This window comes from Misgurnus anguillicaudatus, chromosome 3 (assembly GCF_027580225.2).
Source record: "Misgurnus anguillicaudatus chromosome 3, ASM2758022v2, whole genome shotgun sequence".
In the NCBI taxonomy this organism is placed as follows: domain Eukaryota; kingdom Metazoa; phylum Chordata; class Actinopteri; order Cypriniformes; family Cobitidae; genus Misgurnus; species Misgurnus anguillicaudatus.
This window is the reverse complement of record NC_073339.2, coordinates 14,193,649-14,309,972: the sequence shown is the minus strand read 5'-3', so window position 1 is coordinate 14,309,972 and position 116,324 is coordinate 14,193,649. Positions and strand designations below refer to the sequence as shown.

At 36.8% G+C, this 116,324-nt stretch overlaps 3 protein-coding genes across 51 annotated transcripts; all 3 read right to left on the bottom strand.

Moving 5' to 3' along the window:
- Positions 1 to 16,107: 16,107 nt before the first annotated feature.
- On the bottom strand, positions 16,108 to 19,630 carry LOC129444240 (uncharacterized). Of its 2 annotated transcripts, none has more exons than XM_055204780.2 (2): positions 19,048 to 19,630; positions 16,108 to 18,837 (listed from the first exon to the last, which is right to left on the bottom strand). In XM_055204780.2, the coding sequence occupies exons 1-2, from the start codon at positions 19,202 to 19,204 to the stop codon at positions 17,558 to 17,560; spliced, it is 1,437 nt and encodes a 478-aa protein (XP_055060755.1). In that variant the 5' UTR covers positions 19,205 to 19,630; the 3' UTR covers positions 16,108 to 17,557. The 2 variants fall into 2 exon arrangements, with proteins under 2 accessions (XP_055060755.1, XP_055060754.1); XM_055204779.2 differs by having other exon boundaries at positions 16,108 to 18,840; positions 19,048 to 19,545.
- A 10,289-nt stretch (positions 19,631 to 29,919) lies between these two features.
- mogs (mannosyl-oligosaccharide glucosidase) lies at positions 29,920 to 35,976 on the bottom strand. The gene is made up of 5 exons (XM_055204778.2): positions 35,849 to 35,976; positions 35,160 to 35,561; positions 34,657 to 34,880; positions 32,570 to 32,763; positions 29,920 to 32,043 (listed from the first exon to the last, which is right to left on the bottom strand). Exons 2-5 carry the CDS (start codon positions 35,506 to 35,508, stop codon positions 30,279 to 30,281), a joined length of 2,532 nt encoding a protein of 843 aa, XP_055060753.2. The 5' UTR covers positions 35,509 to 35,561; positions 35,849 to 35,976; the 3' UTR covers positions 29,920 to 30,278.
- A 7,701-nt stretch (positions 35,977 to 43,677) lies between these two features.
- On the bottom strand, positions 43,678 to 87,082 carry LOC129445284 (uncharacterized). Of its 48 annotated transcripts, XR_012365866.1 has the most exons (86): positions 86,932 to 87,082; positions 84,985 to 85,034; positions 84,815 to 84,851; positions 83,002 to 83,063; positions 68,440 to 82,924; positions 68,183 to 68,337; positions 67,948 to 68,069; positions 67,799 to 67,860; positions 67,529 to 67,629; positions 67,358 to 67,424; positions 67,100 to 67,254; positions 66,867 to 66,988; positions 66,721 to 66,782; positions 66,441 to 66,541; positions 65,187 to 65,253; positions 64,928 to 65,082; positions 64,694 to 64,815; positions 64,543 to 64,604; positions 64,263 to 64,363; positions 64,092 to 64,158; positions 63,591 to 63,745; positions 63,359 to 63,480; positions 63,212 to 63,273; positions 62,933 to 63,033; positions 62,764 to 62,830; positions 62,508 to 62,662; positions 62,275 to 62,396; positions 62,126 to 62,187; positions 60,757 to 60,857; positions 60,587 to 60,653; positions 60,331 to 60,485; positions 60,098 to 60,219; positions 59,948 to 60,006; positions 59,736 to 59,839; positions 59,568 to 59,634; positions 59,309 to 59,463; positions 59,077 to 59,198; positions 58,926 to 58,987; positions 58,657 to 58,757; positions 58,487 to 58,553; positions 58,230 to 58,384; positions 57,996 to 58,117; positions 57,844 to 57,905; positions 57,564 to 57,664; positions 57,395 to 57,461; positions 57,139 to 57,293; positions 56,907 to 57,028; positions 56,756 to 56,817; positions 56,476 to 56,576; positions 56,307 to 56,373; positions 56,051 to 56,205; positions 55,819 to 55,940; positions 55,668 to 55,729; positions 55,400 to 55,500; positions 55,230 to 55,296; positions 54,973 to 55,127; positions 54,740 to 54,861; positions 54,593 to 54,651; positions 54,311 to 54,414; positions 54,143 to 54,209; positions 53,237 to 53,391; positions 53,005 to 53,126; positions 52,861 to 52,919; positions 52,578 to 52,681; positions 52,409 to 52,475; positions 52,153 to 52,304; positions 51,939 to 52,060; positions 51,792 to 51,853; positions 51,585 to 51,685; positions 51,433 to 51,466; positions 51,171 to 51,349; positions 50,803 to 50,924; positions 50,625 to 50,683; positions 50,351 to 50,479; positions 50,085 to 50,263; positions 49,720 to 49,841; positions 49,542 to 49,600; positions 49,272 to 49,394; positions 49,005 to 49,183; positions 48,632 to 48,753; positions 48,466 to 48,527; positions 48,028 to 48,283; positions 45,142 to 47,920; positions 44,594 to 44,694; positions 44,402 to 44,422; positions 43,678 to 43,777 (listed from the first exon to the last, which is right to left on the bottom strand). XR_012365866.1 is itself a non-coding variant. In XM_073861860.1 (84 exons), the coding sequence occupies exons 1-84, from the start codon at positions 86,958 to 86,960 to the stop codon at positions 47,828 to 47,830; spliced, it is 22,902 nt and encodes a 7,633-aa protein (XP_073717961.1). In that variant the 5' UTR covers positions 86,961 to 87,082; the 3' UTR covers positions 47,398 to 47,827. The 48 variants fall into 48 exon arrangements, 45 of the variants coding, with proteins under 45 accessions (XP_073717968.1, XP_073717970.1, XP_073718057.1 ...); XR_012365857.1 differs by lacking the exon at positions 44,402 to 44,422; XR_012365861.1 differs by lacking the exon at positions 44,402 to 44,422 and having other exon boundaries at positions 43,678 to 43,770.
- Positions 87,083 to 116,324: the final 29,242 nt, after the last annotated feature.

Sequence of the window (116,324 nt, the reverse complement as noted above, 5' to 3'; positions counted from 1 at the left end):
GAATTGTTTTACCAAGTGTTTATTGTAAATGCAAATATCGGATACTTTTAAAAGATGATGTAGGCGGGTCGTCAAAAAACATACAGGCAACAAATCGGAATTGGGCATCACAATTTGCAGTGTAAACCCAGCCTTATGGCGATGAAGTGGCTTATGCAAACACAACACACTGAACTTATCTAAGGAATAACATTAGGGTGACCATACGTGGCATTTTTCCAGGATGGGTCCTGGCCAGGATTTTGAGTGCGTCTTCTTCCGGAAGTCGTATTTTTTACCACAAGGTTTCTTACATTTCAGTTAAAACCATATAAATTATTGTAGTTTCATTCTTACCTTGAAATGTAATGGTTGCTTTTCTGAAATAGAACCTGACATAATAAACCTTGATGACATATGCGGTCGACAAATACGACTTCCTGAAAACGCACCCGAAATCCCGACCAGGGCACGTCCCGGAAAAATGGCACGGTTACCTTAAATTACATTTCACTGTTCCCTTACAGATTGGCTAATATATTCTCATGATTAAACATGTTTGTGATGTTCTCTCTCTCTCTCTTTCTCTCTTACCCCCTCTCCCTCTCTCTCTTTCTCTCTCTCTCTCTCTCTCTCTCTCTCTCTCTCTCTCTCTCTCTCTCTCTCTCTCTCTCTCTCTCATTACCGTCTTTTTAATTCAGACATTTCAAGAAGTGACACCCACACTATGGGCTAATAACTAGCCTGTCAGCTACCTTTGTGTTTTGATGGATGCCATTCATGACGTGCTGTGCTTTTCTGTAACTTTTAAGCCATAAATGCTTACTGAGGATATTATTAGCATCTGCTTGCTTAGCAACAATAGCATTTGCCTGATATTTTCAACTTTCCGATGTCATTTAAACAGTGTAGCAGGGACGTGCAGAATCATAAAGAAAGGAATGAGACATAAATGAAGCCTCTGAGTGTAAAATTATGATTGTGTATTTGTGTCTAACGGTCTGTTATATGTGTGGTGATTATGTGTAGTAACAGGGTCTAAAACACAGGAATACATCACAATACACATTACTCATATTCATGTGTATTACAAAGGTTCTATCAACAGGGGGCGCCAAAAGATAGAGCTGCTTAAGAGTGAAAACAATTGCATGTGCAGTGAAGACAGCCTTACTGAAAAGACCAACTTAAACCAGCCTAAGCTGGTTTACTGGTTTTATCTTTTCTCCCACCCTTGTTTTAGCTAGTTATGTTGGTGTAGCAGGCTGGTTTTGGAGGGATTGGCCACTTTTTTAGCTGGTCAAACTGGAAGACCAGCTGACCCACCAGCTACTTCCATCTTAAGCATGTCTGGCTCTCTCCCAAGGGTTTTCCCACTCCTAGGACTTTTCGCCCACAGGGTTTTTCTCCTAGGTTTTTTCCAACCCCTGGGGAGTCTGCTGACATTGTCTTAACTTAGCACCCTTTACATATGTTAAATTTTTACTACGCTCGCTAGTATGGTTAAACTGCTGTTTATGTTTTTTATGATATTTCTGTGTTTTTTCCGTCATCTATTAATGTAAAGCTGCTTTGAAACAATTAAACAATTGTTAAAAGCATTATATAAATAAAACTGAATTGAATTGAACTGAATTGAATTGAATTAACCCAGCTAAGATCAGCCAACCATCTTAGCTAAGCTGGCCAAGCTTCCAGTCTTGTCAAGCTGGTTTAAGCTGGTGGGTCAGTTTGCCTGACCAACTAAAATTGTCCAAAAACCCTCTAAAAGCAGCCTGCTACACCAGGTAGCACCAAACCCATGCTGGGAGACCAGCTAAAACCAGCCAATTAGTTTAGACCAGATTAAGATGTTTTTTTCAGCAGAGAAATGCTTAGGAAAAGCTGAAAAATTTAAGTGAACACAAAACTATTTGTACATTGTGTGCTTTTTTATTTCTAGTCCTTGCAATAGTCTGTTTATTGCCATTACATACATATTTGGTGTAAGTATGGTGGCACAAAATAAAATGTGGTGATTTTTTTTAAGCTGATAAAAAAAATGAAAACTATTTTGTATAGCGGGAGAGCACTTAGTTTGCAGCACTTCGACCTCGGCACGCAGTAACATCATCACTCCTGACTACTCCCCCTCTCGCTTAAACTTCTGTTACTGCGTCCGAGGTTGAAGTGCTGCAAACTAAGTGCTCTTCCGCCATATGATATAGTTCTCTTTTTTTATCCTCTTGAAAAATCGCCACATTTTATTTTGTGCCACCATACTCACTCGTGTAACTACTCATGCAACTCAAGTCTTTTAACAGGGAAAATGAATGGGGCTAAGGAATGAATGGGCGCGCTGTACAAAGATGAAGTGCACGCATTGAAAAAGATAGGTATGTATAGACCCCTTCAAGGTTTGTAAACATTGAATGACTATAGGGTGCGCGCGCAGCATGGGGTAAACCGTTCATACCATCCAGGCTTTCTAGTTTAATCTAACAGGGCTGAAAAATTATGACTTACCTAAAATGAAGTGAGCACTACAAACACAAGCCTCTTTGATCTTTGCATTGTCCCAGTCTGCACGTTTAATTGCTTGCAGCCAGATGTTGTATTTTTTTGTTTTTGAAATTCTGCATGAATCCCGAAAAACTTAACGGCAGACCTGGTGCGATTTTCACAGCCCACGAGGCAAGTAGGCATTTTTGACGATACGAATAATACGCAACTCAATCTGCTGTAATGACTTTTCTGACCCCGACATGCGCAGTGGGAACCGCCTGTGACATGAACTGTGAAGGGGTCTATTAATTCGTCTAAGTTGAGGTAAGAACATAGTAAAATATTGAAAAACGGTGATGTTTTCCTTTATAGGATGATGAAAAGGCTAGATTTTTAATTGCAATTTTACAGCAACATTCATGTTGGTATTTGACATACATCAGCCAACAGTGTAGTCAACATACATACTCTGATTGAAACACTTGAACTGAGCAAACATTAAAACTTAAAGGCATTACAAAATGTGTTTTTTTTTTACTTTAAAATATTAGTTTGAAATCATCCAAAATTTATATAGTGTTTTTTTACAATGTTGCATTTTTTCACCCCGATGCAAGAACCATTTTTGGTTCCTCAAAAAACCATCCAGTCAAATGTTCTTAAAAGAAACGTTTTTAATACCTTCCTATACCTAATCAAAAATCACATATAACTTTTTGTGCAAAAGAAAGGTTCTTCGGATGTTAAAGATTCTTTATGAAACCAAAATGGTTCTTCTATGCCATTGTGAACCACCTTTATTTTTAAGAGATGACATGTATCGAATTAAATCAGACAAACTTTTCTGAATCCAGCTAAACATAGCAAACACTGAAAGTTTGTTTACTTTGTAAAATGTACTAGAAACAAACAATGAAAAAGTCATTTAAGCGCTGGAGTGCATGGCAATAATATAACACGAGTGGCCATTGAGCAAACCGAGAGGACAAAATAAACAAACGGGCTTAAGTGAGGGGCGTGATTGTGATTGGCACACAATATGCATATTAACCTAGATTAGGCAGTAAATGTCACAAAACATACTGATTTCAAGGATCATTAGCTTGCTAAAGACTGTCTTAGTTTCACAAGAAGGCAATTTTCGAAAACAGTAGCACATGAATTGAAAAGCTGCAAAAAAATTCTAGTAATCTTTATCAGTTAATGACACCGTGCCGACAAATGTGTGAAAATCACGTTCAACAATGACAATAATACAGACCTCTGCATTCTTAGCTTGAGCCACAGATGTTGCCATAGTAACAGAGTATATCTTATCAAGTGTATGTGTGTGTGCGCATGTGTGTTTTCTGCAACTTATTTGGGCTTTCAGTGTAGGTATGACAACAGGCTGTTGAATTGTTACACTGATTTGCATGTTAATAGATTTAACTGATATAGTGGTTTGTTTAACCCCATTGCAAGGGTTAGCATCAGACTGCTGTCACATTGCTTGAATTACGATTGATATGAGCTACGTGGTAAACAAAAATAGAGTAGTGGCTCAATCAAAGCGGATTTAAACATCATGTGGATATTAAAGAATCAACATTCCACTTATAAAATGCTGTGGAAATGTACAATCTCAGGCAGTCACGAATGACAGGTGAAACTCTTCTGCAATCTGTGACTTTGAAATTCTTGCAAATGTGCTGTGAGCTTTGCTGCACTGTCAGTGACAACATACATGAATTCATCCCCATGTCTTTTCCCCTTTTAGCCTTATTTCAACAACCTTTGTGCACAAGACATGGCGAGTGGCTTGCGGCCCATGTTGCATATCCATAAAGACTAAGTTGTTTGAACCCGTTACACTTTAATGCCCTAGCTCGGGGAATCGCCTGGCGCACAACCCATTGTCAAATATAATGAGGATCTTTGATGTTAGGGCACTGTGGTACATAATGAGGGACATGTGTTGCTCTGAACGCATAAAAGTATGCCTCGCCTATAGGTCGCTGCAAGATCAATGTCGATGCCCTGTGGCCTTGACAGATTTTTGTCAGTTTAAACCAATATCTTTATAGGTCACATATAAGCAAATGTAGTCATGTACTTTTTTATTTGATGTGGAGGTATCAGAATGTATAAAATCGTTTCTTGTCTACTGTATGCCATGTTGTACTTGTGAAACACTGGAAATTCAACACTGCAGCACAAGATTAATTGAAAGCTCTTAGATACATGAATGAAACATCAATGCCACAGGAAGTATGTGTACAGCATGGTTTTTACTAGAAATATAATGACAGGGCCAAGCATAGGAGGTACAATTAAAGGCTAGCATTGATGGGGTTCAAACCCAAATCTTTTGGATTACAAGCCCAAAGCTTTACTCAGTGTGCCAAACCACCACCACCACCATGGAGTCCTATTTGTCCAAGAGACATACCAGGAGACACTCCATACAAACAGGAGCTCAGATGCAAAAGCGAAACGCCACCTCTCTCAAAAATTTGATAATGATTTTGACCATATGATAATGATTTCATCAAATACCTTTGCTTCAATTCGCCGCCTCAGGCCATTCAGGAATACCACTTTGTTGGCAGAATCCACCAAACGTGACCTCTAAGGGCACAAAAGTTAAATTAGATGAACGATGGCGTGCAAAATGACCGTGGATCACATTTAAACTTGTTTCAGTTTATGAATACTTGGACCTGAATACAACCCGAATGGTGCAGTTATGGATCACAACGCCATCTAATGTGTGGTTCAGTTTCTTCTTTTTTACATTCTGACTTTCATCACTTGCAATGTTTAAAGTTGCATCTTTAATTATTAACTGTTTATATATGAAGAGTTTGGTTCCAAAACACGATAAACGCTATTTAAAAAAATATAAGTTACTGTCAAAATCAGTATTGTATCTGGTCAGTATTAAAAAGTTAAGACTATTGGTACTCCTAGTTGTCAATCAGGAGTGTTGCGCAATTGCATTTTTTTAAAAAGTGAAGAAGGCGGTTCTTTTCTGAAATTCGAGAAAATCCTTCTCGTTATCCTGACACAATAATCCAAATGTCATAATATAATTTCCTGTCCATAATATTTAGTGTATTTTGAAGTGGACTGGTAATCCATAAGTTGGGGTCTTCGCTGTTACCACATGGGTAGCTAATGTGTAGCCGATAGACTTAATAAATAAATAAAGTTGGACGGTTCATGTTCATGAATTTAGGGACCATCGCTAAAGTAATACTGTACACATTTCTATCTTCAATAGTATTTAACTGTTTATTTAAATAAATATCAAAAATCTAAAAAGTGTCCATTATAGCAGACAACCACATAAACACGTTGGTTTTGTGACTGTTTGTTGACTTTCAGTCATTCCATTTAAATGTTGTTAAAAGTAGAAATTTGTACATTATTGAGTTACTTAAAGCAACACCAAAGAGTTTTTTTTACCTTAAAATAAAGTTTCCAAAAAAGTTTCAGTGGTTCATCCACTCAAAACAGGGTGAATGGCACTTTCACATTTGCTATCGGCCAAAACCGCACTAAAGAAGTTTCCAACAGTCGGGTGGTGGTCCTGAAGTTCAAGTGAAAACTACAAAAACTTCCTTTACGGCAGACCTACAATCCTATCAGAGCCAGCTATGCTGCAGTATTTACGACAGTGGTAATAGACAATTACGCTTCTAACCTGTAGGGGGAGCAAAGAGCAATAAGTCTTTAGTGTTGCTTTAAAGACAGTCCCTAAATTCACCACTGTAAAATTGTAAATATTGACAAATCTATTTCAGCTTGAGCGAATCTCTGATCCAAGTAAAATCGAATTTGTTTATCCATGCTAATTTAGCAAAATATGCTTTTGCTGTTTACAAACAAAACAACACATTCTATCGTAAGCTTTAATCACATCTCAAAAATACAACTTTTGTTATGTCGAGATCACGAGAAAACAACTTTTGTGATCATGAGAAAACAAGCATGCAAAAATAATAATAGTGCATGGCCTCTCTCGGCTTCCGTAGATATCCGCCTTTCTATTCTGTCATCTTTTCTCCCTTTTTTTTCCAAAACACGATAAACGCCACTTCTCCTTCTCTGCAGAATGCAATAAATCCACTCAACAAATCAAAGCGCACCATTCCACGCATTGTAAACAACAATGGCGGCACTTTGAATACACACAGAATCCTAGTTTTTCTTATCTACTTTGTACTTCGTGACCAACAAACAAACAAAAACAAAACAATAATTTTGATAGCACTGATAAACCTGTGGTGGTTTTCTGTGGCGGGGAAGAAGCCATCAAAATCAAATAATTTACGTGAGAGGCACTCGGGTGAAGAAAAATGCCCGCTGTTGCTTGTTCTTACACGACAGCATCAAGCTTCTGACATGCTAACACATTGACTCCAGGGGATCTTATGAAAAACTTTCCATGATTTTACTCAAAAATCGAAAATCGAACAGGACCAAAACATTTTACAGCTGATCGCTGTCAAAAAAGTTAATCAACGACATCCCCATGATGACAGCAGCAATGACAGTGTTCTTAATATGACAAAGTAAGTGTTTTTGATTAATGCCATTAATGTTTATTTTTTAGCAGTGTATACCACTAGTCAACTACAGTAAATTAATGTAAGATGGCAAAGATGAAAGCACATTTATATATTGATTCAATAGATTTATAGCATTTTGGAAAAAAAACATGGATTTATTGCATTTTGTGGAAAAAATAATAAGTTTTTATAATAAATCTTTGAAAATCAAATTATGGATTTGAATATTTAATGTTATTATAACCTACGATGCTATGTAAAAATTTAAAACTTATAAAGATAAAAATGTTCATCTTGTCACTTTATTGGTATAGAAAACAAATTTTTACCAAAATTAGTCAATGTGGATTTATTGCCTTTGCGTTTTGGAACAAAACTCTTCATGTGTCTTGTCCAAAGATTTTGCAAAAAAAAATAAAAAATAAATAAAATAAAATGACTAAAGTGACATTTTTGAAAATAAGACATTTCAATTACTGACTAATAACATTTTAGTTGTCATTAAAGTGAAATTACTGAACCTAAACATACGAGCCTGAGAAAAAAGGATCATTTACAAAACTTTGTGTCAGACGCACATAGAGGGTGCTTAAAAATGCTGTTGCTGCTACAACTAAATGGTTCAGAAACTATTAATTCATACTATTTGTCCAACATTGTTTCAACAGGGCAAAGTGTTTTCTTGATTGGTTCATAATTCAGTAACAGCTGTGAAAATCATCAGATACATTTTGTTTCAGCAAAATGCAGACAGATATCAAATGTGCCTCATTCCATCACTGACTGTTAATTAATGCGGACATCTAGTATACCACTGAAGATGGACGATGAACGTCATGCCTGTGGAGATCTTTGACGTAATCAATTGTAAGGCTGAGCCTGTATTTGGTTAATACTTAACCTGTACATCCTGCCACCAGCCTGTTAGACATAAAGAAGCCAACAGGGCAGAGCTGTCCAGTAGAGGAAGAAGGTTCCCACTTTAGATCATGTGTCCCTCCTTGAGTGATTACAAATGGGGATAGACTGACGCTTCGTGAATGCATTGAGCCATCAATCCAGCCCACCGTCAGAGTTCAATGAGAGAAGGACGAGAGAAACAGCATTGAGATCTGTCTCCCACTGACTTCTAATAGATCTGAATGGCCAGACAACTTCTAAAGGATGTAAACAGTGTCTAACCAACAGTGAACATCAAGGGATTTGAGGTACACCTGCTGTTTGATGCATGGTACCTGTTTGTTCAGACTATAATCACATTTCTCAGTGGAATATCTTTAAACTTTCTGGATTCTTTGATTTGTCAGCAAAATAAGACAAGAATAAAATCAAAGTTGTGAAAAAAAGTGTCTGTGTTGTCGGAAAACATCACATTTGCTTAGGTGAAGATTGTGTTGTGTCTGGGGAGTGACAGTATCTTGGCTTTGTAAATATATATCCTAATGTAATTTTATACAGAGAATGAGGAAGCTAAATCTCTATCGGTAACACTTCCTCTCAATAGTAAATGCTGATAATTACTGCTGAGAAGAGAATGCATCTGTCCTCCCAGTGGGTCACAAACACCTCACCCTTATCGCCCTCGAGGGGATAAAAGAACGAGGTTCTCTAAATTGAGCGAGCAGCCATTGTTTCCTGTTATGCTTTATAAGGAAATGTCCTATTTAATTTGCACATACTGTACACCAAACTTTCATCCACCTATGTCATCCTAGCAATCAGCATACTTTAGATGAAGTCAAATAATTATAGTCTTTATAATGGCTCAATAATTAAGAGAGTAATTGAAGAGCTTTTGTAAATGTTCAAGCACCGCAGGACACCAGAGGAGGTCAGTTTCATCCCGTGGTATGGTCTTGTCTACCTGCTGGCAAAGTAGAGTCCTTTAAGAGCTACTGTGTTTTCACAGCAAGGTCCCAGATAGAGAGACCACATCCACTTTTCATGCCCCCCACCTTATTCCCAGTGACAATTCATTTTCAGCGAAAAGCCACAGTGGGAGGGACTGTACCACGATTTTAAGAAGAGGGGGTGGGGAGATAACGAGGCACTTACAGGTTCTGCTCAAATAGATGGTAATTCTCTGCACATATAAAAAAGAATAACAAATAATGCACAGTTTGAAATCAAACCTAAAATTAACCAAATAAAACAAACAATTGCATGTTTTTTGGCGTCACAAAAAGTTACAATGACCTTGCATGCCCAGTTAGATTTGTAAAGGTCTAAATGATATGGGATATGTAATTAATTATAAAACTTGCACTTTTTTCAAAATATGCTAATTTTCCCGAGCTCCCCTATAGAGTTGAACACTCGATTTTTACCATTTTGGAATCCATTCAGCTGATCTCCGTGTCTGGCGATATCACTTTTAGCATAGCTTAGCATAATCCATTGAATCTGATTAGACCATTAGCATCGTGCTAAAAAAATAACCGAAGAGTTTCAATATTTTTCCTATTTAAAACTTGACTCGATGGAAAATTAAAAGTTGATTTTCTAGGCCGATATGGCTAGGAACTATACTCTCATTCTGACATAATAATCAAGGACTTTGCTACCACAACATGGCTGCAGGAGGAGGCGCAATAATATTACTCACTGCCCGAAAATAGTCCCCTTTTATTGTAAGTTACCAACTTTTAATTTTCTGTTGGTCTTGGTGCACAATGTAGCTACATAAGAGCAAACACTTTGGTTATTTTTAGCACAATGTTAATGGTCTAATCAGATTCAATGGATCGTGCTAAGCTATGCTAAAAGTGGTACCGCCAGACCCGGAGATCAGCTGAATGGATTCCAAAACGATAAAAATCAAATGTCTAGCTCTAGGGGAGCTGGAAAATGAGCATATGTCCCTTTAAACATTACAGCCTGGATACTGAACTGTTATGAAAAAATGATGTGATATCTAACACTCTTGAAAATATGCTTTGTGTATCAACAATGAATTAAAATGATTTGTAAATACAGGTAAAGCCCATAAATTGGTATCTAAGTTTTTGGTAAGTATGTAGATAGATGCCCATAAAGTAGACCCTTCTGTAATAACTAAATGTTATTTAACAAAACGAAGACTATTAACCTTGGATGCTGCCTTTCCTCAGTCCAAAATAGCATGTCCATGAACAATATTGTCATGTTCAAAATTATAGCTCATAATATTCACTACAACCTGTAGTGAACCTCTCTCTGACTGTAAAAAATAAATGTTGGCAACAGCACAAATGTAAAAATTCCTATTATAAACTTTAAACAAGTATGGTTTATGATAATATATATATGAATAAAAATTATACATCATCATCAATAATAATAATAATGAAATGGCTTTGATTAATCACATTCACTACTGAAGTTAGCAAATTTATTGTGAAGACACATTGTGGGGAATGCAGCAGACAGGTGTCCTTATGGCAATGTGATATGTCTGACAATGGTCTTGCTGCTTCACATTAGACTGTTCGATTGTTAGGCTGACAGACAGGTAGACAGTCAGATTACCACAAACCTTCAACACAAATGTTAAAGTGTCTGTCATAAATGTGATATCCAGGCTAAAGTCTTCATGATCTAATTATGAGATAAGTACCTGGTTTCAAAGACAAGGCTTGGCTAAAGCCAGTTAAATAAAGATGTTTAAGCATCTTTTATAAACAAAATATTCAAAGAAATTTACAAAACATATTTCTGTCATTATTAATAACTCACTCTCATGTTGTTTAAACAAAACCATATAATGATATTTAGGAGGTAAAACGAAAGACTTACCTAATAATGACACTTAAACACAATATTTGATACATTAATACTTGTATTAAAAATAATAAGTCTTTTATTCTTGTTTAAAACACATTTTAAACTTTAGATGTTGCCACAAATCTAAGATACCAAAATTAATTGCAAGCTTTTTTTGATAAACAATTTTACCTACACTGATAAAATGTTCTTCTTGATTTATTTAAAAAATATATATATATATTTTTTGCATAATTTTATCACATAGATCATACAAGACTAGTCTTTGTTCAAACTTCTTAATTTTCTGTTTGTAATTTCTACATACAACTTAATTTTAGTATTTATGTGTGTAATAATAAACATTTTTAATTTTCATATTACAAATTTTAAGTTACATCTACTTCGTTTTTTTTTTCCAAATGTGTTGTATATTGTAAAGGTACATGCAATCTATTTACACATGTTAGCATGTTAATAACAATGACATAATGTATGATGCATAAGATGAGCATATGAATCTCATTATCACACTAGCATTAACACGGTTAATGCTCATTGAGTGAAGTGTCTCACATTCCACTATCTGACAAAAAGCACCACTCCTTTGCACGATTGTAACCACAAGAAATATAAATATCGACTATATATAACACAAACTCTTATAGATCAATAACATAAACAAACAATAAACACTATCAAGTCTTTTTCTTTGCTTACAGTGCAGAAAATAACACATAAAAATACTCTCCAAATGCATTTGCATACAAAGCATGCTGGGAAATACAGTTGCACTGCCCATATCAACAAAAATCATGCATGTAGTCCCAACACAAAATGATTAAGTTAACATAATTTTTACACATTTAAATGGGTCATGTTGTATTTACTTTACTTGGACATGGCACAAAATCAAGTGAAATTATTTTGTACTGAGTGTGTGTGTGCTTTACAAAAACACATTGTCTTGTGGTTTGAACAAATGTTGATTAGTTTAAAATATATATTCATGTGAACATAGATACTTAAGTTTTTATTGGTGATATTCCAGATTAAATTACATTTACATCCATCCAGATTTATCTTTTTCAGTGTAATTATACCCTAAGTGGAGCACAGTCATTCCTGTATACTACAGTAGCATCCTTATGTACAAGCACATTGCCGTGTTTTTACAACAAACCTGTCAGTTCTCTGCCTTATTCCAATGTGGTATTGTCAGAATAGAAAGCAATACCTCTTTTCATACATGATATATGTGCACACAGCTCATGCACATATAATGGTCCCATGATTCATAAGCAGAGTATTGAGGAATAGTACAACAAATGTATGTATAGACTACTCCTGCTGAGCCCTGACAGTGAGTTAAGCACACCCAACCCACTCATTTGCTAATGCCCTTTTGGAAAAGGATTTCAACTATTACGTTCTGATAGTGTGGGGGTGGATGTCGGGGGTTTGGGGGGTGGCATTAAAATGAAAAACATGCAGAAATCAATTACTATTTGGAAATGTTCTATATACCCAATAATCTATCTACCGACAGACCAATGTAACAGGTTATAAACAAGAAAAAAATCCTGGCAAAAGATAGGCAGCACAGCTCTGGTTCCAATAGTAGATTTCAGTGTGATCGGATGTGGTAAACTTCATTTGATGTAACTGTTGCCTCATTGTGGCACTCATTCATTTGACACCGTATGTGATGCTGCAGTATGACTGTAACTGATCATCTGCATCTTTTAATCTTAATCACATTCTCTCTGATTCTCAGTATCTCTTCATGTCTAAATATGTGCTCGCTCTTTCTTTCTCTTTATCTTGCACAATTTTATCCTCTCTTTCTTCACCTCTTCCAGTCTTTCTCTGACACACGCTGACATGGATGGCCCAATGTGACATAGCCGTCGCTGGCCAAGCCTCATTACCGCCGCACAAATGTCAGCCACACCACAATCACTGTCCCACTGAGAACAGGGTAACCGTCTCTATTCAAGGCTTCTTCTGACTTAAGACTACTGTGGGCTATGTGCTGTGTGGATGCATGGGTATTTTTGCATTTTAGTTTAAGGTGAAGTGGGTAACCATGATACTCGTCTTAAAATGTGGTTTTTAAAACTAGATCTATCTATCTGCACTGCCATTCAAGTTTATGGCGTTGACTTAGTGGGCGATGCATCATGCTTTAAATAAATGTTTAAATGAACATTAAACTTTAATCTTACATTAATTGTGCACAGCACAAAAAGCTAATTAACATGAAACTAATGCAACATTGTCTTTCTGTTTGGCAGTACTAGTGGGTCTTCCCAAAAAGATTTGTTTTGTGAATCTTCACCCGCTTACAATGTTATACTGACAGAATCGCATTAACAGTTTTGATCTGTTCTGGGTGTAAAGGCTCTTTGCCTCCACCGCACCATCAAGGACAGCTCTGAACTGTTCTACCATGTGATTGAATTGCTTTCAGGCAATTCATCTCACTCAAAACGTTCACCTCTCCATTCCATTTTGGCGCACCGTGACGCTTAACCCGTGTTGCCATAGTGATGTTTCACCGTGAAAAACAGCAGTAGCCTGGACAAGACTCCTTGACCCCTTGGATTAACTTGCCATTTAGTGCGGAATAAAAACACCTCGGCAACTTCTTGAATCCATCCACTAGTGTCTATCCTGACCAGTAATATTAATGAAGAAATTCGCTTTCAGAACAATGGAATCAAACACTTAAATGTTTGCATAACGAGCTCTTTTACCTCGCCACTTCTCCATCTTAATCATTTGCACTCTCCAAAACACCCACACCCTTCTTCAGGATCAGAGACAGGACCGCCGGGCCGGGGAGCCATCCGACGAATTAATCCGCTAAGGCTGATTGCCATCAGTAGCTTATGATTATGCACCCTGATTACGAAGCCCACCCGAGGACCATGCTACGCCGGCTACACATCGTCAAGGTGGATATAAAATCACCCAATGATTGCGCCGGGACGGATCAATCTCGCGGCCGCATCGTCTTTAAGCTTAGCCTGAAGTGCAACTATGATTAATAAGGTGTACTTGAGACCCATATAGCTAGTAACACTTAACAAGACCTCTGGCTTTTAAAAGTCAGGCTTTAAAGCGTCATAAAACAAACACTTAATTTGACCGGCATGGAGAAATTTGACGACGGTGAACTGGCGCTTAGACACAGACAAAGCCTTCCGCAGGTAATGAGTATACCTATAAATAGTGTAGGTAGCTCAATGTCCTCAATGTAGTTTTTAATTTAAGAGATGATGATGTAACATCTTTAACATCCAAACAAATCAAAAGTTTTTTGTTGGAAAAATAAATAAATAAATGATGTAGGCAATGCTTATTCACTCTAAGAAGTGCCGGGATATTTTCAACTCAGTGTTGAGTCAAAAAGGACAAACCCAGCCATCGGTTAGATTTACACAGAAAATTGGGTCAAATATAAACACAGTTTTGGGTTGAGACACCCCAGCACAGAATCAATGGCAACCCAAGAGGTTAGGTACCGTTTTGACCATAGACTCTAAAAAAAAGATGGATGTAGTGTCCGTGACGTCACCCATAGGTTTCTTAAGATAGTAGGCTGTATTCCTGCTGTAGCCATCTTGGCTGCGCTTCACCGCGCATCACTCGCGGATATTCGAAAATGGATAAAGAGGCGGGACGTGGGTGAAGCTGAGATTGCTGGTTGCTGAATCCACGCCCGCCTAGCTCGATTCTAGTGACAGTAGTAGCAGTTCACCCGTCACTCAAGTGGCCACATCCTTAATTATGCAGAACTTTAAGGCTTAATATAATTTAAGCGGATGAGTTACATAAAAATTCACCCCCCTCACAGTTGTCATGAAGGGCAAAATTAGCTATACAGACCAAAACACTTTTTATACCAGGCTGTAAACATCTTTTTTCTGCTCTAAATTTGGGCATTTTAACATGCGGGTCTATGGGAATTAACTCCCTTTTGGAGCCAGCCTATAGCAGCCAGTCGATATATTGCAGTTTAAATCACTTCCGTATTGGCTTCATCAGAGAGATCGGAAGGTTACTCCACGGTTTTGACCCAACACTGGGTTGAAAATAATCTATAGCATTTTGTTTTTACCGTTGAATTAAAGATATTTGCATTTACTTATGGACTCTTAAAAATGTATTATGGTCTTTACTTAGATGATTTACGTTATCTTTTACTTTTGTTTATGTAGCCAAACACATTGAGGTTGATTCAACTGACATCAAAATTTGAGATGTTACCGAATGCATGTTAATTGATATGCATCTGGCAAATTTTTTTACCATATTAAGGAATTACCGATAATCCTAGTAAATTCTATATAGCTAGAGTTCAATGCATCGTCTACAAGATTAATATTGGCTAGTTGATTTATTAATCTTTAGGTTATTTTTTATTTTATGAGGTGTAATTTTGCATGCACTGCATTTTATTACAGTAAATAATCTCTAATTCAGACATTAATTAGGGGTTGTTGATATAAGATGTATATTGTCTTTTAGAGGCTATTGTTTTTGTGAAGTTTCACCATATATACAGTATTTATATACCGGTACATTTTAAAGTAGAAATTGTGGCATAAATGTCACTTTGATGTTAGCCTTAAAGTGCCATCTCATTTAGTCGTGCTTAGAAAACATGGCACACTAAACAATTCTAGGTTATTTTAAACCTAGCGTTGGGTAATAAAGTGATAAACCCAAATTGTTGTGTTGTAATTTAATCTATGTTGGGGATTTTAACCCATTGATGAATCAAATATAAACGTGTTCTGGCTTAATATTCCCCAATGGTTGGTTTTTTCCTTTTTGGCCTATTTTTAGAGTGTATTTTTTGGCATTGTATGAATATCTGCTTCTGTTCTTTCCCCATCTGAAAATTTATTCAGTTGAACAATCACAATGTTGCACTATGACCACTGCATTATAAATGCAGCATTTAACTCGTCTAAAGAATACAGTGAATTTACCAGATGCTATTTTCAAAGAGTTCTTTTCCTCTGTCTGATGAAATGCACAGTGTGCCGTAATATAAAACCCATCACATGCTGATCGCTGACAGTGCCTTAGCATCAGGGAGACAGCGGCAGGCTCTTACACATCGAAGTGGGAGCCAGTGATGTACTGCCAGCGGGACGCGTCATGCGTACAGGGCAGCCTGCATGTTGAGGAGTCCCTATTGCTGCTGCTAAGCTCTTGGCGACAGATTGCAAGAACTTGAAGCATGTGGAGATGTCTGCATGAGATAGGCTTGACAGATCAGAGGAATGTACACAAAATAGCAAGGGTTTAAATGACCAGCATTTTTCTTATACACCTTAAGAAATTGTTTTATTCATAAATATTTGTCATAAAAATAACAAACATCAATGTTCATCCAAAGTATTGCGTATAAACCGTCTTGATATGTACAAAATCAGTTCTCCAGTATAATTATCATAACTTAAGGCAAGTTCGCATTTCTTCTAAATGTCCCTTTTACTGTGATTGATTAATTCAGCTATTACAATACAAAAGCTTTTAGTCTGAAAGGCATGTCAAAACTCTTCTAATATCATGTGAAAGAACTATAGAAATCTGCAGAAATGTATGCTTTCTAATCACTCAACATCAATGTTAAACCCTGTGCTATTCTACTTTCTTCACATTATTATACTAAATATAAGGAGTCATGTGAGCTGAAAAATCTAAGTGATTTATGACTTATAATTAGGGTCACAAGGTCAAATATGAATACACAAATTTGATCTGGTAAAATACTGAGTATCTGTTATCAAATAACAGATCCCCGGGGCAGACAATGGTACTAAAACCTGATTAACACATTCAAATAGATGCTATCAGAATTATGGCCTTAAATCATCTTTTGGAGTGGTCTGTGTTTTCTATAACACACATTGTACATAAAGATATAAATTGTTCATCAGATAAAATGTAAAAACTAGCAGTTGTTAGAAAAATACAAATGATCATTGGCATATAAATTGATTTATTTCTTCTCACTTGCTGTCTAGATTTGACAATAGTTGAACTGAAGTCTTTAACTGTACAACACAATTACCATTCGAAAGCATAGCAACAAAATGAAACATTTATAAAGGGGGAAATACGTTGTAAAAACCTTGGCACAAACTAACCAATAATGTCACCATGTTGTAAAACGAGGTAAATCAGATTTCTGCTGTGCATCCATCAGAGATTATTAATTTTACTCAAACATTTACATGCACGTTAAAGATTTCTTAAACATGTGACAGCGTATAGAAAAGACCAAAAAGCACGAAATAAAACACTTTTAAGTCTGAAAGTGGAGATAAGTGCAATACATTCCAGCTGTGCGCTTTACTACCGCATTACAATGCAAGGTCGAGGTTGGAGCTGTTCCATAGTAAAAGTGCTGAACTTCAGTCCATGTGCTCTGCAACACACGCTCCCCGAAAAAAGAAATACAATGGCCGAGGAAACAATAAAAAACCCACAATATTATGCACTTGCTGCATATACAGCAAGCTGCATGCAAGGTTCATCATGGGAGGTTCCGTCTTTAAACTCGATTTCCCTATTCAAGAAGGGGCGATCTGTCACCTCAGTGGACCTTTACGCGCATACGGGTCGCCTGCAACAATTGCCACAACGTTCAATGTTGAGCTTTGGAGTCGTAATCTGTAGCTTAAATAACTGTTTGAGAAAGCTTGAATCTTCCAAGACGGAAAGATGTGACATCAAGCACAGCAAGAGCTCATAATGCCCTGCGCAATTCTCGATCAAATTGCTTCAGGTAAAGTGAACGGCCACGTATTAACCACTTGTGGCTTTAACTCCATCTTTTCTTTCTGTTTAAGGTGCACACGACCGTGTCGTTTTCTTTCGTCGCTCCTGGCAAAGCGTTTGCCGCAAACATCGCAAGAAAAAGGTTTCTCGCCCGTGTGAGTGCGAGTGTGCGTGGTCAGATGATCGCTTCTGCTGAAGCTGCGCAAACAGATGCGGCACTGGAAAGGTTTGTGTCCCGTGTGGATACGGATGTGTCTGTTCAGCTCATCCGAGCGAGAGAAGCGCCGGTCGCAGGTCTCCATTGGGCAAGTGAATGGTTTCTCTTTTGCGGGCCCGGTGGAAGTTGCAGGGCTCTTTCTTGCCCTGTTGGGTTTCTGAGCCCGTGTGTAAGTTTGGCTAAAGGACTCCGGTAATAAAGATGAATACAGAACGGAGTCTATTGTTGAGGTCGAGTAGGTTGTGTCGCAGCTAGACTGGAGTTCAATATTTGGAAACATGGTGGGTTTCAAAATATTGTTAGATTGGATATCCATAACTGGAGCGGAGTAGTTAAACATGGGGGCGTTAAAACCTTGTGTGCAAGTACCTTCAAAGCACTGCTCCTGTTTAAGAGTGCCTTCCACTTTAAACTCGATCTCTGGGTTTGGGCATATGGGAGAATAAGAGTCCAAAAGCTCTTTCACCTGTTGATCGGTTGAAAAACTATTGGGCATTGTGAACGCCTCTGTCTGGAAGCCAGCATCCAAATAGTTATCGGACTTATTGAAAGTTGCCCACTCGTAACAGCTGCTTTCAAATTCATTTTTTATCACCACGGGGAACGTTGCGTTTTCAGACGGCGGCTCCGCGTCACGCGTAGAGGCTTGAGAAGAGCAAAAGTTCAGCGATGCGGTAGAGTCTTGGGCCTGCGGCGTGCTCTGGGAGTCCGGGTAACTGTGGCTTGCCTGTCCCGGGGAATAAAGCTGCGGGGAGGCCTGTCCCTGGACCGCCTCGTCGCCAAAACTGCTACTGCCACTGGCCACAGAGGAATGACTGCCATTTATCGCACCGTCCGCGCACTGACGGGCATCCGACACCGGGGTTGTTGAGATTCCAACGATTTCGGTTATCATGTTGAGCAATGTTTCCGTGCTGCACGGCGCTCCTTGAGATGTTTCCACATAGAAACTGCCTGAGTAAGCCAAGGAGGTTGCGTAGCTGTCTTTAGGACCATGACAAGAGTTATACTGATCTGTACCACTTGTGGGCTCCGTTTTGGGGGTAATGAGCGCACCTGCTGTGGAGACAAACAGCCATGCGTCAGTACGAAAAGCGTAACGCGTAAATCCGTTATATAACTACACGTCTTATAGTCTGAGTACCCTAGAATGATTTAACATATACTACATAATTATAAGGGGCATGCAAACCATACAAATGGCCTTCAATGAATACAGCTAAGGATTAAAAAAAACTGTGATGCTAAAGTGTGTCAGAAACTCACCGTGCGCAAACTGGCCAGGTGCCGTCCTTCCAGCATCCACGAAGACATCCTGGTTGTCTTTCGAGCTGTGACTTTCCACACCGATAGCAGAAGTGTTACAGCTTTCATACTGAGAGTAGAAAGAATCTTGAGAGTTTAAATCCATGTTGTTAAGCATCTTTGCGTAAAACGGTGTTAAATGGCTATCAGTCCAAGCAGGTTGATAAAAGGTGGTATGCAAACAAGCAAGATCACAAACGGATCCGATAGTTAATGTAGTCCGATAGTCCGTCAAAGGCGCTCGTCCAAAAAGAAGTGTAAATAATTCGGAATCCCCCCTTTTTTGAGAGATGCGTTAAAGTATTTTAGCTCTCCAGCTATCAGTAGATGTGTAGATCTGTTGATTCTCACACCAGCGGCTTCCCTTCGCTCGGCTTTTATACACTCCGTCCAACCGATCAGCCCTCCTCCCCATTCATTGTCTCCAGTGAGAGGATTCCCCGCTGCGTGTCATCTTCGTGACCATATATGGACAGAGGATATGACGGGTTTCCCCAAAAAAGGAGAATTACGGTTCTGACGCTTCAACAAGTCTGTCGATAAGAGTAAAGGAACGAGGGAGAGCCAGCCCTCAGCTATAGCTAATTCAAAATAAATGCTTATGTTTTGTATACGTTTGCATACACTATCGGAATCTTGACAATAACAAATTAGGGTTTTAAAATGTGTATATGAAATTAGTTTCATTCTCATTTAGGCATTCGGGTCAAATAAGGCTTTTCGTGATAATTTTAATAATTAGTTACGGTCAAAAACAATTTTAGAAAGTAGTGATGATCTAGACAACCCAAAAAGTTAAAAATACTACAAGTTAAACGTTGTTAGATTAATTCAATCTTAATTCTTAACATTTTTTCATTTTTTTTATTGAAAGCAGCTAAGAAGTTTGGGTGTGAACTTACTTACATTTAAAGTATGCGCATTTTGAAATTCACTTTAAACTATGACAGAGAGGTAATTTGTGGCAAGATTTTAAATTTATTTCAATTAATATTTATTTTTAAGGTCTCTTCAAAAATGTTCAATGTTGAAAAGCAAACTTACCCAAAATATATTTTAGTTCAGACAGCAAAGTTATAAGGCATAAAAATAGTTGGCTAGATATAAGAAATCATAAGAAAAAAATAAGAAAAATATATAGAATACATGTTATCTATGAGGTTTAAAAGAAATTTCACTGTTACAACGTCCAGAATAAAGGATACAAATCTCAATTATGTTTTTTTAACGCAAACTGGAGTAACTTTTTGTTTATGGTTCCCTTGACCTGGTTGTAAAGTCATTGGCCTATTTTTTCCTGATTTTTTCGTTGTAAAGCCATCCTTTAAACAATAGTTTATCATTACAACACTATTTTAAATCTGATTCATCTTAAAAAAGTGTCCTTGCTGTAAACTCCAATAATAGGCTAAATTAAAAAATATATATTTTATATAAAACTCGAGTTTTACTGTGTGTTGACAAATTGTAATGATCGGTGTGCAAAATTTGCTGGTACATAACATGTATATAAAATAAAAATTATAAAACTATATCTTGATATTAAACACGGAGAATGCTACATGTAAATGAACATCATCGCCTACTCCGTCGCACTTTCATGAAGCTGGCAGTAAACGTGCACTGTTGTTCAGCACCACGGAGAGCGCCACTTGAAGCTAAGGCTAGTCATATAGGCTACTACAATTAGAGTCTTTGGTCTGCAAAGCCATATTGGAGAAATGCTTGCTACTCTAAATTGTAACATATTTCTTTCTCTCATTTAGGAATTTTCCGTTTCCAACAAGAAATCAGATATTCAAAATTATTAAATGACATTCAACATCTTTGCTAAACAAGTCTGCTAGGTTGTTTTAACACATGCAGACAGCTGGTTTTAATGAACTTAGTGAGGTAGACATGCTAAAACTCATCAAAATAAAACCGTGGTCAGATTCTGTAACAAGTTATGCATTTATCGTATAGCTGGATGTCAAAATAATTGTGATATTCATGTGGTCACTTGGCTGCTGGCTTCATTCTCTACAATATACAGTACAGTGCAAAAGTCTTAGGCCACCATGCCAGAATTAGATTTGTTGTTTTTTCAATGTTATATAGTGATCATATACAGTCTTGTTCAAAATAATAGCAGTGCAATGTGGCTAGCCAGAATAGTCAAGGTTTTTGGTATATTTTTTGTTGCTACGTGGCAAACAAGTCACCAGTAGGTTCAGCAGACTCCCAGAAAACAAACGAGACCCAGCATTCATGATATGCACGCTCCCAAGGCCGCGCAATTGGGCAAGTAGTTGAATTAGCCGAAAGGGGTGTGTTCAAAAAAATAGCAGTGTGGCATTCAATAACTGAGGTCATCAATTTTGTGAAAAAACAGGTGTGAATCAGGTGGCCCCTATTTAAGGATGAAGCCAACACTTGTTGAACATGCATTTGAATGCTGAGGAAAATGGGTCGTTCAAGACATTGTTCAGAAGAACAGCGTACTTTGATTAAAAAGTTGATTGGAGAGGGGAAAACCTATAAAGAGGTGCAAAAAATGATAGGCTGTTCAGCTAAAATGATCTCCAATGCCTTAAAATGGAGAGCAAAACCAGAGAGACGTGGAAGAAAACGGAAGACAACCATCAAAATGGATAGAAGAATAACCAGAATGGCAAAGGCTCAGCCAATGATCACCTCCAGGATGATCAAAGACAGTCTGGAGTTACCTGTAAGTACTGTGACAGTTAGAAGACGTCTGTGTGAAGCTAATCTATTTTCAAGAATCCCCCCCGAAGTCCCTCTGTTAAAAAAAAGGCATGTGCAGAAGAGGTTACAATTTGCCAAAGAACACATCAACTGGCCTAAAGAGAAATGGAGAAACATTTTGTGGACTGATGAGAGTAAAATTGTTCTTTTTGGGTCCAAGGGCCACAGGCAGTTTGTGAGACGACCCCTAAACTCTGAATTCAAGCCACAGTACACAGTGAAGACAGTGAAGCATGGAGCATGATATGGGCATGTTTCTCCTACTATGGTGTTGGGCCTATTTATCGCATACCAGGGATCATGGATCAGTTTGCATATGTTAAAATACTTGAAGAGGTCATGCTGCCCTATTCTGAAGAGGACATGCCCTTGAAATGGTTGTTTCAACAAGACAATGACCCAAAACACACTAGTAAACGGGCAAAGTCTTGGTTCCAAACCAACAAAATTAATGTTATGGAGTGGCCAGCCCAATCTCCAGACCTTAATCCAATTGAGAACTTGTGGGGTGATATCAAAAATGCTGTAAAACCAAGAAATGTGAATGAATTGTGGAATGTTGTTAAAGAATCATGGAGTGGAATAACAGCTGAGAGGTGCCACAAGTTGGTTGACTCCATGCCACACAGATGTCAAGCAGTTTTAAAAAACTGTGGTCATACAACTAAATATTAGTTTAGTGATTCACAGGATTGCTAAATCCCAGAAAAAAAAATGTTTGTACAAAATAGTTTTGAGTTTGTACAGTAAAAGGTAGACACTGCTATTTTTTTGAACACACCCCTTTCAACTAATACCCAAATTGCGCAGCCTTAAGAGCGTGCGTGTCGTGGGTGCTGGGTCTTGTTTGTTTTCTGAGAATCTACTGAACCTACTGGTAACTTGTTTGCCACGTAACAATAAAAAAAATACTAAAAACCTTGATTATTCTGGTTAGTCACATTGTACTGCTATTATTTTGAACAAGACTGTATAATTGTTTCTCCGTCTCTTTAATAGTATACATCCAGAAAATACAGGAAATGTGTATATAGTATTAAAACTGTGTTAAAATGTAAACTGATGTGTCAAGTTTTTAGGATAAACTCTTCTTCCTTGAGCAATAGCAGGAAACTGCAGGACCTCTTAAACTTAAATTAAATTAAATCCTAATTTTAAAGAACGCATTCTGCTCAAAAACGCTCAAGCTGTGTTTAGTGCCAAGAGAGGTCATTTAGTCCTGAAAATTAATTTTTTTTTGTACATATTTCTTGTATTTTCTATTTGTATCTTAATAAAATAGATTAAAAAATAAATATGGATGGACATTAAAATTTCTAAAACAACAAGTCTGGTGGTGGTGGCCTAAGACTTTTGCACAGTACTTGCAAATCTCTGTGTGAAAGATGCCAATGGTCAGTACTGTTATAACAACTTTATTAGAAGTTCAAGTGCTTTCAAAATCACTTGATAACTAAGGCCTATCCCATCTAACTGTGCTGTAATAGCTGTGACCACCACTCCTGTGCAATATTTCTTTGTTAAGGCCACTGGAGCACCAACGGACGACATAGAGAGATGAGGAAGAATTCGTTCTGCAGTGGGCTGGATAAAAGCGAGGCATTCATTTAGCACATGCCTACTCAAGTATCTTTTGTTTACCCAATCTATTTATGTGTTTATTTATTTATTTTCTGGTAAAACTTAAGGATGGTAGAAAATCTTGGCAGTTGGTGGTTCATTATTTTTTTTATTTCAATAGCTTATGTTAAGAACGCATATGCAGGATTACAAAAGCTTGGCCATATTCAAACTGGAAAATGCATTCGAAAGCATATGAAATATTCCTATTATTATCATGCTAAAAATGACTTAAGAACAAGTTTGACATTTTCTGAAGGTAACTGTTCCCATTACAATCTTTTCCCCTATTTAAGGTCCTAATATCCCCCTCTACAGTGGTCTCTCCCAGTTGACCTAAACCTATTAAAAAGCTCTCCTCTTTAAGAGTTCATAACACTGAGACGCTGTTGTGATAACTGCCGAGTAGCGCTCACCTCTCGCCTCTGCAAAATGCCACGGAGCTCAGTAATGGGTTTATGTAATTCCTGCACTTACCAAGATTATTACACCGAAGAAATGCAATGTAAAAGTGTAATGAGACCATAGATGCATCGGATTTTTCTCAAAAGTTTCTTTAAAAGGATTCAGTGTTGCAAATAGATCACGCCTGTTGTTAATATATAATGGATATTGTTTAGCAAGAATGATTAAAATGACTTGTGAAATGAAACTACTGTTTTCAATCATTTTAAAGATCTCAGCATTCCCATTATATCATCCATTCATAATTTGAATCATTCCCAGGGCAATAGTTTTGCCGAAGAAGCATCATTAATGAGAGACTGTTAAAATACAGAAAAAGTTAAAAATAAAATATTGCATCTCATGCATGCATGTTATATAACAACACAGAGCAACAAAAATATGCAAACAGTCAGATACAGTAGAAATGAAATATGCATTTAGAACATTATTTATATAACATTAAAAAATTCTTAAGATAACAGCTTATTTTATCATTTTCATTAAAGGGGCCATGGCACAATAATTTTTTAAGATGTCAAATAAATCGTTGGTGTCCCCAGAGCACATATGTGAAGTTTTAGCTCAAAACACCATATAAATAATTTATTATAGCATGTTTAAATTGCCACTTTGTAGGTGTGTGCCGTTTTGGGTGTGTCCTTTAAAATGCAAATGAGCTGATGAAATTTAAACACTGATCACAATGATGGTGGTTTGTTGCAATTAAAACTCAATTGTGCTTTTCTCTGCACTAAATGGCAGTGCTGTGGTTGGATAGTGCAGATTAAGGGGTGGTATTATTATAATAAGAGCTCCTTAAGACATCATTAGGAGAGCCAAATTTCAACTACCTATTTTTTTCTGCTTGTAGAGAATGGTTTACCAAAACTAAGTTAATGGGTTGATCTTTTTCACATTTTCTAGGTTGATAGAAGCACTGGGGACCCAATCATAGCACTTAAAGGCGGATAAACCCGGCAATAATGTCGGTTAGTAGACACGCTCCTTACTGCTGATTGGCTATAAGTTTGTTTTGGTAGTCGGCCCGTCTCCTTGTCCAAAGCGTTTTTCAAACATCGTGGACCCCGCCTTTAATCATGGAAAAAGTCAGATTTTCATGCCATGGCCCCTTCACTTAGCCTGTTGAAGACACAATAGGATACTGCTTTTAAAACAATAGAAACACATCACAGAAATTAATATATTTAATAGTTATAATGAGAATGGGAACTGTATTGGTTTTAAAGAAAATACACACTGTCAGAAATAAATTTCCCTAGCAGTCAAAGTGTGGTAATCTTTCTTACCTAAAGAGGTCAAAAGTGCATATTATTTCATTAAAGGTACATACTGGAACCATATTGTATGTATACCTAAACAGTCCATTGGAGCTTTTTAAAGGATACCGCCCCAGTGACAACTTTGGACCTTTTTATGACTATTGTTTCTGACAGTGCAGAACTGTCTCTGATGTTCTCTAGACTCTAAAAATGGCTGGGTTATTTTTAACCCATATTGGGTAAATATTGGACAGAACACTGGGTCTAAAATGTCCCAATATTGAGTTATTGTTATGCAACCATGTGTTATAATAACCCAGCAGTTGGGTTAAAACAACCCAGCATTGGAACAATTTTAACCCAGCAGTGTGTTTTGTTCAATATTTACACAACATGGCTTAAAAATAGCCCAGCCATTTTTAGAGTGTACTGGTAATGCGTCGGGTTATAGTGGCGGATGTTATTATGTGGCAATAATACACCATTAAATCCTACTGGAATCCTATTGACCCGAAACACACTAAACAAAGGAATTTTAAAATGATTTAACAGCTGGTGGTTTATAATGTATTTGTAAATGGAAGCCACTAGAATTTCTATTAAATCCATCAGAATTTCTGTGTTGGCTTCTATTGGCTTTTCTAGCAATCTTTAAATGTTTCTCTAAAATAGTGTTTTATATTCTTTTTATGCATAAAGATGGGAGGTGGGAAGGTTTTTGGAGCACAGTCAAGAACGTCTACCAAGTTTTCAACAGGCAAAGAAACTGCACGTCTTATTACTGCAGTATGTCCCATATGTATTACAAACCCCCCAATGTCAGCAGATGAAGGCTCATCTTTATCAAACCATAGCAACAATGAAGCCTGTAAGAAACCAAAAAAGGGATTGGGAGAGCTAACATTAGAGAACGCTCGACCGGAAACACGACTCGATACAAGCGCGTATCACACTTCTCTAAGCTGCCAAATATTTCTCTTCTTTTTCTCACTTAATTTATAATCTCTAGTTATATGTTTTCCTCATACACGACTAGAACCCCTTACATAGAAGCAGAAAGATGACTCTTTTAAGCCACTGTTATATCACTTTTCTCAATCTATGTGATGTGGGAGCGGGGTTAGGGAAGCCCAACTACAGAACCAAAACCCCACTCCTACAGCAGCAGGTTTCCCTTGTGTTCCAGAAATACACCCGCTCGCCCACCCTTGTCCCCGGACATCCATCCTCTCCTCTCAGGCTGGGAGGGGCTGGAGCTTAAGCTTTCTTCCTGATCGTGACTACGGAGGGTTCCAGCAGTTCCCCGCCCGCTCTTGACTGACTCCCCCACATTCCCAGCAACCTCTTCTCTACTCTTAGGCACATCTACTGAGCATACCAGCAGGCCAATCTGGCTCTTCTCCAGCTACCTGTTGTTATCTAATCACTATCAATGGTAATAAATTAGCGCTATAGTGATATGGCACAGTTCATGCTACGCAGCATGGTGCGCATAGGTTTTGCACTTTCGCTTGTCTTTGGGATAAACCTTGTTGCCTTCTCTCGACTGTGCATCTAGCAGAGAGATGCATGAACCGATCTTTTACCAACTCATGCACTGGCTCTAGTTTTCTCTTGCCGTCTAATGCGAACAGTCTGCGCTGCATATTTCCTCGCGAGGCAGACTTTATAACCGCTGACCCCCATCAAGGTGATTCAATAAAAACCTTCAAAGAATGCATCACCTTTTCAGAGGGACGACTACTGAGTGAAAAGAGATGAGACTATTCAAACAGATTGCACTGCTGCTATGAGGAAAAAACAACTAAGAATGTGGCGTCTCTCTCTCCTCGCTAACATAAGTAACTATGGTAACAGGCGCTCTGCATGGCACTGCTACCACAAGCTCTCCAGAAATAAAACTGTTGGGCTAAGAGCGAGCAGGTAAAGACAAAAGATCCCGGGTGCCACTATTTATAGAGGCGGGCTTACATAATCTCCACACAGACCAGCGCTGGCCGATAGAGGCTAGGTGTTAGGGTGAGAGTGGGACAGGGGCACTGGTCCTAGAACAAAGTATGTAAGAGCGATGTCTGGAGGTTATACTGCAGATTATAAGAGAGCACGAAAATCTTTTTGAGGGGGAGGAAGTGGAAAAAGGAAGAGCTGTAGAACTGAGGATGGGGGAGATGACTGTGAATTGGTTTTTATTGGATTTTTTGGCAGATTGTTCTGCCAAAGGGTGAAAGCTTGGCTAAGCTCAACACACACGCGCTTCTTGATAGGCAACTGAAGCCCCCATGGGAGACGTACCAGCATGTGGTGGTTGGAGACGACACTATTGAACGTCACGCAACAGTGATTTCATCACCAACCATATCACCGAGGTAACAATTGATTATGACCAGGGCACAGAAATAAATATTAAAACATTTGCCAGAAACTTATCCACGGGGCACTGTAACCCACACTCAGAAAATTACACCCAAATCTAATTTTGAGTGTCAGATCATGACATCAATAGAGTTAAAGGCTTTAGATAGGCCTTTAAATCATGGTTGATGATACCCGAATGATGCAACAGCCAAAACAAGTAGACTCAAATGTCCCTGTAACACACACACACACATCTTGATAAAACATATACTTTGTAATGCACTCTAAGACGCTTTGGATAAAAGGATCGGCCAAATGCATGAATGCACAGTAAAAATGCTAAATAATAGTAATGAGATTGTGATGCTTTGAGGTTTCCATCTCTCACATATTTAGTGCTTCCCATTTTTTAAAGACAACATTGTCAGATCTTCAGTAAAAGAAATTGAAAGAAATTGTCAAATGACTAAATGGCTCCACCTAGCAGGCATACGCATCATTACAGTTTACAGACTACAATGTGGATACAGTTTTGAGCAGGGCTGAATGAACAGCTCTGTTCTGATCCACTGCTGGATATAATCAGTAAATGAAACACTTCATAACATTTAAACACAAAGCTTTGAGAATTTAATGTTATAATTGCTCCATTACACTGCGAAAAGTGTGACTCACACAAATATGCCCCCGAACTACTCTTACCAATGGATGCAAACAGAGGCTCGGGATCTCATCAATGCGCAAATGGAGGAACTCTGACTCATCTATTTTTGCCTGCGCGTTAGATCTTGCTAATGCTGTTTTGGCTATTATCCCATTGTACCATGCGTCCGTGGAGGGGAGGGGATTGCGCATTGAGTGTTTTAGTCACGCTGATCAACCAAAAACTACAAAGACTGGGAGATGCATTTCAAAGGGCAATAGCCGCGAGGGCCACATACTACGATGCCCAAGGGGAATGCAAATATAGTGGAAGATGCGTGTTTTATCTCATTTCTCAGACTGACTACGTTGTCCCATGGTTTTTTGCGTGAAAAGATGAAAAAAATACATTAAAACAGCATGAATCATCTACATGCTTATATCTCCAAAACACTGTTGACGCAATCAGTGTGTAAACAAGTTGTCATCTCTCATCAGTTCTGAAATAATGTTGTATAATTATAAACCTACTACTTATGAATAACAAACAGTAATACAAAAGATCTGACTTTTTAGGAATTAACTACAAACTTTATATAAAGTTCATACTTTACATATTAATGTTTAGCTCCATGAAAAGTTTAAATAAGCAATGTGGTTAACCTCGCTTACCCCAACTCTCCACAAAATCTATGTGCAACAGGCCTTTATTGACATCTGCGCTTACTTGTATACTACTGACGTTTCCTATAAAAAAAGAGACAAATGATGATACAATGACACAAAATCATCTCTCAGATAATGAGATCTTGCAGATCTAAAAGTCTTGGTCCAAATGCCATGCCATTCTCAAGCAAAATTGTGCTACAACTACAATTTTGCATTTATTGCAAATGTCGATCAATACTTTTAGGACATCAATACTTTTTAGGTCATGTGTGTTGCTCGTCATGTCAAAATACGTCTTCATTGCGTCATGTGAACCATGTACATCATGCTTCTTATCAAAATACGTGCCTGCTGCACACGCGTCAAAAGAGTTTATGAAAAAAGAGACGCTCACGTTCACAAAATACTCGCAAGACACTCACTTAACACTAAACTCTGATTAAACATGAGATTAAGTGAGTATCTGGCAAACGTGAGCGTCTCTTTTATTATAAACCCTTTAGACGCGTGATAGGGATGGGCCGATAAACTGGCCGATGATGATTGCTATGCTTCTCAATGAATTACGTTGCCGCTACATCCAAAAGCCAGAGGGCGCTCTCTGGCAGAAACTCAATGTGGGCCACAGAAGAAGAACCATTTACACATGCATCTCCAGGAAATGGCTTTAGCATTTATTTTGCTGTTCTTCAAACCTTTTCAGGTATTTTCATGATGATCAAGAATTTGAATACAGATTATGTTTGACGAGTGTTGCTTTTTCAAATGCATGTTATAAACGACTCAAACTAGGACTTTCTACTGATCAAAAGCCGCAGTACATGAAAAAGCTGTGTATGATATCGGTTGTGCAATTCAGAATCGTTATCGGCCAGGTATTATTAGTGTGTATCTGCATTTATTGTCCCATCCCTATCACGTGATGCACATAAGTTTACATGACGGGCCAAACACATATTTTGACATGACGGGCTAAATACATGTTGTGACGAGCTTTGCATCGTGTGGACTCGAAAAAGATGTCTCTGGCCACCACTGATACCGACCATAAAGTGGTTTACATACACTAAAGAACAATTAATAAGAATTTTTTATTTTATTTTGTTAAATTAGCCAAATACTGTAGCAATGAAACAAGAAAAATGTGCACCGTTATTTCCCAGGTTAATACAGTTAACATTGTTTTGCCTGATACAAGAAAAGGCTTTCGCCTCATCAAACCTGAGGATATTCATTAAATCACATTAAATGGTATGTAAAATGTAAATTTTTATACAGTTTGGGCTTAATCATAACAAATGAGAAAATAAAAATCCAACAGTTTTTTTCACATGAAGTAAAAACGAAATACATTTTGTTGGAATAAACATATGGCACCAGTTCAGCATCCTGACTCTGAATATCATGTTGATTTTGGCCTGCTACAGATTCTCAGTAGTTTTCAGACATTATTAGTACAGTCAGAGCTGACCAGCCTGTAAAGGGGTGGCTACCCTGTCCCCTGCCAGTGCTATCATTATATTGTTCCCAGATGTACCCTGTTTCCAGATACTGCTTGTAAACATTATTGATTAGGTTAGTCCTGAGCTCCTGGTAGATGGCAGCTGCTTTCTCCTTGTATGGTCCATCAATGTTACTATAGTGATGCAATGCTCTAACAGCCAGGTAGTTGATGTTGATCCAAATGGGACCTCGCCAGTAGGGGGCGTCATGTTCCGTGTTCCTCTTCATGTACAGAGGATCTGAACGTGAGAGCGAGCGGAGACCATAGGGTGTCCAAAGGCGTTCAGGATCGTGAATGTCTCGTAAAATATGCTCTAATTTCGGAGAGTCTGGTGTCAGGATATGTAGCAAGAAAGGAAAAAGGCTAACGTAGCCTAACGCATTCACATACTGCAACTTGGGCGCTCTACGAACCGAACGAACCAGTCGCGTGACTGGGAACTGGTGTCGTGGTTGTCCAGGAGGCACAAACACTTTCTCTTGCTGAAGTGACACGGACTGGGTGTGATTTCCGTAATCACTGAAGGCCCGCAGATTATCGGACCAGTGCAGTTCATTTAACAGATCATTATTGCTGAGAGTATAATGGGAATTCTCATACACCTGGTAGGGTTCCCCAAGTATTCTCGCCACATTTGCCATAATCCCGGAGGCCAGGGCCATCCAGCAATACAAGTCCACGTGCCTCTCATCAGCTGAAGGGTGGGAGGCCCGTGGGTAGTCATCCAGACCGGAAGTCAGGGTCTTGGGATTTAGATAAAGATTGGTGTCTTTGTCCCTACCTCGCCAGCGGTAGGAGTTGGCCACAGGCCCGGCTTGCGTGGTGTTAAACCACTCGAACCACGTCTGCAATCTTGGATACAGCCGTTTCAATACATGAAGCATGGTCTGAGAAGACAGCGTATCCGGCTTGGCCTCCAGTTCCTCAACCAACTTTTGCAGAACCAGGAACAATGTGGGTGGGTTAGCATTTTCATTGTGCTGCACTATAAATTCAGATGGTACTTTGCTGCGTGCCTCATCGTCCAAAATCTGCTCGCGCGGGATCCAGCCCTCGACGTTGATAAGATCGAGCCAGTGTGCTATGACCTCCTGTGATAACCGAGGGTCCCATTTGCTCAGGAGAAGCTGATGAAACCCTTCGTCCCAAAGAAAGCCCCTTGGAAAGAAAGAACGAGATGGTACTGCCGTGAACAGTGGGCTTTCGGGGTAAAGCAAGGGGTGTTCGTTATAAACCGATTGTACGACCGACTGGCCGTAGAAATATCCCAATCCACCAAGCATGTTGCTTAAAGCTGCCTTGGCAAATTTTATGTGTGAAGATGTGAACCCTTTAGCTTGGAGGCCAAATGTACTCTCAAACTTCTCATCAAAAGCCGCCTTACGCATCTCCAGCTCATCCGTTAGCACCGAGCCTGCAAGCTGATTCGGTCTTTCGTGGAAGCTTCCGGATTCGAACAGAACTTCTATTTGGAAAGGTGTCTGAACGGTCACCTGATGCACCACAAAGTCACTCTCTGTCTTGGGATCTTGCTGTTGATTCTGATGGTTTGAGACTTTGTAAGAATCCACTGCGAAATATGGTCTCTTTTCGCCTTTGGGAGGACTGAAAATAAACTTGTGATTGAGGCTGTTCTTCACTATATCTGTCATTTTATCCAGGCCAGGGCTCCTGGTCTGCAAGTAATTATATCTAAGGAGAAAAGATATATAGTCAATGAATGAAAAAAATGACATGTCAAATATCTTTCTTTCTCTCACATTCTTGCAAAATTAGTGTATGGCTATGTAAAAAGTTGTAAATATTGAATAAATGTGACCTTGTCCTTGAAATTCAGGCTAAAGTTTGATCATGTAACAGCATCAAAGTTTGATTTCAACCATTGATATCACAATTTCAATCTTTGAGATGACCTTCCTCAGTCAATATGAAAGATATCAATTTGATATTTTCTCATAATGTTCTTTACATTATGAAAGATGATTTTATGTGGAGATCAGTAAATCACAAAAAAGTGACTTTACACAAACTAAGTCACAAATACTATTAAGTATTATGTATAATATACTATTATGCAAAATCTACATACATAAAATACCTACATTGCTAATTATTGTTATTGCTATCTACTGTGTTATTGCTGTTTAGTTAATGCATAGGCTTACAATGCTCAGTTAACTTTAAACAATCCACATTTTTGTGTCGATGTCTAAAATACCTGGCATATTTGCCAGTTGCACCTTCCCCTGCGGTGGGTTTTCCAAAAGTGATCTTGAAGTTGCCAAGCTCCTCAGATGTTCCTGTAACAGAGCTCAAGTGATTTTTCTCCTGTGCATGAGCTTGCAAGGAACCCTGAATATCTGTGGCGACGTAGAACATCAGCGAGATCACTGGAGCTGTGGCACCAGAGCTCTGGCAATCAGAAACAATGAAAGTTGTGATGCTGAGATACATAAAAATTGTTTGTGTTTAATGAAATTACAGTTCCCAATCCTAATATTAATAATAGACCAATATTTTTGCCTCCAATTTATTATATGTCTGAACATCTATTGTTTTGTGTATAATGACAACAACTTAAGACAGTAGGCTAAGAAAACAACCGCAATACTTATTACCTTAGAATTACAAGAACATGTTTGTTAACTAAAATACCAAAATACTGGTAATACTGGCTTGGTTGTTTATTCTTGCTTCAATTAAATGTTTATTTGTTTATTCTGCATAACTGTTAAACTACTTGGGGGAGAGTTGGAAGAATAAACAAATACATAGATAAAGAACTTGTTTTATCTTTATCTTGACAAACTGCTTTTGACTTTTTTAACGTGACATGGTTCACTGATTAACTGTTTACTGTGCTGGCATGCACTACCATTCAAAAAGTTCACAGTGACATAGTCATTTTTTACATTTTAGAATAATAGTAAACTAATCACAACTTTAACTATGGCTATTAAGAAAATTCTAAACATATATAAAACAAGTTATATTTTAGCTTTTGCCTAAAGTTTAAAGTGTTAATATTTTATCCACCAGCTTCTTAAAGGGTTAGTTCACCCTTTCTCATCCTCATGTTGTTTTAAACCTGTATGAATGTCTTTTTTTTGGTGAACACAAAAGAAGATATTTTGATAAATGATGGTAAGCACAGTTCATTGTACCCATTGAATTCCAAACACAATAAAATTAACGCAGCATATATTTTTTACGGTATAAATACCCCCTTCTTAATAACACAACGCAATTTGGGGGTCAACATGTAAAGATTACATAACCAGCTGAATATTACACATTTTATCACACATATCCCCCATTTGCAGGACAATTTTGTTCATGGAATAAATTTTACAATAAGACAGGAACAAAATATTTTGCTTTTGTGTAATACTGCATGTATGCCAACAGGTTTCAGTATAACAAACTGGGTGCACATTTAAAAACTCTCTAGCTTGTTATAGCTCATTGTAAAATGTCATATAAGTTAAAGGAAAACACCACAGTTTTTCAATATTTACTATGTTCTTACCTCAACTTAGACAAAGTAATAAATACCAGTCTTTATTCAATGCGTGCACTTAATTTTTGTACAGCGCATCGTGAATGTGTTAGCATTTAGCTTAGCCCCATTCATTCATTAGGGATCGAAACAGGGATGAATTTAGGAGCCACCAAACACTTCCATGTTTTCCCTATTTAACATTTACTCATGTAAGTAGTTACACGAGTAAGTATGGAGGCACAAAATAAAACGTGGCTTTTTAAGCAGATAAAAAATTAGAACTATATTGTATAGCGGAAGAGCACTTAGTTTGCAGCAGTTCGACCTCAGCACAGTAACATCATCACTTCTGGCTACTCCCCCTCTCGCACAAACTTCCGTAAATATTACTGGGCCCGAGATATGCTCTTCCGCCATACAATATAGTTTTAAAACACCACGTTTTATTTTGTTATACTTACTTGTGTAACTACTCATGTAACTTCTTTGCCAAGTCTTTAAATAGGGACATTGCCAAGTCTTTAAATAGGGAAACATGGAAGTGTTTGGTGGCTTCAAAGTTCATCCCTGTTTGGATCCTAAGGAATGAATAGGGGCTAAGCTAAATGCTAACACATTCACGACAAGCTGTACAAAGACCAAGTTCACGCATCGAACAAAGATAGGTATGCATCAATTCGTCCTAGCTGAGGCAAAAACATAGCAAAACATTGAAAAACTGTGGTGTTCTCCTTTAAAAGTTTTATATCTTTACTTAAAATTACTCCCATATTTTTGTTCATCCTAAATATTATCCTACTCACATGTTGTTTGGCAGTAATCCTCCAAGTCCAGTCTCCGCCGTGATCTCCACCCATACGCTTTACAAACTCTGTAGTCAAGGTGAAATGGCGATCATGAATCTCCTGGACCCCAAAAGAGACCCCATCGTGCATCAGCCATCCATAGCCCTGCAAATGGTCCCCCTGCTCGCAAGTGTGCCTCAAATTTACATCCATATCAGTAGACTGCTGCATCCACATTAAGCCTAGGTAAAAACAAATTTTAGTTATTATAAAATCACTTTAGTGAGAAATCATGAGAACATTTACTGTAGATTTGTGCATTTCCCAGACACTTTGCACTGTGCATATAAATTAGCAACAACACATTTTATGAGTATGTGTGTCCCTGCTATTAAACCATTGCACTGAAAACGCATTAATCAGCAAACAGTTATGCTACAGCATAAACTCCCAATATCACAATAGGAGCATAATAAAATATTTGATGCTAACAAACTGCTCCAAACAGAAATAAACCACACCTGTCACAACAGATTGTGGACTTCTTGTTTTCATGCCAAAGTACACCTGGGGTCGGTAGGAGCCCCAGAATCTCTCTGGAGATACACCAGGACTTGAGCTATTATCATTCAGGACCCGTGGAGAAGGGTGCAAGGTCACGACCCTCTTGGCCAAGGCTGAGCGCATATACAGAGCATAGAAAAACCAGGTGAGGCTGAAGATGCACAAGCCGATGGATATATTGATGAACACCTTTCCGATGTCAGTTTTCTTTTTCTTCTCCCTGCGTGGAGGAGCAGGTGTTTTTTCATCCTTTCTTGGACTAGGCACTGCATCACCCGTTGAGACCCTCTTACGCCGCTTACCCATCTTTCCTTTCGCGTAACCAACCTTATCTGGGAAAGACAGTCATTCAAATGCACCTGCAAACCAGCACAAATATAATCTAGCATTATCACACTAGATGTTATACAGCATAGTTTCATAGCATTGTATTTTATAGACCAAATAATGTTGTATGCAAGAGAAGCTCCAGTTGACGTCTAGTTGGCTGGACGAATGAATGAATGAGATTCAGAGCGTCAGTATTACGAGTATTGTCTGAACGAATGGCTCTTTCTCTGAGATACGTTAAACATATTTTATACAAAATAATATTAAAATTAACACGAAACAATATTAAAATGAATGATATTGTGGTTGACATTACCTTATCTACGTGTCGGTACACTACTGGAAATCGTTATCATCAGCATGAGAACTTCCGCATTACCATAAAGTGAAGCCACTGTAAAACTACAATACTTTTCATAATAAAAGTCATTCGACGTTCGAATGTGCAGTAATACAAATGAAACATTGTAAAAAAAAAATCATTTAAAATTCCCTCAATAAGTTTTCCTTTTCTAAGTCACCAGAAAATGTTCAAAGAAAATGTAATTTTGGTCAATAACAGATACTGGTGGCCCTGCACTTGGCAGCAAAGCACTCATCCAACCTTATAGATATACAAAAATACTTTTTGAAAGTATTACAGATTCCCAATAATTCATAATTTTTATGTCATATTAGTCTGTTTGGGTTTCGTTATCAGAGTCTGTTTGGCCAACTTTCAATTTCTACAAAATAAATAATTCTAGCGCTTGGCATAACTATGTATATTTGTTACTAAAATAAACAAACAGTAAAAATATCTTGATTTTTAGCTGTTTTGTCTTATTTTAATAATTTTAATTAATCTTAAGGCCGCTTGGAAGTTTGTTGACGCCCCCTAGTGGGCCCCGGCACCCTAGTCGAGAAACACTGTTTTAATACATACTTTTCTCTGCGTTTCTTTGTTCTCATTTGTCATTAGCAGGTCCAGATGTAATCAATGTAGTTTTTACTGTTTCTGCTGAAAATTGAAATATCTAAAAAATGTGGTCTGTAAATATTCTGTAATTATTAAATTAAATCTAAAATATTTATTTTTAAGAGTCAGGGGAATGCATTTCGAGAGGGAATTTGACCACAATGGTTAGAATTTTTGTAATGGTGGAATTTTAAAGGAATTACATTTAAACATCCAAATGGCATTTAAACATGATTCCCCATTATATTTTTTATTGCAGCTGTTATTTTATAATGTATCATCAAGCTTGTCATATAACACTTCAAAGTCACATAAGCATTATATTACTGATGTATCGTTTCATTTTTCCTTTTAAACACACTGTAAAAATGTTTTCCTGAGGACAGGACACACTTATTTTTAAAAGTTTGTGTGACTTAAATACTTAAGAAAACAAAAAATAGTCCCCACATGAATTTCTGCCATTTCCTGGTTATATAGCAAAATTACATGAATACTTTCTCATGATTAATATATAGCATGTATAATTTCATAGTTTTTACAACATAACGTAAATATAACTTTTAATTAAACCTAAATAGCATTTGTTTTGGAAATCTATTTTAAATTATTAGGTGCTGTCTGTCACGTCACCTAGTCAAAAAAGAAGTAAAGTTTCCTCCGTAGTAAGTTTTATTTCAAACATCTCAACTTTTAATTGTATTTTATTTCATCAGGTATATACTGTAAAATGGTTTGTGTTCTCTGTCATTAAAATCCATCACAGCAAGCAAACATCAAAGGCTGCTACCCAGAGAGCATTTCGGAGATGTCTGTTTGATGTCTGCATTTACATCTGAAGATGTTTTCTCATCTCCGAGACATCCCCTGTCAGATGCCATATAGACATGGTGGTAAACTGCTAAACGCTTAACAGATATTTTTACACAGCAGATGTAGATCTTTAGCTGACATCTTACAGAAATGTCTGTACTATGCTCACACAAACACACAATAAAATCCATAGAATGCATCAGTTTTTTTGCGAAATAGGCTATTGAGGCCTTTTTTGTATTTAGTTATTAGTCATGGTTGTTTGTTGTTTTTAAATAGTGCACACCTGTTTTCTGGTAATTTTATGTGTATTTAAGGTTTAAGTTCTCATTGTTGTCTGGCATTGATTGTGTATGTGCTCATTGTTACATTGCTCATTCATTTTGTAAGGGCTCTCTTTTTTATTTAATTAATTAGACTGCGTGTTTATCAAGTTGTCTTTGTCATCATCCACAACCACATGACATACAGTAATCATGTGTAACATACAATATGGACCAGTTTGTTGGCCTACTGTACTTGAGTGAATATTTTTTAAAACAGTGTAAAATGCTAAGGGTACATTTACAATTGTAAAGCTTTACACAACACATTATATGTTTTCATGATGTGCTGTTTGCCCCTTTATAAGCAGACGCTTATGACTGGTCAACATCTTTACATTAATAGCTTTCAAAGGCCATTTTTCAGGATACAGCATGCTTATCAAATGACCTTACTGAATTTGTCATTGCCCACACAAACCAATTAACAACTTTTTCCAAACCACTTAAGAAAGACAACTGGCAACTGGTTAGTTTATTTCAATAACTTTAATGATAGTTTTAATTATTCATAATTTAAGAAAATAGCAAAATCCACAACTATAACAATAAACTAAAAATACAAAGAAGAAATATAGATGAGGTCACTTTTAGAGCTATGTGTATATGATAAAAAAAAAAACATTTCTGGCTGACGCTGACACAATGCTTCAGGGAAAATTTTATATAAAAAAATCTTCCTCAAAACTTTACCTGTATCACACATCACTACTGGGAAATGTAGTTAAACTAGTTTTGCTGTTTGCTACCGCCCAACCCTCTTTATGAAACACATTAATTATCTCCTTAGTAAATATACTGTATGTCCTTTTTGCCTAAGTGTGGTTACAATAGTCCAGGCTGGCATGTGGATGACAAGGTTAACAGTTTATTTATGTCACACCCACGCATACAGATGGTACAGGTTTGGCCATTGTCCTCCTAAAATATTTCTTTTCAGTAGTTTAACAAAAGTAACTTGTTTTTTACTGCAGGTTTATGACTATAGTACAATGATGCCGTCAGCTTATAGTCTGTCTGGTAATAAAAATGCACATTTAAATATGTTTCTATCAGAAAATGAGTCGCCAGTTTGTGTGTAGAGACATTCTGCTATTATACAAATACATCTTTTATTCTTTGTGTAATCTCCTTTAAACCGCAACAGTCACACAAAACAGGCTATTGGGGATCTCCTATCAATGTGATGTCACATTGATTACGCCCCAACTATAACTGCTCACAGACTCCGCCTTATGAGCTCGTAATTCAACCTTCTGCCAGAGACGCATGTATGAAAAGCTACTTTGCATACGGGGGGAACAGAAGTTTTTTTGCATTTAAAGAAACACACACAAAAACAGCGCATTTTTCATTGCAGCCACAAATGGCCATATTCAATGTTGTATAATGAAACATCTGTGGTGTATTTTGAGCTGACTCACTCAAACTTAAACACTTTCTGGAGATACCAGAGACTATTTTTATATTGCTGAAAATAATTAGGTTAGGGGCCCTTTAACATCCATATTAATCAAAATAATAGAATTAAAAAACAAAGCGACTAAAAACGTACCTGGTATAAATGGTCCTGCCTTCTGTTACAACAAATAACACATAAGTATTTTAAGGTCAGGCTCGGGCACTTTAACATGGGAAATATTTTGTGCTAGGAGATGATTTTTGGAGATGACTTTACTGTGATTTTAATAAATTAATAAAAATGGGTGTAAATAAATTACTTAATTAGAGATACACCGTACATACATGATGGCTTACTTCATCAATTTAAGACACTTTTTAGTAAAAAGTCTTAGTTTTCTAATGGTCTAAGCTATCATCAAGGGATAATCATTACAACGTTCATGGTCATAAACTCCTGATATTAAGAAAATTGACTTATCGGACTAAATTAAAATAATTACATGACAAATTTAGAACAATAATAATTTTAATTATAATGTAATTTAGACACAAATAACAGGTTAAGTACGTAATGTATTTAAAAAGTGTGCCAAATTATATATATATATTTTTTTTAGAAAACTTTGTGACAACATGAGATGATACAATTCAGCCAGTTGGGCTACATCTTTAATATTTGTTTAATCCAAAATACTACAGTCACTATATTTCATTGCTTCATACTGCATTTCATATTTGGCATATTATGAGGACGTGCCATATGCAAACTAAAATTAAAACAAATCTAAAGAGATTTGCAAAATACATCCAAGAAATATGTGCCCAAATTCATATGGTCTTCATTTAATTGAAAAAAAGTTTACAGATATATATTGCATCTAAACAATTGCTAATTTTTTCTGTTTTAGCCCCCAGCATAATTTAAGAATCTCTAACAAAATCAGCCAAAGGATTCCAGCAAGCCATTAGTAAAATCTGCAACCGTATGACAGTGTTGATGCATTAGGCAGAATACCACTTTGATTCTGAGACATTTTTGAAGGGACAGGACCTCATCACAAAGGGCGTTAAAACTGTCGCCCAACAGAAAAACTATGAAACAACACGGGAGCGTTTGTGTATGACTTGTAATTTTTAATGACACACCTGCAGAGTATGTCTCTTTTATCATAAACCCTTTCGACGCATATGTAGCAGGCACATATTTTGACATGACGCATGATGCAAATAGGATCACATGACTCACCAAACACATTTCGTCATGATGAGCCACACTCGACACGCTGAACACATAATTTGAATTCCTGCCCCTGGAAAGAGAAGTCACCTGCTGCCACTGCATTTCGATATTACTATGTTCTGTTTCTTCAGGTTACTTGATCCAGGCTATAAAAAACCCAGGAAAAGCGGAAAAATTCTCTTTCATTATAAGAAATTCTACATTGTTTAACATCACAATCCCATCAGGTGTTTGTACAGTAGATGTGAAGTGGGTGGAGTAAAAATATTACATACCTGTAGTGTGCACTTGTTTACTATATTGGCGTTGTTTATTGTCACAAGGGTTTCTCAGAACAGTGAAGAATTAAGTGGAAACATGGGCCTGGTTGAGCTTTTACAAGGTGCGGCTGACTGTAGTTGACCTAGTAGGCATTTCATCAAGGTTGTTGTTACAGTAATTTCTTTATAAATATCTTACTAAACAGAAACACACATACAGAAAAAAGGGTTAAAATAGCCCCAATCTGTCCCTGGGGAAGAAATATGTACCGTTTACGTGAAGACATTTACCTTTGAGGTACCAATATGTAGCTCTGATGTACTAATATCTAGTACAGGCAATGATATTATGCAGCAGCCGAATGTAGTCCCCTTAGTAACTTAAGCTAGAATTTCACATACGTACTCTCGGGACACCAAAGATTTATTTTACATCTTAAAAAAGTCCTGTGAAATGTCTCCTTTAAAGCTTAATATAATTTAAAGGGTTCGTTACAAACTTTCATCTCCTTCACATTTGTCATGAAGGCTATATATTATATAGATTAGCTATATAGACCAAAAACACTTTTTGTACTGGGCTGTAAACATATTTATTTCTGCTGTAAAGTTTTAACATGGGGGGTCCATGAGATTGACCGTCTCTAGCTGCCAGTCGATGAATTGCAGTTTAAGTCAATTCAGCATTGGATTCACGATAGAGACCGATAGGGTGCCCCTTGGCAAAAGTACTTTATATTAGTAAATTTTGATAAAAGGCATGATATCAAGTTGGAATAATGTGATTAATCGTGCACAATAAAACCAGGAATATGCATTAAGGTCAATTTTTATCTTATGTTAATTAATGCACATTAATTGTAATACAAATTGCCACAATGTCCCAGCAGAAATTTATTTAGCAACTTTAAACTCCTGCATCATAAATAAATCGAAAGATGGCCTTGGAGAGTCTTCCCCACCTTTTGACCAAAGTCTATATTTGTCCAGCAGGACTTAGCTGAGACATACAGTTTCTCTGTTGGTGTTTCACCAAGATGTATTTATATGCAAACATCCGTCCACATCGTTCGCACGTGAAAGGCTTGTCACGTGTGTGGATCTTCATGTGCGTTTTGAGATTAGATGACTGATTGAACATTTTTCCACATTGGCTACAACCATAAGGTTTCTCACCTGTATGGACATTTACATGCTTTTTGAGATTACTCTGGTCAGAAAAATGCTTGCCACAGTGCAGGCATCTGAATGGCTTCTCTCCTCTATGAATGCCATGGTGCCTTTTGAGACTGGATGCCTGACTAAATCGTTTACCACATAGTGTACAGCTGTAAAGCCTCTCTCCGGTATGAAGCTTCTGATGCAGGAGGAGAGTACTTGGTTGAGAGAAAACTTTTCCGCAATGTTTACACATAAACTTTCTTTGCATCTGAGCAGTGTCTGAACTAAATTGGGATAATTCGGATTGAGAAATGACCGCTTTCTCAAGTCCGGCGGCTCCATCGTTGTGTGCTACATGACTCTCCACATCATGGATCGACAGTCCGTTACAGTCCATTTGAGTTGCATATGAACACGTGGGATCTGCACTCCCTCTGTACATCAAAAATCGATTTACAGAAGGTCCTGCGTTGCATTCAGATTCAGTGTAGGAGGGATTGTTTGTAGTTACGTCAAATGTCCTGGCATCCCATGAGGCATAGGTGTTGACTGAATGTAGGCTAGTCTCTGTTTCTCCATCAGAATGTCTCTGCATTCCGGATTCATCTATTTTGAAATATAACATCCTCAGATAGACACCACACAACTCAGCAGGTGAATATTTTTAATTAAAGCCAATGAAAACACAAAACTTTTGTAATTACCCCCGAGGATATGCGTGTCTGATCCTGTAACAGTCATTTCTGGGTTTTCATTGTTAAGGAGATCAGGTTGCATTCCATTGATCTGACAGGAGTAAATAAGGAAATGAATTTGTAATGTTATTTACAAAGTAATGTCAGTTATTTCATAAGGGGAAATCTGAAAGATTTTGTTTTGATTTCTATTTCACGGTAGAACACAGTCCCCAGTTAAATCTTCAAACTATTTTATAGTAGCAAATATTTTTTGCATCCCAATATGCAGCTTATAAAAACAAAAGTTGTGTTGATTTTTTTGTTTTACAGCAAAACTAAAGTGAGCAATGAATGACTTTTGGTTAAAATATTCCTTTAAATAAAAATAACTAAGTTATATTAATATTTGTAATGTCACAGCCTGTACACAACTAAACTGTGGTCCTATTATGAAAATCTGACTTTTTCCATGTTTAAGTGCTATAATTGGGTCCCCAGTGCTTCTATAAACATAGAAAATGTGAAAAAGATCAACCCAGTAACTTAGTTTGCTAGCATGTGAAAAATAGGTAATTGAAATTTGGCCCCCCTGTGATGTCAGAAGGGGATAATACCGCACCTTAATCTGCACTGTCCAACCATGACACTGCCATTTAGTGCAAGTGGCAATTTTAACATGCTAAACATGCTATAATAAATTATTTATATGGTATTTTGAGCTAAAACTTCACATACGTACTCTGGACACACCAAAGATTTATTTGACATCTTAAAAAAATCTTGTGAAATGTCCTCTTTAAAAACATGTTCACAATCTTGCCATATCTTCTACTGACCTCTTGATGGCAGTGCTGAACACTAGTAGTGTTCTGGTCTATGAAGTTATCTCTGTCGACTGTTACAAAACCTCCTGCATTTCGGTACTGGGTGTCTTCTTTTTCTACAAAATGGGTATGCCAGAAAATAAAATAAGCATTAATAATAGGTAAACTATCATTTTATTTCATCATATAGCATGTTTTTCCCATTTACTCATATAAGTTGACTTTATACATTTTTTTTCAGATTCTATTAAAAAGAACTCAAAAAATACATTTTCAAGTTCAAGCACATAGCTTTTCTTTACTAAGTAACATCAACGAATACTGCCATGCATAATACACCGATTTTAGCAGTTTCTGAGGAGCTGTGTGAAACTTTTCAAACATTTATTTTGAAATGCTTTTAGAATAATCGTTGTCATGTAAATGTACCCTGTGTTAATGCAATTTAAAATAATTATCAAGGATGTGAAAGACCCCATACTCACGATTTTCAGTGGTCCCTGCTCCTCTTTCTGGTAGTTCACACATGTTGTCAGGTCTTTCCTCTTTAATGATAAGAAGATCCGAATCTTCATCCCCTATGGACTGATAAAAAGCACAATGCTGCAATTCCTCAATGTATCACAATTCCTCAAAGGATAAAAATATCCTGTAGCAAACTATTGGTTGTCAGGCTATGCTGGTTTTTCAGTGTCACTAATTATATCAAGACACCAGAGTACCTAATGACTGATATTATATAGATATTATAATATAGTTAAGCGATTACAAATGAGATATACAAATACATTTTATGTACATTTTTAAATGGAGCATTGGGATGATGAAATAATAACACAATGGAAAAAAAACATGCATGATTAAGTAGGAAAAATACTATTAAAGGAAAAGTTCAGCCTTAAATAAAAACTAAAAGATTAATTTACACTCATGTGGCTAAAAACCTGTATATTACTTTAGTGTTTGTGAAACACAAGAAATATTTTAAGAACCGTCTCAGTTGTTTTGAAGCCATACAGTGGAAGTTAATGAGGGCAGGGTTTTATAAACCCATGGGCTAAAACTCATGTTTGTATAGGTCATTCATTGGTAGATCAATATTAGAGCAATGCAAAGGTCGTGGGTTCGAGTCCTTGAAACACATTTAAATGTTGAGCTTGAATGCACTGTAAATCAATTTAGATGAAATGCATAAATGTAAAACCTTACCTGAGATCCCCTTGCATTAAACTGCAAGGGTAGGCTACAGTTTATTTGACGTTATGCACAATGGTATTCAAAAGTGCTTGCCAAATAAATTATTACAAAAAGGACAATTGTTTTAGATTATAGAAATAAATGGATTTTACGTTACTTAACTTAGTTCAAATAATGTATATGCTTCATTGGATAGATACAAACCTGGTCAAGTATTTCGGGTTGAACAGAGACCTCGTCGGATGATCTCTCTTCATTATTACGCTCATTGTTCGGTGAACCAACTTGTATTCTCACGATCCGCCCTAAAGGAAAATTCATTTTGTGTTATTCATCACCGTAACTATGCATTGTACAATATAAAAACAGTATTAGCTACAAAACAAGTCGGTGTTGTCTGACTCTTTTACCCGATACTTTGCCGTATAAGCTAGTTTTGCTGAAGTCAGTCGACACGTTTCTTAATTTATGCGCTCTGCGATAAAACGATTCCCGAATTTCGATCATTTTTAATTTCTTTTTAAGGTTGTTGTTTTCCTTTTGGCTTTGTGATATTTCAAGCTGTAATTCGTTATAGCTGTCCTCAACAAGTCGGCAGATTTCTGCTACAGCGGCGTTTGCAAGTACTTCCATAACGGAAGCTATTTGTGTTTGAAACGTTAAAATATTGGCCATTGCGCTGACGTTTATATACGCAATGCTATAATAATAAAACTAATTTTATCGTATGATATTGGGAAGACAATTCATACAATCAATCCTTTCAGGAGAATGTGTACGAAATTTCGTCGCGAAAACAATGCGTCCAAAACATCCGCTTGTCCTTTTCAAAATAAAAGCACACCGCTATATGACTTAAAGGCCCCATGAAATTAAATGTTAACCCTTTTCCCTTTAATATAAATACGTAAGGCCTAAGGATATATATATAGACTGGTATAGTCCAAAACGCTGACGAATTCTCATACATTCAAAACTTTCAGTTTGGCACATGCACTAAAAACGTCTGGAATTTTTATGTTGTCATCAGATTTTCATCAAATTTCCTGTTCAATCAAATGCTCTCTGGACGCTGAAGCATCTTGCTTCCTATTTCGCGCGAAAGCCTAAAATTACAAGCATCTGAGATACTTACATTTAGTTCTTATGTAGAACCTTAAGACGCATGTGCAGCAGACACGTGATGCACATAGGTTCACTCAATGCGCCACACACATATTTTGAAATGACGAACCACACATATAATGGGCTACATACATGTTGTGATGGCCTTGAATCGTGCGCCATGGAAAAAGAAGTCACCGGCCACCACTGGCACACACTCATAAGCGTAGGCACGGAGATGAGCGTTTTAAAAAGCACGCAAACACAAAATCTCTTTGCGTGTGACAGGACAACTACACGCAAAATTCTCTCAAAATACCACAGTATTCTCATAAAAACAGTGAGTTATGTCTTAAAGTGAATGCAGACAGTTTAGAAAGTAATGTGTGTGTCAGTGTATGGATGTCCGTGCTTATTCAGTCTTGATAAGACCGAAATCTATTAATGTTTCTGTCATTGTGTTAATCAAACAAGAGAAGACAAAAGGAAAATCATTTCTATAGCCTTAAAAAGAATAATTATGGGGCGGTTTCCCGGATAGGGATTAGACTAGTCCTAGACTAAAAATAAATCTAAAAGCTGTCCAAACTGAAAACAACTTGCACTGACATATCTTAAAATAAATCAGTGCCCTTTGTTTTGACTCAAAATGCACACAAGTAATGTTTTTAGTAAGGCATGTTTGTTAAAACTAGTTTCCTAATTAAACTAAAGTCTAGTCCTGGCTTAAGCTAATCCCTGACTGGGAAACCAACCCTATTTGTAAATTATAAAATGAATAATTTATTATTCATTTAATTTTATTTCTGTTCCTACTGTTAGACCTTACTTTATTTGTAACTTTTTTATTTTAATATGGAAATAATTTTTTGATGTGTTCTTATTTTATTTTACTTATTTCCATTTATTGCTGATCCGAAAATTATTCGATCCCTGACTCAAAAAACGTAATGTAATCCGTTTAACCATTATATTGTAAAATGATGTACTTTATAGACATTGATGTCCACCCCATTTCACAGAGGTCCACTTAGAGGTTACAGTTTCTTTCCTTGCCACTAAATACACACAAACATAAATTACACTATATTATCAATGTTATCATTGTTTTTAATTTTGTAAATTATTGTGTCTATCTAATGTTACTATAAGTTACATGTATTGTTTTTGGGATGTGAATTGTTATTTTAAAGATAACCACACCAAAATGCACTAGACTAGACTAAATGTGGTACAGACTGCAGAGAGGAAAGAAACTCAGCTCCACTTTTCAAGCCAATTCTTGGAGGTCAGTGTATACTTTGGGTGATAACAGGGGTGATGGTGGATTAGTAACACAGGGGCCTTTTCTTAGGGATGGGTAAACTGCACGATATAATACCTATAGTTAAGTTTTGGATGAAGTAAAGCATGTCAGACAGTTCACTGATTGAAAGAAGCATGTGTGTATAATATATTTTCAATCATTAGGTGCAAAATAATGTCACAGAAGTTAATATGATTTGAATGTTGAAAATTAATTAGACTACCCGTACAGAGGGCTTGACATTTTCACAACAATGCTCAGTTTAATGAGCTGACTGATCGATTGGCTTCACAAGACATCAAAAAAATGGTCAGGAGCTGGGGATAACTTTTGGGTTGCCTGTATCTGCTTTTTGAACTCTTAGAGACATGCATTATACTGCAAAGGATCAAGGATTCAGCTAAAAATCTTTACTTTTCTAAAGTCACCTACACCTCGAATGAACCAAGGATGAGTAAATTTTATTTTTGAGTGAACTGTGCCTTAAGGTTTGATTTATCCTTTACTACTTTTAACTAACTACATTTGGGCAAATTAAAGAAAGATGACACCTATGAAAGTCAAGCTGTACATTAAGCTGGAAAGGTAAACAAAATAATGCAAACACTATCTTTTACATGGGTAAATATTTTTATTAAAGTTTATACAGTTTAAAATAATATGTCAATTTAGAACAGATGTTAAAGTGCCTGAAGTTACAAAAATAAAATTTGAACATTGTACAACATTAATAAAATGTTTTAAAACTACATATACATATATTAAGAAAATAATTTTACATGCTGTTAACTGAATAATTTTATAAATAAATACAAATAAATATGAATCCATTATATACTACAGCAAATTTGTGACATTTTCAATATTTTCATTTTTAGACAGATCCTGTATGTCCAGCAATACAGTCACATAAAATAAATAATTTTTAATATGTGCATTAATATTTAACTTTTAGGAAAATTAATTTATTTTTTATGTAGTTAGTGGTGCTCAGTCTTGTTTTTGCTCATTGAATATTTGTGAACCCTCTAGAAGAGATTGTGAGTGTTGTACTGTATGTTGTATGACTGCCTCCTGTGCCAACGTCGCCTTATTCGTGCACAGCAACCACAGAGCAAACACTAAAAACAGACAGAGTATGTGTCAATGTCTTAGATTAGATTTGAAAACACTTCAATTGACTTATGACTAATGCAAATACTTTATACTCAGTCATTTTGATACTTACACAAAGGAGAATCCAGCAAGGTACAAGCATGATGGCTATAGCACAGGGAACAATTATAGCCACAACCCACGCGGCACTGCTATTGTTTGCCCCAGTAGTGTTCACCACCATAGGGTAAAAGGTGGTTCTGGCAGGTGCAGCTGTGGTGATAACTCCATTAGCTTTGAGAAGTTCTTTAAGAAAGATGCTGGGCGTACCGATGTCAGATTCGTTGAAAACATACTGCACATCGGCACGAATCACAGTGGAGTTACTCCTGTGTAAAATAAATTAAAATTTGAGAAATGAAAGTAAATTTACATCGAATCATTTAGCAATATCTAAACATAAATCCATCACAAGCCACCACATATCAAACCCTACCCACTTAAGCAGATTTATTAAAATAACATGACACTTATTCTTAATACAAGGTAAACAGTACTGTTCGGCACTTACGTAAATAAGGCTGGGTTGAACGTAAATGGAGCAGCTGAGGGGTCATTTAGGATCTTGTTCAGCTGAAATATAAATAAAGCAGTTCGTTTATTAATTTGTTGAATTGAATGAGATTTAAACATTTCAATTTGCGTGTCAAACAGTGCATCAAAATGCCCATACTTACCAATTCATTTATTTTGTTTTGAACTGATAAGTACGTATCATTTCTGAATTCAATTTTCTCAGACATGTTGACATTGTTGATTGCAAATCCAAAGTCGATGGAATATTTGTTATCAGCCAATTCTTAAAACATAAACAACAAGAACAAATGTTATAGTTGGTGGTTTTACATGCTCACTTATCAATTCATTATAGGAGAAGGGTTACTGATTTAAAGTGTTGTTTTGAATTTCCTTTCCTTTCAAAAGCTTTGATCTACATGATTCTTGCCTGCATGGTTTTCCTAAACCATTTACATTTCATTGTTATATTACAACAAACAGGCTAAAACGTCACAAAAATAGTTGTGTCTAGAAAAGGAAACAAAAACTCACTCTCATAGGTGATATTCACAAAGCTCACAGGATCATTCAGGGTTTGTGTTGGGACTGATCGGACAGTTCTCAGACGTGCGTCTAAAAGACTGTTCGCTATCTGTAGTACACTTTCCCGACTTGGAGCCGGACCACGTGTGATAAACACCAGTTTAATGAAAATGATCACTTTCCCAAGCCTACAAAGATGGCAAATAAAATTAATGTAGAGACAGAAAATGAAAACAACTAACTTTTACCAAATTGGACTTGAAAATGTGATCTTACACAGTCGGTACTGTGGTAACTCCATTAACTTTGAGAAGTTCTTGAACAAAGATGCTGGGTGTACTGATGTCACTTTGGTTGAAAACATACTTTACATCGGCAACAATCACTGAGGAGTTACCCCTGTGTAGAGATTAAAATATAAGAAAAGAAAGTAAATATCTTATCAGAATTTATCACATCCCTTCCATTACAAGCCAACGATTTACATTTCAAACCCTACCCAGTAAAGCAGATTTCTTAAAATCAAAGACACTTTTGCGCACTTACGTAAAATTGGCCTCGTTGAATGTAAATACAGCTGAGCCGTTATTTAGGATCTTGTTCAGCTGAAATATAAATAAAGCAATTTGTTTATTATTTTCTTGAGATTAATGTCATTTGAACATGCCTAATTTCATTTGCGGGGCAAACAGTAAATGATCAGTGCAACAGTGTCCATACTTACCAATCCATTTATTTTGTCTTGAACTATTGTGTAGGTGTCATTTCTGAGATGAGGTTTCTCAGACATAAGTACATCTTTGATTTCAAATCCAAAGTTAATGGAATATGAGTTGTCAGACAAACCTTAAAATATAAACAACGACAACATAAAAATGTTATACTGTGGGGTTTACATGGTCACTTATCAATTCATTATAGGAGGAGGTTACTGATTCAATGTTTTTCTTTTAAAGGAGCCAAAAGCTTACTAAATATCTACATGATTCTTGTCTGCATGGTTTACCTAAACCATTTGCATTTCATTGTTATATTACAACAAACAGGCTAAAACTTCACAAAAGACTGGTGTCTAAGAAGAAAACTCACTTTCATAGGTGATATTCACAATGCTCACAGGATCACTCAGGATTGGTGTTGAGACTAATCGCACGGTTCTCAGATTTGTGTCTAGAAAACTGTTAGCTATCTGTAGTACACTCTCCTTACTTGGAGCTGGACCGATTGTGATAAACACCAGTTTAATGAAAATTACCACTTTCCCAAGCCTACAAAGATGGCAAATAACATTAGTGTGAGACAGAAAATGAAAACAACGGACCTTTACTAAAGTGGATATGAAAATGTGATCTTACACAGTCGGTACTGGTGTTGTGGTAACTCCATTAACTTTGAGAAGTTCTTGAACAAAGACGCTGGGTGTACCGATTTCACTTTGGTTGAAAACATACTGTACATTGGCAATAATCACTGAGGAGTTACGCCTGTGTAGAGATTAAAATATAAGAAATATATAAGATAAGAAAGTAAATATCTTAACAGGATTTACCACATCCCTTTCATCACAAGCCAACGATTTACATTTCAAACTCTACTCACTTAAAATCAAAGACACTTTGGCGCACTTACGTAAAATTGGCTGCGTTGAATGTAAATACAGCTGAGGGGTCATTTAGGATTTTGTTCAGCTGAAATATAAATAAAGCAATTTGTTTATTATTTTGTTGAGATTAATGTCATTTGAACATGCCTAATTTCAATTGCGGTGCAAACAGTAAATGATCAGTGCAACAGTGTCAATACTTACCAACCCATTTATTTTGTCTTGAATTGATGTGTAGGTGTCATTTCTGAGCTGAGGCTCCTCAGACATAAGCACATCTTTGATTTCAAATCCAAAGTTAATGGAATATGTGTTTTCAGCCAATCCTTAAAACATAAACAACAACAACAACATAAAAATGTTATACTGTGGGGTTTACATGCTTACTTATCAATTCACTAAAGGAGGAGGTTACTAATTTAATATTTTTCTTTTAAAGGCGCCAAAAGCTTACTAAAGATCTACATGATTCTTGTCTACATGGTTCACCTAAACCATTTGCATTTAATTGTTATATTACAACAAACAGGCTAAAACTTTACAAAAGAATAGCGGCTAAGAAGAAAACTCACTCTGATAGGTGATATTCACAATGCTCACAGGATCACTCAGGGTTGGTGTTGAGACTGATCGGACGGTTCTCAGACGTGTGTCTAGAAAACTGTTAGCTATCTGTAGTACACTCTCCTCACTTGGAGCTGGACCGATGGTGATAAACACCAGTTTAATGAAAATGACCACCTTTCCAAGCCTGCAAAGATGTTGAATAACAATAATGAAGCGACAGGAATTGAAGAAAATAACTTTTTAGCTAAACTGAATAATTCATCTTACACAGTCGGTGGTTGTGTTGTGGTTGTTGTTGAATCTGCAACATAAAAACAATGATTAATGGATGAGAATCATGTTTTCAGTTACAGTATTGGGTGTTTGTGAACCAAGAAGCTTAATCATGAAAAGATGGAGATTTATGAGAATAGACATACCGATTGGTAAACGAAGCAGATCTAGGAAGCTAACTGGTTGTATCGCATCTCCATCTTGGAAGGTGTAATCTATCATGCCATTAATTTGGTCTGATTTGCTCCTGTAAGATATCCAGAGAATATATTTGTAAAGAGCTTTATTTTTTGTGTGAAAGTTTTATGCAAATATTCTTTATCAGATGCGAAATAATTCAAATTTGATCTTACGTGAAGTTAGAGGATGTGGGATTAAAAACTGGAGAGGTAGGCCCGTTCAGAAGAGTGTTCAGCTGTTAGTAAAAATCAGACAATTCATCAATGCCAGGGAAAGTTTTCATTTAATCCTCTTTAACAGGAAAATTTGTAAATGCTTACCGCGGTATTTACAATAATTTGCACTTGATCGAAAGTGTTGTTTTTGAGCTCAGGGTCTTCTGGGATGCTGATGTTACTCAGACTAAATGTAAAGATGACTGCATAAGAGGTGTCTGAGATTCCTGTATGAAAATAAACAAGCCAAAGTTAGCTATTTACCACACAACTATAAATGAAATATAAATAGACTTACTCAGAAAATAATAAAACTTACTTTCATAAGTGACATTCGTCACATTTACGGATTCACTAAGTTGTGATCCTCTGGAGTCCATGAGAGTTTGGATAGCAGTGAGCACCAGAGCATCACTGGGGACTGGAGATGAGTTAAATACCATTTTGCTTGTTACCTCTGCTGAACCAGATCTGTAAACGGGCACATCTTTCTTTAATACAGTTCAGGACTTGGAATTAAAAAATTACTACATGACTAATTGTTATTTTTAATAATAGTAATAATAAACACTTACACTGGTTTTAGAGATGTCAATGGGAATTTGCTTGTTGTCAGAGGAGACACAGTTGTAGTTGTTGATCCTAGAAGGTAAGAAAGTGATTCAAATTATTGTTATACAAAAGTTTCTCCACTTTCAAATTTTTAAAAAATTAAAATATCTGAGTTGTTGAAAATAGACGTACCTATCGGTAAACGAAGCAGATCTAAGAAGCTAACTGGTTGTATTGCATCACCATCTTGGAAGGTGTAAACCATCACGCCATTAATTTGGTCTGATGTGCTCGTGTAAGAAAAGCAGAAAACATTTAAGAGCTTTGTTTTTATGTAAAATCATTATATTGAATCTTTTAGGCAAATGTACTTTTTCAGTTGGCTAGTTTTAATATCCTAAAACGTTTTCTTGCATGCACTTAATAAAATGAATCAATATAATTTAGAGAAAGAATTCAAATTTTATCTTACGTGAAGTCAGAGGATGTGGGTTTAAAAACTGTAGAGGTAGGCCCATTCAGAAGAGTGTTCAGCTGTTAGTGAAAATCAAACAATTTTATTAATGCCAGGAAAAGATTTTATTTAATCCAACTCTTTAACAGTAATGTGAATGCTTACCGCAGTATTGACGGTATTTTGCACTTGATCGTAAGTGTTGTTTTTTAGATCTGGGTCTTCTGGGATGCTGATGTTACTCAGAGTAGATGTAAAGATGACTGCATAAGAGGTGTCTGAGATTTCTGTTTGGAAAAAGATTTGTTTTTGATTTAGCCAATTTTTCATATTTATCACTGATTTACACTTTTATACCATGTAGACATAGTCTTTTTGAAAAAATGATGTCACTTACTTTCATAAGTGACATTTGCCACCTTCACGGATTCATTAAGTTGTGATCCTCTGGAGTTCATGAGAGTTTGGATAGCAGTGAGCACCAGAGCATCACTGGGGATTGGAGATGAGGAGTTGAACACCAGTTTACTTATCACCACTGCCGAACCAAATCTGCAAAAAGGGGCACATCTTTCGTTTAATACAGCTCAAGGATTGGTATTTATAAATTACTACATGTCTAATTGTTATTTCTAATAATCATAATTATTACACGGCTCTCTGGAATGTTTGATTCTGATTGGTCAGTTGAGACATTTGCAGGTTCGTTCTTTTCAAATAATAACCGCTCCAAAATAATAACGCATAGCCGGACTACTTGCACGAGTAATATCGCTTCGCGCCAATAAAGATCAATAAAGATTACTGTCTGTTTGGCGCCATCTTGTGACAAACACTCGACAATCACGACAAGACACAGACAGCTTACTGAGACTGAACTTGACAAAATAGAGCACGACAGCTACGAAGCAAACACACAAAAAAAAGAATGGGCATTAAAACTTCTCAAAGACTGGCTAAAAGAGAAAAAATGGAGACAAGTATCAAGCAGAGGATCTTAATAAGGTATTACGATCATTTTATGCATCTGTGCAAAGTTTCGCGGAAGGATAAAAATGTTAATTTAAAACAAATATGCCAATAAAATGTTTCAAATTCATATTCATGTCCAGTTTTTTTCTTATGTGGCAAGTAGCCGTGTAATAAGCGGGATAATGTAGAGGCAGCCGGTAGTTATTGGGAAATAAGCCCCTTCAGTGTGATACAAGACCCTCCGCTTCGCGTCGGGTCCTGATCACACTGTCGGGGCTTATTTCCCAATAACAACCGGCTGCCACTACATTATCCCTTACTTAACACTTACAGTGGTTTCAGAGACGTCAATGGGAAATTGCTTGTTGTCAGAGGAGACATAGTTGATGTTGTTGATCCTAGATGGAAAAAAAATATTTAAATTATTGTTATACAAAAGTTTCTCCACTTTCAAGTTTTTTAAGAATCAAAATATCGGAGTTGTTGAAAATAAACATACCTATCGGTAAACGAAGCAGATCTAGGAAGCTAACTGGTTGTATCGCATCTCCATCTTGGAAGGTGTAAACCATGATGCCATTAATTTGGTCTGATGTGCTCGTGTAAGGACAGCAGACAAAATATTTGTAAAGAGATTTATTTTTTTTAATTGTGAAATCAGTTTTGTATGCAAATATACTTTATCAGTTGACATGTTTTAATGTCTTAAAATGTTTTCTTGCATGCAATTAATAAATGAATCACTAAAATTTAGAGATAGAATTCAATTTGATCTTACGTGAAGTTAGAGGATGTGGGTTTAAAAACTGGAGAGGTAGGCCCGTTCAGAAGGGTGTTCAGCTATTAGGGAAAATCAAACAATTTTATTAATGCCAGGAAAAGTTTTTATTTAATCCAACTCTTTAACAGAAAAATTGTAAATGCTTACCGCAGTATTGACGGTATTTTGCACTTGATTGTAAGTGTTGTTTTTTAGATTAGGGTCTTCTGGGATGCTGATGTTACTCAGAGTAAATGTAAAGATGACTGCATAGGAGGTGTCTGAGATTTCTGTTTGGAAAAAGATTTGTTTTTGATTTAGCCAATTTTTCATATTTATCACTGATTCACACTTTTATACCATGTAGAAAAAAGCCTGTCCATAAAAATGATGTCACTTACTTTCATAAGTGAAATTTGCCACCTTCACGGATTCATTAAGTTGTGATCCTCTGGAGTTCATGAGAGTTTGGATAGCAGTGAGCACCAGAGCATCACTGGGGACTGGAGATGAGGAGTTGAACACCAGTTTGCTTGTCACCACTGCCGAACCAGATCTGCAAAAAGGCACAATTTAATTTAAAACAGTTTAGGGCTTGGTAATAAATAATGACTACATGACATTGTTATTTCTAATAATACTAAGAATAAACACTTACAGTGGTTTCAGAGAAGTCAATGGGAATTGGCTTGATGTCAGAGGAGACACAGTTGTAGTTGTTGATCCTATAAGGTAAGAAAGTGATTAAAATTATTGTGATACAAAAGTTTCTTCACTTTCAAGTTTTTTAAGAATGAAAATATCTGAGGTTGTTGAAAATAGGCGTACCTATCGGTAAACGAAGCAGATCTAGGAAGCTAAGTGGTTGTATCACATCTCCATCTTGGAAGGTGTAATCTATCACGCCATTAATTTGGTCTGAAGTGCTCCTGTAAGAAAAGCAGACAACATGTTTGTAAAAAAGTTTATTTTTTATTGTAAAAACCAGTTTTAATGAAAATGTACTTTATCAGTTTATCAGTTAAAATGTTTTCTTGCATGCAATTAATAAAATGAATCAATATAATTTATAGAAAGATTTCAAATTTCATCTTACGTGAAGTTAGAGGATGTGGGTTCAAAAGCTGGAGAGGTAGGCCCGTTCAGAAGAGTGTTCAGCTGTTAGTGAAAATCAAACAATTTTATTAATGCCAGGAAAAGTTTTTATTTAATCCAACTCTTTAACAGAAAAAAAATTAAATGCTTACTGCGGTATTGACAATATTTTGCACTTGATTGTAAGTGTTGTTTTTTAGATTAGGGTCTTCTGGGATGCTGATGTTTCTCAGAGTAAATGTAAAGATGACTGCATATGAGGTGTCTGAGATTTCTGTTTGGAAAAAGATTAGTTTTTGATTGAGCCAATTTTTCATATTTATCACTGATTTACACTTTTATACCATGTAGAAAAAGCCTGTCCATAAAAATGATGTCACTTACTTTCATAAGTGAAATTTGCCACCTTCACAGATTCATTAAGTTGTGATCCTCTGGAGTTCATGAGAGTTTGGATAGCAGTCAGCACCAGAGCATCACTGGGGACTGGAGATGAGGAGTTGAACAACAGTTTGCTTGTCACCACTGCTGAACCAGATCTGTAAACGGGCACATCTTTCTTTAATACAGTTCAGGGCTTGGCATTAATAAATTATTATATGTCTAATTGTTATTTCTAATAATCATAATTAACACTTACAGTGGTTTCAGAGATGTCAATGGGAATTTGCTTGTTGTCAGAGGAGACACAGTTGTAGTTGTTGATCCTAGAAGGTAAGAAAGTGATTCAAATTATTGTGATACAAAAGTTTCTCCACTTTCAAGTTTTTAAAAAATGAAAATATCTGAGTTGTTGAAAATAGGCGTACCTATCGGTAAATGAAGCAGATCTAAGAAGCTAACTGGTTGTATTGCATCACCATCTTGGAAGGTGTAAACCATCACGCCATTAATTTGGTCTGATGTGCTCCTGTAAGAAAAGCAGACAACATTTAAGAGCTTTGTTTTTGTGTAAATTCATTATATTGAATCTTTTAGGCAAATGTACTTTTTCAGTTGGCTAGTTTTAATATCCTAAAACGCTTTCTTGCATGCACTTAATAAAATGAACCAATATAATAAAGAGAAAGAATTCAAATTTTATCTTACGTGAAGTTAGAGGATGTGGGTTTAAAAACTGGAGAGGTAGGCCCGTTCAGAAGAGTGTTCAGCTGTCAGTGAAAATCAAACAATTTTATTAATGCCAGGAAAAGTTTTTATTTAATCCAACTCTTTAACAGTAAAAATGGTAAATGCTTACCGCAGTATTGACGGTATTTTGCACTTGATCGTAAGTGTTGTTTTTTAGATTAGGGTCTTCTGGGATGCTGATGTTACTCAGAGTAAATGTAAAGATAACTGCATATGAGGTGTCTGAGATTTCTGTTTGGAAAAAGATTAGTTTTTGATTGAGCCAATTTTTCATATTTATCACTGATTCACACTTTTATACCATGTAGACCTAGTCTTTTTGCAAAAATGATGTCACTTACTTTCATAAGTGACATTTGCCACCTTCACGGATTCATTAAGTTGTGATCCTCTGGAGTTCATGAGAGTTTGGATAGCAGTGAGCACCAGAGCATCACTGGGGACTGGAGATGAGGAGTTGAACACCAGTTTACTTGTCACCACTGCCGAACCAAATCTGCAAAAAGGCACAATTTAATTTAAAACAGTTTAGGGCTTTGTAATAAATAATGACTACATGACTAATTGTTATTTTTAATAATAATAATAAACACTTACAGTGGTTTCAGAGACGTCAATGGGAATTGGCTTGATGTCAGAGGAGACACAGTTGTAGTTGTTGATCCTAGAAGGTAAGAAAGTGATTAAAATTATTGTGATACAAAAGTTTCTTTACTTTCAAGTTTTTTAAGAATTAAAATATCTGAGTGGTTGAAAATAGACGTACCTATCGGTAAACGAAGCAGATCTAGGAAGCTAACTGGTTGTATCACATCTCCATCTTGGAAGGTGTAATCTATCACGCCATTAATTTGGTCTGATGTGCTCCTGTAAGAAAAGCAGACAACATATTTGTAAAAAAAGTTTATTTTTTAATTGTAAAAACCAGTTTTAATGAAAATGTACTTTATCAGTTGACATGTTTCAATGTCCTAAAATGTTTTCTTGCATGCAATTAATAAAATGAATCAATATAATTTAGAGAAAGAATTCAAATTTCATCTTACGTGAAGTTAGAGGATGTAGGTTCAAAAACTGTAGAGGTAGGCCCATTCAGAAGAGTGTTCAGCTGTTAGTGAAAATCAAACAATTTTATTAAATGCCAGGAAAAGTTTTTATTTAATCCAACTCTTTAAAAGGAAAAATTGTGAATGCTTACCGCAGTATTGACAATATTTTGCACTTGATTGTAAGTGTTGTTTTTTAGATTAGGGTCTTCTGGGATGCTGATGTTACTCAGAGTAAATGTAAAGATGACTGCATATGAGGTGTCTGAGATTTCTGTTTGGAAAAAGATTTGTTTTTGATTGAGCCAATTTTTCATACTTATCACAGATTCACACTTTTATACCATGTAGAAAAAAAGCCTGTCCATAAAAATTATGTCACTTACTTTCATAAGTGACATTTGCCACCTTCACGGATTCATTAAGTTGTGATCCTCTGGAGTTCATGAGAGTTTGGATAGCAGTGAGCACCAGAGCATCACTGGGGACTGGAGATGAGGAGTTGAACACCAGTTTACTTGTCACCACTGCTGAACCAGATCTGCAAAAAGGCACAATTTAATTTAAAACAGTTTAGGGCTTGGTAATAAATAATGACTACATGACATTGTTATTTCTAATAATACTAAGAATAAACACTTACAGTGGTTTCAGAGAAGTCACTGGGAATTGGCTTGATATCAGAGGAGACACAGTTGTAGTTGTTGATCCTAGAAGGTAAGAAAGTGATTAAAATTATTGTGATACAAAAGTTTCTTCACTTTCAAGTTTTTTAAGAATGAAAATATCTGAGGTTGTTGAAAATAGGCGTACCTATCGGTAAACGAAGCAGATCTAGGAAGCTAAGTGGTTGTATCACATCTCCATCTTGGAAGGTGTAATCTATCACACCATTAATTTGGTCTGAAGTGCTCCTGTAACAAAAAGCAGACAACATGTTTGTAAAAAAGTTTCTTTTTTATTGTAAAAACCAGTTTTAATGAAAATGTACTTTATCAGATTATCAGTTAAAATGTTTTCTTGCATGCAATTAATAAAATGAATCAATATAATTTATAGAAAGATTTCAAATTTCATCTTACGTGAAGTTAGAGGATGTGGGTTCAAAAACTGGAGAGGTAGGCCCATTCAGAAGAGTGTTCAGCTGTTAGTAAAAATCAAACAATTTTATTAATGCCAGGAAAAGTTTTTATTTAATCCAACTCTTTAACAGAAAAAAATGTAAATGCTTACTGCGGTATTGACAATATTTTGCACTTGATCGTAAGTGTTGTTTTTTAGATTAGGGTCTTCTGGGATGCTGATGTTACTCAGAATAAATGTAAAGATGACTGCATATGAGGTGTCTGAGATTTCTGTTTGGAAAAAGATTAGTTTTTGATTGAGCCAATTTTTCATATTTATCACTAATTCACACTTTTATACCATGTAGACATAGTCTTTTTGCAAAAATGATGTCACTTACTTTCATAAGTGAAATTTGCCACCTTCACGGATTCATTAAGTTGTGACTCTCTGGAGTTCATGAGAGTTTGGATAGCAGTGAGCACCAGAGCATCACTGGGGATTGGAGATGAGGAGTTGAACACCAGTTTACTTATCACCACTGCCGAACCAAATCTGCAAAAAGGGGCACATCTTTCATTTAATACAGCTCAAGGATTGGTATTTATAAATTACTACATGTCTAATTGTTATTTCTAATAATCATAATTAACACTTACAGTGGTTTCAGAGACGTCAATGGGAAATTGCTTGTTGTCAGAGGAGACATAGTTGATGTTGTTGATCCTAGATGGAAAAAAAATATTTAAATTATTGTTATACAAAAGTTTCTCCACTTTCAAGTTTTTTAAGAATCAAAATATCGGAGTTGTTGAAAATAAACATACCTATCGGTAAATGAAGCAGATCTAGAAAGCTAACTGGTTGTATCGCATCTCCATCTTGGAAGGTGTAAACCATGATGCCATTAATTTGGTCTGATGTGCTCGTGTAAGAAAAGCAGACAACATGTTTCAATGTCCTAAAATGTTTTCTTGCATGTAAATAATAAAATGAATCAATATAATTTAGATGAAGAATTCAAATTTCATCTTACGTGAAGTTAGAGGATGTGGGTTTTAAAACTGTAGAGGTAGGCCCGTTCAGAAGAGTGTTCAGCTGTTAGTGAAAATCAAAAAAAAAGTATTAATGCCAGGAAAAGTTTTTATTTAATCCAACTCTTTAACAGAAAAAAATTGTAAATGCTTACTGCGGTATTGACAATATTTTGCACTTGATTGTAAGTGTTGTTTTTTAGATTAGGGTCTTCTGGGATGCTGATGTTACTCAGAGTAGATGTAAAGATGACTGCATAAGAGGTGTCTGAGATTTCTGTTTGGAAAAAGATTTGTTTTTGATTTAGCCAATTTTTCATATTTATCACTGATTCACACTTTTATACCATGTAGAAAAAAGCCTGTCCATAAAAATGATGTCACTTACTTTCATAAGTGAAATTTGCCACCTTCACAGATTCATTAAGTTGTGATCCTCTGGAGTTCATGAGAGTTTGGATAGCAGTGAGCACCAGAGCTTCACTGGGGACTGGAGATGAGGAGTTGAACACCAGTTTACTTGTCACCACTGCCGAACCAAATCTGCAAAAAGGCACAATTTAATTTAAAACAGTTTAGGGCTTGGTAATACATAATGACTACATGACTAATTGTTATTTTTAATAATATTAATAAGCACTTACAGTGGTTTCAGAGAAGTCAATGGGAATTGGCTTGTTCTCAGAGGAGACACAGTTGTAGTTGTTGATCCTAGAAGGTAAGAAAGTGATTAAAATTATTGTGATACAAAAGTTTCTTTACTTTCAAGTTTTTTAAGAATTACAATATCTGAGGTTGTTGAAAATAGGCGTACCTATCGGTAAACGAAGCAGATCTAGGAAGCTAACTGGTTGTATCACATCTCCATCTTGGAAAGTGTAATCTATCACGCCATTAATTTGGTCTGAAGTGCTCCTGTAAGAAAAGCAGACAACATATTTGTAAAAAAGTTTATTTTTTAATTGTAAAAAACAGTTTTAATGAAAATTTACTTTATCAGTTGACATGTTTCAATGTCCTAAAATGACTTCTTGCATGCAACTAAGAAAATGAATCAATATAATTTAGAGAAAGAATTCAAATTTTATCTTACGTGAAGTTAGAGGATGTGGGTTTAAAAACTGTAGAGGTAGGCCCATTCAGAAGAGTGTTCAGCTGTTAGTGAAAATCAAACAATTTTATTAATGCCAGGAAAAGTTTTTATTTAATCCAACTCTTTAACAGTAATGTGAATGCTTACCGCAGTATTGACGGTATTTTGCACTTGATCGTAAGTGTTGTTTTTTAGATTAGGGTCTTCTGGGATGCTGATGTTACTCAGAGTAAATGTAAAGATGACTGCATAAGAGGTGTCTGAGATTTCTGTTTGGAAAAATATTTGTTTTTGATTTAACCAATTTTTCATATTTATCACTGATTTACACTTTTATACCATGTAGAAAAAAGCCTGTCCATAAAAATTATGTCACTTACTTTCATAAGTGACATTTGCCACCTTCACGGATTCACCAAGTTGTGACTCTCTGGAGTTCATGAGAGTTTGGATAGCAGTGAGCACCAGAGCATCACTGGGGACTGGAGATGAGGAGTTGAACAACAGTTTGCTTGTCACCACTGCTGAACCAGATCTGCAAAAAGGGGCACATCTTTAATTTAATACAGCTCAGGGCTTGGCATTTATAAATTATTATATGTCTAATTGTTATTTCTAATATTCATAATTAGCACTTACAGTGGTTTCAGAGACGTCAATGGGAATTGGCTTGATGTCAGAGGAGACACAGTTGTAGTTGTTGATCCTAGAAGGTAAGAAAGGGATTAAAATTATTGTGATACAAAAGTTTCTTCTCTTTCAAGTTTTTTTAAGAATTAAAATATTTGAGGTTGTTGAAAATAGGCGTACCTATCGGTAAACGAAGCAGATCTAGGAAGCTAACTGGTTGTATCGCATCTCCATCTTGGAAGGTGTAAACCATCACGCCATTAATTTGGTCTGATGTGCTCGTGTAAGAACAGCAAACAACATATTTGTTAAGAGCTTTATTTTTTAATTGTGAAACCAGTTTTTGTATGTAAATGTACTTTATCAGTTGGCATGTTTCAATGTGCTGAAATGTTTTCTTGCATGTAACTAATAAAATGAATCAATATAATTTAGAAATATAACTCAGATTTAATCTTACGTGAAGTTAGAGGATGTGGGTTCAAAAGCTGGAGAGGTAGGCCCGTTCAGAAGAGTGTTCAGCTGTTAGTGAAAATCAAACAATTCATTAATGCCAGGAAAAGTTTTATTTAATCCAACTCTTTAACAGGAAAAATTGTAAATGCTTACCGCAGTATTGACGGTATTTTGCACTTGATTGTAAGTGTTGTTTTTTAGATCTGGGTCTTCTGGGATGCTGATGTTACTCAGAGTTGATGTAAAAATGACTGCATAGGAGGTGTCTGAGATTTCTGTTTGGAAAAAGATTTGTTTTTGATTGAGCCAATTTTTCATATTTATCACTGATTCACATTTCTATACCATGTAGAAAAAAGCCTGTCCATAAAAATGATGTCACTTACTTTCATAAGTGAAATTTTCCACCTTCACGGAGTCACTAAGTTGTGATCCTCTGGAGTTCATGAGAGTTTGGATAGCAGTGAGCACCAGAGCATCACTGGGGACTGGAGATGAGGAGTTGAACACCAGTTTGCTTGTCACCACTGCTGAACCAGATCTGCAAAAAGGCACAATTTAATTTAAAACAGTTAAGGGCTTGGTAATAAATAATGAGTACATGACTAATTATTATTTTTAATAATAATAATTAACACTTACAGTGGTTTCAGAGAAGTCAATGGGAATTGGCTTGATGTCAGAGGAGACACAGTTGTAGTGGATGATCCTAGAAGTTAAGAAAGTGATTAAAATTATTGTGATACAAAAGTTTCTTCACTTTCAAGTTTATAAGAAAGAAAATATCTGAGGTTGTTGAAAATAGGCGTACCTATCGGTAAATGAAGCAGATCTAGGAAGCTAACTGGTTGTATCACATCTCCATCTTGGAAGGTGTAATCTATCACGCCATTAATTTGGTCTGAAGTGCTCCTGTAAGAAAAGCAGACAACATATTTGTAAAAAAGTTCATTTTTTAATTGTAAAAACCAGTTTTAATGAAAATGTACTTTATCAGTTGACATGTTTCAATGTCCTAAAATGTTTTCTTGCATGCAATTAATAAAATGAATCAATATAATTTAGAGAAAGAATTAAAATTTCATCTTACGTGAAGTTAGAGGATGTGGGTTTAAAAACTGGAGAGGTAGGCCCATTCAGAAGAGTGTTCAGCTGTTAGTGAAAATCAAAAAATTTTATTAATGCCAGGAAAATTTTTTATTTAATCCAACTCTTTAACAGTAATGTGAATGCTTACCGCAGTATTGACAATATTTTGCACTTGATTGTAAGTGTTGTTTTTTAGATTAGGGTCTTCTGGGATGCTGATGTTACTCAGAGTAAATGTAAAGATGACTGCATATGAGGTGTCTGAGATTTCTGTTTGGAAAAAGATTTGTTTTTGATTTAACCAATTTTTCATATTTATCACTGATTTACACTTTTATACCATGTAGAAAAAGCCTGTCCATAAAAATGATGTCACTTACTTTCATAAGTGAAATTTTCCACCTTCACGGAGTCACTAAGTTGTGATCCTCTGGAGTTCATGAGAGTTTGGATAGCAGTGAGCACCAGAGCATCACTGGGGACTGGAGATGAGGAGTTGAACACCAGTTTGCTTGTCACCACTGCCGAACCAGATCTGCAAAAAGGGGCACATCTTTCATTTAATACAGCTCAGGGCTTGGCATTAATAAATTATTATGGGGTGGTTTCCCGGACAGGGATTAGACTAGTCCTAGACTAAAACACTTTGAAGAGCTCTCCAAACTGAAAACAATTTGCACTGACATATCTTAAAATACATCAGTGCCCTTTGTTTTACCTCAAAATGCACACAGGTAATGTTTTTAGTAAAGCATGTTTGTTCTAACTAGTTATATTTCCTAAATAAACTAAGGCTTAGTCCTGGATTAAGATAATCCTGGTCTGGGAAACTGCCCCTACATGTCTAATTGTTATTTCTAATAATCATAATCAACACTTACAGTGGTTTCAGAGACGTCAATGGGAATTGGCTTGTTCTCAGAGGAGACACAGTTGTAGTTGTTGATCCTAGAAGGTAAGAAAGTGATTCAAATTATTGTGATACAAAAGTTTCTTCTCTTTCAAGTTTTTTTAAGAATTACAATATCTGAGGTTGTTGAAAATAGGCGTACCTATCGGTAAACGAAGCAGATCTAGGAAGCTAACTGGTTGTATCGCATCTCCATCTTGGAAGGTGTAAACCATCACGCCATTAATTTGGTCTGATGTGCTCCTGTAAGAACAGCAAACAACATATTTGTTAAGAGCTTTATTTTTTAATTGTAATACTAGTTTTTGTATGTAAATGTACTTTATCAGTTTGCATGTTTCAATGTGCTGAAATGTTTTCTTCAATGCAATTAATAAAATGAATCAATATAATTTAGAGAAAGAATTCAAATTTCATCTTACGTGAAGTTAGAGGATGTGGGTTTAAAAACTGTAGAGGTAGGCCCATTCAGAAGAGTGTTCAGCTGTTAGGAAAAATCAAACCATTCATTAATGCTAGGAAAAGTTTTTATTGGACCCAACATCTTTAACAGGAAAAATTGTGAATGCTTACTGCAGTATTGACAATATTTTGCACTTGATTGTAAGTGTTGTTTTTGAGATTAGGGTCTTCTGGGATGCTGATGTTACTCAGAGTAGATGTAAAGATGACTGCATATGAGGTGTCTGAGATTTCTGTTTGGAAAAATATTTGTTTTTGATTGTGCCACATTTTTATATATTTATCACTAATTCACACTTTATACCATGTAGAAAAAAGCCTGTCCATAAAAATGATGGCACTTACTTTCATAAGTGACATTTGCCACTTTCACGGATTCACTAAGTTGTGACTCTCTGGAGTCCATGAGAGTTTGGATAGCAGTGAGCACCAGAGCATCACTGGGGATTGGAGATGAGGAGTTGAACACCAGTTTGCTTGTCACCACTGCTGAACCAGATCTGCAAAAAGGGGCACATCTTTCATTTAATACAGCTCATGGCTTGGCATTAATAAATTATTATATGTCTAATTGTTATTTCTAATAATCATAATAAGCACTTACAGTGGTTTCAGAGATGTCAATGGGAATTGGCTTGATGTCAGAGGAGACACAGTTGTAGTTGTTGATCCTAGAAGGTAAGAAAGTGATTAAAATTATTGTGATACAAAAGTTTCTTCACTTTCAAGTTTTTAAGAATTACAATATCTGAGGTTGTTGAAAATAGGCGTACCTATCGGTAAACGAAGCAGATCTAGGAAGCTAACTGGTTGTATCACATCTCCATCTTGGAAGGTGTAATCTATCACGCCATTAATTTGGTCTGAAGTGCTCCTGTAAGAACAGCAAACAACATATTTGTAAAAAAGTGTATTTTTTAATTGTAAAAAACTGTTTTAATGAAAATGTACTTTATCAGTTGACATGTTTCAATGTCCTAAAATGTTTTCTTGCATGCAATTAATAAAACGAATCAATATAATTTAGAGAAAGAATTAAAATTTCATCTTACGTGAAGTTAGAGGATGTGGGTTTAAAAACTGGAGAGGTAGGCCCATTCAGAAGAGTGTTCAGCTGTTAGTGAAAATCAAACAATTTTATTAATGCCAGGAAAAGTTTTTATTTTATCCAACTCTTTAACAGTAATGTGAATGCTTACCGCAGTATTGACAATATTTTGCACTTGATTGTAAGTGTTGTTTTTTAGATTAGGGTCTTCTGGGATGCTGATGTTACTCAGAGTTGATGTAAAGATGACTGCATATGAGGTGTCTGAGATTTCTGTTTGGAAAAATATTTGTTTTTGATTGTGCCACATTTTTATATATTTATCACTAATTCACACTTTATACCATGTAGAAAAAAGCCTGTCCATAAAAATGATGGCACTTACTTTCATAAGTGACATTTTCCACCTTCACGGAATCACTAAGTTGTGATCCTCTGGAGTCCATGAGAGTTTGGATAGCAGTGAGCACCAGAGCATCACTGGGGATTGGAGATGAGGAGTTGAACACCAGTTTGCTTGTCACCACTGCTGAACCAGATCTGAAAAAAGGCACAATTTAATTTAAAACAGTTAAGGGCTTGGTAATAAATAATGACTACATGACTAATTGTTATTTTTAATAATATTAATAAGCACTTACAGTGGTTTCAGAGACGTCAATGGGAATTTGCTTGATGTCAGAGGAGACACAGTTGTAGAGGATGATCCTAGAAGGTAAGAAAGTGATTAAAATTATTGTGATACAAAAGTTTCTTCACTTTCAAGTTTTTAAGAATTACAATATCTGAGGTTGTTGAAAATAGGCGTACCTATCGGTAAACGAAGCAGATCTAGGAAGCTAACTGGTTGTATCGCATCCCCATCTTGGAAGGTGTAAACCATCACACCATTAATTTGGTCTGAAGTGCTCCTGTAAGAAAAGCAGTCAACATATTTGTAAAGAGATTTATTTTTTAATTATGAAACCAGTTTTTGTATGCAAATGTACTTTATCAGTTGGCATGTTTCAATGTCTTGACATGTTTTCTTGCATGCAATTAATAAAATGAACAAATATAATTTAGAAATAGAACTCAAATTTCATCTTACGTGAAGTCAGAGGATGTGGGTTTAAAAACTGGAGAGGTAGGCCCATTCAGAAGAGTGTTCAGCTGTTAGGGAAAATCAAACCATTCAATAATGCCAAGAAAAGTTTTTATTTAATCCAACTCTTTAACAGTAATGTGAATGCTTACCGCAGTATTGACGGTATTTTGCACTTGATCGTAAGTGTTGTTTTTTAGATCTGGGTCTTCTGGGATGCTGATGTTACTCAGAGTAAATGTAAAGATGACTGCATAAGAGGTGTCTGAGATTTCTGTTTGGAAAAAGATTTGTTTTTGATTTAACCAATTTTTCATATTTATCACTGATTTACACTTTTATACCATGTAGAAAAAGGCCTGTCCATAAAAATGATGTCACTTACTTTCATAAGTGACATTTGCCACCTTCACGGATTCACTAAGTTGTGATCCTCTGGAGTCCATGAGAGTTTGGATAGCAGTGAGCACCAGAGCATCACTGGGGACTGGAGATGAGGAGTTGAACACCAGTTTGCTTGTCACCACTGCTGAACCAGATCTGCAAAAAGGCACAACTTTCATTTAATACAGTTCATGGCTTGGGATTAAATAATGACTACATGACAATGCTATTTCTAATAATACTATTAATAAACACTTACAGTGGTTTCAGAGAAGTCAATGGGAATTTGCTTGATGTCAGAGGAGACACAGTTGTAGTTGTTGATCCTAGATGAAAAAAAATGTGATTAAAATTATTGTGATACAACGTTTCTCCACTTTTAAGTTATTTTTAAGAAGTAAAATATCTGAGTTGTTGAAAGTAGACGTACCTATTGGTAAACGAAGCAGATCTAGGAAGCTAACTGGTTGTATCGCATCTCCATCTTGGAAGGTGTAAACCATCACGCCATTAATTTGGTCTGATGTGCTCCTGTAAGAAAAGCAGACAACATTTTTGTAAAGAGATTTATTTTTTAATTGTGAAACCATTTTTGTATGCAAATGTACTTTATCAGTTGGCATGTTTCAATGTGCTGAAATGTTTACTTGCATGCAATTAATAAAATGAATCAATATAATTTAGAGAAATTATATCTTACGTGAAGTCAGAGGATGTGGGTTTAAAATCTGGAGAGGTAGGCCCATTCAGAAGAGTGTTCAGCTGTTATGGAAAATCAAACCATTCATTAATGCCAAGAAAAGTTTTTATTTAATCCAACTCTTTAACAGGAAAATTGTGAATGCTTACCGCAGTATTGACAATATTTTGCACTTGATTGTAAGTGTTGTTTTTTAGATTAGGGTCTTCTGGGATGCTGATGTTACTCAGAGTAAATGTAAAGATGACTGCATAGGAAGTGTCTGAGATTTCTGTTTGGAAAAATATATTTGGTTGATTATGCCACATTTTTATATATTTATCACTGATTTACACTTTTATAACATGTAGAAAAAAGCCTGTCCATAAAAATGATGTCACTTACTTTCATAAGTGACTTTTGCCACCTTCACTGATTCACTAAGTTGTGATCCTCTGGAGTCCATGAGAGTTTGGATAGCAGTGAGCACCAGAGCATCACTGGGGACTGGAGATGGGGAGTTGAACACCACTTTGCCTGTCACCACTGCAGAACCAGATCTGCAAAAAGAGGCACATCTTTTGTTTAATACAGAGCACCACTGTAAGTAATTGTGATTTTTTTGTTATACAGTAATATTACTAATGATAATCAATGCTTACATTTGATTTAAAGTCACCGGGAACTTGCTTGTTGACATTTGAGACACCAAAGGTTCAGCACTGCTTGTTGTGGTTTCAGCTTGTGTGGTTATGGCTGGCACTGGTGTTTGTCCTGGAATTGTGGGTGTGGTTGTAAAAGTTGTAGTTGTTCTTAATTGACCTGCTGTAGTTGTCTGAAATACAGATATTGTGCTTGGAACTTTGCTCATAGCTGTTGTGCTTACAGCTGTAGTTGAGATTTGAGATGGAATTGTTGTGGGTACAGTCAAAGTTGTCAATGATAAAGTTGAAGTTCTAGTTGTTTTTGTTGGAGTTGTAGTAGTTGGAGTTATAATCGTCCTTGAAGTAGCTGTTGCACTTACTGAGGTTGAAGATGTAATTGTCACAGCTACAGTTATGTTTTCCGGAGACACAGTTGTGGTTATTGGAGGTGTAGTTGTTCTGGTAAAATGTGTTGCTTGGCTCAGAGCTGGAACTGTCTTTGTGAAAGCTATAGTTGTACTTGATAAAGGTGCAGTTGTGACTTGAAATGCAGTTGTGGTTTGATGTGTGGTTGTGTTTGAACTTTGTGCTGTGGATGAGCTTGTGGGATTTATAGTTGTCGACATTGTTGATGCTAGAGAAGCACTTTTTGTTGGAATGGCAGTAGTTTTTGTTAAGGTTGGAGTTGATGTTGAGGTAAATGAAGGTACTGTAGTGGGTGTGAAAAGTTTAATTGTGGTTGTTGCAGATGCTGTTAAACCTTGTGTAGATTTATGCATTGTTGGTGATGTACGAGTTGAGGTTGTAGCTGATCTAGAATCTGTAGGCAAAGTTGTGATTGTGAAAGCTGTAGTTGTTGGTGCAGGTGCAATAGGGGAAGATAAAGTCATAGTGGAAGACGTAATTGTAGTCAATACTGATGCAATTGTTGAGGCAAAAGTTGTGCTTTCCGGAGTCAAAACGGTTCTTGTGGAAGCTTTTGTGGTAATGGAAGATGCAGTTTGAGAAGTTGTAGGTGTTGATGAAGCAGCAATTGTGCTTGTTGCAAGCTTAGTAGTTTTAAGAAGGGGAGGAATCCTTGATGACATTGGGGTGCTTTCTGTGGTCATAGCTGTTGCTGTGGATGGAGCTATACTTAAAGTTTTAGTTGTGCTTGTTGTTGGGGCAGCTGTTTCTGAAGTGGCAGGAGGTGTTGAAGAAAATCTTGTACTCCCTGATGGCGCATCTGTTGATGTGGAAGGAGCTGTACTTGAAGCTGCAGTTGTGCTTGTTCCAGATGCTGTTAGAGTTTTTAAAGTTGTTGGGGTGGTTGAGGAAAATGTACTGCTTTCTGTGGACACAGCTGTGGATGAAACTACACTTAAAGCTGCAGTTGTACTTGTTGCATGTGCAGTTGTATTTTGGGGAGCTATTGAGGAAAATATTGTTCTTTCTGTTGTCACACCTGTTGATGAGGATTGAGCTGTACTTGAAGCTGCAGTTGTGCTTGTTCCAGGTGTTGTTACAGTTTTTAAAGTTGTTGGGTTAGTTGAGGAAAATGAACTACTTTTTGTGGACACAGGTGTGGATGAAACTGCACTTAAAGCTGCAGTTGTACTTGTTGCATGTGCAGTTGTATTTTGGGGAGCTAGTGAGGAAAATATTGTTCTTTCTGTTGTCACACCTGTTGATGAGGATTGAGCTGTACTTGAAGCTGCAGTTGTGCTTGTTCCAGGTGTTGTTACAGTTTTTAAAGTTGTTGGGTTAGTTGAGGAAAATGAACTACTTTTTGTGGACACAGGTGTGGATGAAAATGCACTTAAAGCTGCAGTTGTACTTGTTGCATGTGCAGTTGTATTTTGGGGAGCTAGTGAGGAAAATATTGTTCTTTCTGTTGTCACACCTGTTGATGAGGATGGAGCTGTACTTGAAGCTGCAGTTGTACTTGTTGCATGTGCAGTTGTAGTTTGGGGAGCTAGTGAGAAAAATGTTGTTCTTTCTGTTGTCACACCTGTTGATGTGGATGGAGCTGTAATTGAAGCTGCAGTTGTGCTTGTTCCAGCTGCTGTTAGAGTTTTTAAAGTTATTGGGGTGGTTGAGGAAAATGTACTACTTTCTGTGGATACAACTGTTGATGAAACTGTACTTAAAGCTGCAGTTGTACTTGATGCATGTGCAGTTGTATTTTGGGGAGCTAGTGAGGAAAATATTGTTCTTTCTGTTGTCACACCTGTTGATGTGGATGGAGCTGTACTTGAAGCTGCAGTTGTGCTTGTTTCAGGTGCTGTTACAGTTTTTAAAGTTGTTGGGGTGGTTGGGGAAAAAACTGCACTGAAAGATGCAGTTGTACTTGTTGCAGTTGCAGTTTCGGGAGCTAGTGAGGAAAGTGTTATTCTTTCTGTTGTCACACTTGTTGATGTGGATGGAGCTGTAATCGAGGCTGCAGTTGTGCTTGTTTCAGTTGCCGTTACAGTTTTTATAGTTGTTGGGGTGGTTGGGGAAAATGTACTACTTTCTGTGGACACAAGTGTGGATGAAACTGCATTTAAAGCTGCAGTTGTACTTGTAGCAGGTGCAGTTTTGGGAGCTAGTGAGGAAAGTGTTGTTCTTTCTGTTGTCACACCTGTTGATGTGGATGGAGCTGTACTTGAAGCTGCAGTTGTGCTTGTTTCAGGTGCTGTTACAGTTTTTAAAGTTGTTGAGGTCGTTGAGGAAAATGTACTGCTTTCTGTTGACAGAGCTGTGGATGAAACTGCATTTGAAGCTGTACTTATTTCAGAAGTAGTTGTTGTTTGGGGAGCTGGTAAGGAAAATGTTGATCCGTCTATCGTCACAACTGCTAATGTAGATGCCGTTTTACTTTGTGCTGCTGTTGCACTTATTGCAGATGTAGTTGTAATTCCAGGCATTGTCGAGGAAAATGTTATGTTTTCTGTTGTCATAATTGTTGATGTGAATGAAGCTGTACCTAAAGCAGTGGTTGTAAACACAGGTGTAGTTTTTAAAGTGGTTGGAGACGTTGAAGAAATAGCTAAGTTGTCGGTTGTCACAAATGTTGTTGTGGGTGGTGCCATAGTTGACCCTGTTGTTGTACTTGTGGGTACAGTTGTAATTTTTGAGGTGGTAAGTGTTGCCAAGGAAAATGTGCTGTCTGTTGTCACATCTCTTGTTGTTATTGTTGTTGTGGGTAAAATGGTATTTGATGTCGAAATTGTGGTGGTTGCAGGTGCAGTTGTACTTTCTGGAGTGGTAGATGTTGCTGAGGAAATTGTTGTGCTGTCCATTGTTCCAGCTTTTGTTGTTGTTGGTGGTCCTGTACTGCCAGTTGTTGAAGATGCACTTGATCTTTCCGAAGTGAAAGGAGTTGTTGAAGATGCACTTGTTGTTTCTGAAGTGGTAGGAGTTGTTGAAGATGCACTTGTTGTTTCTGAAGTTGTAGGAGTTGTTGAAGATGCACTTGATGATTCTGAAGTGGTAGGAGTTGTTGAAGATGCACTTGATGTTTCTGAAGTGGTAGGAGTTGTTGAAGATGCACTTGTTGATTCTGAAGTGGTAAGAGTTGTTGAGGAAACTGATGTACTGTCTGTTGTCACATCTGTTGTTCTGTGTAAAGTTGTACTAGTGGAAGGAGTTGTTGAAGATGCACTTGTTGTTTCTGAAGTGGTATGAGTTGTTGAAGATGCACTTGTTTCTGAAGTGGTATGAGTTGTTGATGATGCAGTTGTTGTTCCTGAAGTGGTAGGAGTTGTTGAAGAAGCACTTGATGTTTCTGAAGTGGCAGGAGTTGTTAAAGATGCACTTGATGTTTCTGAAGTGGCAGGAGTTGTTGAAGATGCACTTGATGATCCTAAAGTGGTAGGAGTTGTTGAAGATGCACTTGTTGATTCTGAAGTGGCAGGAGATGTTGAGGAAACTGATGTACTGTCTGTTGTCACATCTGTTGTTCTGTGTAAAGTTGTACTAGTGGAAGGAGTTGTTGAAGATGCACTTGTTGTTTCTATAGTGGTATGAGTTGTTGAAGATGCAATTGTTGTTCCTGAAGTGGTAGGAGCTGTTAATGATGCACTTGATGTTTCTGGAGTGGTAGGAGTTGTTGAAGATGCACTTGATGTTTCTAAAGTGGTAGGACTTGTTGAAGATGCACTTGATGATCCTGAAGTGGTAGGAGTTGTTGAAGATGCATTTGTTGTTTCTGAAGTGATAAGAGTTGTTGAGGAAACTGATGTGTTGTCGGTTGTCACATCTGTTGTTGTGGGTAAAGTTGTTCTATTGTCTGTATGTGGTGAAGATGCACTTGTTTTTTCTGAATTGGTAGAAGTTGTTGAAGATGCAGTTATTCTTTCTGAAGTGGTAGGAGTTGTTGTAAATGTACTTGATGTTTCTGAAGCGGTAAGAGTTGTTGAAGATGCACTTGTTGATTCTGAAGTGGTAGGAGTTGTTGAAGATGCACTTGATGATCCTGAAGTGGTAGGAGTTGTTGAGGAAACTGATGTACTGTCTGTTGTCACATCTGTTGATCTGTGTAAAGTTGTACTAGTGGAAGGAGTTGTTGAAGATGCACTTGTTGTTTCTGAAGTTGTATGAGTTGTTGAAGATGCACTTGATGTTTCTGAAGTGGTAGGAGCTGTTGAAGATGCACTTGATGTTTCTGAAGTGGTAGGAGCTGTTGAAGATGCACTTGATGATCCTGAAGTGGTAGGAGTCGTTGAAGATGAACTTGTTGATTCTGAAGTGGTAGGAGATGTTGAGGAAACTGATGTTCTGTCTGTTGTCACATCTGTTGTTCTGTGTAAAGTTGTACTAGTGGAAGGAGTTGTTGAAGATGCACTTGATGTTTCTGAAGTGGTAGGAGTTGTTGAAGATGCACTTGATAATCCTGAAGTGGTAGGAGTTGTTGAAGATGCGCTTGTTGATTCTGAAGTGGTAGGAGATGTTGAGGAAACTGATGTTCTGTCTGTTGTCACATCTGTTGTTCTGTGTAAAGTTGTACTAGTGGAAGGAGTTGTTGAAGATGCACTTGTTGTTTCTGAAGTGGTTTGAGTTGTTGAAGAAGCAATTGTTGTTCCTGAAGTGGTAGGAGCTGTTAATGATGCACTTAATGTTTCTGAAGTGATAAGATTTGTTGAAGATGCACTTGTTGATTCTGAAGTGGAAGGAGTTGTTGAAGATGCACTTGTTGTTTCTGAAGTGGAAGGAGTTGTTGAAGATGCACTTGTTGTTTCTGAAGTGATCAGAGTTGTTGAGGAAACTGATGTGCTACCTGTTGTCACATCTGTTGTTGTGGGTAAAGTTGTTTTAGTGTCTGTAGTTGTTGAAGATGCACTTGTTGTTTCTGAAGTGGTCGGAGTTGTTGAGGAAACTGATGTGCTACCTGTTGTCACATCTGTTGTTGTGGGTAAAGTTGTTCTAGTGTCTGTAGTTGTTGAAGACGCACTTGTTGTTTCTGAAGTGGTAGGAGTTGTTGAAAACACTGATGTGCTGTGTGTTGTCACATCTGTTGTTGTGGGTAAAGTTGTTTTAGTGTCTGTAGTTGTTGAAGATGCACTTGTTGTTTCTGAAGTGGTCGGAGTTGTTGAGGAAACTGATGTGCTGCCTGTTGTCACATCTGTTGTTGTGGGTAAAGTTGTTCTAGTGTCTGTAGTTGTTGAAGATGCAGTTGTTGTTTCTGAAGTGGTCGGAGTTGTTGAGGAAACTGGTGTGCTGCCTGTTGTCACATCTGTCGTTGTGGGTATAGTTGTTCTAGTGTCTGTAGTTGTTGAAGATGCGCTTGTTGTTTCTGAAGTGGTCGGAGTTGTTGAGGAAACTGATGTGCTGCCTGTTGTCACATCTGTTGTTGTGGGTAAAGTTGTTCTATTGTCTGTAATTGTTGAAGATGCACTTGTTGTTTCTGAAGTGGTAGAAGTTGTTGAGGACACTGATGTGCTGTGTGTTGTCACATCTGTTGTTGTGGGTAAAGTTGTTTTATTGTCTGTAGTTGTTGAAGATGCACTTGTTGTTTCTGAAGTGGTCGGAGTTGTTGAGGAAACTGATGTGCTGTGTGTTGTCACATCTGTTGTTGTGGGTAAAGTTGTTTTAGTGTCTGTAGTTGTTGAAGATGCACTTGTTGTTTCTGAAGTGGTCGGAGTTGTTGAGGAAACTGATGTGCTGCCTGTTGTCACATCTGTTGTCACATCTGTTGTTGTGGGTATAGTTGTTCTAGTGTCTGTAGTTGTTGAAGATGCACTTGTTGTTTCTGAAGTGGTCGGAGTTGTTGAGGAAACTGATGTGCTGCCTGTTGTCACATCTGTTGTTGTGGGTAAAGTTGTTCTAGTGTCTGTAGTTGTTGAAGATGCACTTGTTGTTTCTGAAGTGGTAAGAGTTGTTGAGGACACTGATGTGCTGCCTGTTGTCACATCTGTTGTTGTGGGTAAAGTTGTTCTAGTGTCTGTAGTTGTTGAAGATGCACTTGTTGTTTCTGAAGTGGTAGAAATTGTTGAGGACACTGATGTGCTGTGTGTTGTCACATCTGTTGTTGTGGGTAAAGTTGTTCTAGTGTCTGTAGTTGTTGAAGACACACTTGTTGTTTCTGAAGTGGTTGGAGTTGTTGAGGAAACTGATGTGCTGCCTGTTGTCACGTCTGTTGTTGTGGGTAAAGTTGTTCTAGTGTCTGTAGTTGTTGAAGATGCACTTGTTGTTTCTGAAGTGGTCGGAGTTGTCAAGGAAACTGATGTGCTGCCTGTTGTCACATCTGTTGTTGTGGGTAAAGTTGTTCTAGTTTCTGTAGTTGTTGAAGATGCACTTGTTGTTTCTGAAGTGGTTGGAGTTGTTGAGGAAACTGATGTGCTGCCTGTTGTCACATCTGTTGTTGTGGGTAAAGTTGTTCTAGTGTCTGTAGTTGTTGAAGATGCACTTGTTGTTTCGGAAGTGGTCAGAGTTGTTGAGGAAACTGATGTGCTGCCTGTTGTCACATCTGTTGTTGTGGGTAAAGTTGTTCTAGTGTCTGTAGTTGTTGAAGATGCACTTGTTGTTTCTGAAGTGGTCGGAGTTGTTGAGGAAACTGATGTGCTGCCTGTTGTCACATCTGTTGTTGTGGGTAAAGTTGTACTAGTGTCTGTAGTTGTTGAAGATGCACTTGTTGTTTCTGAGGTGGTAGGAGTTGTTGAGGACACTGATGTGCTGTCTGTTGTCACATCTGTTGTTGTGGGTAAAGTTGTTCTAGTGTCTGTAGTTGTTGAAGATGCACTTGTTGTTTCTGAAGTGAAAGGAGTTGTTGAGGACACTGATATGCTGCCTGTTGTCACATCTGTTGTTGTGGGTAAAGTTGTTCTAGTGTCTGTAGTTGTTGAAGATGCACTTGTTGTTTCTGAAGTGGTCAGAGTTGTTGAGGAAACTGATGTGCTGCCTGTTGTCACATCTGTTGTTGTGGGTAAAGTTGTTCTAGTGTCTGTAGTTGTTGAAGAAGCACTTGTTGTTTCGGAAATGGTCGGAGTTGTTGAGGACACTGATGTGCTGTCTGTTGTCACATCTGTTGTTGTGGGTAAAGTTGTTCTAGTGTCTGTAGTTGTTGAAGATGCACTTGTTGTTTCGGAAATGGTCGGAGTTGTTGAGGAAACTGATGTGCTGCCTGTTGTCACATCTGTTGTTGTGGGTAAAGTTGTTCTAGTGTCTGTAGTTGTTGAAGATGCACTTGTTGTTTCGGAAGTGGTTGGAGTTGTTGAGGAAACTGATGTGCTGCCTGTTGTCACATCTGTTGTTGTGGGTAAAGTTGTACTAGTGTCTGTAGTTGTTGAAGATGCACTTGTTGTTTCTGAGGTGGTAGGAGTTGTTGAGGACACTGATGTGATGTCTGTTGTCACATCTGTTGTTGTGGGTAAAGTTGTTCTAGTGTCTGTAGTTGTTGAAGATGCACTTGTTGTTTCGGAAATGGTCGGAGTTGTTGAGGAAACTGATGTGCTGCCTGTTGTCACATCTGTTGTTGTGGGTAAAGTTGTTCTAGTGTCTGTAGTTGTTGAAGATGCACTTGTTGTTTCTGAAGTGGTCGGAGTTGTTGAGGAAACTGATGTGCTGCCTGTTGTCACATCTGTTGTTGTGGGTAAAGTTGTACTAGTGTCTGTAGTTGTTGAAGATGCACTTGTTGTTTCTGAGGTGGTAGGAGTTGTTGAGGACACTGATGTGCTGTCTGTTATCCCATCTGTTGTTGTGGGTAAAGTTGTTCTAGTGTCTGTAGTTGTTGAAGATGCACTTGTTGTTTCTGAAGTGGTCGGAGTTGTTGAGGAAACTGATGTGCTGCCTGTTGTCACATCTGTTGTTGTGGGTAAAGTTGTTCTAGTGTCTGTAGTTGTTGAAGATGCACTTGTTGTTTCTGAAGTGGTCGGAGTTGTCAAGGAAACTGATGTGCTGCCTGTTGTCACATCTGTTGTTGTGGGTAAAGTTGTACTAGTGTCTGTAGTTGTTGAAGATGCACTTGTTGTTTCTGAGGTGGTAGGAGTTGTTGAGGAAACTGATGTGCTGCCTGTTGTCACATCTGTTGTTGTGGGTAAAGTTGTTCTAGTGTCTGTAGTTGTTGAAGATGCACTTGTTGTTTCTGAAGTGGTCGGAGTTGTTGAGGAAACTGATGTGCTGCCTGTTGTCACATCTGTTGTTGTGGGTAAAGTTGTTCTAGTGTCTGTAGTTGTTGAAGATGCACTTGTTGTTTCTGAAGTGGTAGGAGTTGTTGAGGAAACTGATGTGCTGCCTGTTGTCACATCTGTTGTTGTGGGTAAAGTTGTTCTAGTGTCTGTAGTTGTTGAAGATGCACTTGTTGTTTCTGAAGTGGTCGGAGTTGTTGAGGAAACTGATGTGCTGCCTGTTGTCACATCTGTTGTTGTGGGTAAAGTTGTTCTAGTGTCTGTAGTTGTTGAAGATGCACTTGTTGTTTCTGAAGTGGTCAGAGTTGTTGAGGAAACTGATGTGCTGCCTGTTGTCACATCTGTTGTTGTGGGTAAAGTTGTTCTAGTGTCTGTAGTTGTTGAAGATGCACTTGTTGTTTCTGAAGTGGTCAGAGTTGTTGAGGAAACTGATGTGCTGCCTGTTGTCACATCTGTTGTTGTGGGTAAAGTTGTTCTAGTGTCTGTAGTTGTTGAAGATGCACTTGTTGTTTCTGAAGTGGTCGGAGTTGTTGAGGAAACTGATGTGCTGCCTGTTGTCACATCTGTTGTTGTGGGTAAAGTTGTACTAGTGTCTGTAGTTGTTGAAGATGCACTTGTTGTTTCTGAAGTGGTCGGAGTTGTTGAGGAAACTGATGTGCTGCCTGTTGTCACATCTGTTGTTGTGGGTAAAGTTGTACAAGTGTCTGTAGTTGTTGAAGATGCAGTTGTTGTTTCTGAAGTGGTCGGAGTTGTTGAGGAAACTGATGTGCTGTGTGTTGTCACATCTGTTGTTGTGGGTATAGTTGTTCTAGTGTCTGTAGTTGTTGAAGATGCACTTGTTGTTTCTGAAGTGGTAGGAGTTGTTGAGGACACTGATGTGCTGTGTGTTGTCAAATCTGTTGTTGTGGGTATAGTTGTTCTAGTGTCTGTAGTTGTTGAAGATGCAATTGTTGTTTCTGAAGTGGTAAGAGTTGTTGAGGACACTGATGTGCTGTCTGTTGTCATATCTGTTGTTGTGGGTAAAGTTGTTCTAGTGTCTGTAGTTGTTGAAGATGCACTTGTTGTTTCTGAAGTGGTTGGAGTTGTTGAGGAAACTGATGTGCTGCCTGTTGTCATATCTGTTGTTGTGTGTAAAGTTGTACTAGTGTCTGTTGTTGTTGAAGATGCACTTGTTGTTTCTGGAGTGGTTGGAGTTGTTGAGGAAACTGATGTGCTGCCTGTTGTCACATCTGTTGTTGTGGGTAAAGTTGTTCTAGTTTCTGTAGTTGTTGAAGATGAACTTGTTGTTTCTGAAGTGGTAGGAGTTGTTGAGGACACTGATGTGCTGTCTGTTGTCACATCTGTTGTTGTGTGTAAAGTTGTACTAGTGTCTGTAGTTGTTGAAGATGCACTTGTTGTTTCTGAAGTGGTTGGAGTTGTTGAGGAAACTGATGTGCTGCCTGTTGTCACATCTGTTGTTGTGTGTAAAGTTGTACTAGTGTCTGTAGTTGTTGAAGATGCACTTGTTGTTTCTGAAGTGGTAGGAGTTGTTGAGGACACTGATGTGCTGTCTGTCGTGACATCTGTTGTTGTGGGTAAAGTTGTACTAGTGTCTGTAGTTGTTGAAGATGCACTTGTTGTTTCTGAAGTGGTAGGTGTTGTTGAAGATGCACTTGTTGTTTCTGAAGTGGTAAGAGTTGTTGAGGACACTGATGTGCTGTCTGTTGTCACATCTGTTGTTGTGGGTAATGTTGTTCTAGTGTCTGTAGTTGTTGAAGATGCACTTGTTGTTTCTGAGGTGGTAGGAGTTGTTGAGGACACTGATGTGCTGTCTGTTGTCACATCTGTTGTTGTGGGTAAAGTTGTTCTAGTGTCTGTAGTTGTTGAAGATGCACTTGTTGTTTCTGAAGTGGTAGGAGTTGTTGAGGACACTGATGTGCTGCCTGTTGTCACATCTGTTGTTGTGGGTAAAGTTGTTCTAGTGTCTGTAGTTGTTGAAGATGCAGTTGTTGTTTCTGAAGTGGTCGGAGTTGTTGAGGAAACTGATGTGCTGCCTGTTGTCACATCTGTTGTTGTGGGTAAAGTTGTACTAGTGTCTGTAGTTGTTGAAGATGCACTTGTTGTTTCTGAGGTGGTAGGAGTTGTTGAGGAAACTGATGTGCTGCCTGTTGTCACATCTGTTGTTGTGGGTAAAGTTGTACTAGTGTCTGTAGTTGTTGAAGATGCACTTGTTGTTTCTGAAGTGGTAGGAGTTGTTGAGGACACTGATGTGCTGTCTGTCGTGACATCTGTTGTTGTGGGTAAAGTTGTACTAGTGTCTGTAGTTGTTGAAGATGCACTTGTTGTTTCTGAACTGGTAGGTGTTGTTGAAGATGCACTTGTTGTTTCTGAAGTGGTAGGTGTTGTTGAAGATGCACTTGTTGTTTCTGAAGTGGTAAGAGTTGTTGAGGACACTGATGTGCTGTCTGTTGTCACATCTGTTGTTGTGGGTAAAGTTGTTCTAGTTTCTGTAGTTGTTGAAGATGCATTTGATGTTTCTGAGGTGGTAGGAGTTGTTGAGGACACTGATGTGCTGTCTGTTGTCACATCTGTTGTTGTGGGTAAAGTTGTTCTAGTGTCTGTAGTTGTTGAAGATGCACTTGTTGTTTCTGAAGTGGTAGGAGTTGTTGAGGACACTGATGTGCTGCCTGTTGTCACATCTGTTGTTGTGGGTAAAGTTGTTCTAGTGTCTGTAGTTGTTGAAGATGCACTTGTTGTTTCTGAAGTGGTCGGAGTTGTTGAGGAAACTGATGTGCTGCCTGTTGTCACATCTGTTGTTGTGGGTATAGTTGTTCTAGTGTCTGTAGTTGTTGAAGATGCACTTGTTGTTTCTGAAGTGGTCGGAGTTGTTGAGGAAACTGATGTGCTGCCTGTTGTCACATCTGTTGTTGTGGGTAAAGTTGTTCCAGTGTCTGTAGTTGTTGAAGATGCACTTGTTGTTTCTGAAGTGGTCGGAGTTGTTGGGGACACTGATGTGCTGTCTGTTGTCAGATCTGTTGTTGTGGGTAAAGTTGTACTAGTGTCTGTAGTTGTTGAAGATGCACTTGTTGTTTCTGAAGTGGTAGGAGTTGTTGAGGACACTGATGTGCTGTCTGTTGTCACATCTGTTGTTGTGTGTAAAGTTGTACTAGTGTCTGTAGTTGTTGAAGATGCACTTGTTGTTTCTGAAGTGGTAGGTGTTGTTGAAGGTGCACTTGTTGTTTCTGAAGTGGTAGGAGTTGTTGAGGACACTGATGTGCTGTCTGTTGTCAGATCTGTTGTTGTGGGTAAAGTTGTACTAGTGTCTGTAGTTGTTGAAGATGCACTTGTTGTTTCTGAAGTGGTAGGAGTTGTTGAGGACACTGATGTGCTGTCTGTTGTCACATCTGTTGTTGTGTGTAAAGTTGTACTAGTGTCTGTAGTTGTTGAAGATGCACCTGTTGTTTCTGAAGTGGTAGGTGTTGTTGAAGGTGCACTTGTTGTTTCTGAAGTGGTAAGAATAGTTGAGGACACTGATGTGCTGTCTGTTGTCACATCTGTTGTTGTGTGTAAAGTGGTACTAGTGTCTGTAGTTGTTGAAGATGAACTTGTTGTTTCTGAAGTGGTAGGTGTTGTTGAAGATGCACTTGTTGTTTCTGAAGTGGTAGGTGTTGTTGAAGATGCACTTGTTGTTTCTGAAGTGGTAGGAGTTGTTGAGGACACTGATGTGCTGTCTGTTGTCACATCTGTTGTTGTGGGTAAAGTTGTTCTAGTGTCTGTAGTTGTTGAAGATGCACTTGTTGTTTCTGAAGTGGTAGGAGTTGTTGAGGACACTGATATGCTGTCTGTTGTCACATCTGTTGTTGTGGGTAAAGTTGTTCTAGTGTCTGTAGTTGTTGAAGATGCACTTGTTGTTTCTGAAGTGGTAGGAGTTGTTGGGGACACTGATATGCTGTCTGTTGTCACATCTGTTGTTGTGGGTAAAGTTGTTCTAGTGTCTGTAGTTGTTGAAGATGCACTTGTTGTTTCTGAAGTGGTAGGAGTTGTTGAGGACACTGATGTGCTGTCTGTTGTCACACCTGTTGTTGTGGGTAAAGTTGTTCTAGTGTCTGTAGTTGTTGAAGATGCACTTGTTGTTTCTGAAGTGGTAGGTGTTGTTGAAGGTGCACTTGTTGTTTCTGAAGTGGTAAGAGTTGTTGAGGACACCGATGTGCTGTCTGTTGTCACATCTGTTGTTGTGTGTAAAGTTGAACTAGTGTCTGTAGTTGTTGAAGATGCACTTGTTGTTTCTGAAGTGATAGGTGTTGTTGAAGATGCACTTGTTGTTTCTGAAGTGGTAAGAGTTGTTGAGGACACTGATGTGCTGTCTGTTGTCACATCTGTTGTTGTGGGTAAAGTTGTTCTAGTGTCTGTAGTTGTTGAAGATGCACTTGTTGTTTCTGAAGTGGTAGGTGTTGTTGAAGGTGCACTTGTTGTTTCTGAAGTGGTAAGAGTTGTTGAGGACACCGATGTGCTGTCTGTTGTCACATCTGTTGTTGTGTGTAAAGTTGAACTAGTGTCTGTAGTTGTTGAAGATGCACTTGTTGTTTCTGAAGTGATAGGTGTTGTTGAAGATGCACTTGTTGTTTCTGAAGTGGTAAGAGTTGTTGAGGACACTGATGTGCTGTCTGTTGTCAGATCTGTTGTTGTGGGAAAAGTTGTACTAGTGTCTGTAGTTGTTGAAGATGCACTTGTTGTTTCTGAAGTGGTAGGAGTTGTTGAGGACACTGATGTGCTGTCTGTTGTCACATCTGTTGTTGTGTGTAAAGTTGTACTAGTGTCTGTAGTTGTTGAAGATGCACCTGTTGTTTCTGAAGTTGTAGGTGTTGTTGAAGGTGCACTTGTTGTTTCTGAAGTGGTAAGAGTTGTTGAGGACACTGATGTGTTGTCTGTTGTCACATCTGTTGTTGTGTGTAAAGTGGTACTAGTGTCTGTAGTTGTTGAAGATGAACTTGTTGTTTCTGAAGTGGTAGGTGTTGTTGAATATGCACTTGTTGTTTCTGAAGTGGTAGGTGTTGTTGAAGATGCACTTGTTGTTTCTGAAGTGGTAGGAGTTGTTGAGGACACTGATGTGCTGTCTGTTGTCACATCTGTTGTTGTGGGTAAAGTTGTTCTAGTGTCTGTAGTTGTTGAAGATGCACTTGTTGTTTCTGAAGTGGTAGGAGTTGTTGAGGACACTGATATGCTGTCTGTTGTCACATCTGTTGTTGTGGGTAAAGTTGTTCTAGTGTCTGTAGTTGTTGAAGATGCACTTGTTGTTTCTGAAGTGGTAGGAGTTGTTGAGGACACTGATATGCTGTCTGTTGTCACATCTGTTGTTGTGGGTAAAGTTGTTCTAGTGTCTGTAGTTGTTGAAGATGCACTTGTTGTTTCTGAAGTGGTAGGAGTTGTTGAGGACACTGATGTGCTGTCTGTTGTCACACCTGTTGTTGTGGGTAAAGTTGTTCTAGTGTCTGTAGTTGTTGAAGATGCACTTGTTGTTTCTGAAGTGGTAGGTGTTGTTGAAGGTGCACTTGTTGTTTCTGAAGTGGTAAGAGTTGTTGAGGACACTGATGTGCTGTCTGTTGTCACATCTGTTGTTGTGTGTAAAGTTGAACTAGTGTCTGTAGTTGTTGAAGATGCACTTGTTGTTTCTGAAGTGATAGGTGTTGTTGAAGATGCACTTGTTGTTTCTGAAGTGGTAAGAGTTGTTGAGGACACTGATGTGCTGTCTGTTGTCACATCTGTTGTTGTGGGTAAAGTTGTATTAGTGTCTGTAGTTGTTGAAGATGCACTTGTTGTTTCTGAATTGGTAGGAGTTGTTGAAGATGCAGTTGTTGTTTCTGAAGTGGTAGGATTTGTTGAGGAAACTGTGCTGTCTGTTGTCACATCTGTTGTTGTCGGTGGTGATGATGTACTGAAAGCTGTTGATGTTGCAGGTTTAGTTGTATGTTCTGAAGTTATAAAATTAATGTATATGTTATACTTTCTGTAATCATACCTGTTGATGTGGATGCTTCCAGTGAAACTGGAGTAGTATCTGGAGTTGAGGTTGTTGTATCACTGGAACAAGTTCGTAAGACAAGTTTTAATGACTCAAAAAATAATAATACTACTTATATCATAAACAGAACAAATTGTTTAGATGTCTTAATATTATTTATAGTACATATTTTTCTAAACTCATGTAGAAATATTTTTGGTCAATATATGGATTTAGGTGGACATACATAATCCAGTTTTACTTTTAATTTCACTTTTTGTTCTTGTACATACAGCATATATTATATACAGTGCCCTCCACAATTATTGGCACCCCCGTTCAACATGTGGTCGTGGACCTCCAAAAATTCTCATTTCCATCCAAACAACACAGAACCCAAATGCAAAAAAAGACAAAAATCCAACCTTTCATTTAAGTACATTACTTTGGTGGTAAACAATTTACTCGTTTAGAAAAACAAAAAACTTGAAACCATGCGTTCCACAGTTATTGGCACCACTGATATTAATACTTTGTACAACCCCCTTTTGCCAACACGATAGCACTTAATCTCCTCATATAACATTTCACAAGATTGGAGAACACAGCGAGAGGGATCTTTGACCATTCTTCTTTGCACAATCTTTCTAGATCATCCAGTGTCCTGGGTCCTCTCTTCTTTAGCTCGCCCCACAGGTTTTCGATTGGGTTGAGGTCTGGGGACTGAGATGGCCATAGGAGGACCTTGAGTTTGTGACTGCTGAACCGTTTTTGTGTAGATTTTGCCACATATTTTGGATCATTATCCTGCTGAAAGCCCCAATGACGACCCATCTTCAGCTTACTGGCAGAGGCCCTAGGGTTTTTATTTAAAATGTCCTGGTAGTTCAAAGCATTCATAATGCCATGCACCCTAACAAGGTTCTGAGGGCCTTTGGAAGAGAAACAGGCCCACAGCATCACAAATCCTCCACCATACTTCACGGTGGGCATGAGGTTTTTTTCGGCATACTCATCTTTTGTTTTACGCTAGACCCACTTAGAGTGTTTGTTGCCAAAAAGCTCAATTAGTCTCATCTGACCAAAGCACATGCTCCCAGTTGAAGTTCCAGTACCGCTTAGCAAACTCCAGATGTTTACGTTTGTGAGAAAAGGCTTTTTCCTTGCATGCCTCCCAAACAGCTTGTTGGCATGTATAGAGGTTCTGATAATTGTTATGGATATTTTGTAACCCCAAGATGCCACTCTTTGATGTAATTCTGTGACAGTAAGCTTAGGAATTTTTTTACTTCTCCAGCCATACTCCTCACTGTGCATTGTGGCAAGATTTTTTGTCTTGGTTTTTCTAAACGTGTAAATTCTTTACCACCAAAGTAATGTACTAATCAAAGGTTGGATTTTTGTCTTTTTTGCATTTGGGTTCTATGTTGTTTAAATAAAAAGGAGAATTTTTAGAAGTCCACGACCACATATTAAACAGGGGTGCAAAAAATTGTGGAGGTAACAAGTATGTGTAACATTAAGAAATGTAATTGTCATATATGACATTTATTTTGTAGTATTTTGTAATATGTCAAAATGTGACTTTTTATATGTAATATTGTTGTGAATAAATATATGAAAAAAAATTATGTATGACCATATCACATTTCGATGTTGGACCTATGTTTATAACATAAAAGAATTAAACAAACATTTTTGTAAACAAAAAATCTTTTGAAACTATAAATAAAAATTAATTAACAAATAAATAATATAATCTAAACTATTGTTATTTTACATTATTGAGAATGAAAACTATATTCTGTAAATTTACTGTAAATGTACTCACATTGTAGTTGCCGATTTAACAGTACACCACAAACACACTGTCAAGAGAAACACCATGCTTTGTAAATGTCCAGTGGTTAGGTCAGGTCTATCTTTTGTTGCAAATGTAATTTTTCCTTAACTAAAATACCTCTAAGAACCTCATAAAAGTTGTCTCATTTATATACTTACATAAGGTGAGTAAAATTCTCCTTGTGCCATCTTTCTTAGAAAGAAGAACACTAGTAAAGAAAATACATTCAGTTATTATTTTAATTTTAAAAATTGTTTTACAAAAACAACATTTAGAAAAATCCACATAAATGTTTTTTTCTGATCACGACAGGTTGATGAATTTAAAACAGGCAAAGAAATTTATTTAACCAAACCATATATTTAGTATAAAAATATATAATAGTATTTAGCAGGACTTAGCTTACAAACTAAAAAGGGTCGCATATTTCTGGTAAGATTAATTTAATTTTCAAACATGTTTAACTTGCGTGCACCTAAAATAAATCGGCTTATCTGTAAATGCACTTCAATCACCATTAAAGAAATTGGCTTCATTCTCGGAAAGTATATGTATTTCAATTATTTAGGGATAGTAATATAGCCTATTTATTAACGCAATTGCTTGAGAATATAAACAAAGAAAAATAAATAAAATATTGTGTCCTGGGGTTATTCCAGAAAGCAGGTTATGTGACTCATCCGAGTACCGAAAGCAGACACCTCTGCTTTCGGGTTATGTAACCACCATATCAAACGAATCTTTAAGGATAGGTTATGTTCCATGGTTATGTTCATTTTAGTTAATGACACTAAGCTTCAGAGAATATCTGCGCATGTTTGCACTTATAATGAAAGTGCAGCGGGCGTTGAAGCACATATTTTAATATTATAATGTTAAAGTATTTGTTTTATTACATTTACAGTCGCATATATAGATTGCTCATTGCTGTCTATTTCTGTTTTAGAAAATGTATGTTACAAATAAAATAATTACAAAAAAATATATTCTTGTGATTGGACTGAATACTATACATTTAATTATGTTTAGGCTATTTAATCTCCAAATGTCAGTGTATAAAAAAACCGTACAATTACATCAGTTAATGATTGTTAACAATATAAAAAATCCATATCTATTCTGTCAATTCATGAATAAACTCATCACTCTCACTCAGATAATAAGAGAAAAAAAATCTCAAATTATTATAAATGGATGTGCAAACATATTATCATTTTTGTGCCAGAAAATGTAACATTTTATGTTACCTATATGTGACATTGTTCAAATGCTACAGTAAATGGTTATAACAGGAAAAGAAACACGTGATGCCCATCCTGTACTAAAAAAATAATTGATCATTTATTATCATAGATCAATCACACTTAAAAAATGAAAATAAGCGATATTTCACATATAAAATCTATGATTGTTTATACAGGCTGTAAAAGACATCTGTAGGCAATTGCAGACAAAACTCGTCGAGACATAGCAGATTTAATTGTTGAACTTGATTAAACAGGGTAAAATGGGTTTTCTTAATATATTAATTAATTAATTAAGTCTGTTTTGTAATCACGCACGTCTAAGTCAATCCCATTTTGTTAATTTTGTGGCCACTCGTGAAATCGGTTATCTAGGTTACTTTCAGCGGGTTGACTGAACTAGGCTAAACTTAAACTGTGTTTTCGAACCGACATACCCGTTTTCTGTTAATCAACCCAGAGTTCAGGATCTGATGGTAAATTAACCATGCTTTATAGAATACACAACCGGTTTTAATTTACGTAATACCTTACCATATTTATTTATTGGTTTATAAGACAGGACAATGCAGTATAACATTTGCAGTACTTTGGCAATAGTGGCTAATTAAATGCATGTTAAATGTGACCTAAATCAGTGCAAGTTTTTCATATATTTGAAGCATACAAAAGAAATCAATGACAAAAATGTAATTGACAAAGTTGTGTCAGTGATCTCACAAAATGCATTAATAACGGCTTGATATCAAGCATGCTACTGTTTTTCAAAACGACTGTCAAAAGCCAGAAATTTAACATTCATCATCATAGGCTGGATTTTATCATATAATTCCAAAATTTGTTATTAATTCAGTAACCTACCTTCTCCTGCTCTTCAAAGTCATAACCATGTACAGTTAACGATATTATAATCCTTGCAATGCTTTGTGCGATGCGTTTTAGGTCAACTTTCTAGTTCAGAAGTTTTTAGACTAACAAGAAAGCATAAAATCCATCATATATCAAAGGCGTGTTGACGTTCGCTAGGTGTGGTACAGATGTAATTCGGTGACGAATCTTGTAGCGCGCAAAACAGCATCACATTGACTGCGTTATTTCCTGCATATCAACAACAAAGGGTGTAAATGCAATGCTGATTAATGCTAACATGAATTTAAGGAATTCAGCTCTCGGTTACCGGAGATCAGATTTCCACATAGGCCTATAATTATAAATAAATAAATAAATATTTAATCTGCGAAAAAGTCAATACAAAACATGTATAGCCCCTCAGCGCTTGATACGATATTTAGTTTGATTTTTATGTTATATAATTGATAATACGTATATATTATGAATATATAATTACATATCGTTTTTACAAAATGTATATATTTAGTTGATTTTTATATTTTAAGAAATCTATTCATTTCTATATATACGTAGGCATTCATAGATACATAGGCTACATAAAACGTTTTATATAAAAAAATAAAATGTATACATATTTAGGCCTATATTAAAGTTATATATGTATAGTTACATATAAGATAATATGCAATGAGCATATTCGTACATTCAAATTATCTTTCCAATTCTTTTCTTATTCTAAAGAAAAATTATGATTTTTATCAAGGAAGTTCATACCAGAACATCAAAAGCTAAAGGAGTCTAAACTACTTGTATTTGAGAATTGATAGTTGAGCATTGTGAGAGTCAGTTGTCCTCCCATTACCTCTCTTTAGAGATTTTGGTTTAAACATTTTTCTTTCTCTTTTTTTGTCATTGTAAGATGGTTTGTTGTAGGGTGTGATCGCATTTTGTACTCATGTACTCAAATGCAAAAACACACAATCGGAAATAAATAGGCTCTTTACCAAATGAAAATTGTTCCTCTTTCGCAATAATATTGTTAAGCATGCTTAGCTTTATAGGGTGTGGAATGTTAAATACAAATATGTACAAACACACACACGCACAGACTCTTATCACATCAAGATCTCCTTTTCTCTTCAATTGACAGACGCAGACGCATAAACAAACACGCCTTCTATTTATCATGTGTCTAACAATAGCTGCACTACTATATCTTAAATGAATTTTAATTTGGACGATTTTCTCATGAAATACAGATTCAGAGTAGCCTATTAAAAAGAAACTTCAGAGAAAACACTTTCTTTCGATGTCTTAATTTTATTCTTGAAATGTTGTATATTAGACAATGACCAATTGACTCAATGTTATTTTTGCCTTATTAGGGCTATTATACATTTAGCGAAGTAGGCCTATGCTATTAATTTATCAAGCAACCATTTCTCACACCCTACTAGAGGACTCAAAGTATAGAGACGAATGACAAAAAATAATTTCAACATATAATTGGCTTGTCATACTAGATTTGTTCACCTGACTATTTAATGATACCTGATCATCAGGCTTTTGAGTATGTATTGAAGCCACACCTTTTGTTTGTCCCTAGTGGTTTTTAACGACTGAGCCATCTTTACCCGATGTGTCATTCGATGTATTTATGTACTCTTTCTTACTCTTACTTATTTATTTATGTTCTTTCCTTTTATATTTTTTCTGAGCTTTATTCTTTAACTACAATTCAACTCATTAGGAGTTATTTACATCTCATTGGGCTCACTCATGTAATATGTGTTGATGTGGTGAAGGGAAATAATTTCTACCTTAACTGTCAGAAGACCCCAGTTTAAATATTGTTCAACCAACAACTTAAAGGCTGTTTAAAGTCTTTTTGCATATTGTGTCTCAAACATTAATAATATCCTTATGTTTCTCAAGGGACATAAAATGTACTTCCAAACTTAAAATTAAGTGTAATTTAGAAAAAGACTTTCACCCCTGTATCTAATTTCATAAAGACATTTTTAGTTCCATTAAAAATTATAATAAGTTTTAGTCATTGTTTGTGTGTTGTGTAATATGTTTAGATAACTAGTGTCAGTTCTATTGACCTCCCACTTCAGAATCATGAAAAGTTTAGAAATAAAATATGTATAATATTTGTATAATAGAAACAAAGGGTTTCTTTCCTAAATAAAAATTCTTGCTGTTTGTGAGATTTGAACAACTGTAAATATGAGCAAAGCGCTAAGAGAAACAAATGGAAATGGTGTTTAAAATGGTTCCACGTGTGCCAGAATTTATAGACATTTAAATTACGAGTGTGGCCTCTGTATTTGACTTGGTGGGAACTAAGAAGCTAAGAGGATGTTGGCTACAAATGTGTAATTTCGAAAATAAAATGAACCAAATTAGAAACATTTCCTGTAATCTAAAACAATAGCCACCTGAATGTAATTTAACAATACACTTTTATACATCCAGGTGGGGCTGCTTTCAGCAGTTTAAAAATACTTCAAAACAAAGGCAAGTTTAAACCTTTATCATAAACCGTGATCATTTATGTGTCAAGGAAATAATTTTAATCCCATACCAGAAATTCAGACGCAACAATGTAGATTTGGTAATAAGCAGCATGCCTATGAAAACCACAAACTCACCCAAAACCAAGTTACATAATACAGACCAAGTTACAAAACAAGAGATAAGAGAGACATAGGGGGTTTTATATACATAGAAACTAAATGACTGCACTAGACACACCTTGGAGGGACAATCAGGGAGCAAACAATGAAACAGACATGAAGAACATAAAAACGAGTTCAATATAAAAGATGATTCCAGACAATGAAACCTTAACAAACAAGGGCAACTTTAACAAAACCTTTTATAGACACCTAAGCCCTCTTAAAACCTATTTGTTTGATAAGTTATTATCTGTGACATGCTCATCAATGTTTCATTTTAGTATAAAAAAAAAATTCTGAGTCACAATAACAAAACGCTTTAAAGTTATTCTGAAAATGAAAAACACAATTTTCTTTAACAGAACTTTACACAAATAGTAAGCATTATTTAGTATAGAAAAAAGTTGTAATGTTGCCTTTGTCTTTTACCAGGAAAGTTTCAAATGGCAACAGCTTATATTACTCCCTCTTTTTTTGTGCACCTGTCTGAAGCAAGCAAATGCCAGGATAGGGTGATGAGGTCACGTTTGCGTATGTCTGTACCGCAATTTAGGTCATCCTTTTGTCTACGTTTTATAGGCAAGCTCTCCAAAGATAAGATCTTTTAGCATTAGTCCTAAAAATATATGAAGTTCAACACGATCAAGGTTTACATTTATTTGTAGGATTTTACATTTTACCGACATTAGAGCCGTAAGAGCTAAACTGTCAGTTAAAATGATGCTCAAAGCTTGTAAGGAAAATGCCTTTATAGGGTGTGAACAGTTTAATGTCAAATCATCAGTTTGATTGATATAATCATTGTCTTTAGAGAAACTGTGGCCAACTTTACATGGCGTTATAACCATTTTAGACCCTATGACAATCTTTAATGCAGCATAACTGGTGTATTTTGTTGTGTTATGGAGAGCAATTTGCAACAAGAGAGCAACAGTAGCTCGCAGACACATAGTGGTGTAATGCACTGAGTGTGCTGAAGATGAAATGCATTGCTGCGTTCTTGATTGTAATAGATGTTTTGTTCCACATACTGGAAGTGCTTGCTGGGTAGTCTGGTTCAGAGACTTTATAGACTTATAAAGCCAATCCATGTGCAGCATGCTATGATAGGAATGTATAATGCTCCTCAGTCTTTACATTGTGTTCTGTGAAGTTTAATTGGTCATCAGAAACTAGAGGGTTCTGGTTGTCCAAAATGGCATTATTAGTTGTAAGCTTGTGGTTTTGTGGTTCAGAAATAATTGCTACCTCTCTATCTTTGTTGGCGCTTTAATCAAGGAAAAGGAATGGGGCAGCAGGTGGACTGCAGAAATATATCCGGTTAAATTACATTGGCGCAGCCTGATAAGGTCTCATGCTGGCATTGTAGGCACCATAGAGTATACATTGCAAAATCATATACAGTAATGTCACTTATTAATATGATAAATAAAACAATAAGATCACAATCAGAAAATCTTATGTGATGTCAAAAAGAAGACACCATTACATTTCCTTTCACACACACATTGTGGTTTGGTTACACTATAAGAGTTGAATCATAAATCATAATGAACGTAAACTTAAATTAATTTTTACTTTATAAGTATGAACAAATGATGAATGTACTAATCATAAACTAACGATGAGTCATCATTAAGTACAACATGACATGTTTGTTATTTGTATTTGTTAACAATGAATGTGTCATGTTGTACCTAATTATGACTCTTATTTATAATTACACTCTAAAAATGAACCATAATGGGTAAATATTGGACCGAATACACCGCTGGATTAAAATATATCATCCTAAGATACGAGCTTTGGTTTGTCTTTTTTCAGATATCTTCCAGCTATTTGGGGTTAGGATGAACTAATAAAAATAATAACCAAATATTTTCTGTGAACATGAAGCAGTGTAATTGTCCACGTTTGTGTACAACAGGTTCCTACACAGAATTAAGTAACAGTACAGTAAGTTACTGGCAAACAGCTGCATAACTACACTGAATTTTTACAGTATAAGAACTGTGCCATTATGTCATATTTTGTTGTGCTGTGTGTCTGCAATTTACATCTCTTTTACTTCTCTTAATCTGTCTGTGCGCACATATTGTATTTTAAAGAGGGTATGTCCAATCTCTCATCATCTTTATTGTTATCAAACAACAGAACAAGTATGAAATTGTGATTGAACACTATGTTAATCAGCAGTTACTTCTACTGCACTACAAACTCTGATTCACCACAACATTGTCTAACATATCACTCACTATAGAAATTAAATACAGTGGTGCTTAGTGAATGCTATAGTTACAAGTTCAAGGATTACTCAGAAGGATAGAAGTGAAAGAATAACAATGGCTGCGTCAGTCACAAAACAAAGCAGAGACCCAAAGAGAAATGGGATGGGAATACCAGATCTTGCGCTCGCGGGACAGTACGGGCAAACATTGCTTAAAGGAGTTAAGCTTTGTGCAAAGGGTGACTAGATTTGTCACTAGCAAATCAGTCATACGTGTGTGTGTGTGTGTGTGTGTGTGTGTGTGTGTGTGTGTGTTTGGATAGAGGCAATTTAAGAGATTTTTAGCAGTCTACACCCACCAATATTCATGCTTTTTCAGTACCTTGCAGCTATATGTTTTTCTGGTAACACTTTACAATAAGGTTGCATTTGTTAACACAATTTAACTACTTAAATTAACATTTGCTAGCAATTAAATTTATAAGCATTTATTAATCTTAGGTCATTTCAACATTTTCTATTGTATACTGTTTACATTTTTATATCAGAAGTTTTATAAGTTACCATTAGTAAATTTACAATGAATTACCATGACCAAACAATGAACAGATGCACTGAAAAAACCTTTAAGTTGATTAACCTACAATTTTTGTTAAAATCTTTTAATAGTTATATATATGGAAGTATGTTCTTTTTAAATGTTATAAATAAAACTTTATACTAACAATAGTAGATTACAATAATGATGACATTATGCTTCGGTGCCTTTAAGTATTTGCAATATCATGAACATGAAATAAAATGATCTCTTAAAACAGAAAACACTTACAAACATTTATTAATTTAACTTATTTATTAAATTAAACATCTATTAATATATTGTTTACAATAAATAGTTACATGTTCTCAGTAGTTCATACAGTATGTCTGAACAAACAAAAAAAACTATTGATATTGTATCCATATTTTTTTATATTTAAACCACTTTTGAAAGACTTTTAACCAATATAACAAATTTTTTTTTTTTAAATAAAATATTGCTTACCCTACACCCTTAAAAAGTTGTGCTGTTAAAAAACAGTAAGTAACAAAGCAGCAAACAACTGTGAAAAAACGGCAAACAACTGTAAATTTCAGCAACAGAAAGACCCAGTTAATTAACAGTTACTTTCTGGCAAGTGCTGCCAGTTACTTACTGTTTTTTATTGGCACAATTTTTGAAGCTATTATTTTCAAAATTTACGGGTAAATACTGTCAAAAGCATGTATAGTTAATTATTGTTTATTTTACTTCTCAAGTGATATTATTTACTTTGCACTACATTACAAATATACAAGTACCTGTATAGTCCGCTGAGTGATGCACAGCTAATAAAGGCTAAATTTTTTTAAGTATTTCTTTAACCTTCTAATTTGATGTATTATCCCTTAGCAGTGTTTTTATACAAAATTGGCCTTTAAAACTTTAAAATAACCAACACAAATTATGCAATGTCCATTTAAAATATTGTCTTTATTACACTTTAGACAAACTCATTGCAAAAAGCCTGAAACACATTTAAAGGGACACTGCACCTTTTTTAAAAATATGCGCATTTTCCAGCTCCCTAGAGTTAAACATTTGATTTTTAGCATAGCTTAACATAATTAGTTGAATCTGTATAACCATTAGCATTGCGCAAAAAAATAACCAAATAGTTTCGATATTTTACCTATTTAAACCCGACAGAAAATTAAAAGTTGCGATTTTCTAGGCAGATATGGCTATAGGAACTATACTCTCATTCTGGCGTAATAATCAAGGACTTTGCAGGCGCAATGATATTACACAGTTCCCGAAAATAGTCCCATGCTATAAAGTAAGGGGACTATTTTCGGGCAGTGCCTAATATCACTACGCCTGCTGCAGCCATGCTACAGCAGCAAAGTCCTTGATTATTGAGTGCCCCTTTAAGGTAGAAAGTAAAATCTCAGCCATATAAATAAAATCAAACACTTAAAGTGGTCCGTGTAAAAAGGCAAATAAATACAAAATACTCTGCAAATAGCAGAAAAGCCTACATGTATAAAAAAAAGTGACTCGAGAACAACTAAGTGAATACGAATGACTGAAAATGAAGAATACATTTCAAATGTAGGCATTGAAAAATGAAAACGTGCATGTTTCTTTGTGTGCCTGTGCTTGCCTGTGTCTGGGTGTACCTTTTATAGACTGTCCCTATTAATGTCAGTATGCATCTTTGTGTATGCCTGTGGGTGTCTGTAAACAGGTGTCTGTGCGTGCCTGTGTGTGTGCCTGTGTCAGAGTGTGCCTGTGTCGAGTGTGTGTGCGTGCCAGTCTGCGTGTGTGCCAGCGTCTGTGCTTGTGTGCCTGTGCGTGTCTGTGTGTTCACCACAATAAAATGTTGATTAGGTTTCTGTACTGTTCTCAATGTAACATTACAATACAAACCAGCAACACTGAACCATTCATATTAGGAACACAAATATCCTTAAATATTCTATTAATAAATCGTGCTTACAAAGACACATACATTTAACATTTAATGTGATCATATGTGAAATGTGAGTTTTTGGATTTTTTTGTGTGAATCCCATGTAAAACACATGTGATCATGTGCCCCTGGTGATACCACTGATTTGGCATTTGATCACATAGGTTTCACATGGGATTCACACAAAAATGTTCAAAAACACACATTTTACATGCACATGTGAAATTCATGTGACTTTTCTTTAAGGGTAACAATTTGGGTCGATGAAAGTTGGATAAATGCAAAATTTAACAAACATGAAAGAAAAAAAACTAATATGGGCAACACTATAGGTCACTATAGAAAAACTCTACTCCAAAGATATGTTCAAAACAGAACAAGCTTACCCAAACTTGCAAGCACGACAGCACGAACATGAAAGGTTTGTCTACTGTGCAGCTTTCAAAATTAATATTGAATACAGCGAGCTAATATTAGCAAACAAACAGCCGATCACTTCGACGTGCTACAAAGACATGCTCAATGATTTTCATTGCAAAATGCAGTGCCTAGCAAAATACAGCATACAAACAGCGCCACCTAGTGAATATTATTTATACCTTAATAGTAGATCCCTACTTGTACACTCTATGGGGCGGTTTCCCGGACAAGGATTAGACTAGTCCTAGACTTAAATAAATGTAAGAGCAGTCCAAACTAAAAACAACTTATACTGACATATCTTAAAATACATCAGTGTCCTTTGTTTTGCCTCAAAATACACGCCAGTAATGTATTTAGTAAGGCATGTTTGTTAAAACTAGTTATATATAACTAGTTATATAAACAATTGTTTACATAGCCTTGTGTTTAATTAAATTGTGGGTTTATTAATATAAATCTTTAAAAAACATGTTTTTTATGACTGTATATGGCCTATTTTTTTCTATGTGCACTTTGCACATGCAAGTGCTGTTTTGCATCATTTGCAACTTTTCATAAAAGTACAATAAATGACACAAACAAACACACAAGAAGAAAAGAAAGAAAATAAATAAATAATGCTATAAAGGATACTCTTCAATAGAAATGACAGAGATCCACAAAAGGCCTGTTGAACAAAGCTAGTCAAACAAACTCTGAGTTTCATTTTACGTAGACAAAACCAAACAAATCCAATCCATGTTCTGTGGTCTCACAAAGCTTGCTATAAAGCTTCTTTGTCAACTCTTTGTTTGATCTGTAGTTCACTATTAAACTTGGAGCTTGTGCACACAAATGTGTGTTGTTTATAGGAAACAGCCATTCAGAATAAATTACAAGAGAGTCTCTGTGAATTTCTTAATAGTAGATGTGAGCATTTTAACAGCTGCTGTCTTAAAAATGTTAAGATGACTGCTGAAAATTTAACCAACATGAAAGAAAAAAAAAAACTAATACGGGCAACACTATAGGTCACTATAGAAAAACTCTACTCCAGAGCTGTCACTCTGCCCACAAAATACATAATCTCTGTTTGCAAACACTCTATTCTCTATACACACTATTCATTTAAGCCAAACATTTAAGCATCACGTTATGGCACAAAATTCACAAATTCCAAAAGAAATCACTAATTATCAATTCTCAAAATCACAAATTCTCAAATCACTGATGCTCAAAACAATGTACAAGTAAAAAATAATGACAAATAACAACAAAACAAAGAAAGATAGAAAGCAGAAAAACCAGGGAGTATTAATTAAATGCAAAGGCAGACACTACTTAAGTATTTTTACTTTCATAAAAGTAAATTTTCAAGTATTCGTATTTTATCAGTGTTTTTCTTTGGAAAACACACATTCCAAAGCATATTATTATAATTTTACTCCACTACATTTCACAATTTCAAGTTTTTGGTTTATATTTAATATTTAAGTACCTTAAACATCTAGTAATTTTTTTTACTTTTACTAAGGAAAAAGTACTTTCGCAATATAAATTACTTTTATGCAATATAAAATTAATACACAGTATGATTCTAAGCTTTAGAATGTAGTAAACATTTATGAATATAATTAATTGCATTTAAGTAATTTTTTCCCAATATAAAGCACAGATGCTTGGAAAATGTAACTTAGCATTAAATCTGCAAATTAAAATTATAGCACATCAAAAAAATGAAATTAATTACAAACAAAAATTCATGTAAAGTTTCACAAATAAAATAAAGGAAGATAAAATATACGTACATAAAAAAAATAAACAAACATGCAGAGGAAAACATCAGCGGTATTAAGGCGTTCCCTAGGTGCGTGACGTCACAGGAAAATCTGGCAGAAGCGCGCGTTCATTTCGTGAGTTCTGCTGAGCGATCACGTGGTCCATCCATTTCAAACAGTGAGACGCGAGTTCTGCAATAAACCGATATCTGAGATGATAGTTCCGTTTCCTTTAATTCCTGGTTACTTTAAAAAATAGTCCACAGTGATGTTAATGTAGTAGTGTAATGACTGTATGTGACTAATATATGATGATTTTGACCATTGGTTAGGTGTGAATTAGCTTGGGGCGCAGCTGTGAGCTAAATTAATTTAGTGGGGACTGGGGATCTTTAATTTATCCTTGCGTTCTATAAAAATGTGCTATGGTTGGTCATAAATTTATTTGACATTGTTTAGTTAATTATACGAGTTAACTATTAAGTATTGCAATGTAACTTTCTGGCAGTTAACGGTTTACGTTACAGTAGAAGAGTGAAAGTAAGGCCATTCTGAATAATAAAAAAAAAACGTGTTCCCCTTTTCTTCTAGATCCGTTTCTTGGTGTGTTTTGATGTTTTCTGTTGGCTGAAGATGAGTAAGTATTATTTCTCTGTTCTCATTTGCACAACAATCTACCAGAATTAGACTCTAATGCTCAAAAAGTGCATAAGTAAAAACATTTTATGAAGGTCTCTATTATGCAACGAATAAATAAAATATTATTTACGACAAGTAGAGATGATGAGATAATGCATTTAATAATAGCTTTTTCATAATTTTAGTTTTTCTGTGCTCGAGTACACAACTCCATTCAGTGAAAGTACAGGTAATACAGCTCAAATATTACTCCATTACAAGTATAGCTTGAGTAACTAAAGCAGAATTTTACTGGAGTAAATGTACATATGTGCTTGCTTGTAAAAGTACTTAAGTGTCAAAAGTAAATTTTCCTTGTAACACTTTGTATTTGTTAACATCAAAGGCGGGGTCAATGATCTCTGAGACCAAAAAAATTCATTCACACAGCACTTTGGTCCCAGATAATACCCGCACAATTGCCAGACAAGCCTCTGCGTGAAACCCAAAGACGTCCTGTAAATTTTCTGGGATCGCTCCCGAAAAGAGGACCTAGTAAGATACCCGTACAGCTCCTCAAAATGGGGGTTTGAAATGCACATTAACAATCACATTGAGAAATGTCTGCAAACTGAATTAAAGCAGAGATCAGGGAGCTTTTCAAATATCCACTCTGAAGCTGAGACCATTCACCAGCGAAGAACGTCGCGTCACACGCTTCAAAAATGCACGTGAGTGGTTCTGGAGAGAGAAATAATAAATAATAGGGCTGGGTGATTTTATCGATTCAGCGATATAAATCGATATATATACACCCCCTTTGAAAATTAAGATTTTTCTACATTTGTTAGTAAATGTTAGACCAATTTGCTGTATTTTTACACACCAGTTTTATAAAACATTTATGTGTCTTACCATGAGAGTGAAGGTCACTTACCACCTTAGGGATATGAAGAATGACACATTTGGATCAAATGAGGTGATGCAGATATGAGTACACCCTACAAAAATTATTTAAAAAAGCAATCTAATATTTTGTATATCCTCCATTCAAAAAAACAAACCCTGCACTTATTCTTCTAGAAATTGAATAAAGAAGTTGACAACATACAGTTACATGTTTAATTGTCCATTCTTGAACAATAACCTCTTTCAGATCCTGGATGGAAAATTACGTTCTGCTTGTCTTTTTAGAAATCCCCATACAGTACCTCAACCTGGGGTTGAGGTCTGAATCACTTTTACCCTGTGCTTCTTCTAAAATGAATTAGTGACCTTAGATGTGTGTTTTGGGTCACAATCATGTTAAAAGATTGCCTGGTGACCAACGGCACAGAGTGATGGTAGCATCTTCTGTTTAAGTATTTCAGTACATGTGTGTATTCATGAAGCTGTCTATAAAATTCAACTCTCAGACACCTGCAGCACTCATGCAAGCCCAAAGAAGAACACTGCTACCACCATGCTTTACTTTTGGTACAATGCATTTTCCATTGTACTCCTCACCTTTGCCACGCCATACAGTTTGTAACACCTCAGAGCCACAAAGATTTATCTTTGTCTCATTACTCCAAAGTAAAGAAAGTTAGGGACACAATAGTCTTTACCTTTCTCAATATGAGCTCTAGCAAAAGGCTTTTTGTGCATTGGCTCTACCAGTGGCTTTTTTTCTATGAATGACAGCCATGCATGCCCCTCCTTTGCACTATACCTCCGTCGTGTGGTGTCACAGGAAACACCACAGATTGACTTTCTAATGATTTAGCCAACTGTTCTGAACTTGCATGATGATTTTTTTTCAACATCCCTCATCACAGAACATTCTGACGAGGTGTTAACTTCAGTAAACATCCAAATATCCATCGTGGTGTACTCATTTTTGCATCACCCCATTTGATTTAAATTAGTTATTTTTGTGTCGTAAAGATGGTCAGTGACTTTTACTCTTTTGTTAATAAAAATAAATGTTTAATAAAACTGTTTTGTAAAAAAGAAAGCAAATTGGTCTCATATTTACTAACAAATGGAGAAAAATCTTAATTTTCAAAGGGGGTGTACTCATTTATGGTATATATGGCATTGGATATATATATATTTCAAGAATGTATAGATTTTTTAAGCTGCGAGTATCGATACACAAGTCTCATTCAAGTCCCGTGTTTACCCTTGTTCGCGTTGCAGGAAGAGCGATTTGGTCACCCAGCAAGCCGTTAGCAGAGCTGCCAGTCTTTATGCATTTTGCGTAGCAGATACACATCTAGACATCTAACTACACTGCTACGATCTGTAACTTCGAAATACGCGAAAAGCCATTGATGGCTTTGAGTTTAACTGTCTGTGCATTTCGCACTATAGGCAACTTATCTATCGGTGGAACCGCATTGGGCAGCAACCTGTTGGTGAAGAAAAAGTTAGACCAATCATAGATCTAGTTTTAAACTCTTCAAAGCAGAGACCGGGGAACTGTCAAAACGAATAACAAAAATAACGAAATGGTTTTTTATCTCGCTCTATCTTCATGCTGTGACTTGTTTTACAAAGGAAGATGGTTCTAAACACTGTTGAAATGGGCAGGGTATGGGAATTAAGCCTGCCAACCAGGGGCGTCTAGACCCCTGTTACTGTTGCACGTGCCTCAGTGTAAATCTACCTAGTGTCCTATGTTGTGCCTCAAGTTTAAGTTTTATGCCCAGTTGAAGTTTTTACGGAGTTAATGCCGTGCGTGTTCATGTTCGAGCAAGAGTCCAAGAAACGCGCATAACAAATTCAGGTGCGAGAAGGAATCCGAGCTGCGCCTGTTCCAAGCTCTTTCGTGCAGAGTGAAGCCCACAAACATTCTCATGCGAGGAAAAGCACACAATGCGCATGGTAACTGATGATAATTGTAATTATACATTATTATTTAAAACTATAATGGCAAACATGCCAACTATCATCATGAAGGCCTGCTATTGGCCATATGTCTGACTATCGTCGATTAACGTTTACATTTCTCAACCAATTTTAATAATTTACAGTCTATATGGAGTAAAAAACACATTTCTCAAGCGTAGATTTTCCTTACTTAATAATATGTGACCCTGTCAAAAAACCCAGCTAAAGTAATTTTTTTGATTTACTTTTTTATACATATAATCATCCTACTGTACATGATGTAAAGAAATTCTGTGAAATATAACCTTGATATCTTTTTTATTGACGGAGTAAGGTCAAAGATTGAAATTATAGATAAAGCAATTGAATCACCCACATCCATCTTAAATATGGGTTCAGGATCACCAAAATACTACATATGAACAAAGAAGAGATCCGCACACCAAAGAGCTCCCATTTACATAATTAGTTTGAATACTTTTTGGTGTGTGGATCTTTTCTTTATTCAAAGATTGAAATTAAACAATTCAAGAGACAGATTTTCAGAGTGACCTTAGTTCTATGAAGTAGCATCAGGACTCGCAGTATTGAAAGTGTGGAGAACATCTCTAACGATATTATTGTGCACGTCCAGCCAAGAAACTCATGATCAGAGAATACATGAACTGTGGATTCACACTTAATAAGAAAAAGTGGCTGTATAATATGAATAACCTTGTGTTCATGGGAATGTTATTGTCAGAAAAAGGACTTAGTGGAACATTGCAAACTCACTCTCATGTCTTGTCTGTGGAAAGTTGGGAAAACAGACACAATCACAGAGCTTAGGAATATGTGAGATTTGGAGCTGTAATATCACTTCACAGGCACTTACAACAAGGGGAAAAAGTCTTAGCAGCAGTACTGAGCTTCATGTTAGTTTAGCTCATAAAGGACATTTGGACATGGTGGGCACCAAACCAAATGTTTAAAGCAAAGTTTGGTGGCCTCATAAGGAAGTATAGAGAGACATGTCAGATCATGTTATGTGAGACCTGACAGACCTGAGTCACTTACAATGACACACCTATCCGAAAATCCGTGGCAAGATTTGGCCACTCTTATACAGTATTAGATCCTCTGCCGATGGGAGTATTTATACTAATGGTAGTAGACTATTACAGCTGCTATTATTAGTCTGCAAGTCCACTACTGCCAATAAAGCCATGAACATTCTGATGAAGATTTCAGCCATCATGGTTTACCTTAAACCATTAGATCAGATTCTGGCCCAAATTCATATCTGCAAAATTGTAATAATTCTTGGGGTAAATGGTATTTAGCATGCAGTGTTTCCCCTAGGTTTACAGCTTTGGGGGGGGGGGGTGGTTGGGTATATTTATTATTGCTCATTTATTGTTCGTCAATGTTAATAAATTTATATGATAAACAAATTTTAAATGATGCATTTGTTGGAGAGAATAATCCTGTTTTTCTTTAATTATCTGTTCTGTTGTCAGACATAAAACAAGTCGACTATAAAGTAGTGAGTAAACACGATCCAGTAACACCTTGAGTTTAATCCAACCAGCTGTTCCTTTAACTCTGCTGAAATCCTGATATATAAACTTGATTTATAATTGTCTGAGAAAATAACCATACATTTACATTAAAGCCTTACTGCTGTTTTCTCATCATGTCTTTTTGTGTTATGAGCTTTTTTTATTTCAAATGTAAGTTTTATTGTATGTTGCGTACATGGCTTGACAATAACTTTTTTGCTCACCAGACAAAGTGGCTACCCACTCAGCATTTTCACTGGCCACAATTTTGTTGCTGGTAAAATACATTTTATATGATTAAACTTGACTATGGCATCCTAAAATTTGAGTAATTGTACTCGATTTAGCTAGATTAGATGCAGATTGACTTTCAAATGCAGACTGACCACCCAAGTTAAGACTACATTATTTAGCTGTTAATATCAGTAGATCATATCATATATTTAGGTGCATGAAAAACATGCTAGAAAGGCATAAATAGATTAACTTTAAATTAATATATTAACAGTGGAGCGCAGTGTAGAAGATTAACTAAAAAGATAAACACAAAAACCCTAGACAAACACTTGAAATATTTATTAACAACAGTAGTAAAATGTATATGCTTGATCATGGTTTCTGTTAAAAGTTATTTAAGACTTTAAATGGCAAATGTCGAGAGGGTATTATTTTTGCACAAAGTAGCCTACATTAAAATGATGCGCGAACCTCTCCACTTATGGGTTTCCTTTGATTTCGGACAAAACTGGGACGTGTGCATTCAGGTATGCGCTATGAATTTCACCCGCTCTTGCCCAGAGAGTGTGCATGCACTTTAAATCTCTTCAGTCACTTCCATGCAATTGTTTTATCCTTCCCAAAGTGTGCGTGTATGCGCTCAGACCCGTGCATTCGCAAATCCATCAGCTTTTGAGCTCTCTCTGGTAAAACGTTGCCGCTTGGTCTGCAACGCGAGCCTCCACTGCATCGTGCGCGCGTCTCAGTACGTTGCGCTGGGTGCAGGGAGTGCTCATGGGAGTTGTAGTTTCCCAGTGTCATTGCGCATTGTTTATAATTTCGCATAACTTTTAAGAAAACTACAATTAAAAAAATATTCAACCAGCCAAAGTGGCTAGTGGGATTGGCTGTCTTACCCGCCACAGCCGAAATCTACCTGCATTTGGCGGGTGTTAATGTCAAGCCCTGGTCGCCTAGCCTAATAGCGCAGACAAATCAATGCAAATTCAGAAATATGACAGCATACACTGTTATTGTTACACAGAGTTATAGCATATAGCTACTGTACAGTATGATGCTGCACGCAACATGACAGAGCGCCCATTTAGTGAATTAAGCCGAACAGTAAAATATAAATGTGCGCACTCAATTGGATAATTTTAAACGCGCAAACACAGACAAAAAGACATGCCATCGTAGAAATAAGATAAATAACATACTTGAGGGCTATTTAGTTTGTTTAATAAAATGACAAATTGTTATCTGGCGCTATAAAGAAAATCAAATAAAATATACTTGACCTTCAAGGGGGGCGGCTCGAGCCTTTAGGAGGGCGGGGCGCCCCCCATAACGGTAGGGGAAACACTGGCATGAAAGACAATGCTAAAAAGTGGGCACAGGCAAACAGCAAAGTGAAGAGGTAGATTGCATCTGGTGAAACAAGAAAAGACAAACTGAAAAGGCATTTAACCAAGTTCCCATACACTCTTGTGTCCAGAATATAATGTTCTGTGACCATAAGAAACAGCAGGTATGTGAAGAAGTTATTCATTGAAAATACAAATGACAGTCAGGTGGAACTGCAAACATTAGAAACTGAACCTGTTGAATTTGGGACAGAAGATATACTAAAGCGGTAATTCCTGATTAAATGCTAACCCAGAGTGAGCCACTAAGTGGTGTGCTTGCTCCACAAAAGACACCACAGAGAAAAATCAAACTGCCAGAATAATTTAAAGACTAGTGGAGTGATGGCTTATTGAAGAATGTACTGCACTGCATATACTGAAGTGTTATGTTATACATACATATTGTTCACTGTATTTACACAGTGAATTTAAAAGGTCTGGAATCAATAAGTTATCCAAGGAAATGTTCAAATACACCATGTTCCAAATTATTATGCACATGCCATTTTTGTTCATTTGTCCAATACAGTCAGTAAGTTTATACATTTTATTTTACCCTCAACACTTTATGACAGTGTGGATGTTATTCTATTTAAATTAAATAAAAAGGTTAAAAGATACTTTAACACTTTGAAAAATATGCTGTTCCAAATTGTTAAGTTAAGTTAAGTGGTTCTCCTACAATATGGGTCTTTCTAAAGACAAAAAGTGTGCATGCATTATCTTATAAAGCTAATTATTTCCTATAACAGTTTATATTTGGTGGATCTAAACAGAAATTATGGAACTATAAGAAGATGTATGAGTGATTCACAGTACAGAAAGATTTGACTATATAAAGGCTTTTTAAAATATATTTTTAGGAAAATAATATGGAAAAGGCAGCAATAAAAAGCCACAGTTAGGATACAAACATGTATTTTAAACCTGCTTGTGTCTCTGGAATCCCAAGAACCCATTTAATATGGGATCCTTTAGTGCATAAAGCCGTATTTCTACCCCTCCCCTAAACCAAAACTTGCAAAAATGAAACATTTGCTATGAGCTCAGAATGCAAGAAGACTATTTTTACACACACTGTAAAAATAAATTGTTGGCTCAATGAATTATTTTTTAGTAACTAGTTCCACAGAAATTTTACGTTCACTCGATTTCTGACTCCAAAGTGTTACCTGGATTGATGTTTTTTAGTTGGCCCAAACTTTACTCAAATATAAAAAAGTATGTTTGCTCAACTAGCTTTATAGTTCATTCAACTAAAATGTTTTAATCAGTTGAATCTCTAAAAACTTACAGCAAAGACTCTGTCAATTAAAATTTAAGTATTTACTCAATGTTTTATGTGTTACTAAAATTAATATTTATTATTTGGGAATTTTTAATAAACTTTTTAAAATTATTTATCAAATAATTTATGCTGGTGTTGTTAACAAAATAATTAACTTCAGTCACATAAAAAAACGCTTTATTCACAGACTGAACATACAGAATTAAGTCTTCTCTAAATAGAAGGCATAAAACAGTCCAAAAGCCCTCCAAAGTCAGTCAGAACATCTGCAGGACCATTTAGAAGAACTTCTTTCGCCATGTATCTTTCTGGTCTGCCTCTCCACATCATCACCACTTTGGTTTGATAAACAGAGGAATATAAATACACACACACATGAATACATGTTTAATATAATAAAGCTTGACGGTGTAAGACTTTATACCCTAAAATTGCCAAATTTCCCTCAGACATCACACGTAATTGAATTAAACACTACTGGCCGGTTTTCTCGGACAGGACTTATCCCTGACTAAAATACTGACATCTCTTAACATATGAGTGCTATTGTTTTGTCTCAAAATGCACGCCAGTATTGTATTTTATAAGGTTTGTTTGTAAAAATGTCCCAATTATAATTAAGACGTCCTAAACCCTGTCCGGTAATCTTAACTAAAATAGCTCCACTTTAACATAACATAACACACATTTATATAACTTATATCTTTACAAAAACATCGAGTATTTGTGTCTTTGCCAATTAATATTGTCTAAAATTAACATTTATTTACAAACACTTACCTGACGTGAACTTGAGGAAACGGCTGATGACTTGTGTCGTTGTGGGAAACAGTGAGTGATTCCTGCTGTTACATGCGGAATGATCTCAGATGAAATGACCTGTGATCCAGATCCTTCCGAGTTAAGACATTTTAAATTAAAAACTTATGCACATACTGTACATACACACACGCGCGCGTGCACACGGGTACACACACGGGTATATTTAGAAGTTTTTTTTTAAGATTGTTGTGATATTGGGACTATTTCTCCACCCGCTCCTTCAGCTCTGAAGTTCAAATTCGCATGCAGTCCGGTTATAACAAATGTAAAAGATATGAAACATCACTCAACAGTGATATCAATTAAGTGCAATCCTAAAAAATGATTTAAAACATAACCATTTCATTGTTAAGTATGAGAAATTAAAATGAATTAAATCACGTTTAAACGCCACAGAGATATCAGAGCCAGCTGTCATAAGTCCACATTGTGACCAGATTTGTCTTAATTAGTTCAGTCAACACTAGCCATTCTGAATGTTGACTGGATTTGAAAATAACCATTCATTTAATGTTTAAAACACAGATTTATCTAGACTTAAAATAATATGTCTTCTCAACTAGCTCAAACAAAAAAATTGGTTTAACTTATATATTTTTGTCCGTCCAAAATTTTATTAATTGGATTTTTTACAGTGCAGTTTATTCATTGACATGCCATAATAATACATTGTCATTCTGGATTGTTGGTGAATAGCCACTATATTCAAACAAGATTGTAACATTAGTGAGAGGTGCCAGAGTAATGATTTGGACTGGAATATTGGGAAGGAAGATGGTAGGTCCCTTTAGGGTCCAGAGGGTGTCAAATTGACATCTAGAAGATATGTTGAGTTCCTAAAAAGATGTTTTTTTTTACAATGGGAATTATTTCTTCTGAAATAAATATACTTTCATTGAGGATAATACACCATCCCCTGCTGCAAAAAGCATAACGGACTATTTTAATTAATATGGGCATGAAATAAGAAAGAAATCAATGTATTACCACCATCAACCATTGACCTTAGTCCTATTTAAGAGCCTGTGGTGCATTATTATATGAAAGATCTGTGAGGTGGACAGCACTATAATTCGAAATATCAACTTAGGGATGCAATACTGGAGTCTTCGAGTGAAATAAAGACAAAACCTACACTTATATACTTACAAGTTTAATGAATGGTAGAGTTAAAGTCATTTCAAAGATATGCTCATATATTATTACCGGTATGTAACTTGTGTAAATACATTATTTATTTTACATTATACATGATTGTTTTTTGGACAATGTTTGTTTTGTGTCCATGCAGCACATTTGACAGATATCTGTTTTTGGATCATTATAATCCATTATATCATTCTAAATTTGATTAAAGGGCATTCTGCATAATAATTTGACAGTATTAAAGATGCAATTTGTATTTATCCGGCCGCTAGATGGCGCCAGATCAAACAATAACAATGATGTTGTTTACTGACGCTCTGAAGCACATTGGAATTATGGAATTTGTAGTTTTTAACTCAACCGCTGATGGCCATCAATCAGACGAGAACAAGAAATCACGTTGACTGATAAGGTAATCAAGTCTTATAAATGTTGCGTTTGATGACATCGTTTATTTCATTATGTAAGTTTATATGTGATGTTCAAAACGAAATTCTTAGTCATATATTACAGTATTAGTCCAAATTCGATGGTTAACACAGCACAGAATTAAGTTACAATGATTTTTCACATAATGTATTGACAGTACAAATCTTATTGTGAAGTGTCTTAAAATGACCATTTATATTGCTGTACAATACCTTTTGATGTGCATATTGTCTGCGGGAAGATGCACTGATTACAATCTACACACTCAAAACAACTCACCCATCGCATAAAACACAAGCAGGATCAGAATCTCGGTCTAGTTAAATTTTGTCGTGAAGCTCTCTCCATCCAGATAATGCAACAACAAATTGATCCTCTCTCGTTTTGTTCCAAACTCTTCTTGGGTCGTTTGGTTGGCCCGTACACTTACAGGAGCTGACACAACAAGCGGCAGACGGTAAAGAGTTATCCATAAGTTCATAAGCAAGCGCGTAGCCCAACAGGCGCTATCGCATTGTTCCGCATTTGTCCACGACACTGGCTGCGTCCGAAAACAAGGCAGTGAGGACTTGTTGCCTCGCTGCCTCATGAGGTAATGACTTCGGACTCGGAGGCCTGAAGGCAGCTCAGAGAAAGGCTTTCCGACGCACTTCAAAGGCAGCGTGTTTGAAATTAGAGCCCGACCGATATGCGTTTTTTTGGGCCGATACAGATATTAGGGAGTAAAAAAAAGACAGATGACGATATATCGGCCGATATCTTTATGTGTATATTATAGTTCAGTACACATATACTGCAGTATATTATACTACAGTACTGTACATAGAATACACTATATACTTTAACATAATATACTGTATATGAATAAATACAATGCAATGCAATGATGACTCACAAATGTAGTGATCACTCACAAATGTGGTGATCACTCACAAATGTGGTGATCCAACACTTATATTGATGTGACAAAGATATGTACTATAGGCAAGAAGTTAACAATAAACTTTATTATCCAAAATTAGTCGGATATCAGTGCACTAAACAGTAAACTTGACTTATTATAAATAACTTTAAAACACAAAGAGAACAAAATACATAAAACTTGCATCATTTGCAGTTTTGACGAGAATAACGTTATAAAGAGAAACTTATGAAGTCATTGATTATTAGCTTTACAGTAAGTTGTGTACTTCACAAATTTGTTAGCCACTCACCGTTACGAAGACAATGCTTGAAGGAGCACATACTAATGTACGCTATGTTTAATGTTGTGCACAACGTTTTTATAACACAAACCCAGGGTTCCGTGCAAACTTTAGACTTTTATAAAACTAAAGTGTCTTCGCTCCGCCTCTTTTATTTAGCAAGGTTGTAGAGTTGCGCGAGCTTATTGAATCAATTGCTCTGAAATTAGCATGTTAACTAACAACACAAGCAGCAGTAATCTCATATAGTGATTGTTACAACTGGCTCAAAGTTGCAACATTAACAAGAGGCAACACAGGCGGGTAAATAGAAATAGAAGCAATTTATTTAACAAAATAAGTTTAAATAAAATATAAATAAACAGTCAGTAGCCAGTATATGAACGTCAGTGATGAAGGATGCATGAAAGAGTACTGTAAGCTAAAGGTCTGCATGAATGTAAACGCAAATCATAACATAAACACAAAGGAAAGCCGCTCGGTCCAGTGCCGTCACATCGCTGCGTGTCTCCCCCCAAATCCACTGCGCTGGAGTTCTTATAAGCCCAGTGATGAGCCACAGGTGGAAAGACCACGCCCCCAATAACGACCTGCCTAAAACATAAAAAACAAACACAGGCCCAGCACTAACTGGGACCTAACATCTCCCCCCTAATTATTTTCGCCCCACAATTTAGAATGTCAATACTGGTTACAATTACAATTTCGATGGACAAAACAAACAGTGACAGTCGTCCATTTTTAGCTTACCCTCATCCCTCTTTTCCGACACTCCAGCAATCCGGATCCTAGAAGCACTTTTAAGGAAGGAAGGAAAAAATAAAACAAGGACACAACCAAAAAAACCGACTCCCCGATCAGTCAGATCAAATAGCGCGAGACAAAGTGTCTGCAAACACATTGTCCACGCCTTTAATGTGTTTGATGCACAAATTATAGGGTTGTAAAAACAACACCCATCTCATTAACCGCTGGCTTGGGCTTTGTAAAGAATGCAGAAAAGTCAATGGATTGTGGTCCGAATAAATGACAATTTGAGCTCCACCCCCTATGTACACATCAAAATATTGCAGAGTCCATATCAGAGCGAGTGTTTCTTTTTCAATTACCAAATAATTCGCCTGGTAAGCGTTAAATTTACGGGAAAAGTAACTAACTGGGTGATCCACCCCATCCCCGCCTGTCTGAAAAAGAACACCACCTGCCCCGACTTGGCTCGCATCCACCTGGATTTTAAAAGGTTTGTCAAACTGCGGCGACGCCAGAATCGGAGCGGAGGACAGCAGAAGTTTAACATGATCAAAGGCTTGTTGGCAACCTGAGGACCAGACAAATTTAACAGAGCCTTTCAGCAGATTAGTCAAAGGACACACTACAGATGAAAAATTTGGGCAAAAAGCCCGATAATATCCAGCCATACCCAAAAAACGCATCAGCTCTTTTTTTGTAACTGGAATAGGGAATTGTTCTATGGCACGCACTTTTTCTTGCAACGGACGCACGCTACCTTGCCCGACCTCCCTTCCCAAGTAGACCACCGTTGCTTTCGCAAATTCACATTTTGACAGATTTACCGTAAGTCTAGCCTCAGCCAAGCGCGAAAACAAAGCCCGAACCCGCTCCAGATGCTGTTCCCATGTATCACTATAAATAATCACATCATCTAGATAAACAGCGCAACCTGCAAGTCCCCGCACAATGTAATTCATTAACCTTTAAAATGTTGCCGACGCGTTTCTTAAACCGAAACTCATGACTGAATAGGAATACAGTCCGGAAGATGTTATAAAAGACGTAATCTCCTGCGCACGGGAGGTTAATGGCACCTGCCAGTATCCTTTCAAAAGATCGAATTTACTAACGAATTTTGCGGTACCCACTTGGTCAACGCAGTCTTCAATTCTGGGAAGGGGAAAAGCATCGGGCTTTGTAATTTTGTTTACCTTACGGTAATCTGTACAGAGTCGATATGAGTTATCCGACTTTTTTACCAATAAGCACGGAGAGGCCCAGCTGGAGCAAGACGGTTTCGCCAAGTCATTGTCTAACAAATATTGAACTTCAGCCTCTAACGCCCGTTGCTTTACAAGTGGCCCACGATAAAAACGCTGTCGGATTGGCAACGCATCACCAACATCCACATCGTGCTCAATTAAATGCGTACGTGATGGAGTATCTCGGAATAAAGTTGGAAATTCATGTATTATTTGAATTAACTCTCTCTGCTGCAAACTCGACAGATGGATCATTAAACTATCCAGTTCGAGCAAAGTTGCCGAATTGGACAATCTGGGTTCCAACACACAATCGGCAGGGGGCTCCACATCCTCAGTTTCCCCCGGCACATCACAGTCCCCACTAGAAACTGCTAACACGGCAGTAATTTTGGAGGATGAACCATCACGAGAGAAATACGGCTTTAGAAGATTCACGTGACAAAGCTGCTCGGACTTCTTTCGATCGGGCGTAGCAATAAAATAATTCAGCTCCGACACACGCCGAGTGACAATGTAAGGCCCCGAGAATTTCGCCCGGAATGGTGAAGCAGGCAAAGGCAACAATGCCAAAACCTGATCACCCGGAGAAAACTCTCGCATTTCAGAGTTAATATCAAATAACTGCTTCATTTTTTTCTGTGTTCTCTCCAAATTCTCTCGCGCAGTCTGACCAGCCAAAAACAATCTTCTACGGAACCCGTTTACATAATCCAGAAGACTTACTGGAGGTTCCTTTCCCTTCAAATCATCCCGCAAAATGGATAAAGGACCACGGACTTTATGCCCGAAAACCAGGTCGTTCGGACTAAAACCCAAACTAGCCTGAGTAACTTCTCTGGCTGCTAAGAGAAGCCACGGAACTCCCTCCTCCCAATCGCGACCCAATTCAGTACAGTATGCACATAACAGAGCTTTGAGCGTCTGATGGAAACGCTCCAGAGCCCCTTGACTTTGCGGATGATACGCGCTTGATTGTTGATGCCGCACTCGTAACTGTTTTAATATTTCAGCGAACATTTTGGAGGTAAAATTCGTTCCGCGGTCACTTTGGATAATTTTCGGGATACCAAAAATGGAAATGAACTGTGAAAGAGCTTTAACTACGGCTTTGGTGGTAATTTTCCGTAACGGAAAAACTGCAGGATACCGGGTGGTCTGACACATGACCGTTAATAAAAATTTATTCCCCGATTTTGAAGGAGGCAACGGACCCACGCAGTCAATTAACAGATGTTCGAACGGCTGCCCCACAGCTGGAATTGGACATAAAGGAGCTGGTCTAAGAGACTGGTTTGGTTTACCTGTCATTTGACATGTATGACACGTTTTAATAAACCTTGACACATCCTTCTTTAACAAGGGCCAATAAAAATGTCTCAAAATTCGGTCATAAGTTTTCCTTACACCCAAATGCCCCGCAACGGGACCATGCGCTACATTGAGTACCACCTCCAGAAAATTTGTGGGAACCACAAACTGCACCACAGACTCACCCCCGCTATTCTCGCTCTGAGACCACCATTTTCGTAGCAGTATCCCATCCTGCACAAAATACCCGGTAGCTGCACTTTGCACCTCATCTGCGGACAGAACAACATCAAATAAAGCAGCCAAGGTAGGGTCTTCCCGCTGTGCGGCTATTAACTCTGCCCGAGAAAAAGACTCAGGAAGAAGTGAAAAACCAGGAACCTGATAATTACGGGACTTCTGTGAAGGAATTTGAACGGTGCACGGCTGCGCGTAGTTTAAACGTGTCATTTCTCCGTCTCGTGTCATTTCTCCCGCTTGCGTTTTAACTCGCAAGTCGACAAAGAGACGGATTAAAAACACCAAATGTAAACGGGAATGCGTCTCTCTTGTCCATTTATAATCCAATCGACCAAAGCGCGTCTTAATACCAGGTGTAACAATGTTGTGAAGAAGACATTGCGTGACTGCTTCCATGCCACCTGAACTGAGAGAGTGACTGAAGTGAAGGGGGTGGGGGATTGGATGGTGTCACTACAGTGAGTGACCTGGGTCACCATTAGCAACCAGTAGGGCGCACTCTGCTGGACAAACAAGTACTTACATCTTTCAAATGCATTTAATGTGTTCTGTAACAAACGTTCATATCGGCGCATATCTGCGGCTTATACGCCGATACAGATATATCTGCGAAATGCTCATATCGGCCGATAAAATCGGCAAAACGATAAATCGGTCGGGCTCTATTTGAAATATAAACAGAGAGCGCCTTTGTGATAACTAATCAAATATTTGAAAACTACAATACTAATTTCTCGCTAGAAATGCAATTAAAATGTGTAAAAAGTGAAAACATACGTTTATTTACACTAAATTTGTGCTCCAGTCGCTTCCTGGGCTGCCATTTTATTTTTTCGAACTCGACCACTGTTGTCATGTGGTTTACGTCAGTAAAGGCGCTGACAAAGGGTCACATGGATATTAATGTCATTGACAGGAGACTGCACTGCCTCGTAACAATGTTTTGAATAGAAATTTTCTCACGATTTACAAGTAGTTGAAAACATTACAGATATTGATAATAATCAGCTGGACCAAGTATATAACACTGGCCTAGTGGTTTTTGGACATTCTACTGCAAATATCTTACAAATTGCACCTTTAAAGGAGCGGTGAATCAAAAACTCAATTTTAACTTGATAATTTGTTATAAAAGAGGTCATCATACTTAAATGAACATCCTGCAAGTTTCAGAACTGAAAACGTCCGTGCTACTGAAATATACCCGTCTTTGGCACCAAGCCAGCTAAACACTCCAGTCTAAAATTCGGAAATCTATGACGTCAAAGTAGAATTGAAACACCTCCCCATAACCAAAAGGACAAGTCTACTTTTGTAGCCCCTCCCACAGCTTCGCGTGACACGTGTGTCTCAGTAAGTAAACATGTCTTTAAAGATTGACAAATTTAACCAAAATGACTTTTTAAATACATTTTTTCTGAGAGACTTTTATTTTGACGCGGTGATCTGTTATGATACCATGGAAACGCAATTTCGGTTGTGAAAGAACCGCGTGGGAACAACCATGGGAACAACACAGAAGCTAAATACTTCAATTCGGAGGCTTGGAACTTAACATTAGCAATATGCTTGGATAAAGTTTGCTTTTGAAGAAGTTCCAGCTCGTGTGGGGAGCGTTTGTTAACGTTGTGGACATGGATTCATTTGTAAAGTCGATGCTGGATTTGCAGAGAGACTCAGAAGCACCACTTATATTGGATCTGACAACAATGACACAGCAGTATAATTCACAGTAAGACATTTTACTTTATTTAAGTTACTGCGTTTCACTATTGCTTTGTTAAAAGAGATTGCTTGATATGTCCTGTTGTAACATCCGTGTCTAAATACGTTTGTTGACTGTTTTAATTTACTAAAAACATTAAACGATTAATAAAGGTACAACACTTAACAATACGACTGTAATTTAAAGGTAGAAATATACAAAGTTAGTTATAAGGAAGGATTTATCAACCGCAGTTTAGATTCTGATGCCCGTTTACTGTGTTGTATACGGTAATTTAGGCAAGTTTCGTTTGAAAGGTCAAACACTCAACAAAGCTTATTTTTTTATCATATAACTGTGGTATTTAACATTACGTGAATGTAAAAGCAACCTCACAAGCACAATAGAAATATACAAAGTTATTGATAAGGATTTATTAGCCGCAGTTTAGATTCGGATGCACGCTTACTGTGTTGTATACGGTAATTTAGTCAGGTCGAGTTTTGTTTCTACTTTAATATACGTATTGTCATTTATGTGTATCATGTTTAGCACCCAGAATCTTTTGTGTCTCAAACATATTTGTGTTCGGCTGCTATTTTTATCACATTAATGTTTTTAAAACATTTCCCTACATGTAATGACGGGGAATGAAGCTGTCCAATCATAGCAGTGGGTGTTTACGTTCAGGTCTTCAATGCAGCCCGCCCCTTCAAACGAACCATTTCTCAAGACAGCCACTAATCCATGTTACAAAATAGCGTATTACTTATTGCTTTTGATGTTTTTGAATGTAAAAACAACGCGAAATGCATAAGTAGACATCAATCAACGTCATAAAGCAATAAAATCGACCAATTCACGGCCCCTTTAAAGTATCTTTTGACATGTTTATTTCATTTAAATAGAATAACATCCACACTGTCGTATGAGTGTTGAGGGTACAATATAATGTGTAAACTTACTGACTGTATTGGGAAAATAAACAAAAATGGCATGTGCATAATAATTTGGAACGCTGTGTAAACATGAAAGAGTTACCTACCATCTCATTTGTAAGGAAGTAACACCTTGATATTTCATACTGAAAATTGTAGTAGAATATATTTATACTGTTTACAATGTGATCATCACAGTTTGATTCTATAAGCAAGTTTTATGACATCTTATAATTTATTATAAATTCTATGTATTTAGACCTCAGAAAAATAAGGCTACTAACCAACAGCACTGCATTGTATCATTTAACACGGTTTAATTTAGATTCTAAGTGTTTTTATGTCACAGAGATGCATTCCAAAAAGTTTGTGACCCCCTGACATAGAGGAACAGTGCCTAGCATAACACCAACATGTCACCAGCACCACCTAGTTTAGATTATATATTATGGGAATGGCTGATCCATTGCATTACATACAATTGTTGATATTTTAATATACAATCCCAAATCAGAAAAAGTTGGGACACTGTAGAAATTGTGAGTAAAAAAGAAATGGAATAATTTACAAATCACATAAACTAATATTTTAGATTATAGATAACAAATCAGATGTTGAAAGTGATACATTTTGAAATGTCATGCCAAATATTGGCTCATTTAGGATTTCATGATAGCTACACATTCCAAAAAGAGTTGGGACAGGTAGCAATAAGAGGCCAGAAAATTTAAATGTACATATAAGGAACAGCTGGAGGAGGACCAATGTTTAGGAATAGGAATGTTGTCCCATTCTTGTCTAAAACAGGCTTCTAGTTGCTCAGCTGTCTTTGGTCTTCTTTGTGTCATCTTCCTCTTTATGATACACCAAATGTTTTCTATGGGTGAAAGATCTGGACTGCAGGCTGGCCATTTCATTACCCGGATCCTTCTTCTACGCAGCCATGATAATGTAATTGATGCAGTATGTGGTCTGGCATTGTCATGTTGGAAAATGCAAGGTCTTCCCTAAAAGAGACGACGTCTGAATGTGATCATATGTATCTAGAACTTGGATTAACCTTTCAGCATTGATGGTGCCTTTCCAGCTGTGTAAGCTGCCCATTGCACACGCACTCATGCAACCCCATACCATCAGAGATGCAGGCTTCTGAACTGAGCGCTAGTAACAACTTGGGATGTCCTTGTCCTCTTTAGTCCGGATGAAATGGCCTCCCAGTTTTCCAAAAAGAACTTTAAATCTTGATTCGTTGGACCACAGAACAGTTTTTCACTTTGCCACAGTCCATTTTAAATGAGCCTTGGCCCCAGAGAAAACGCCTGCGCTTCTGGGTCATGTTTAGATATGGCTTCTTGTTTGACCAATAGAGTTTTAGCTGGCAACGGCGAATGACACGGTGGATTGTGTTCACTGACAATGTTTTCTGGAAGTATTCCTGACCCCATGTTGTGATTTCCATTACAGTAGCATTCCTGTATGTGATGCAGTGCTGTCTAAGGGGCTGAAGATCACAGGCATCCAGTATGTTTTCCGGCCTTGACCCTTACGCACAGAGATTGTTCCAGATTCTCTAAATCTTTGGATGATATTATGCACTGTAGATGATGATAACTTCAATCTCTTTGCAATTTTTCTCTGAGAAACTCAGAAAACTTTTTTTCGCTGCAGCATTGGGGGAATTGGTGATCTCTGCCCATCTTGACTTCTGACAGACACTGCCACTCTGAGAGGCTCTTTTTATAACCAATCATGTTGCCAATTGAACTAAGTTGCAAATTGGTCCTTCAACTGTTCCGTATATGTACATTTAAATTTTCTGGCCTCTTATTGCTACCTGTCCCAACTTTTTTGGAATGTGTAGCTCTCATAAAATCCAAAATGAGTCAATATTTGGCATGACATTTCAAAATATCTCACTTTCAACATTTGATATGTTATCTATATTCTACTGTGAATAAAATATAAGTTTATGAGATTTGTAAATTATTCCATTACTTTTTTACTCACAATTTCTACAGTGTCCCAACTTTTTCTGATTTGGGGTTGTAGAATATTTTAATATGTAAATTCATCCACACTA

What these genes read in the sequence shown, in the direction of transcription:
- mogs (XM_055204778.2), bottom strand. Translation starts at nt 35,508, where the DNA reads ATGGGTAAGCGGCGTAAGAGGGTCTCAACGGGTGATGCAGTGCCTAGT. An exon ending in GGATTACTGCCAAACAACAT is followed by an intron (nt 32,764 to 34,656) that starts GTGAGTAGGATA and finishes TCTGATTGCCAG; the next exon opens with AGCTCTGGTGCCACAGCTCC. An exon ending in GCAACTGGCAAATATGCCAG is followed by an intron (nt 32,044 to 32,569) that starts GTATTTTAGACA and finishes TTTTCTCCTTAG; the next exon opens with ATATAATTACTTGCAGACCA.
- LOC129445284 (XM_073861858.1), bottom strand. Translation starts at nt 86,960, where the DNA reads ATGGTTATGACTTTGAAGAGCAGGAGAAG. An exon ending in TCTGCTTCGTTTACCGATAG is followed by an intron (nt 57,462 to 57,563) that starts GTACGTCTATTT and finishes CTTACCTTCTAG; the next exon opens with GATCAACAACTACAACTGTG. An exon ending in AAGACAAAATAAATGGATTG is followed by an intron (nt 49,601 to 49,719) that starts GTAAGTATGGAC and finishes TTTATATTTCAG; the next exon opens with CTGAACAAGATCCTAAATAA.
- LOC129444240 (XM_055204779.2), bottom strand. Translation starts at nt 19,204, where the DNA reads ATGCTTAACAACATGGATTTAAACTCTCAAGATTCTTTCTACTCTCAG. An exon ending in ACCTGGCCAGTTTGCGCACG is followed by an intron (nt 18,841 to 19,047) that starts GTGAGTTTCTGA and finishes TTGTCTCCACAG; the next exon opens with CAGGTGCGCTCATTACCCCC.